General features: G+C 42.2%; 3 protein-coding genes across 4 annotated transcripts; 1 reads left to right on the top strand and 2 right to left on the bottom strand.

The window, feature by feature from the left end:
- Positions 1–15023: 15023 nt before the first annotated feature.
- On the bottom strand, positions 15024–20794 carry si:dkey-85n7.8 (COX8 domain-containing protein). Its single transcript, XM_063001441.1, has 2 exons — positions 20577–20794; positions 15024–15490 (listed from the first exon to the last, which is right to left on the bottom strand). The coding sequence occupies exons 1-2, from the start codon at positions 20697–20699 to the stop codon at positions 15380–15382; spliced, it is 234 nt and encodes a 77-aa protein (XP_062857511.1). The 5' UTR covers positions 20700–20794; the 3' UTR covers positions 15024–15379.
- A 5433-nt stretch (positions 20795–26227) lies between these two features.
- btbd7 (BTB (POZ) domain containing 7) lies at positions 26228–97041 on the top strand. Its single transcript, XM_063002353.1, has 11 exons — positions 26228–26625; positions 67267–67509; positions 71572–72636; positions 85119–85327; positions 86591–86666; positions 87802–87962; positions 88089–88232; positions 89546–89735; positions 91916–92094; positions 93956–94348; positions 95507–97041. The coding sequence occupies exons 2-11, from the start codon at positions 67428–67430 to the stop codon at positions 96002–96004; spliced, it is 2997 nt and encodes a 998-aa protein (XP_062858423.1). The 5' UTR covers positions 26228–26625; positions 67267–67427; the 3' UTR covers positions 96005–97041.
- Positions 97042–106256: 9215 nt separating this feature from the next.
- On the bottom strand, positions 106257–141657 carry ubr7 (ubiquitin protein ligase E3 component n-recognin 7). Of its 2 annotated transcripts, XM_063002352.1 has the most exons (12): positions 141570–141657; positions 141022–141149; positions 137838–137971; positions 136253–136313; positions 135855–135950; positions 135716–135769; positions 135524–135629; positions 134627–134757; positions 131920–132105; positions 111997–112168; positions 110884–110945; positions 106257–108903 (listed from the first exon to the last, which is right to left on the bottom strand). In XM_063002352.1, exons 2-12 carry the CDS (start codon positions 141145–141147, stop codon positions 108811–108813), a joined length of 1221 nt encoding a protein of 406 aa, XP_062858422.1. In that variant the 5' UTR covers positions 141148–141149; positions 141570–141657; the 3' UTR covers positions 106257–108810. The 2 variants fall into 2 exon arrangements, with proteins under 2 accessions (XP_062858422.1, XP_062858421.1); XM_063002351.1 differs by lacking the exon at positions 141570–141657 and having other exon boundaries at positions 141022–141278.
- Positions 141658–144179: the final 2522 nt, after the last annotated feature.

Here is a 144179-nt window from a genome sequence, read left to right as displayed (position 1 = left end):
TCTACTAAATGAATATATATTTATAACACACATTCAAACAGAGGTTGTGTAATTCATCAAGCTGATTCCTTACTATGCTTCTGCTGGATCTGACTACATTTACAAATCCAAAGATGTGATGTAATGTTGGAGATGTAACGTTCCTACACAGTGGAACCGAGCCGTGAATCACTCTAGCTTTTAAGTGTTTATCCAACCTGCCAAGTACATGATGTAAACGACCACCCCAACTGTTTCACTGCGTCGAATCTGCTATCTAAACTCACGCTAATAACCCTCCATCATCCACTCCAGCACACTTCAACACACTCCATGGTAAACATGTATATAATGTACAAATGACTCAGAAACATAGTGCATGGATGTAAATAGCAGTAGCCGCCTTCCTGACCGTATAGTGTACAGAGAAGAGAATATTACGATTAAGGTAAATATACGTTAATGTCATATCAGAACTGATTATGTGTTGTTGTTTGTCTGGAACAAGCCATTAATGTATATTAATATGTTATCAGAGGTCGTTGCACATATGCATTACATACCAAAATGCCAAACATATCTTGTGCATTGATCTAAGTGCAACATGCTGACTTTTTTAGTTTTAAATAAAATCTACTACTGAATCATATTCTGTGTCGTTATTTCTTGAATATTATAGACATACTATAAGATATAATTATTCCTAAGTATTGTGTTTATATATTTCTGCTGAAGAGAGGATTTAAGAATTACATATACAGTGTATCACAAAAGTGAGTACACCCCTCACATTTCTGCAAATATTTCATTATATCTTTTCATGGGACAACACTATAGACATGAAACTTGGATATAACTTAGAGTAGTCAGTGTACAGCTTGTATAGCAGTGTAGATTTACTGTCTTCTGAAAATAACTCAACACACAGCCATTAATGTCTAAATAGCTGGCAACATAAGTGAGTACACCCCACAGTGAACATGTCCAAATTGTGCCCAAATGTGTCGTTGTCCCTCCCTGGTGTCATGTGTCAAGGTCCCAGGTGTAAATGGGGAGCAGGGCTGTTAAATTTGGTGTTTTGGGTACAATTCTCTCATACTGGCCACTGGATATTCAACATGGCACCTCATGGCAAAGAACTCTCTGAGGATGTGAGAAATAGAATTGTTGCTCTCCACAAAGATGGCCTGGGCTATAAGAAGATTGCTAACACCCTGAAACTGAGCTACAGCATGGTGGCCAAGGTCATACAGCGGTTTTCCAGGACAGGTTCCACTCGGAACAGGCTTCGCCAGGGTCGCCCAAAGAAGTTGAGTCCACGTGTTCGGCGTCATATCCAGAGGTTGGCTTTAAAAAATAGACACATGAGTGCTGCCAGCATTGCTGCAGAGGTTGAAGACGTGGGAGGTTAGCCTGTCAGTGCTCAGACCATACGCCGCACACTGCATCAACTCGGTCTGCATGGTCGTCATCCCAGAAGGAAGCTGACGCACAAGAAAGCCCGCAAACAGTTTGCTGAAGACAAGCAGTCCAAGAACATGGATTACTGGAATGCCCTGTGGTCTGACAAGACCAAGATAAACTTGTTTGGCTCAGATGGTGTCCAGCATGTGTGGCGGCGCCCTGGTGAGAAGTACCAAGACAACTGTATCTTGCCTACAGTCAAGCATGGTGGTGGTAGCATCATGGTCTTGGGCTGCATGAGTGTTGCTGGCACTGGGGAACTGCAGTTCATTGAGGGAAACATGAATTCCAACATGTACTGTGACATTCTGAAACAGAGCATGATCCCCTCCCTTCGAAAAAGTTTTCCAACAGGATAACGACCCCAAACACAACCTCCAAGATGACAACTGCCTTGCTGAGGAAGCTGAAGGTAAAGGTGATGGACTAAACCCAATTGAGCACCTGTGGCGCATCCTCAAGTGGAAGGTGGAGGAGTTCAAGGTGTCTAACATCCACCAGCTCCGTGATGTCATCATGGAGGAGTGGAAGAGGATTCCAGTAGCAACCTGTGCAGCTCTGGTGAATTCCATGCCCAGGAGGGTTAAGGCAGTGCTGGATAATAATGGTGGTCACACAAAATATTGACACTTTGGGCACAATTTGGACATGTTCACTGTGGGGTGTACTCACTTATGTTGCCAGCTATTTAGACATTAATGGCTGTGTGTTGAGTTATTTTCAGAAGACAGTAAATCTACACTGCTATACAAGCTGTACACTGACTACTCTAAGTTATATCCAAGTTTCATGTCTATAGTGTTGTCCCATGAAAAGATATAATGAAATATTTGCAGAAATGTGAGGGGTGTACTCACTTTTGTGATACACTGTATTTATTTGTTAAAATTTTAATGTGATGCTGTAGATGTAAAGTCAGAGACGATCGCTCATCTATTGCTGCTGTTTGAGTTGGTCATCTTCTAGACCGACATCAGTGGTCACATGCCGCTGCCCATGGGGTGCTGTCGGCTGGATATTTTTGGTTGGTGGACTATCATCAGTCTAGCAGTGACAGTGAGGTGTTTAAAAACTCCATCAACGCTGCTGTGTCTGATCCACTCATACCAGCACAACACACACTAACACACCGCCACCATGTCAGTGTCACTGCAGTGCTGAGAATGATCCACCACCTAAATAATACCTGCTCTGTGGTGGTCCTGTGGGGGCCCTGACCATTAAAGAACCATGAAAGGAGCGAACAAAGCATGCAGAGAAACAGATGGACTACAGTCAGTAATTGTAGAACTACAACGTGCTTCTATATGGTAAGTGGAGCTGATAAAATGGAGAGTGAGAGTGTATTTTTGATGGCACAGTGTTTGATCTCATTTTTATAGAGGCTTTTACTGGTTATAAAGATGATGAATTACCTGGCAGTGTTCGGCTTGGGTTTGCTGAAGGCCATGATCTTTCATCCAGAAGAAACAAATTACTAGCTGCTTATTTTATGCTGACTGTCAGTTCTGTTGACAACAATGCTGTGTGTCTGTCACATTTGTAGTCAGTGCATTTTATAGTTTTATATGGGACATTAATTACTTACCTGCACAAGATACTTTCACATTCAGAAGTTTTACCTGAGTTATTCTCTGAATGTAGTTGTTAATATACTTTGTCTTTGCAGCTTTGATAAAAGATAATTGGTCAAAAACTTAATCGTACTGCAATTATGTGACTAATGTCATGATTCACACTACATGATTTTTGCCCAGATTTTTGCTCGCCGACTAGTTGGCGCTAGATTTGCCGGCTTGGGAGCAACTCGGCGTTCACTCGGCGATCAAAACTCGGCTCTCAATCGCTATGTGTGAACTGCTCAACAACTCGATCTGACCGGCTCGCCGAAGCGAGATTTCTAGCATGTCAGATATCTGGATCTGAGTTGCCAGACTGGCAATGAGTGCTATGATATGCTACTTGTTGATGTGCATTTTTGGACGTGGTATCATTAAACCTTTTGTCACTTCTCGCATGTGTTTTCGTGACAAAACCTAGTTTGGGAGACCAGAGAAGCAATTCCAGTTGGTGATAGATGGTGTAGTGTGAAACCCCCTATCGCCGATCAGTCGTGTAGTGTGAAATACACACCGACTTGAAAGACTCGATTACAAGAGATCCAGTCGTGTAGTGTGAACTGTACAGCGACCTGACAACTTGTAAAGTCGTGTTGTGTGAACTTGGCATGACTAACAATGCTCCACCTTTCTGCCAAGGTCTCCATCACCTGAATTCTAGGATTCTCTCTACCATCCACAGAAACCAGTAATTAATTAGCCTACCATGTTTAGGGAATATATTTACACCTTAGCCTTATAAAGGCTTATTGTATGGGTGGCTGGGTTGTGTATTCATGGTTGTACATTGAGTCATTTGAGTCTAATACACAATCCAGAGGCAGATGCAAGAGATACATCCACACAATCCAAAAAATACAAGGTCCAAATGATAACAGGGTCTGTTACATGAACAGTAGAGATAAACAAGGACACATATTAGAAGTGAATTGTTTGGGGGATCATACAGTGAGAAGAATGTTGTATGAGATGTGTTTGTCTCTCTAAACTACAAATCATATCATTCCCTGCTCCTCAACAAATGCTACTTGCTACACCTGAGGAGTAATGCTGTACAATGCTTTACAAGCGTACCTATAATTCAGCTCTGTGCCGAGTCCCCTGATTCCATGATACACCCTCGGGCTCTTACGCTAGGTTTTGTGTCCATCACAGGCTTCCTTTATTTTTTTCCGTTTTCCCAAGGACACCATGAGAGCATCTCAAGTTTGTTAGCTGCTAATGGTTCCAGCCAGTGTTTAATTTGTGGCTGGATGGTGGGTTGCACCCTAGTGATGTTTTATTTCTACTCATGTCTGTTCTTATGTCATTGGCACTTCCAATTGATCTCGTTGTCTGAAATTATTGTGGGAATACCCAGGACAGAAAGCCAGACTGTCACAGGGCTAAAACATCTATCCCCCCCTAAAACATAACCACTCATGTCTGTGTAGATGCCTGGGCATTTGATAGCACAGCTTGGATTTAATCCTGGATTTACTATCACTGCCCACTCAACACCTGCTTCATTAAATACTCAGGTTTGTTCAGTTTACACATTATTTTCTGCCTTGGTTAAGTCTGCTGCAATTGGCTTTATTACCTTTAGAATCTCAGGTGTGTACCTGGGCACTGGATGCCTTTTTCATGAAGCACTCACCACCCTGTGACAATTTCTGCTATTGAAGTTAATGGAGAGGATTAAATATACAAAAAGCTATTATTAATATTATTATATTTTGTTGATCTGCACTGTTATAGATTTTAAACTCAAAATACTTTGTTGATTTGTTTGCAATAATCAGAAATTACAGGTGGCGTTACAGAATCTGGAAGGGACTAAGTAAATTATTTTAAACAGATATGGGTGAGGGTGTTTTCATGCTAATCATTTGTTGATTTGTTTGCAAGAAAACCTGTCTAACAAAATGACTGGCCGCAGGAGGTAAATGGCCTTACTGATAATTCTTTACTTTGCTGTTCTCACTCTGGATAGGGATGTTTGCCAAATGTAAATGTACAATGGCTCACACACACATACACACACACACACACACACACACACACATACTGAGACCAGCCAGAGAAACATTATTGAAAAAGAAAAAATTTCATCATATCAAATGCACATGTTTCTAACCACAGCAGCTTTATTCAGGAAATAGCCTGTTAACCTCTTAAGGATAAATGAACTTTAATCCTTATAGACACACTATAATTACAGAGAATCTTTTACAGTAATGGTGTATTATATATAGTGTAGAAAATAATAGTGAATCAGCTACAGGATTTGAATAGAAGAAGCTCTGTGAGCGCTCTCCAACCTCTCCATCAGACATGCCATTTGAAGATAATGCAATTAGACGGCCTGTGCCATTTGGAATGCCGATGCACCGCTACTCGCCCGAGACTCGACTCGACTCAGGAACAAAGCCAAAGTGACAGGCTGAGAATCGCTCTGCTTAGCGAAGACAAGCAGCAACAGAAAGAGAAAGCAGGATTTCCTCTGGGTTCTCGGGAGCCTCGGTTTAAGCAGCTTCAGTTGAACAAACAGGAAAACACTGGAACTTTATTCTTCATTCCGTCGTTTTGTTCACCTGTCTAGACTAAGTGGATCTGGTAATACTCATAGTGCTAGTCTACTGGTGGGAATCACCCACATGCATTCACATACTGTAATTAGGCCATTTTGGAATTTAGAGCAGCCAATCCACTTTCTGCATGGTTTTAGGAAGTGGAAGGAAACCAGAGTAGCTGATGGAATCCTACATGTACTGGATAGAACATGCAAATATTGTCAGAAATACTGAGGCCAGGTCTGCAAAATATTGGTGATGTGCAGCACACTGTGTCATAGTGCTTCCCTTAACCATAGTTCTTCCATATACACAGATCAGCCATAACATTAAAACCACCTCCTTGTTTCTACACTCACTGTCCATTTTATCAGCTCCACTTACCATATAGAAGCACTTTGTAGTTCTACAATTACTGACTGTAGTCCATCTGTTTCTCTGCATGCTTTGTTAGCCCCCTTTCATGCTGTTCTTCAATGGTCAGGACTCTTCCAGGATCCCCACAGAGCAGGTATTATTTAGGTGATGGATCATTCTCAGCACTGCAGTGACACTGACATTGTGGTGGTGTGTTAGTGTGTGTTGTGCTGGTATGAGTGGTCAAACAGCAGCAATAGATGAGCAATTGTCTCTGACTTTACATCTTTAACTTGGACCAACTAGGTAGGAGTGTCTAATAGAGTGGACAGTGAGTGGACACAGTATTTAAAAACTCCAGCAGCGCTGCTGTGTCTGATCCACTCATACCAGCACAACACACACTAACACACCACCACCATGTCATTGTAACTGCAGTGCTGAGAATGATACCCCCCCCCCCCCCCCCCCCTTCACGTACCTCGAACAGACTTTACTCAAGGAACTCAGGGTACTTTACAATCACTGTTTAAATTCATCCCATAAGTGTTCACTGGTCTGAGGTCTCTACAGCAGAATAGTACAGAATAGAAGAAAAATAGACTTTCCCAGCCTTGTGTCACAAACATACATACTAAACACACTGGAGGTGAAGTGACAGCTGGTACAGAAGGAGATCAGCACTGACGTTGAATGATGAGAGTTGACTGGCAGTTGTCATTCCAATTTAAACCTAAAGGTGTTTATAGAGTTTGCATTGTGCATTACTACATTGTCATGCTGAAAAAGGAAAGCACATTATCATAACTGCTGTCACAATACAGTGGGGTCAAAAAGTATTTAGTCAGCCACTGATTGTGCAGGTTCTCCTAGAAAGATGAGAGAGGTCTGTAATTTTCATCATAGGTACACTTCAACTATGAGAGACAAAATGAGAAAAAAAATCCAGGAAATCACATTGTAGGATTTTTAAAGAATTTATTTGTAAATTATGGTGGAAAATAAGTATTTGGTCCACCCACAAACAAGCAAGATTTCTGGCTCTCACAGACCTGTAACTTCTTCTTTAAGAAGCTCTTCTGTCCTCCACTCGTTACCTGTATTAATGGCACCTGTTTGACCTCGTTATCTGTATAAAAGACACCTGTCCACAGCCTCAAACAGTCAGACTCCAAACTCAACCATGGACAAGACTAAAGAGCTGTCGAAGGACACCAGGAAGAAAATTGTAGACCTGTACCAGGCTGGGAAGAGTGAATCTACAATAGGCAAGCATGTTGGTGGGAATAAATGAACTGTGGGAGCAATTGTAAGAAAATGGAAGACATACAAGACCATTGGTAATCTCCCTTGGGGTCAAGATCTCATCCCGTGGGGTCAAAATGATCATGAGAACGGTGAGCAAAAATCCCAGAACTACACAGAGGGACCTGATGAATGACCTGCAGAGAGCTGGGACCAAAGTAACAAAGGCTACCATCAGTATACACACTACTCCGAGAAGGACTCAAATCCTGCAGTGCCAGGCGTGTCCCCCTGCTTAAGCCAGTACATGTCCAGGCCCGTCTGAAGTTTGCCAGAGAGCATATGGATGATCCAGAAGAGGATTGGGAGAATATCATGTGGTCAGATGAAACCAAAATGGAACTTTTTGGTAAAAACTCAACTCGTCGTGTTTGGAGGAAGAAGAATGCTGAGTAAACACCATACCTACTGTGAAGCATGGGGGTGAAAACATCATGCTTTGGGGCTGTTTTTCTGCAAAGGGGACAGGACGACTGATCCGTGTTAAGGGAAGAATGAACGGAGCCATGTATCGTGAGATTTTAAGCCAAAACCTCCTTCCATCAGTGAGAGCATTGAAGATGGAACGTGGCTGGGTCTTCCAGCATGACAATGATCCCAAACACACCGCTCGGACAACGAAGGAGTGGCTCCGTAAAAAGCATTTTAAGGTCCTGGAGTGGCCTAGCCAGTCTCCAGACCTCAACCCCATAGAAAATTTGTGGAGTCCGTGTTGCCCAGCGACAGCCCCAAAACATCACTGCTCTAGAGGAGATCTGCATGGAGGAATGGGCCAAAATAGCAGCTACAGTGTGTGCAAACCTGGTGAAGACTTACAGGAAACGTTTCACCTCGGTCATTGCCAACAAAGGTTATGTTACAAAGTATTGAGTTGAACTTTTGTTATTGACCAAATACTTATTTTCCACCATAATTTACAAATAAATTCTTTAAAAATCCTACAATGAGATTTCCTGGAATTTTTTTTCTCATTTTGTCTCTCATAGTTGAAGTGTAGCTATGATGAAAATTACAGACCTCTCTCATCTTTCTAAGTAGGAGAACCTGCACAATCAGTGGCTGACTAAATACTTTTTGGCCCCACTGTATATACAGTGTTATGTGAAATGTAGCAGAGCCACCGGGCGATTTTCCATACATAAAAAAATACATTTATTTGGCAGCAATGAAACAAAAAGGTACAACGTCTTTGTTAACAATGATTTTGGTTATTTGTTGCTTGAAATGAGATTTTACTTTCTGTTAAGTGTGTGTGTGTGTGTGTGTGTGTGTGTGTGTGTGTGTGTGTGTGTGTGTTTATTCAGTAAAAGGCTCAGCTGTGGTTTCCCATGCTTGAGCAGCAGCACAGCTGAAGCCGAGACCGCATGAGCCATATGGATCCACAGAAACAGACTGAAGAACATAATCTTGCGAGAACAAAACTAATGCAGCACCACTAATATGCTTCTGCACGATTTGCATCTCACTGGGCCGAGGCAGCAGTAAAAAAAAAAAAGACTGCAGAAAGTAGTTACTCAGTGGAAAAACTGTAATTAGTACAATGATATCATAAAGCACAGATGTTTTCTCATTTATAGGTGCATGTGGGTACAAGGAGGAAGACTAGCAGTCTTTTAAAATGTCAAAACCTCCTAGAAAAAGATTAGGACAAAGTGTTCTGAAGTGGCCAGCAATGAGTCCAGATTTATATTGTATAGAACACCTCTGGACAGACAGCACCCTACAAATCTGAGAGACCTGGAGCGGTTGCTAAAAAAAAAAACACATTTATGGTTGATTAATTAAATTAATTAAATTATTGTTTCCAAAAGTGTGCTACAATTGAGAGTGGTCATAATTTTGTCCGGTCCATTTCTGGAGGTCTGTGAGGAGTGATATTAGATTATATACACTGATCAGCCCCCACAGGACCACCACAGAGCAGGTATTATTCAGGTGGTGGATCATTCTCAGCACTGCAGTGACACTGACATGGTGGTGGTGTGTTAGTGTGTGTTGTGCTGGTATGAGTGGATCAGACACAGCAGCGCTGCTGGAGTTTTTAAATACCGTGTCCACTCACTGTCCACTCTATTAGACACTCCTACCTAGTTGGCCCACCTTGTAGATGTAAAGTCAGAGACGATCGTTCATCTATTGCTGCTGTTTGAGTTGATCATCTTCTAGACCTTCATCAGTGGTCACAGGACGCTGCCCACGGGGCGCTGTTGGCTGGAGATTTTTGGTTGGTGGACTATTCTCAGTCCAGCAGTGACAGAGAAGTGTTTAAAAACGCACTAACACACCACCATCATGTCAGTGTCACTGTAGTGCTGAGAATGATCCACCACCTAAATAATACCTGCTCTGTGGTGGTCCTGACCATTGAAGAACAGCATGAAAGGGGGCTAACAAAGCATGCAGAGAAACAGATGGACTACAGTCAGTAATTGTAGAACTACAAAGTGCTTCTATATGGTAAGTGGAGCTGATAAAATGGACAGTGAGTGTAGAAACAAGGAGGTGGTTTTAATGGTATGGCTGATCGGTGTATACTGTATCTACAATGTAGTGATATTAACTGTGTGAACTGACCTTTTGAATTAGCTTTTGTTTATCAGTTCATAGTCATGATCAGTAGCTGATTATCAGTATTGGCTGTAGTAGCCCTGACTCTTCTAGAAAGGCTTTTCAGAAGTTTTTTAACTGTATCTGTAGCATTTTGTGTCCATTTAATCTTTTTGTAAGGTAAGGCATTCTAAGACATTCTAATTCATCCCAGAAGTGTTCAAACAGGGTGGAGGGTTGATCTCAACTTGGTATTTACCTAAATAAACTTAATACTTAGGAAAGATGTTCACATATTTTTGGACATACAGGTAGAGTGGGTGTCAGGGCGGCACGGTGGCTACGTAGGTTGCACTGTCGCCTCACAGCAAGAAGATCCTGGGTTCGATCCCCAGGCGGGGAGGTCCGGGTCCTTTCTGTGCCGAGTTTGCATGTTTTCCCGGTGTCTGCATGGGTTTCCTCCGGGTGCATTGTGCATTGTAGTGCTGGTCCCAAGCCCGGGTAAATAGGGAGGGTCGTGTCATGAAGGGCATCCGGCGTAAAAACTGTGCCAAATCAATAATGTGGATCATGATCCGCCGGCGACCCCTAACGGGAGCAGCCGAGGAAAAAGAGAGGTAGAGTGGGTGTCACACAGCTTCATGATCATGGGTACCTGGTTTTTAACTTTAATTACATTTCTGATTATTGTTTTATTTATGAAATTTGGTATGTTCTTTCTGTGTCAGCACAGGTTTTCTCCATGTACATTTAAAAGGTGGATTGGCTTCACTAAAGTGAGTGACTGAATAAGTAATATTGGCATCCTGTCCATGATGTATTTCCACATGATGTATTTTCTGGTTGGCTTTGGATGCACCATGACACTGATCAGGATATAGCTGCTAATTAAAAAGAAATAAACAGATTTAAATGGTCTTTTGTATGTTCTCCCTGTGATTAAATACCAGCTCTGTCATGCAGCTACCTTGAGCAAGGCCCCGAACCCTCTCATCTCCAGGGGAGCCATACTCTGACCTGAAGAAACGGTACATGACAAATTAAGGCTTTACATCTTCTGTACGTAGATTATTCTTATCCTGCCTACGTTTGTATAAATCTGGAAATTAATTTTCTGTTTGTTTTATTTATTTATATTGTTTATATTGTTTCTAAAATACTAATTTCGATATAACAGAATTTACACAAACGTGCCACCTGTTGGAGATACATAAAATCACACTTTCTATTGTACCAATATAAGAAATTCTTCTGTTCCTTCATCCAGTTGAGGCTTGTAGTGGGTTCAGTGCCACCAGGAAACACTGGATACACACTGGACAACACACTATTTCACTGAAGAGCACTACACACTCACCCATTCACCCACTCTTCCACCCAGGCACAATTTAGAGTAACCAACCACCTTCTACATATTTTAAAAAATGGCAGGAAACCAAAGTACCCAGAGAATCCCATCCCTTCCCCAGACACAGCCGATAGCACTAGTGCGATTTAAATCCTGGCCCAATTTAAGAAAACTAACTTACAGTTCTGGAACTGAAATGTGGAAATAAAGGTCAAGGGTTGTTGCAGAGATAGATTTTTAAAATGCTTCCCTATCCTCTTTGTGCTTTTGATGTTGATGTTGTTTGTTTGTTTCTGACTGTTGGATGCCCCCTAGTGACCACACTGTCCTTTCAGCCACATCACTGCATGGCCTCTAGTTCACCCCAGGCTCCAACTCATGACATTATCAATAAAAAAAAACAGATGGAAGAGAGACAGACTGTGAAAAAATAAACAAGAACTTAAAACACACACACACACACACACACACACACACACAGAGTACACTATTTCTCAAGGATGTGTTGGAGTCTCACAGAGTTTGAAATGTTTACATGTTGAGACTCAGTGGTGGTCACGTAACGTCTTTAATTCTCTTGTCTTGATCCTTGTGAAGTTTTAAGTTTTAGGATTTTCTGACTGGAGTAGAATGTATATCAAAGAAAGACTTTTTTTGCTTTCAAACCTAATCACCACATCTGAGCATGTGTATATTTTCCATAAACTATAACTTTAACATGGGCGGCATGATGGCTCAGTGGGTAGCACTGTCGCCTCACAGCAAGAAGGTCCTGGATTCGATCCCCAGGTGGGGAGGTCCGGGTCCTTTCTGTGCAGAGTTTGCATGTTCTCCCTGTGTCTGTGTGGGTTTCCTCCGGGTGCTCCGGTTTCCTACCACAGTCCAAAAACATGCAGCCAGGCTAACTGGAGACACTGAATTGCCCTATAGCTACCTAGCTGCTAGGATGCATAAACCAGTGCACTGTAGTGCTGGTCCCAAGCCCGGATAAATAGGGAGGGTTGTGTCAGGAAGGGCATCCGGCGTAAAAACTGTGCTGAATCAATAATGCGGATGATGATCCGCCGGCAACCCCTAACGGGAGCAGCCGAGGAGAGAGAGAGATAAGGTAACGTTTTTAAATTCTGTATTTTTTGTATTTCATTTTATCTATATTAATTAAAATGTAAATAGTTTATATAACTGTAAATACTTATTTTAAATACATGGATTTAGTTGCTGCTCGAATCTAATCAGATTTTAGCCTCCAGCATGTATAATTGTGGGACTTTAGATTTAGAAACCCACAACTGCTCCACTGTTTCTTTTATAATCAGGAGCAAAGGAACATTCTGTCCTGGGCCGTGGGAGGATAGGAAATGATGTTTGCACTTGAGACAACATTATGATCACTTGTAATCTGTAAAAATGTAATCTATCTTGTCTAAATGACCAAGGACCAGGCTGAAAATTTCTCTGATAAAAAGATGGTACATTTACATGAGTCTTTTTCAACTTCCTTACAAGCGAATTGTGTTTCATTGGTTGTGCTCGTAATCTTGATATAACATCTGATATACAGAAAGGGACACTTTCATGTAGTAAGTGTGTTATATGAGGTAACAATAATAAATCATTACCCCCCTCCTCTCTTTCTTTAATTCTGAGAGCTTGGAAAAATAAGCAAAGCTCTTCCCAGTACAGACAGCTCCTGTCCGTAAGAGGTCAGCTTGTTCCAGCTGAGGATCACATCACAACCACACTGAGCCACAAAACTGCAGCGTTAATAGACATTCTTTTACAATTCACCTGGTATCCAATAACGTTTCAAAGCTCTGTTATTAGGAAGAATAAAAAAAAAAAGCATGTAAGAAATACAAAAAAACTGGGGTTATATCTTAAATCCTTGTAGATGAGGTTACCACGACCTACAAGATGTTCTGTTTCCCCAATCACTTAAATACAGTGTCTTTAAACAAAAGTAGCCTGATTCAATGTTATATTGTAATCTATGGTCTCATATTGCACATTTAAATGTTTTACGAATGAAAAGCATAATAATGAGATTTAAAACAGTATTGTCATGTATTCCTATCTGTAACTGTGAAACTGTTCACAGAACAAATAAATGGAAGACCACCCAACACAAATATGAGTTTGCATAAGCAGCAGGGACAGACTGACTGTTTAGGACTGATGAGAAAATAATTGGTACACAGTACAGAAAGATCCTAGATACCAAACACTTCTCCTAAGGCTAAAACTGAAAAAGTTTTAAGGCCACTGACACAAAAACACACCACATTGTGGTAATTATGATACATACAATTAAAAATGTATGTATTTGAGTTGCCCGGTCATAATCTGAATGAAACATTGGTGGTGGTGACCACTCACTAACAACCTGGCAAAAGTAATACATCTACACTGCTTTAACAGGCTGGGCAAAATGAATTATACCTTCACCTTAAAGACTACAAGCAGCTGAATTACTACGGCCCAGAGTGCAAAACACACCAGCAAATTTGAAAAAAAAAGATTTAAAAAAAAAAAAAAAAAAAAAAAAAAAAAAACACACCAGTAGAAGCAAAAAAAAAACACCAGTAAAAGCAAAACAACAATGCACCAGCAAAAACAAAAACACAAAAGCAAAAAAAACACACCAGCAAAAGCAAAAAAAAAACAGTAAAAGCAAAAACACACCAGCAAAAGCAAGAAAAACACCAGTAAAAGCAAAAAAAAACACCAGCAGGAAGTAGGTCCTTATTCAGCAAGTGGAAGGTAGAACATAATCTTTTTGTTTTCACTTGTCATACTTATGTTTTTAGATTTGCTGGTGTGTTTTTGTGCTACTGTGTGTATAACCGGGTACTGAACAGTCAGGTTTCAGAGTTCTGAATAGATAAGTTAATAAATCATGTAATAATGAAGCTGGTTAAACTGATCTCTTTAACCTCATGTGGTGTAATAACATTTCATCAGGTCATGAGAGGGTTCTTTTACTCCACTGAGAATTTAAGCACTTAGTCTCCTGCCAGACTGACTGCTGAATGTTAGTGTTACAGCTGTTATCCAGCATTTCATCGTACAGGCTCGTTTTACTCTGCAGCACAGCGGATAAATCACTGCCAAACTGTCGGCTGAATGATGTTTCTACCACTCATTTACATTGTGTCACCTATAAAGAACTAAAGAAGAGAAAGAAGCAAAATCACTGTTACTAAACTACTAGAAATGGTCTAAAACATTCGTTTATCCACATTTTTTTTTTTTTTTTTTTTTTTGCAGAATGATTCACTAAGGATACATTAAAATGTGAATAAGGTTATTATGGACTGGAATATGTTCTCTATCATCACATTCAAGAATTTGTATTAATGTATTCTAATTTTTTATTTTTTATTTTACTATCTCAAATTAGACATTTTAAATATAGTAAAATAAGATTATTTTAGTTGATCTATACACTGTGAGAGTGCATCAGAATTATTTTTATGGCTTTGTACTGACCACTGAAGCTCCTCCACACCAAATCTAGTAAACGGGCATAAAAGTTTTTAAATTAATCATTAGGGATTGAGTCTACATAGTTCGGGCCATATAGTGTATATCAAGTACATTAAAACAGAATATAATAAGCCTTTCATGTATAATTATGCATACCAAAGGCACAAAAGATAAACTCTTGAGATATTTACCTCAGCCACCTGTTTCTGAAAGTGTAAAATAAAGGTAAAATAAAATAGTAAATGTGGGCCTTGTGTTTCATTGGCCAGGATAAAGCAGTTACTAAGCAATAATAATAGTTTCAAAAATATTTTACACAATAAAAATGAAGTCATAAATCCTGCAGTTTGTATGTATCATTGTATATTTATTACAGGAAAACAATGCAAGTGTCATCACAAACATTTCCTGCAATAGTCTTAGGGGCCAGTGTACTAAAGCATTAAACACCATGCAGTCATTGTTCCAATTACAGTCAAATCAAGGGTTTAAGAATCACAATAACTCTCTCTCTCTCTCTCTCTCTCTCTCTCTCTCTCTCTCTCTCTCTCTCTCTCTCTCTCTCTCTCTCACTCGGTGATGCTATATTAAACCATGTAATAAATTGCATTTATTATATATGTAATGATTTGATGTGGTGTCTTAGGCCGGTGGATAATGCTTTAGAGACAGCTGATATTTTCCGGAGGACGTAGCGCCTTAACTGGTTGCTGGTTTCTTTAGGATGGTGGGACTTTGGGTCTCTGCCTGTACTCTGGGATGTGGTGCAGGATCCACCCAGCTGGAAGCAGCAGAGCTACAGCAAACACCGACATGATGAAGAAACTTTGCTGTAGAGAAACAAAGAGGTAGAAAAGTGAGACCGTGAGAGGAGGAACTCAAAGGATAAGATACTAAACTGAGTTCAAATGTTTATGATTAAAGTGTTCACAGGTTGTAGCCACACTGTTCACAAAGACTTAATAAACAGAATTTGTTATTAATAATTCATTTGTGAGCTTGTGTGGCATAATGGTAAGAGCCATGCTACTGGTTAAAACAATGTCTGGGCTGGCCTGACAACTGCAGAAAGTGCATGCTGTTGGGCCCTTAAGCAAGGCCCTTAACCCTCAATTGCTCAGACTGTGTACTGCAACTGTAATGTAAGTCGCTTTGGATAAAAATGCTGAAAATGTAAATGTATTTGGAACACTGATGCATTAAACATAAATATAATAGTTTGTCTTCAACTTGGGCGGCACAGTGGCTCGGTGGGTAGCACTGTCGCCTCACAGCAAGAAGGTCCTTGGTTCGATCCCCAGGTGGGGCGGTCTGGGTCCTTTCTGTGTGGAGTTTGCATGTTCTCCCCGTGTCTGTGTGGGTTTCCTCCCACAGTCCAAAAAACATGCAGTCAAGTTAATTGGAGACACTGAATTGCCCTATAGGTGAATGTGTGTGCGATGGACTGGCACCCCGTCCAGGGTGTTCCTGTGTGCCTTGCGCCCATTGAAAAGCTGGGATAGGCTCCAGCACCCCACGACCCTAACTGGATAAGCGGTTAAGACAGTGAGTGTCTTCAACTTTATTTAACAGAGCATCATTGTGGGGGACATATTTAGGTTTATAATTAGACATAATTAGTTCATCTACACTTTTTGTACTATTTTCTCAGTTATAGATATTACACTGTGTATATATATATATACAGTGTATCACAAAAGTGAGTACACCCCTCACATTTCTGCAAATATTTCATTATATCTTTTCATGGGACAACACTATAGACATGAAACTTGGATATAACTTAGAGTAGTCAGTGTACAGCTTGTATAGCAGTGTAGATTTACTGTCTTCTGAAAATAACTCAACACACAGCCATTAATGTCTAAATAGCTGGTAACATAAGTGAGTACACCCCACAGTGAACATGTCCAAATTGTGCCCAAATGTGTCGTTGTCCCTCCCTGGTGTCATGTGTCAAGGTCCCAGGTGTAAATGGGGAGCAGGGCTGTTAAATTTGGTGTTTTGGGTACAATTCTCTCATACTGGCCACTGGATATTCAACATGGCACCTCATGGCAAAGAACTCTCTGAGGATGTGAGAAATAGAATTGTTGCTCTCCACAAAGATGGCCTGGGCTATAAGAAGATTGCTAACACCCTGAAACTGAGCTACAGCATGGTGGCCAAGGTCATACAGCGGTTTTCCAGGACAGCTTCCACTCGGAACAGGCTTCGCCAGGGTCGCCCAAAGAAGTTGAGTCCACGTGTTCGGCGTCATATCCAGAGGTTGGCTTTAAAAAATAGACACATGAGTGCTGCCAGCATTGCTGCAGAGGTTGAAGACGTGGGAGGTCAGCCTGTCAGTGCTCAGACCATACGCCGCACACTGCATCAACTCGGTCTGCATGGTCGTCATCCCAGAAGGAAGCTGACGCACAAGAAAGCCAGCAAACAGTTTGCTGAAGACAAGCAGTCCAAGAACATGGATTACTGGAATGCCCTGTGGTCTGACGAGACCAAGATAAACTTGTTTGGCTCAGATGGTGTCCAGCATGTGTGGCGGCGCCCTGGTGAGAAGTACCAAGACAACTGTATCTTGCCTACAGTCAAGCATGGTGGTGGTAGCATCATGGTCTTGGGCTGAATGAGTGTTGCTGGCACTGGGGAGCTGCAGTTCATTGAGGGAAACATGAATTCCAACATGTACTGTGACATTCTGAAACAGAGCATGATCCCCTCCCTTCGAAAACTGGGCCTCATGGCAGTTTTCCAACAGGATAACGACCCCAAACACAACCTCCAAGATGACAACTGCCTTGCTGAGGAAGCTGAAGGTAAAGGTGATGGACTAAACCCAATTGAGCACCTGTGGCACATCCTCAAGTGGAAGGTGGAGGAGTTCAAGGTGTCTAACATCCACCAGCTCCGTGATGTCATCATGGAGGAGTGGAAGAGGATTCCAGTAGCAACCTGTGCAGCTCTGGTGAATTCCATGCCCAGGAGGGTTAAGGCAATGCTGGATAATAATGGTGGTCACACAAAATATTGACACTTTAGGCACAATTTGGACATGTTCACTGTGGGGTGTACTCACTTATGTTGCCAGCTATTTAGACATTAATGGCTGTGTGTTGAGTTATTTTCAGAAGACAGTAAATCTACACTGCTATACAAGCTGTACACTGACTACTCTAAGTTATATCCAAGTTTCATGTCTATAGTGTTGTCCCATGAAAAGATATAATGAAATATTTGCAGAAATGTGAGGGGTGTACTCACTTTTGTGATACACTGTATATATATATATATTATTTCTTTATTTGAATTATTTTAATGTTTTTTTAGAATGTCGTGCTTCTGTGTAAGCACTCTGTTGATTGGATTCAAGAGTTTCTTTCTTAAAGTACTTAAAAACTAATGAGATACTACTGCACCCAATCTGCTGGCCCCTAATTACAATTTTTTGTCTCGTGATTGAATCCAAGTGCACTTCAATCAAGTAATCATGAGCTTGGGGATTAGTCTAAGCCTTTTGAGAGCAATCAAGTATATCTGGCATAAAATGAATCAATTATGTACAAGATTAGGTGGGTTAAGAAAAACAAGCTTGCAGCGTGACGCAATAAGCAGCCTAGTTTTGCTTGTCACTTTTGTGGTACTATATTTTTACATATAAATGTGTTGTACCTTATATGAAACTACGATAGCAGCAACAATGATGTACATTTTAGGACCGCCATACCTAAGCGTGTACAATAACTGTGTTTGTAATTAAACGTGTGGTGCACATGTGTGTCTGTAAAATGTAATTTAGCGCAGAATGATTCTCATCCTCTCCCTACTGGATCCATTTAAATTAAATAATTACAGGTTCATGGATTGGTGTGGGTAAGTAGGTACGTTTGATGAACAAATATACACTGATCAGCCTTGTTTCTACACTCACTGTCTATTTTATCAGCTCCACTTACCATATAGAAGCACTTTGTAGTTCTACAATTACTGACTGCAGTCCATCTATTTCTTTACACACTTTTTTAACCTGCTTTCGCTCTGTATTTTAATGGTCAGGACTCTCCCAGGACCACCACAGAGCAGGTATTATTTAGGTGGTGGATCATTCTCAGCACTGCAGTGACACTGACATGGTGGTGGTGTGTTAGTGTGTGTTGTGCTGGTATGAGTGGATCAGACACAGCAGCGCTGCTGGAGTTTTTAAATACCGTGTCCTCTCACTGTCCACTCTATTAGACACTCCTACCTAGTTTGTCCACCTTGTAGATGTAAAGTCAGAGACGATCGCTCATCTGTTGCTGCTGTTTGAGTTCATCTTCTAGACCTTCATCAGTGGTCACAGGACGCTGTCCACGGGAGGCTGTTGGCTGGATATTTGTGGTTGGTGGACTATTCTTAGTCCAGCAGTGACAGTGAGGTGTTCAAAAACTCCAGCAACGCTGCTGTGTCTTATCCACTCATACCAGCACAACACACACTAACACACCACCACCATGTCAGTGTCACTGCAGTGCTGAGAATGATCCACCACCCGAATAATACCTGCTCTGTGGTGGTCCTGTGGGGGTCCTGACCATTGAAGAACAAGGTGAAAGCAGGTTTAAAAAGTATGTAGAGAAACAGATGGACTACAGTCAGTAATTGTAGAACTACAAAGTGCTTCTATTTGGTAAGTGGAGCTGACAAAATGGACAGTGAGTGTAGAAACAAGGAGGTGGTTTTAATGTTATGGCTGATCAGTGTATTATTAATGAATAGCTATAATATAAAACTAAACATATACATTTGAATTATGACATTTTAACTGGAATGCCTTTTAGTGATACACTGATTAAATCACTAAATCTAACTTTACTTTAAAATGTGTTTATCATTATAATAATTTAATAATTGCATTTACATAAAATAAACAAATTATTTGAATGTTTCTCAGGTGATGCAGCAGTAAATAATGCTAACCCACTACCGCTGGGATCTGGAGTTTGAATCCATAGCAGGGCTATTGGTCAGTTGGCCGTCTACAATCATGTACCCAGTGACTCCGGGGAAACCGGACCTACCACGACCCTGACCAGAACAAAGAAGCCACTAGAAAGGATTAAAAATGAATGAATACATGACAAATAATAATATAATCTACTAGTTTGTAAATATGAATCTCAGTTAAAGTTTTATTGATAGTAAAGGTGTGTACTGTGTTGCATTTTGCATTAAAATCTTACTTCACCCTTCAGATTTAGGAGTTGATTCCTATTCCTAATGTAGAGTTTATTACATCTTTAAGTAACAGGGTGACCGAGGCTTCCAAGTTCTAAAGCAATACCTCAGGTCTGTATGTTCTCCATTAACGGGTCCAAGAACGTTTAAAGCAGGGGTGCACAAGACCATTATGGAGCAGCAAAATCCAGCACAGTTGGTTGATTTTCCTGCTCAGACACACCTGATTTACAGTTCTGTTCTTTACCTCAATTAGTTGGCATGACAGAGCAGGGAAATCAAGAAGCTGTGCCACGCTTTGGCCCTAGTTCTTCATACTTGAGCAGAAATATGTACTTTTACCTGAGTATGGAGTTTGGGACTTGACACATGACATATTCATTAGCAATTCATAAGACATGCAGATTCTAAAGCACTGCTAAAAATTTATGATAGCAAACAGTTAAAACTTGACAGAGGGATCAGATGGATTTTGGAAGATTTTGCACAACTTTATATGCATATTTGTAAGAACAGTTCACACTCAATTTAGCCTCATTATTCAGTTAAGCATAATGCTTTTTGTAACACCGTACCTTCAGCCTTCAAAGCTGAGGCATTATGTACATGGATCTCTCCTAAAATCTAAAATGAGCCCCTCATTGGGTTGAAACTATTTAGTCAGATAATTGACTCAATCACTGTTTACACTATTGCACTCACCCCAGGTCCGATCTTGGTCTTGGCTGGCTTGTGGTAAATGCTGGCTCTGCGTTTCTGTAGAACCAGCCTGGTCCAGCTGATGCTGCTGGGCTGCATGGCCTGTCTCAGAGCCACCAGCATCATTAGAGCAGCAAGAGAGAGAGAGAATAAAAGAAAGACAGAGACAGAATGAGAAAGTTAGGGAGAGATAGAGTGAAAGAGTTGCTGTATGCAACTCCTAGAGCTCTCTCCTCCAGTTCTGGAGAATTAACCAGTGCATCCCCTTAAATGGGACCAGGATGTGGACATTATTCCCCAAAACCAGCCCACTCTGAGGGAGGGGTCTGACTGTCCCCACATGAACTTGATGGTTCCCACAAAGGGCTTGATTAAAGTGGTGCTGTATGTGATTAGGTCAGCACCTGTCTTAATGCAGTAATATAATTTAATGAATTTAATGAAAGTCAGAATTTATACAAATATTATTTATTTAAAAATATAGATTTAGTACATGCTCAATTCAACTCACATGGGACAATATACTTCACTGTTTATTTAATAGAAAATCTCTTTTATCTATGATTGTAAGTTTGATTCCATGGAAATTCTGAACAAATATGAATAAATAACATTAAAAAGTTGGTCAAAATTCATTCAGTACATTTGTAAACTGTTGGGTGCTTATGTGGCAAGGTGGTAAAACACCAGCACACCAGTGCTGACACCTCAAACTCGAAAACTCAAATTTAAACTCTGGTGCCTGCACAAAGACGGGGGACAATGGAAGTTGGTGTGTGACTCTCCGTGTGTGACTCTCAGTGTATGATATGGATCTGCACAAGTGTCAGAGGGTCGTGTATTAGTCACGGCCCTCCTTGGTCAGGCATATTATCAAACCAAATGCACTAATGATTGTGTTTGCTATGACTCTCCAACTTTTTCTTTTCAAGTGTTAATTAATTTTGTCTGGCAACCTGTCCAAAGTATTCTTGCCTTTGCCACAACCAATGCTAACAGGTGCAAAAAAATAATTATATATAATTATATATAAATATATAATTAATATATATTATATATATTATAAAATATATAATATATAGATAGATAGTTATAGAAAGATATAGATAGATAGCTAAACCCCAAAACAATGAACACTGGACTTATAATTTACAGCTGCTTTACCTTCTTATAATTGTAAGCTATCCATAGAAGCCAAAGTTTTGCATATGCAGAGCTATTATTAATTCATAGAATCAATTAAATCAATTAAATTAGGCAAATCTAGAATTGCTACAACTAAAATATATTATTATAACTGAACATCTCTGAAACATAACTGAAAAATATATACTTCCACACTAACTAAACTGGGTTAAATAAAATGCAAAAGAATATACTGTAAGTTCTATGTAGAATAGGACATTTTTGGTAGGCACAGCATCTCTGTACGTATCTGTCAGTAACAGAGATGGTTCACTGGTAAAGATTACAGGTTGCTAAATGCTAGTTGACGCTGAACAGAGGAACACCTGCTAGTCTGTATTTTGTATCTTCAATACCATCAAGCGAACAATAGTGTCCAAATTGTGATCTGATTAAGAGATGAGATGAAAGTGATGAATAAATGAAGAAGACAGACAGCTTGTGTTTCTGCTCTCAGCTTCCTGTACCGTTTCAGATTAGTGACGGACAGGAACATCTTTGTTCCTTCTTGCTGGACGACACAATAATCCTTCCCAATAATAATCTTCTAAGAGTGTGTGTACACACAACTTATGTAACTATCACACACCATGTAATAAAAGTTAAAAACATCTGTTCCTTTACTGAATGGTATTTAAAGTAAAAGGTATAATAAACTTGTTGGGTTTTTTTGTCTTAAAGGAATACTGCAGTGATTTTTACACTGTCACACTACAAATGTCACACTTCCTAACAATAAGAAAGTAATGACAGCTTAAGAAATACACATCATTAATCTTTTTAAAATTATGTCCAAGAAAACAAGCAAGAGTAACATGATCATTTGTGTCACTGTGTCTGTCAGACAGGACTCAACACCTAAGAACCAGTGCAGCCTAGTGGTTAAGGTACTGGACTTAATCAAGAGGTTGCCGGTTCAAGACCCACCTCTGCCAGGTTGCAACTGTTGGGCCCTTGAGCAAGGCCCTTAACCCTCAATTGCTTAGACTGTATACTGTCACAGTACTGTAAGTCGCTTTGGATAAAAGTGTCCGCTAAATGCTGTAAATGTATTTATTAGGAGGTGCTGGAGTTTGATTGTTTCTTTTGTTTTATTAGGATTATAACGTCATGTTTTACACTTTGGTTACATTCAGGACAGGAACGGTAGTTACTCATTACACAAGATTCATCAGTTCACAAGGTCATGTCGAACACAGTCATGGACAATTCAGTATCTCCAATTCACCTCACTAGCACGTCTTTGGACTATAGGAGGAAACCGGAGCACCCGGAGGAAAGCCACACGGACACACATGCAAACTCCACACAGAAAGGACCCGGACCGCCCCACCTGGGGATCAAACCCAGGACCTTCTTGTGAATACCAAAGCATTTGCATCTAACATAGATAGTTTAACCGTTTTCTTGGAGAAGTGGTGCATTTTTGGAAAGAAGTGCAGGAGTGCCAATATTTTTGCCATGTCTGTAAATAATTACAGTGGCACCTTGTAACTCAACGTCTTCTAAACTCAAAATCTTTGGAACTCAACGCCCCTCATCGAGAAATTTGTACCCTTAAACTCAACGTTTCCCTTAAACTTAATGTGTTCAGTTTGTTTTTTAAAAATGTATTTATTTAATTTCAAATGAACAAAGAACAGTCTCTTTGCTCAGCGCTCGGCTTGAGCGGTGCAGTAAAACATCATCAAAATGCGAATAATTAACGAATATTAATGAATAACATTTGTGTGGAATAACCGTCAGATTCACTCTGAAGGCTCCACATGTATCTGTGTTTATCTGGATTTTCCTCACTGTTTCACTTTTAAACTTGTGTGACAGCTCGAGCTTCTGAGAAATTGTAAGAATCAGCTGTTTTTTTAGTATCTTTATATTATATTATATTTGTGTTATTTTTAGTGCATAAGTGTCAAAAACAACCCAGTTATTTTACATAAGCCTAAAATATATGCAAGTCCACGGGACCATGGAACGCATTAACAGGTTTCCCAAACATCCATATGGAAAAAAAATACCTTGAAACTCTAAGTCTTTTAAACTCAACGCCACTTCCAGAACCGATTGATGTTGAGTTTCAATAAATAAGTAATTAATTCAAACAGTGCGTTCATTTAATACTAAACACTATCTGAAAATAGACAGAAATTAGTTTTCATTTAAAAGAATTTTACAATACATGAGGGTAAGACACTCTCAAGATTATGGCCCAATTTAATGAACAACAGGGCAGTTGTAGCCTAGCGGTTAAGGTACTGGACTAGTAATCAGAAGGTTTAGGCCCCACCACTGCCAGGTTGCTGCTGTTGGGCCCTTGAGCAAGACCTTAACGCTTAATTGCTTAGATTGTATACTGTCACAACTGTAAGTCTTAAAAACGTCTTCATGTTTATAAGAAATTTACGTTTACACATTTCTGTTTTCTGTTCAGGTTTTAATACAAGTTATCAATTATTGCTGATGGTACTGTACTGTGTATGGGTTAGATGGAGATTAGGCTATAAGGATGCATTACTCTTCATCACCACGTGTAGGAGTCCTCACACCACTAACAACTCGATCTAATCCGACCTAGTTACAGAACATCACCCCTTAATGTGGTACAAATAAACAGTATTTGCCCCTTTTTCTATATTTGCATTTTTGCTAAACATTTTTTAATTGCAAAGGCAGCATAGGTCAACACAAAATACAAAATTATCCAACATCAAGTGTCTGAGTACAGAAAGTAATTACCTACACAGTAAGTGAATTAAAGAATTAAAGAAATGTTGTAGATGATTTGGTTTAATTAGACTAGACACAGCCAGACACAGCAGGCCTCACTTACCTCAGAAAATGTCAGTTTAGGATTTTAATATTAGAAAGAAAGTGAGCAAAAATGAGAATTTAAATCTTAATTAAAGATTAGATTATTTGAACTGAACCACCGCTTTATCCTTTCCCTGGAAACACTGGCCAGGTGTGTGTAGATGCCTGACCGACCAATAGCACTGCTACAGTTTGAACCCCTAGCAGTTGTGGGCTAGCTTAGTTTAATGCTTCACCACCTGAGCTTTAATTTACATTTAAATTCTTCCCATTTAAAATTCATAAATGTGCTGTCAACACTGCCACATGAATATATGGTAACTGCTTGACTTTGATAATAATTAGTCCTGGGCATTTTCACAGGCGTGATTGGCATTGTGGGGTAGGGATGAACGGCCGACGCATTCAGCCTTTCATTGGATTGGCGACCCTGACCAGGATAAAATGAAATAATATGCTGCCCACCAGCAGTACTTTTCAATTATGGAATCAACCCTAAAGGTCAATTCCATATCCCTAAAAACTGAATATTTAACAATCGACACATTAGGGATCAACTTCTATTACTTCTGTATTACTGATGAAAATACATTTATGTTACAATCAAATTCGAGCGGCACGTTTGCTTTGTGGGTAGCACTGTTGCATCACAGCAAGAAGGTCCTGGGTTCGATCTGTGTGGAGTTTGCATGTTCTCCCTGTGTCTGTGTGGGTTTCCTCTGGGAGCTCCAGTTTCCAGTCCAAAAACATGCAAATGAGGTGAATTTAATTAATTTATTTATTTATTAGGATTTTAAGATCATGTTTTACACTGTGGTCACATTCATGACATGAACTGTAGTTACTCATTACACAAGATTCATCAGTTCACAAGGTTATATCGAACACAGTCATGGACAATTCAGTATCTCCAATTCACCTCACTGGCATGTCTTTGGATTGTGGGAGGAAAGCGGAGCACCCGGAGGAAACCCACTCGGACACAGGGAGAACATGCACACAGAAAGGATCGAACCCAGGACCTTCTTGCTGTGAGGCGTCAGTGCTACCCACTTAGCCACCGTGCCGCCCAGGTGAATCGAAGATACTAAATCGTCCATGACTGTGTTTGACATTAAAACTTGTGTACTGATGAATCTTGTGTAACCAGTAGCTACCTGTCCTGCCATGAATGTAACCGAAGTGTGTCGAACATGACGTTAAAGTCCTAATAAATCACATAAAGTGTTTTTTTGACATTCAACAAGAGCATCAATTCGACTTAATATACCATAACATGTTCTTAAAATGACCACATACATGTTTACATTTACAGCAGACGCCTTTATCCAAAGCGACTTACAGTACAGTATACAGTCTGAGCAACTGAGGGTTAAGGGCCTTGCTCAAGGGCCCAACAGAAGCAACCTAGCAGTGGTGGGGCTTGAACCAGCAACCTTCTGATTACGAGTCCTGTGCCTTAACCACTAGGCTACGGCTTGCCAGGTAGCCTACATGTCAGGTAACTAACTGCATCAGATATTAACCGGGTAGATGATGTCAGTATGCTGAACCGTTGAACCGACTCTGAAGGGTCGATTCCTAGTTCTTAGAATCCGGAATAAAAGAATCGACTCGTTGGGGATCGACTCCCCAAAAGACTAGTGCAAGCTGCTAGCAGGAGATGGTCATGTAGCTGAACTGTTAAGTTGCGTTTAATGCCAAGTTTACATTGTAATGGAGGTCCGACGGAAAAGCAGAGAAGTGTCGAAGCTTTATTGTACTTAAACGAACACCGTTATGGATTGAAACCGAGCATTTTGGTTTTAAGTTTTGCTAGTCCGAGTGCAGAACGAATTCGGTTACGACGAACGGACTGTTAGCTAGAGTGCTAGCTAGTGTAAAAGTCGCTAGCTAGCGTTAGCTTCAGCTGGTAACATGAGCAGTGTTTACCAGACAGAACTGGTTATCTATCCCGTCAAGCAAAGTTAATCTAAGTGGGAAAAAAAAAAAAAAGCAGTTACCACCTGGACGGATATTTATCTAAACGGAACCGGGGTATAAACTCGACTCAGAGGTAAGTTGGTTAGAATTTGCATTAACATTTTGCTTAGTTGCTAAACACCAGCTAGCAGTTTGATACACATACAAGCTGGATAGATGTTTGGGTTTGGTGTTGGAAGTCCAGCAACACGCCGAGGCATGAAATTGTTGATCCAGCATAATTTGATAGCTGTGTTAGCTAACCTGCTGCTCTCTTTGGCCATGTAAGAACCACTTGAACCGAGAAAACATTATTTATTCAAGGGCAGCTGGCTTTAGGTTAGCTGTATGGGCTGGTTAGCACCAAAATAATACTGGACCAGCTGATAAACAACAGGGCTAAACCTGCAGTCTATGTATATATGGCTATATTGGCCCAATTCAATGTGCAATACTCATCACTTACCACTTTATATTTAATATTTAATCTATATTTAATCTGGACCATGTACTGTATACTTGGAACTGCACCTTCCTGCACTTTTAATTCCATTCCATTTGTTTATTTTGGTATTTACACTTAATCCATCCACATCATAAATAAATAACTGCTCTGTAGTTATGCAATAAATGTAAAACTCAGGTTACCTTCAATCTGTGGACGTGTTTGTACTTTTTCGAAATTATATTGTTGTATATATTTTTTATAGTGTGTTTAATTTGATCTACAATGCTACTGGGACTCTAATTTCCCTCGGGATCAATAAAGTATCTATCTATCTAATCTATCTATCCTATCTATCTAGTATCGTTCAGTATACGTGCTTTCTGTATGTATGCAGTTATATACTCTGCATATCTATTAGTACAAAAATAAAGGTGTGACGATCCTTTATACCTACCATATATACCTATTGATCTGAACCGATATGCAGTCAACATCACACGTATTTACAGTATATTTATTTATTAGGATTTTAACGTTTTACACACTGGTTACATTCATTGCACAAGATTCGTTCAAGGTTCACAAGTTTAATGTCAAACAGTCGTGGACAATTTTGTATCTCCAATTCACCCCACTTGCACGTCTTTGGACTGTGGAGCTCCAGGAGGAAACCCAAAACAGACACGTGGAGAACATGCAAACTCCAAACAGAAAAGCTGTGTTAGCTAACCTGCTGCTCTCTTTAGCCATGTAAGAACCACTTGAACCGAGAAAACATTATTTATTCAAGAGCAGCTGGCTTTAGGTTAGCTGTATGGGCTGGTTAGCACCAAAATAATACTGGACCAGCTGATAAACAACAAGGTTATTCTTCTAATTAAAAGAAAAACAATAAGTGCCAAACAGCTGAGTAATGTGTGGTGATCTGGATATCTTTTACGAGTAAACACCTGGTAAATGCAGTCTGGTAATCATTCAGTATACGTGCTTTCTGTATGCATTTACATTGACATTTTCGGCATTTAACAGATTTTATCCAAAGTATACAATTCAAGAAATTCAGGGTTATGGGCCTTGCTCAAGGGCCCAACAGTGGCAACCTGGCAGTGGTGGGGTTTGAACAAACAACCTTCTGATTACTGGTCCAGAACCTTAACCACTAGGCAACAACTGCCCTATCTATGCATACAGTATCACAGCAAGAAGGTCCTGGGTTCGATCCCCAGGTAGGACGGTCCGGGTCCTTTCTGTGTGGAGTTTGCATCTTCTCCCCGTGTCCGTGTGGGTTTCCTCCGGGAGCTCCGGTTTCCTCCCACAGTCCAAAGACGTGCAAGTGAGGTGAACTGGAGATACTAAATTGTCCATGACTGTGTTTGACGTTACAACTTGTGAGCTGATGAATCTTGTGTAATGAGTAACTACCGTTCCTGTCATGAATGTAACCAGAGTGTAAAACATGACGTTAAAATCCTAATAAATAAACAAACAAACTATGCATACAGTTATATACTCTGCATATCTATTAGTACAAAAATAAAGATGTGACGATCATTTAAAAATACATTTTACAGCAAATCGGGGTTTTTACCATATAGACAGTCAACATAACTCCACACAGAAAGGACCCAGAGCGCCCACCTGGGGATCGAACCCAGGACCTTCTTGATGTGAGTCTACAGTGTCACCTACTGAGCCACCGTGCCACCCTATTTACAGTATACAGCCTGTCAGTGGATCGTTTACCAAAATATGTCAAACCAGTTTCAATAATGATTCACCGTTTTAGGCGGAAATACTCCTCCGGGTCCGTTCTGTGTGGAGTTTGTATGTTCTCCCCGTGTCTGCGTTGGTTTCCTCCAGGTGCTCCGGTTTCCTCCCACAGTCCAAAAACATGCAAGTGAGGTGAATTTGAGATACTAAATAGTCCATGACCGTGTTTGATGTAACCTTGTGGACTGATGAATCTTGTGTAATGAGTAACTACCGTTCCTGTCATGGATGTAACCAGTAGCAAGTGTGTAAGACATGATGTTAAAACACTTTTATACCTTATAAATATTAATAATAGCTAACCAATGCATGTTTGTGACACACACACACACAAAGGAAACATGCAGCCCAGATGATAGTTAGTTTTCTGCATCCCTTTTTAGACCTAATTCATCAGGCTGAACTAACTTAGCAAGATAAATTATTTTGGATTCTGGCTGCAGCGATTCGGTTACCATTAATATGGGCTTTATTTGTCATGAGACCTGACATTACCAGCAGCCATTCATGGCTGATAGCTGAGAACTGACCAGCATTGCCCTTTAATGGGAAGGGATGGTGTTCCTGACCATTGTGATCTTAGCCAATTGTAATCATCTGTGGGCTCTTTTTGAATGACAGCACCCTCATCTCATTGAGTTTAAAGCTAAGATTCAAAATCTCAGCGCTGTTGGGCTAGCATGTTTTAGTCCTGTGTCACCAGTGAAATTTGTATTAGGAGGTGTGAGGCATGTTTTTAGGCCTGTGTGTAGCTGTTGGTTGAGCGTATTGCTATTTGAATAAGGTATTACTGACACGGTGTGGTTTGGTGGACTCATTTATATTCCAGCCACTCTTACGTGCATTTGGTTATAGTGGGTGGATAACATATTGTACTCACATTTTTAAGTTCAAGTATGAAAGAGGAACAGCTTTAGCTCACAAGATGTCATGGGCGGACTTCCTAAATGCGGTTGATTTATCAAATAGTGTATTATGTCTGTGCATGAATCACTTAGCTATAAACAATAGCTATGATCTGATCTTCCTGACGGCAGCCATTGGTGTTGAGGAGCTACATTCATGTGTCAGCAAAAAGGACAAGTGGTGTGTAGCTTAGTTTTAATGCGCATTGCTTAAAGATCAGCCCACTCCTGATACCTTAGAGGTCAAGCATTCTGGCAAATCTGATTCCTTTTTGTATTTGCTCTTTGATTGTAAAGGAGTTAGATGTTCTATAGAGGTATCGAGCAAACTACAATTCATATCTTAGTACATGCAGTCCATATGAAGGATGTCAGATTTCAAGTTTGCTATGTTTGGCACATTATTTCTGTATCTACAAAGCAACCAAATATTGCCAAGGTGAGAAATTAAAGTGTGCAAACTAGAATTCCCATCAAAATCTGCTTAAATTGACAACGCAAACAAAACAAGGTATTTACAATGCACCCAGTGCTAGAACTAGAAGAAACTACCTTTAACAAGATTTTGGAAACAGCAATAAACATTTTGCAGAATGAACAATGTCATATTCACTATTTGATAGACCCAGCAACTCACTGTATTCTAAACTAATAAAACCTTTGATAAAAAGTTCACACTACACGACTTTCCAAGGGTCGGGTCGCTGTACAGTTCACACTACACGACTGGATCTCTTGTAATCGGGAGTCTTTCAAGTCGGTGCGGCTTTCACACTACACGACTGATCGGCGATAGGGGGTTTCACACTACACCATCTATCACCAACTGGAATCACAGGCGAGCTTCTCTGGTCTCCCAAACTACGTTTTGTCACGGAAACAAACGTGAGAAGTGACGAGGGGTTTAATGATACCACGTCCAAAAATGCACGTCAACAAGTAGCGAGCGATCAAAGTTGGTAATGCGCTGATGTGCAGCGTAAAATCAAGGAGAAAAAATAAATGAATCTGAGTGGATTTGGCTACGTGAACAGCATGGATTGTTCTATAGTGAGTTGAAGGTTAATAAATATTTTTTGCAATGCAGCGTGGGTGTTTTGTAGAGAACGATAAGGTCAGAAATACTGTAAAACGTGTGTGTGCCGATGTATTCTGATATAAACTATATTACCCCCCGTCCCACCTGTTTACACTCCTCTCCTGCGTTTCCCCTCGCACCGTGTCTTGCGTTCTCATTGGCTGTTCGACATAGCACTCGGATCCAGATGTTTGACAAGCTAGATATCTTTCTTCGAGCCGCTCGGATCGAGTTGTTGAGCAGTTCACACATAGCGACTGAGAGCCGAGTTTAGATCGTCGAGCGAACGCCAAATTGCTCCCGAGCCGGCAAATCTAGCGCCGACCGGTCGGAGAGCGAAAATCAGGTCATTAGACGCTCGTAATGTTGGTGGGATCTGTCACAGTTTGTGATTTCCCAGCACGATAGGCATCTGATTCAAGGCAGAGTTACAAAATGGGTTGGATTTGTTTTATTTCACTCATTTGACATTGTCAAATTTGATTCAGTACAATGGGATGCATCATACATTAGAGGTGTCAAGACGTAGACTTATCATCAGTCATCCACCCATACACTTGGGATTACTTGCTGCCAGAGAGTCTGCTCATTTACCGTGATGAATCCTTATTCACAATATTGTAGCATCGCTGTCTTTTGGAAGGACAGTCCTCTCATTAAAACTTTCCAAAAGATTTAAATATCAGTCGAGGGTGAAATATTTTTATTATCCAGGGAATATTATTATTCCAGAAAATGTTAAGGCATAACATAGCAAGTTTCAAAGCCAATAACCTTCTCAATAAGCCAAAATTCTTTGTCATGTCTGTAGATACTAGGGATGTAACGATACACTCTACCCGCGATGTTATTCACGATGATTTTAAACAAAATGAAACAAGACAAATTATGACAGTTTCCTTTTGTTATCTCTCTTAAAAAATAAAATACTGTATTTGTGCTTATCTTTTATTTATCTAAATAATGAATGTGCTTTTATTTCTGAGGTAGGTACAAACTATGCAAAACAATGCTGCACATGTCCCTTTTTATGTAAAAAAAAAAAAAAACCACACTAAATAAATAAATAAATAATACAAATAAAGTATCCTCACATAAATACATTTGGCTGGAAAATTCAGAACCTGGCAACCCTGTAGTGACGTCAACCAGGCGAGGTGAATAGCACCAGCGCCCTCTGCTGTTTAAAGTGAATATCGATTCATCTTTAATGAATAACCGATTTGAACCGTTACACACGTGAATCGATTTTTATCTGTATTGTGGTGCATCGTTACATCCCTAGTAGATACTGTACATACTTATGCTTGGCTGGTCAAATTCTACGTGCTACTTTTATCACAGGGATCAATCTGCACATTTCAGTGCACACTAACTGTTAATTTGCTGAATTAAACATATAACATAAGGTGGGGGGGGGGGGGGGTACTGGCATATTTAGGGTTGTGGTCGCTCATCAGTCAAGATACTGGCCTAACAATCGAAAGGTTTCTGATTCTAGCCCCACCTTTTGCTGGGTTGCCCTCTGTTTGGCCCATGTAAATGTCCTCGACTCTGAGTTGTTTGTATTGTATTTGTTTGCGAATTCTTATTGCCTCAAATCTAAATATAAATGTCATTAAAAAAATTTCATCAGCGTATTAAATTCAGCAAACAAATAGGTACTATTAATTATGTACATTAATTAACAGAGCGGGCGTCATGGTGGCTCAGTGGGTAGCACTGTCACCTCACAGCAAGAAGGTCCTGGTTTGGTTCCCAGATGGAGCGGTCCGGGTTCCTTTCTGTCTGGAGTTTGCATGTTCTCCCCGTGTCTGTGTGGGTTTTCTTCGGGTGCAAATAAGGTGAATTGGGACACAAAATTGTCCATGACTGTTTGACATTGAACTCGAACTGATGAATCTTAATAATAATAATATAATAATAAAATTTTATTTGAAAAAGCACCTTTCATGACACCCAAAGACACTGTACAATAAAAATAAAGAAAATCTAAGCCAAATTATAAATAAAATACACATTTACAAACATGGAAAACACCAAACATGTGGCACAGTTCTGGGTCACCCAAAAGCCAGCTGGAAAAGATGAGTTTTGAGACGGGTTTTGAACACGGCTGCAGATGAGCAGGCACGTAGCTCAAGAGGGAGGATATTCCACAACTTGGGGCTCGCGACACTGAATGCCCCGTCACCAAAAGTACGTAATTTAGAAGGGGGAACTTTTAACAGATGCAAGGTGGAAGAGCGAAGAGACCAAACTGGAGAATATGATGTTATAATAAAATAAGCTAAATAAATATTTGGCAGAGCAATACCATTTAATTCATTCTCTGTAGAGGTTGTTAACATATTGTCACTTGGTATATCAGCAAAACATGGAATCCGACCGGTGTCCAAACTCAAGACGCTCACGAGTCCTGTACTAAAATAGGAATTATTTGCTGCTTGGAAACATGGATATTAGAAATCATTTTAATTTCTCTTTAATGGATTTAGGTTCCTCTGACACTCTCAGAACAAAAATGTATCAGTGAGTTATTGAGACTGTTAATGTTTTTAGGCCTAAAGCACCTGCTCCTACTCATCAGGTGTGATTGACGGCTTGACAAACTAGTTACAAAAATAAAGTGTCGGTCTAAATGTGCCTGACACGGTCATACTGTAATAACTAAAACAAGAGCGATCTGTAGTTCTACTACAGTGTAGGGATGTCCCGATCCGATCTCAAAGCATTTTTAACTGATCGGAAATCGGCTTTACTAATGCCGATCATAACCCGATCTTTTGTTTTACGTCAGCATGTCCGCTGTGTGGAAATACTTTAAATTGGAAAGTGAAACGAGTCCAACAGTGAAGTGTAATGTCTGTAATGTGAGCGTTTCACGAGGCGGTGGGAGCAGAGCTGCGTTCATTACTGTAGAATTTTACTGTTTATATGGTGTGTGAGTCGAGGATCACTCCGGTTTACAAAACAATATCTTTTAATCCGAGTATGAAAACTTCAGGGACCATAACGTACAGCTTTTACGAGTTTACATGTTACAAGACTGAACGACATCTCAGTATCAAGCGCTCTGATTGGCTTAGTTATGTAACCGAGCGTCGTAGTGATGCACTCGCTTAATAAAGAAATAAATACACGCTATATTCACAAATTGTCGGGAGCATTTAACACTTTATTAACTTATTCTGTTCCGAATAGCGGACAGCCAGAGCCGAGCACGTTATCCCATGCACTATGGAAGCCCCAAAGGGTCAAAACACACTCACTCCATCAAACCATTGTCACAATACAAGCACTTTAAGAACTGCCTTTCCTTCATAACAAAAGAGTGACTTTCCATTTTATTTTGGTATTCAGGTTTTACTGTAATGCTGTTAAGTAACTTATTTGTTTTTTTATATTCAGGTTAAGCTGCTACACCACTTGTGAGTGGAGATTTCTGTTCATTTTTAGTGTATCACTGCATTAAACAGAATTATGTTCTTTGAATATAAAGTTCAAAGTGAAACTAATTATCTCACTTCATTTTTACTACAATGCTGCACTAAGTTTGTTCACTTTTATTTTGTAAAAGAACATTAAGCAATAGTTTGGATGCAGGCAATTTTATTCCTACAGCACTGCAGAGCTATTCAGTTGTTAAACATGTACACTGGATTAATCTGAATAACTGTAATGTACTTGAAGTGTGCACTGTGTGAACAATATTATCTAGTTCTTATCTAGACAATATCTGGAAAATACAAGTATCGGTTTGAGAATCGGTATCGGATCGGGATCAAAATTAAAGATCGGGATCGGGAACAAAAAAACGTGATCGGGACATCCCTACTACAGTGTGTAGCAGGGTTCAGAAGGTAAAAGGGATATCATTTATTTACTAGAGTGGATAATCAATAAATGCATAAATATAACAAAAGTAATTGTATAATTCATGCTGTCTCTTAAAAAGGCCAATTGCAATCATTTCAAACAGCTAATGGATTTGATTTGAGAGCAGAGCTGATCTGTAGGTTTTACACAGACAGAAAGATACGAGAGGAAGAAAAAAAACCTCAGTTCATTATTTTTAATGTATTCAAAACACGTTTTGATATGAAACAAATAATTCTTGTGATATTTTAATGGTCATTATAAGCTTTTCGGTAATTGCTTAAATTCCTAGAAGGAATTTGTAAGATTAACTTTTAATTATACTCTTGCATTTGACTTTTGGCCACCCATCATAAGTTGCCTTATCTTAGTCCAGAAAGGAATAATCTTCACTAATAAAAATGGCTTTGTGCTTTATACACTGATCAGCCATAACATTAAAACCACCTCCTTGTTTCTACACTCACTGTCCATTTTATCAGCTCCACTTACCATATAGAAGCACTGCAGTGACACTGACACGGTGGTGGTGTGTTAGTGTGTGTTGTGCTGGTATGAGTGGATCAGACACAGCAGCGCTGCTGGAGTTTTTAAACATCGTGTCCACTCACTGTCCACTGTATTGGTGGACTATTCTCAGTCCAGCAGGGACAGTGAGGTTTTCAAAAACTTATCCACTCATACCAGCACAACACACACTAACACACCACCACCATGTCAGTGTCACTGCAGTGCTGAGAATGATCCACCACCCAAATAATACCTGCTCTGTGGGGGTCCTGACCATTGAAGAACAGGGTGAAAGGGGGTAAAAAAGCATGTAGAGAAACAGATGGACTACAGTCAGTAATTGTAGAACTACAAAGTGCTTCTATATGGTAAGTGGAGCCGATAAAATGGACAGTGAGTGTAGAAACAAGGAGGTTATGGCTGATCAGTGTATACACATTAGGACCATCCCTACAAATGTGCGTGGCAGAGGTTATTTCATACAAATGTTCATGTGATGATCAGGGATGTAGTAAACGTTGGGCTGATGGTAGTTTCTTGTAGTACACGCGTCGAATGCAGCAGATATGTAAAGACCCGCGTGACTCTGATAAGTCGTTAAAATAAAATCATTATGGTCAGACGATTGGGTTGAAGTGTTTCGTAAACAGCAGAGTTCTCACAGGCAATCATTGATCATTTTCTGTGGAGGGACAAGCCACAATGCATTAACAGGTTCTTGGGTGGCCAAGACTCATTAATGGTGGAAAACAACAAGGCTGTGGCATCTGGTATGGATTCTAGAAGCACTGCTGTGGCTCAGATTGAACATAATTTTTATACTCGTGTCGAGGTAAACGTGTCACAACAGATCGTTTATGTAAATAAACCAATAAGTGGCTCAGACATGAGAAAGCTGATTTGGTTAAAGTTTGCAGTTGGGAGCAAATGTGAGATTCAGCCTTTTTCTGTTTTAAACAACTACAGTGGAACCTCGAGTGACCCAACTTACGAATTTTCCGAGATACGAGCTGTCATACGGTCGATTTTTTGCTTTGTGATACGAGCCGAGATCTGAGTTACGAGCCAGCGAGCTTACGCCACCCGCCACTAGGTAGCCCAGCGAGCGTTCAGTTCACCTGGTTATCTTGCCGTACAAGCAAGTGAAAGCGAGGAAAGTGTGGCGAAAAAGCAAAACCAAAAAAAAGCAATTAGCCGCTCAGGTGGCGCAGCGGTAAAAAGACGCGCTGCAAACCAGGGCTGGATTCTGAGTACGTAGTATCGAATCCAGCTCTGCTTCACCGGTTCGAGGCCGAGTGGCTGTATGAGCAACGATTGGCCGGTTGCTCAGTTGGGGGGGGGCGGGACAAAGAACCGGATGTGGGTCTCTCTCTGTCAGAATGCGATTACGACCTCTGCCGGCTGATTAGAGGCGCCTGCACAGAGATGAGGAAGAGTGCCCCCTTAGGGTGTGTCTCTCCGCATGCAACGCTAGGTGGCGCCACACTCGTCAATGTGTGGGTGCCAAAAATGCATCCGGCTGCTGCTCATGTTTCGGAGTGGATATGGGTTAGCTTCGATCTCCTCGGTCAGGGCGGGGTTCGGCATAGATAGAGAGGAAGCACGATGCAAATTGAACAATCGGATGCGCTAAAGGGGGAGAAAAAGGAAAAAAAAAAAAAAAAAAAAAGTAGCAATTAAGTTTAGCGATAAAGTGTAGCAAAGTGTGTACGTTAAATTTAGCAATATATTGTAGCATTAAGTGTGTAGCGAGTAAGTTAAGTGATAGAGCACGAAATGAAACACTCCCCCAACTTCCAACACTGCTGCACCTGATACACTCATACCAGGATAACACTGTCGCCTCACAGCAAAAAGGGTCCTGGGTTCGATCCCCCAGGCGGGGCGGTCCTGGTCCTTTCTGTGTGGAGTTTGCATGTTCTCCCCGTGTCCGTGTGGGTTTCCTCCGGGTGCTCCGGTTTCCTCCCACAGTCCAAAAACATGCAGGTGAGGTGAATTGGAGACGCTGGATTGTCCACGAGTGTGTTCCATATGAACTTGTGAACTGATGAATCTTGTGTGAAGAGATACTGTCATGATTGTAACCAAAAGTGTGGAGCATGACGTTAAAATGCGAATAAACAAACAAACAAACATACCAGAATAATGCCAAGTTGACACTACACGACTTTCCAAGTGGTCGGGTCGCTGTACAGTTCACACTACACGACTGGATCTCTTGTAATCGGGAGTCTTTCAAGTCGGTGCGGCTTTCACACTACACGACTGATCGGTGTATACCAGACCTGGGCATTGTATGGCCCGCGGGCCACATCCGGCCCGCGAGACATCCCCAACCGGCCCTCATGAGGTTCGTGGCAATTAAAAATTAGACGTAAATAAATGTACATCAAACATGCAATATAACAGGATTGATTTTGACGGGAGCGCTGTGTCTTTAAATATCCGTTTCGTTTTACGTGTGTGTGAGTGTATCAGTTCACCGTAATGCGAACACAACTGAGTGTGACTGACGGTGGAGTTTTTAACAAGACGTGAACTTCTGAAGTATTTATTTACTGAAGTCAGGTGTAAAGCTGTTTAACGATCACAATTTAGGGTTTAAATCGCTGTTATGGTACTAAACAGAACATGAACGATGCGGAGCGTCACACCTGAAGCTTTACTAACTAAACTGCAAAAGCAACAAGGACTTTTTATAAAGTTTAACACATCCAGAACTGAAGCAGTCAGGACCAGCTTTGTGATTTTAATAAGAATATCCAACAATAACAAAAGACTGAAAAATAAATGAGGTAATTAGACTCAAAACAAAATAGTGTAAAGTTTAAAAACCTGCACATTTTGTTCACATTTGTTTTTTTTGGTTTTTTTTTTTGCGTTTGTTTAAATAGTAAAATAATGTTGATGTTTTACTCTGCCTACTTCTAATTGTCATCTAAACATTAACAACTTATTAGAACTGCACAATTTACTGCTTTTAATAAATAGTGGGCAGTTGTAGCCTAGTGCTTAAGGTACTGGACTAGTAACCAGAAGGTCTCTGGTTCAAGCCCCACCACCGCCAGGTTGCTGCTGGCCCTTAACCCTCAATTGCTCAGACTGTATACTGTAACTTTATTGTAAGTCACTTTGGATCAAGGCGTCTGCTAAATGCTGAAAATGTAAATAAAGAGATAAAATTAATATTGAGCAGAATTAAGTTCACCTTATTGGTCCGGCCCTCCACAACAGTCCCAGTTGCTTATGTGGCCCCTTCGAAAATTTAATTGCCCACCCCTGGCGTATACGATCTCTGTGTATCACGTACAAGGTGTAAACAACGTCATGAGCTGCAATATGCACCCGGCCTCACACTGAAGGAAGTGCAAAATGCTTATGTGAAAGCAGCCTTAACAGATCAAACCAAAAACAATCTGCTTGTTCACACTAATGACATGCGCTATAATGGGCTGAACCCTGTGAGCTTTATTAGCTCGAGCTGTTAAAATGCTGCGTTCAAGTACAAATAAAATGAGGAGCGTTTTATAATCCGTATTGATTCCAGGTCGCCACGTTTTGACCGACTGGCACGTTCACTGTTTTGGCAAGAAGTGTTTGAGGTTTTTGATATTGCATTAGGAGTTTTTCCCGAGGCTGTAGGGATACTTCACGTCTCAAAGATGTTCACAGACCTCAATCACTGTCAGATTGGTTTAGGTTCAGTGACTGAACTCGCATGCAGTCGGTGGATTTTAAGGGGACAGCGTCAGGGTTCAGCCACCATCTAAAAGATTAAGTGATAATAATAATAATAATACATTTTATTTATATAGCGCTTTTCAAGATACTCAAAGACGCTTTACATAAGACAAATAATCAAAACAAATACGTACATACACCATACAAATCATAGTACAAAATCAAAATAGTACATCAACATCAAGAATAATTAAGATAAAAACAAAGAGAGCAGCATAAGACAGTTCATTAAAAATTAGCTAAATTATGAGAGAGAACAACAAATATAGAACAATTTCTTAAAATTAGACAGAAACAGGACAGATTTACATGCAATCAGGAAACTGAAAACTTTACAAGTTTTAGGATCTAGGACTTCACATTTCTGTCGTGATCTAAGTATAAAAACTATTAAAAAGAATAGCAAAAATAAAAGCATTTATTTCGTGTTGTTACAAGTTAAATGCCATATTGAATAGATGAGTTTTGAGAAGTGACTTGAATTTGGACAGGTCAGGACAATCTCGTAGGTGTTTGGGGAGAGCATTCCATAAAGATGGAGCAGCTATGGAAAAGGCCCTGTCACCCCAGGTCCGGTGCTTGGTCCTAGAGGGTATGGACAGTAGGTTAGCCTCAGAAGAGCGAAGGCTACGGGAGGGAATGTGCTGATGGAGCAGGTCGGTGAGGTAGGATGGGGCCTGATTATGGAGAGCTTTGTGAGTGAATAGAAGAATTTTGAATTGAATGCGTTGAGCAACGGGAAGCCAATGAAGTTTTTGTAGAACAGGTGTAATATGATCACGGGAGCGAGTATGAGTAAGGAGGCGAGCAGCTGAATTCTGGATATACTGAAGTTTAAGATGAATGATTAAGTGATTCATGTCACACACGATATTGTTGTAGAATATGTGAACAATTCAATATTTACACTACTCTACATTCTATTTATGAAGAAGCTCATCTGTTAAAGCTTATCCTTATCGTCTCGGGCGGCACCGTGGTCCTGGGTTCGATCCCCAGGTGGGGCGGTCTGGGTCCTTTCTATGTGGAGTTTGCATGTTCTCCCCGTATCTGCATGGGTTTCCTCTCACAGTCCAAAGACGTGCAAGTGAGGTGAGTTGGAGATACTAAATTGTCCATGACTGCGTTCGATATAAACTTGTGAACTGATGAATCTTGTGTAATGAGTAACTACCGTCCCTGTCATGATCGTAACCAAAGTGTAATAATAAATAAATAAACAAACAAACCTTATTGTTTCGTATAGAAAATTAGTGGCTTCCATATTTATATTATGTTATTTAGCAAATGCGTTTATCTGAAGTGATTTAAGGGTTAAGAGTCTTGCTCAAGGGCTAACTTGGTAATTTGGCAATGCTGGGGCTTGAACCAATGACCTTTTGATCACTAGTGTAGTACCTCAACCACTGAGCTACAACTGCCTTAAACATGCAAATTTTTATTGAGCAGTTGTGTGCGTCATCTCAGGCTCAGGTTTCCCATTGATAGTAATTCAAATGAACCCCACCCCTTTTGTGTGTGTGTGTGTGTGTGTGTGTGTGTGTGTGTGTGTGTGTGTGTGTGTGTGTGTGTGTGTGTGTGTGTGTGGACCCTGAGAGTGATGATGTGTGTATGTTTTTGAAGTTACATTTCAGACTGGAGTGACTGGAGAGTTTACATACTTTTAAAGGGTGCTGCGACAAAAACGTAATATAATAAACATTGATAAAATTTAGGGCTGTCGCGGTGAAAGAATTTCCCCTTGCGGTATTTAGTGTGGCTCAACACCGCGGTATGCGATAATATCGCCATTTTTTTTTGTTTTTGAAAATTACTTAATTTATCTGGATTTTAGAGCTATATAAACAAGCTTTATTGTTAGGCTATGATTCTGTATATTATTGCTTTATAATGATAAAGATGAGCGCTTTAAGACAAATCAAATGCGTGTTTATTGTTAAATACAGGACAGAGCAGGGATGCGCAATAAGAATGCACGGCTTTTCTCTATTAAAAAAGGTTTAAATTAAGCTTCTAGCCTAGGCTAGATATACACTGTGAAACGAAAAAAAAAGCAAACTGTTTAGGCTAAATATTTTAAATGCACATCTGATCTGGTAAAAAATAAATAAAACGAAACCTTTCGTTTAGAATAAAGAATAAAGTCTGTAAGACCTTAAACCTGCGTTATCATGCGCGCTCGAAAAACCAACATGTTCACCTGATGTGGTTTGAGAGAGGATCTGAGTGGGGTAGCGATGTTCCCGGCGGCACTAACAGTCTCTCTGATGGTGCTCGTTACACTAATACACACGTACTGTACCTGCATGCCACTTTAGAGAGGAAATCTAGCCTGGTTGTCGCGCCACTATTAACCATCTATTTAGTAGGTATAATTAACTGTAACACGATTAAAATTTTTAATCGAGATTAATCGACTCCAAAAAAAACTAAGCAAAATTTTAAGTTATGCACATTTTTATTGCAAGAACATGTTTACCAATAAAAAAATCAATAAAATTATGATAATTATTACATCTAAATTATTTTTAGAAAGCCAGATAATGCCTATATAGAGTTGTTAACAGCTACCCATCTTTCAGCCAGTTATTTAAAATGAGTCTGTTCACATTATCTGGTGACAGTGAGGATCTTTTCCTGTTCGTGACCCTGCCTCTGAAAACAGGCGCTCAGGGTACTAACATCAACCATTTCTAGATGCAACACGTTTAACATCATGTCGACCCACATCGTTAACTATGTCTACATGCGATCCATTTAACACCAGTGTTTGTAATGTTTCCACGACGTGTTCAGTCCATGAGCTTATATCTAAATTCATCTGAAATAAAGTTAGACCGAGCTCTAGTCTGAGCTCATTTAGCCTGTAAGGCGTAACCGTGCGAGCAGACGCGTGTTTGACCAAAGATGATATTAAAGCGTCAATTAATAACTGTAATTTTGTCTAGTGATGATTTCTCAGGCTTTTTGAAAACAAATATTATTATTTAAAACACGTTACATTTCACAATATGTAGCAGCAGCAGCGGATCGAGTCAAAAGCAGCGCAAATTACCACAGTGACGCGTGTTTAAAGTGACACAAGCATAGTCCAGTAAAAATCGCTTGATTAAAAACTTTATTCTCAATTAAATTTTAAAATTTTAAAGCGTTAATCGCTAATTAACATGATTTTAGACAGCCCTAATAAAAATGAGCTTTGCTCAGATTTAAATGGCAGGACATTTTCTCTGAAAGAACCCGGCACATGAGCACTGAGGGCGAGTCTCAGCCTGGTAGTCTGAGCTTTCAGGTGTCCACAAACACAAATATAAACAGGAAGTCTGTGTAGTAAGCGTGTGCTATTTCAGTGAAAAGCCTCCGTTTGTTTGGCTTTGTGATTGAATCTCTTTTTTCTTCTAACTGAAGAACAATGTAGCTGTTTTTAGTACTTGTTTACTCTAGCAGTGCTTTGTGTGTTGAGATTAACAGTCATGAGTGGCCGTGTATCTTGTGGAAGTGGGAGTTTTTTTTTTCTCGCTGACACCTTTTTTCCTCTGACCACAACAGTAATGCTGGATTTTTTTCAAGTTATGTTATTCTTTCAGCTGAAGTGGGAAATATATAGTGGTAAAAAAGCCTAAAATCCCCCCAGAAAGGTACACACAATACTTGGTTATAGTTATAGGTTATAGTTAGGGCCCTACTAAATTCACAGGGACATTTCACAGACCTCCTTTTTTAAAAATGAAAGTGCCACAGTTTATGGATGTCATTAAATTTCACTCATAAATTAAATGGTAAAATAAACGCGATCTATGATACACAGTACAGTAGTGCAGGGCGATTTTCACGATTAATTCGGTTAATTCGAATGAACGTTTTCACACGATGTTAGAAATGTGACAATCGCGATTGTACAAGTTGACATTTACCTTATATTTTAATTAAATATAGTCACGAGGCAGAAACTGACCAGATGCTCGTGAAATATATATTTACATTTACATTTAACATTTTCAGCATTTAGGAGACGCCTTTATCCAAAGCCACTTACATTACTGTTACAGTATACAGTCTGAGCAATTGAGGGTTAAGGGCCTTGCTCAAGGGCCCAACAGCAGCAACCTGGCAGTAGTGGGGCTTGAACCAGCGACCTTCTGTTTACTAGTCCAGTACCTTAACCACTAGGCTACTACTTGCCCAAGGAAAGTTTAATATCAAAAGGGCAACATCAGTGTACAAAATCAGAGGATAAACAGACAGGCAGACAAAACCAAATGGCGCAGGCAAGAACAGTAAACGGAAGACAACAATGGTCATACACGGTAACGGCTAGATTCAAAAATAAGGACCGCGAACACAGTCAGCAATACTTCACAACGAGACAGACAAACAGAAGCATTTAAATAAGATTCATGGAATTGAACAAAGCTGAACTGAATCAAAGAGCCGGCGACGGACCGATCCGGATCAGCATTGGCTGACCGGGGACATGTGATAGTCACGTGAGAGTCCGTGGGCGCATGGGAATTGTAGTCCATATTGTTAGAAGCAGAACGTGCCCCCTCCATCCACCCCACAGTCACAGAAGACAAAATCAAAGCTGAGCTGAGTGATTACTTGATGTCCCCCAAGCGTAGATACTGATACAGACTCACTTCAGTGGTGGAAACAGTAAACAGGCTCGAGTTCCTTTCAAGAAACCTGTAAAGAACTTTTCTTAATGTAAGGAGGTTTTGCTGCACATTATTTAAAGTGAGTTGTTTGTGAGCTATTCTTAAAAAGGATATAACTGATTAAGATTTCTATTTTGTTTTAATTATTGTTAATTATTGTTATATCGTTATCGTTATAAAGTTTGAGTCCCTTGAAATGATAATTATAGGTGGTGCTGTTACTATTTTTGCACTTCTACAGTCTTTTAAATTAAAATACAAAAAATACAAAAAAAGAAATTGAGTGTTTTTTCAGTGGCATTATACAAGAACAAAACAAGAATTTTGTCCACAGAATTGGTTGGAAGTTTTTCAAACTCAGTTACCCGAGTCGTGTTTTTAGCTGCTTTACACTTCGTCATCTTGGACATTTTGACTAAACGATTGCTAACTAAATTGCCGTAGGATTGCCAGGACCACCTCATAGTGCAAATCAACCAGTAAACGTGAGACATTTGAACGCTACGTGGAAGAAAAATGTTAAACACAAACCTGAAATATCGAATTTTATAGTAAATTGCATATTGCACTGGAAACGGCTCATTTCAGAATCAGAATCGGCTTTATTCGCCAAGTGTGTTTACACACGCGAGGAATTTGGTTCCGGCTGTTGTTAGCTCTACAATACAGTGTACAAACTAAACTATATGTAGACAATGTACAAATTTACATGCTCAGCAGAATTTGCATATGTACAGAAGATACAAAAATAGGATAAGATAAATGGTAAAGTAAGGTCGTATGCAATGACGGTATTATACAGCATGTTTAAAGTGCAGTGTGGCATGTTTTAGTTATTAATGAGTTTAATGGCTCCGTGATGTGATTTTCATGGCTGAGAATTAGGTAGGGCTTATTTATAGTCAAATTTTGTCTGCATAGCCTATACTGTGCATGTATTTTATTATTTTAAGAGGAATATTGATGCCTTTCTCATGCTTTTCAACCAAACACTAATGGTGTAAAAGACTGATGGGAGTAATGCTGCGTTCCTCTATCATAAAGCTTTATAAGATCCTGAAATTTACCATCAACACTTTGCTTTAAGTACACAAAGTTTCCAGAGAATGTAACGGAGGCCTTGAGGGTTTTGCTTCTTGTTGTGGTTTTGAGCCTCTTAATTTCCCATCATCAGAAGAACAGTTGTTCAGAGTTTCCTGCCCTCGGAGCAGACATGAATGTTTGGTCTGATGAAGACATGTCATATTAATTTTCCTTTCTTTTTTTAGTTCCCTTGTCAAACACGTCCTGTTTTATTTATGAAGTTCTATCTCTTCCTGTGAAGTATTTGGACTCACGTTGCACAGACTAAACTTGGTGCCGTCTGCTATCTGGACTTGTTGTGGTGAAATGATAACTGTAATGATTTCCTCACCACCCAGCTTTTAAAATATAGATTCTAGTTTAAATGCTTTTATTTTCTGTACTTCCCATATCTCAGAAAAACATCAAGTATTTGCTATAGGCTATTGTTAAAATAAACTCCTTTTTTCCCTCAGTTTGGATATATCTATTCCCCCTTATCCTTTTTGGCAACCCCTGCCTCATACACGTTACTTTGCTGGCTGGAGGGGAAAAGATTTTTTCCCATCAGTCACACATGAGAGATCACAGTATTCCTTCTGTATTCTCTAACCGTTTCTGCCCCCTGTGTCAGGCAGGTGACAACACAAAACTACTAATGATGTCTGTAGAGTGCCCGACCAGTCAGGTGGCACCAGTTAAGCTCTTACTCCCAGATTATTGACACTTCGAGTTGCGCAAGGGTGGGCGATTTGATATAAAAATAATATCACAATATTTTGCAACAACAATTTTAACTTAGGGCTGAGCGGTATATCGATATATCCGATATGACTTTTTACACGATGTTGAAAATGGCCATATTCCATATATCGAGTATGTCTAGGATACGCAGGTTACCCTTTGAGAACGTTTAAAACAGAGCACAAGCGCTGCGCATAACGCTTTCTCTAGCGCATGAGCGGGTGGGCGCGTGCACACACACACACACACACATGCAAACTGAATCACTGAGTAAAGAGTCAGAAACGACTCTTTTCAAACGAATTATTCATCAGGGAGCTGTGCTCTTATCTATGGTAAAGAGTCATTCGTTTCATCAGTTCATTTGTGAAAGAGATTCATTCGTGGTTCAAGCCTTGGAAAACAACAGCTGTATAAACCAATCAGAGCTTCCGAATTCAGATTTTGGGCGGAATTTCAATCTCTCTCTTGATTGGTTTCAGCTTTTTGCCTTATAGGAGGATAAACACAGTTGGAAATAGATTTTATGTATTCTGGAAATATTCTGGAAACATACAAGGTGGCCTTCAAGAAGAAAAACAAGGTGATTATATCTCTAATGGAACAACACACGGATATAAATTTGATTCGCATTTTGAGGAAGAGAAGCTCAGGTAAGCAGCGGTTATGATTTTATGCTGCTGTGTGGTTGATCTGGGTCGCGGTTCTGCTGTTTACTGTGCGCTTTTATTTTGCAGTGATAGCAAAGCATTATCAAACATTTAACTTTTTCTGGATTTTTTTATGCTCATTTTTTTGAAGTAAAACGAACAGCAGAAATGTGATTGTGAGATTCTGCTGGTGTGTTTGATTTAAGCAATAGAACACGAGAGGGAGTGTGTTATCACGAATAGGCGAGTGCCGTAGACCATCACAGCCGTGATGTTATTCGTGATAACACACGACCTCAAGTGTTCTATTGCTTTTATACAACAGTTTTCACAAAATAAAGAAAGAAAATAAATCAAAGAAGCCCTAAATTTAATAATAAATATGCTTTAATATTGACAATACCTTCCGCCAAAAAGTAGTTCCACAACCAATATAAAGTTTAACACTACAAAGCAGACATTCCAAGTTGCAAAAACTCATTTCAGGAAGGTAAGAACAACAACAAGAAAAAGGTAACAACCTCCGAAGGGAAAAAAAGAAATAAAAAAACCTCTCGCACACACCAGAAAATATACGGGTGATAACAGAACTCTTAGAAGCTGCTAACTGGGCTATTACGCTAACTGTTCGCGTTACAAACACATTAATGTTCCCTACATAGTGCGCTAGAATGTGTATCAAATCACGGATTTATGTTCGCTACACAGTGCACTAGATAGTGAATTAGACAATTGGTTATGTTCCCTATACAGTGCGATAGATTGTATATCAGATCACGGATTTAAAACGTGATCGGGAGCTGTGTCGCCTGCGTGCACGTTTGTGTGTGAAGTATTATTGGAGAGAAATACAGGAGATAAACTGTTCCGTAGAGCTTTGTTTTATTGCATCCTTAAACTGAACCCACGCATGCGTATACGGCATCGAGCATAACTCCGTATTCTGTGTTAACCCTTTAACGTCTTAAAGGCACATTACAACAGTGTGCATGGAGCTTGTCGTTACTGGCAACGCGTCAGCGGAGTAATACCGTTGTGGTGTGAAAAGCCCGTGCTGTTGTCACGAATATCAGCACGGTTAGAAGGCCTCTCAACCAATCAGATTGTACGGTCGGAACTAACTGTTGTATAAATAAATATTGTCAATATGAATACAAATACAGCCTCATAATAATACACAATATAAACACTGTAATCTGTCAGAATGTATCAACTACAATGTTTTGTGTTTTTAAGATGACTTACAAACAATATAAGGTAAAATACGAGCAGTTGTCTGCTATTGTACTTTAAGTTTACATTATATCATATCGTATCGTATATCGCCACTTCTCAAAAGCATATTGAAGCTTTTTAGTCATATCGCACAGCCCTACTTGAACTCAGGATAAAGTTACTGTTAATCGTGTAGGTTAATTTTAAAACACATTTTAATTATTCATAGTCAATTTAAATGCAAATTTTACTAAAATGTCAGTAATACAACTTACCTTCAGAGTAACTGATTCAGTGATTTACACTGTAAGGGACCTTTGTACTCTTGCCCATAACTAATGTTGATCAAGTTGCATTCAGAATTAAATTAGCAACAAAGTGATTATTTATATTGCCCACCACGTTAAGCGCCTAGCTACAATACCTTACATTTTCACAATGATATTTATATATTAACAATACGTGACAAGTTTTATAAACACCTCACTGTCACTGCTGGACTGAGAATAGTCCATACCAGCACAACACACACTAACACACCACCACCATGTCAGTGTCACTGCAGTGCTGAGAATGATCCACCACCTGAATAATACCTGCTCTGTGTTGAAGAACAGCATGAAAGGGGGCTAACAAAGTATGTAGAGAAACAGATGAACTACAGTCAGTAATTGTAGAACTACAAAGTGCTTCTATATGGTAAGTGGAGCTGATAAAATGGACAGTGAGTGTAGAAACAAGGAGGTGGTTTTAATGTTATGGCTGATCGGTGTATGAACTCGTGCAGGTGAAAAGATGCTGCACACGTGTCGGAGGGGGCGTGTGTCAGTCTTGGTTCTCCTCAACCAGGGTGGAGATCAACATCAGTAGAGAACAATAAAATCTCAATTTATGACCAAATTTTTGTGCAATGAAAAGTTGTGCAAAAAAAATGTTCATAGCGCCCCCTTTCACATGGACGACAGGCACAGAGCCGTGAATGCTTTAACATTTGCAAGAGTTATGAGCAAAAGTTTTGAGGCCCTATTTTTGACTTGCAGTGTAGAACAGTTGTTGGGTGGTTGTAAACAAGGCTGCACCCTTATCACTATCTATGATCTATCAAACATACCACTGAGAGAGAGAGAGAGAGACACAGAGAGAGAGACAGAGAGAGAGAGATTGCAGTTTGTTTTTGTAACAGCACGAGCAGATAAAATGCGCTAACAGGATAAACGGAAGTAACTTTGGTTTAGTTCACTTACTTGCTTGTCCTACACTCTATACTGAGATGCACCAACGGAGGTTATCAGGTGCCCTGAAACATATCTTTTGCAAAACCAATCAAATTAGCACTGTTGGAGAAGTTTAATGCTTTAAAGATAGTCAAGATTAAAATAGTTTGACTGTCTTCTGCCATGATCTAAACACTTTGCTGCACAATACGGCGTGTGCATTGAGTCAAGCTGTTTATCATATGAAGCCAATTGAAAAAGACTCGACGTAGGCCACTCGGGTGGCGCAGCGGTGAAATAAACTAGCACACCAGAGGTGGTATTTCGAATACATCGTATCGAAACTCAGCTCTGCCACCCGGCTGGGCTGGGCGGCTGCATGAACAACGATTGGCTGTTGTCCATAGGGTCAGGGACAAGCCGGATCATGGGTCCTCATAACCGGTGCAGTTACGACCCTTGCTGGCTGATTGATGGCGTCTGCACAGGGCTGAGGAATAATGCTGATCGGGGTGTGGCTCTCCGTGCACAGTTTCTGATCGGTATATACGAACTCGACTCGTGCAGGTGAAAAATGCAGTCTGTACTGAGCACGTGTCGGAGGGGGCGTGTGTCAGCGGAAGCGTCCTCAGTCAGCGGTGGAGGGTTGAATCAGTGGAGTATGCAATCTGGGTAGTTAGACACGACTAAATTGGGGGGGGGGGGAAACTTTTCTGAGTGGAAATCAATAGGAAAATGAAACCATGTCTATTATTAATAATAATAATAATAATAATAATACATTTTATTTATATAGCGCTTTTCAAGATACTCATAGACGCTTTACATAAGACAAATAATCAAAACAAATACGTACATACACCATACAAATCATAGTACAAAATCAAAATAGTACATCAACAATAATTAAGATAAAAACAAAGAGAGCAGCATAAGACAGTTCATTAAAAATTAGCTAAATTATGAGAGAGAACAACAAATATAGAACAATTTCTTAAAATGAGACAGAAACAGGACAGATTCACATGCAATCAGGAAACTGAAAACTTTACAAGTTTTAGGATCTAGGACTTCACATTTCTGTCGTGATCTAAGTATATAAACTATATTATTGGTTTTATGGTTTCTAGTAAAGCAGACATGCTCGGTTTCTGTACCACAATCTGTTAAGCAATCAATGGAAATGTTATATCATTTATAAGAGGAGACAAGATGATTAAATTCATGTTCTGTTTATGCTGCCGCTTTTGTACAATACTGATTATTGTAGGGACTTAAAATGTAATGATAAAAAAGTAATAATTGTACATCTCCACACCACAGTAATGGTTCGCAGGTTCTTTATGATCTGTAGTAAGGGTTAGTTAAGTCAGTCAGGTTAAAGTTAAATCAGGGGCATGTTGACCACACTTGCCTTTCTTTTATATTTATTTCGAATCCTTTTTATGCCTTATGCATTTTCCCTTAATAAAGCATTGACCACACCCTCACCCTCACCCCATACCAACTCATTCTGTACTCTGCACTTTAATGACTTGCATGTGCAATACAGCATCTACACATGCACATACACGATTGTCTTGCACAGCTTGAATCCTTATCTGTATATATGCTGTATGTATAAAACATTGTATTTTTATAGTTTTGTGCGATAGTGTGTGTGTATTTAGTGTATACAGTATCATTTTCTATTTAATGTGTGTTTGCATACTGTAAGGCTGGCTTTTTCAAACCCTGGGGGTCACGAGCCAGAATGCTGGGTCGCAGAGAAGAATAATAATAATTAAATAAATGAATTTTAACAGGCACAGTAACACAAAATGAACTTATACCCAAACACCCCCTTGTGGAGGCTTTACGTTACTTTTTGTAAACCATAGTAGGACCAGATTGCCACCAGTTTTATAATTAAGTATATTCCGTTTTGTGTTTCGTTTTGATGCGTTGTTTGGTGTTGCCTGGGGCTTGGTTAAAATCATGGACAAGGCAAGACGTAGCCTAGTGGTTAAGGTACTGGACTAGTAATCAGAAGGTCGCTGGTTCTGCCAGGTTGCTGCTGTTGGGCACTTGAGCAAGACCCTTAACCCTCAATTGCTCAGACTGTGTACTGTAACTGTAATGTAAGTCGCTTTGGATAAAGGCGTCTGCTAAGTGCCGAAAATGTAAATGGACAAAATGTGGGTTGCTTGAAAAAAAAAGGTCTGAAAAACCCTCCTGTAATGCAGCGCTACCCAGCCTTTTTTGCACTACGGACCGGTTTTCATATAAGATATAATTTCACGGACCGGCGGGGACGGGAGGATTTAAAATAGAATAACTATACTAATCACAAATGAGCTTTTCTTCGCTGCAACGAGACGCTGCTCCCACCTAGTGGCGATTGGAGACAATGGGTGTGTTCGAAAACCTAGTGATCTCTCTACATAGACGCATTTAACGTCATCCTACGCGCGCTCCCGAGAAGGAGGCTGATCGAAATCCTAGATGCCTTAATAAGCTGTCTCCTAAGGCATCTTAAAATTTCAACAGTATTTTGACTCAAGAACGAGTGAGCATCGGAAGCGTCCTCAGTGATCAAGGCAATCCCAGCATTCAATGCAGCACAACTTTTCTCACAGAAAAATAAAAAAATCATGGCGGACGGTGCGGAGAAACGAACGGAGTTATTTTCAAACCTAAATAAATTATTATTTATGTTTAATTTGTATTCATCAGTGAATTTCACCGTTTTCGGTACACGGAGGGAGACGTTAGTTGACATGCTAGCGCGCTGTGCCACCCCATCCCATTGATTTGAATGGCATGATGCTAATTGTGTTAGCTTAGTAAGCGAAACCCGATGGAATCGCTGTCTAAGTAGTGCGTTCGAATAACCTGCCTTATGAGTCGATGACTTATTAGAATCCTCTCTACTGAAGCAGCTGCCTATGTAGACAGTAAGGCAGCAAGGCAGCTCACTAGGTTTTCGAACACACCCAATAACACTTGTAAAACAGCAGTGTTTTTATTGCTGATGTAGCGATAAATGACCCATGGACTGGTACCGGTACTGGTCCGTGGGCCGGTGGTTGGGGACCACTGCTGTAATGGACTCTACATCTAAATATTTTCACTCACTTTTACACTTATGTTAATGTGACGGTGATTTTTAAAATTTTTTTATTTAATGTCCATGTGTAATGAGGTACGTTTCTTTAGTACTTTTAGGACTGTCATGAATCGCCCAGTTTAGAACTGCCCACCATGCTCAGGTGGCACAGCGGCAAAGTACGCTAGCGCACCAGAGTTGGGGTTTCGAATACATCGTATCGAATCTGGGCGGCAGCATGAACAACGATTGGCTGTTGTTCAGGGTTAGAGGGTAAAAAGTCGGATCATAGGTCCTCATAACTGGTGCGACTGCGGCCCCTGCTGGCTGACTGATGGCGCCTGCACAGGGCTGAGGAATAATGCCGATGGGGGTGCGACCCTCCGTACACAGTGCGCGTCGGTGTATGAACTCGACTCGTGCAGGTGAAAAATGCAGTCTGTACTGACTGTACGTGCCGGAGGGGGCGGATGTCAGTTGAGAGGCGTCCTCAGTCAGCAGTGAAGGGTGGAATCAGTATAGAGGACACACTCAGGGGAATTGGACACGACTGGATTAGGGGAGAAAAATTGGGGGAAAAAAAAAAATATATATATATATATATATATATATATAAAAAAAAAAAAAGAACTGCCCAACCAGCAAAGTGCTGAATCTAGACTAACCCTTTCAGTACTAACTTTCTCCATGTTTACTCATCTTGCATCTTGTTTGTGAAACTGCTTTCGTACACTTGAGAGGAACAGCTGCAAACTTTTATTGCTGGACAGGCGAGACCTGTTTAACCCCTTCTGCAATCCTTCATAAAGCTGCAGATATGAATTCTGTAGATTCTCATAACTGTGTGCTTATAGAACTGCTGGCTTTATCTTACATTTAAAGAAATGCAGATTCAAAGTTCAGGAGTAAAAATAGGTCAAGTAAACAAAACAAGCTGCAGATAAAGTGAGTGAGATGAAGAGATTAGAGCTGTTCTTCCTGATCCTGGATAATGGAGACACTGGCAGCTTTGCTGGATCGTGCTGGCCGAGAGGCGTGGGGATCGGATAGCACTCGGGTTTAGCTACATGATTTAAACAAGCCGGTGTGTCTGAGCTCATTTCTTGCAGGTCTGTAAATGTGCTACTGTGGCGTGTAGTGCGGTCATGTTTTTGACAGCGTTTAGATGGGGACTGTCCCGTTCTGAAGGGCTTCATAATCACAGCGGTTTTAAATGTATCACTCAAGTTTTATTTTGCGTTTACATCCAAAGCAACTTACACCACTGTGATAGTATACACCGATCAGCCATAACATTAAAACCACCTCCTTGTTTCTATACTCACTGTCCATTTTATCAGTTCCACTTACCATATAGAAGCACTTTGTAGTTTTACAATTACTGACTGTAGTCCATCTGTTTCTCTACATACTTTTTTAGCCTGCTTTCATGCTGTTCTTCAATGGTCAGGACCACCACAGGACCCCCACAGAGCAGGTACTGTTTGGGTGGTAGATCATTCTCAGCACTGCAGTGACACTGACATAGTGGTGGTGTGTTAGTGTGTGTTGTGCTGGTATGAGTGGAACAGACACAGCAGCGTTGATGGAGTTTTTAAACACCTCACTGTCACTGCTGGACTGAGAGTAGTCCACCAACCAAAAATATCCAGCCAACAGCGCCCCGTGGGCAGCGTCCTGTGACCACTGATGAAGGTCTAGAAGATGACCAACTCAAACAGCAGCGATAGATGAGCGATCGTCTCTGACTTTACATCTACAAGGTGGGTCGACTAGGTAGGAGTGTCAAATAGAGTGGACAGTGAGTGGACACGGTATTTAAAAACTCCAGCAGCGCTGCTGTGTCACACACTAACACACCACCACCATGTCAGTATCACTGCAGTGCTGAGAATGATCCACCACCTAAATAATACCTGCTCTGTGGTGGTCCTGTGGGGGTCCTGACCATTGAAGAACAGGGTGAAAGGAGGCTAACAAAGCATGTAGAGAAACAGATGGACTACAGTCAGTAATTGTAGAACTACAGAGTGCTTCTATATGGTAAGTGGAGCTGATAAAATGGACAGTGAGTGCAGAAACCAAGTTAAGAGCCTTGCTCAAGGGTCCAACAGTGGCAACCTGGCAGTGGTGGAGCTTGAACGAGTAACCTTTGGATTACTAGTCCAGTACCTTGACCACTACAATTCTCTTTCTCCAACTGTCTAATCTCTTGGTTCTGTTTACTAGATGAGGTAACGTTATAGATTTAAATTTAGATTTAAGGAAGTGCACTACACACTACACCCTCCACCCACACACATTTTTAAGGATTTCCTGATTTAAAGTGAAGATTTGGGCTACCAAACCTACAATTACTTCAGCATTTATTATTGTACTTACTGATTAATCTATTGTTTATTGTTCTTTCTCTTAATCTGTTTGTTGGATTAGACGACTGGGTCAGAGCATCTCCAAAACTGCAGCTCTTGTGGCTAGGGATGTCCCGATCACGTTTTTTTGTTCCCGATCCCGATCATTAATTTTGATCCTGATCCGATACCGATTCTCAAACCGATACTTGTATTTTCTAGATATTGTCTAGATAAGAACTAGATAATACTGTTCACACAGTGCACACTTCAACTACATTACAGTTATTCACATTAATCCAGTGTATATGTTTAACAACTGAATAGATCTGCAGTGCTGTAGGAAAAAAATTGCCTGCATCCAACTATTGCTTAATGTTCTTTTATTTTTACAAAATAAAAGTAAACAAACTTAGTGCAGCATTACAGTAGTAAAACTAGAACACTCAAAATGAAGTGAAGGTTCTTTTTGAGGAAAATCAGCGTCTCTGCCGTGTTAGCGGACGGCCGGTTCCTCTTCTCATCATATAATAATAAACTCGCCGTATTCGGCTGAGTGTTTATTTTTGAGGTGCCGTATCAAATTAATAGATCGTTTGGTTAAATGATATCTGGTTTGTTTATGAGTCACCGTACTTGTAGGCGTGTTGTAACTAAGCCAATCAGAGTGCTTGATACCGAGATGTCGTTCAGTCTTGTAACCATATAAATAGTAAAATTCTACAGTAATGAACGCAGCTCTGCTCCCACCGCCTCGTGAAACGCTCGCACTGCAGACGTTACACTTCGCTGTTGGACTCTCCGTTTACGACACCTGCTTGACCGCTGACGTAAAACGAAAAATCGGGCTTAGTAGAGCCGATACCGATCAGTTAAGAAATGCCTTGATCGGCCCAATTCCGATCTTTGAGATCTGATCGGGACATCCCTTCTTGTGGGGGGGTAAACCGGCGACGGGGTCATGGGCGACCAAGGCTCATTGAGGTCCGATCCAACAGACGAGCTCCTGTAGCTGAAATTGCTGAAGAAGTTAATGCTGGTTCTGATAGAAAGGTGTCAGAATACACAGAGCATCACAGTTACAGGGCTGTTTTGGCAGCAAAAGGGAGACCAACACAATATTAGGAAGGTGGTCGTAATGTTATGCCTGATCGGTGTAAAACAATAATATTAAATTATATATAATTCAGTGTTACACTGATATAATGCAGACATCAGGAAATATACAAATACTTTTGTGTGATGGCTGTTTTAGTGCATTTTCCCGGTCAGTACTGTGCTGGTGCAGAGACTCGGCTGCAGTATGAGAATGTAAGCAGGAGACTCGGTCTGTGATGGTTATCAGTCACTCCTATGGGGATGCTACTATTCAGACCCCATCACCTCAGGCATGCTTCCTTATCTCTTATACACAGCTGATGCCATTCGGAAGTTTCTGTCTGGTCTTGTTGGGCGGCATTGGGCACAAGAATTTAAAATAGTGTCTGGCTCATTTCCTATCAACATGTACAAAATATATATTGTGTGTTATTACGGTTTGGGCCTGGAAAACACAATCAACAATCTTATGAACCATATAATCAGTGTAAAGTTTGGGCAGCCCTAAAGTTTGGTTTCATTTTAGGGAGAAACTCGTGTATAATATGAACATTTATCTGCACATTTTACTGCACAGTTTTAACTTATTTGCCTTATTTATCGTGACGCATACAAAGCGAACTTTTGCATGTTGCATTTTATGTTTAATTTTTACCCTTTTATGTTTTACTTGCGGAGTTTGCATGTTCTCCCCGTGTCCGCGTGGGTTTCCTCCGGGTGCTCCTGTTTCCTCCCACAGTCCAAAAACATGCAGCCAGGCTAATTGGAGACGCTGAATTGTCCTATAGATACCTGGTCGCTAGGATGCATAAACCAGTGCACTGTAGTGCCGGTCCCAAGCCCGGATAAATAGGGAGGGTCGTGTCAGGAAGGGCATCCGGCGTAAAAACCGTGACAAATCAGTAATGCGGCTCACGATCCACCGGCGACCCCTAACGGGAGCAGACGAGGAAATAGATAGATGTTATACTTGGTGGGTTGCTCGGTGGGTAGCACTTTCGCCTCACAGCAAGAAGGTCCTGGCTTTGATTCCCAGATGGAACGTTCCGGTTTCTTTCTGTTTGGAGTTTGCGTGTTCTCCCCGTGTCTGTGTGGGTTTCCTCCGGGAGCTCCGGTTTCCTCCCTTCCTTTATGTATTCATATATGCTGAATCTCAGATTTCGAGGGCGGCGTGTAAAGGCCACTGTGGTCTGATATGGCAGCCTGTTTGTGGATGAAATGTCAGACCTCCTCATCCGAAGAAGCAGCAGCAGCCCGGCGCACTAAAACGCTCACAGAACTACCGCTTACTTCTGCCCAGTTCATGTGTCCCACTGTTCTACCTTTTATTTTAGGTTTTTGTAATAGTGATGCACCAGTAGGGGAATTTTAGCCAGTATCTGATCATTCTCATGTACCGTCTGACTTATTAAGTGTAAATATTTGTTTTAATTAATGTTTTGTGATTTTTAAGCTATCGTTTACATTTAGTGGACACTTATATCTAGAGATGTGCCGATCGGGGTTTTTGGCACCGATTCCGATCTGCGATCTCCTTTCAGGGACATCGGCCGATAGCCGATTGCGATCGGGGGGAGGGGGGGTTGGGGGGGTTTAGCAGTAAATAAAATAAATAAACTTAAAAAGAGCCTCACAGTGAAGATAAACCGGAGCAGCGTGTGTGTGTGTGTGTGTGTGTGTGTGTGTGTGTGTGTGTGTGCCCTTAGAAGAGACGCTTTGTTCACAGTATCGCTATAAGTGATTCATTGATTCATGAGTCGATTCATTTTTCGCCAAGCGTAAGTTTCTCTTCTCAGTTATCTCTCCGTGTTTTCTGTTATTAATTAAATGTCGTGGTTTTAAATAAACACCAGCTACTACAGAACATTCTGTGTGACTCTCTTACATTAAAAAGCTTCATTAAACTGCTATTACCACAGATCTGTAACCGAGTCAGACTCGTTCCGTCTAAGGAGCTAAAAGTTCAGCAGATGATCCTGAACTAACGAATTTGCTAATGAATAAACTTTTGCCTCTGATTGGCTCTGTAACATTTTCTGTTCTCATCTACATCACAAGTCAGAACCGCTCACGATTGACCAAAGTGAACCAGGAGTTTATATAACGTGCTGATAGAATCCACTCAGATGTGACCGGGCTGAATTATCTTTTTAAAGTAAATATTACAATCAGCAAAATTACATCGTATGTATGATGCACAACGTTAATGATGTTATTTTAGGTCATGAAGAGCTTTCACTGTGGTTTCTGTACGATGGTTGATGAATGGTGATGTGATGGTTGGCGTCTGGATCAATCCACTGAGCTGTTAAGCTTAACGTGATCTTTTATATATCACACGATCGGATCGGCTACTTTTAGGAGATATCGGCCGATCGCCGATAGCATATTTTGATTAAAAATCGGCCGATACCGATTCATAGCCGATCGATCGTCCCATCTCTTCTTATATCCAAAGCGACTTGAGAGGGCCCTTAAGTGGCAACCTGGCAGTGGTGGGGCTTGACCAGCGACCTTCTGATTACTAGTCCAGTACCTAAACCGCTGGGACACAACTGCCCTGCTTTTAATCAGTGATAAATATGTAATTATATATTTTTTGCTTCCTCTGTATTGTGTCCACCACAGCGGATCCTTCTGGACCGCATACCTGAACTGGCACAGTTTCTAGCTGGATGTCCTTCCTGGTCCAACTCTCCTTATTTCTCCTTATTTCATCCAGGTTTGAGACGAGCATTGAGAGCAGCAGCTGTGATTTGAACCCCTGATCTTATGGTAGTGGGCTACAAGGATTTACCACTGCACCACCTGAGCTCCCTTATATATTCATGCACTGCGCATTGCACTTTGCATACTTCTCAACTGGGCTACTTGTATATGATGTATTCATCCCATTTCCTGACTACTTTGTATATATTTATATTCTATTTCCTAAGTAGAGCACACTGAATCGTATTGTACGTGTACGCTGACAATTACGGTATTCAAATAATATTGTAAAATTATAATAACCACCAAGACCAGTAGGATTCTGCTGTAATAATGCATTGGTAATGCATAGCATAGACGCCATGCAAATCTCTTACCTTATAATACCTAAGGTGTATGAATGGTAAAAGCTACTTTCATACCCCTGAAAGCTTCATGGTTTTGTTTCTATTTCTTCTCCTCTGTTTTGTGCGTAAGGGGTAAATCACGGTCGGCTGGGTTCAGCGGGTCCTGCCGCTGGCTGGATGTGGCTTTGACGCCGTCCACACTCATCAGTCTCACACGTGCATGTTCTTAATTCTCTCCGGTCACTCTGTGCAACCACTTGTGTTCAGTAAACACAGCAGTAAACACGACAGTAAACTTTGTTGCACTTCAATCAGCTTGAGATCGTCACTTTGGGATTAGAGGGTAGAGCACACCAGAATTGTTTACTCATTGCTTGTAACCATGTGCAGGGTGTTTGGCTAATTTAATGATCTATTGGATTTAAAACAGACTCTGGCACTGCACAGTAAATATGAGAGACTTTAGGTCTCGTAAACTGTCAGTGTGAGTGATCGTCATTTTTCTTTTTTCCCCCCATTTGTCGCATTACTTTGACATTTGCATTTAATTTTAAAAAAGTATAATAATCTTCCCATTGGGATTATAAACTGTGAGTGAAATCGACAAAATCTTAGTTTACACATCGCTGTTGATGATAGATCATTAATCACTCAAATAAAAAGGAAGTGGAATTGTTAGTGATCAGTAATCTCTCTAATTTAGTCGTATCCAATTACCCTGTTTGTGTTACGCTTCACCTCCACTGATCCTCCACAATCCTCCACCACTGACTGAGGAGATTCGCAACTGACACACGCCCCCTCCGACACGTGATCAGTACCGACTGCCTCTTTTCATCTGCATGAGGCGAGTTCATAAGCGGATCAGCCTTGTGCACGGAGAGTCACACCCTGATTAGCATTGTCCCCCAATCCTCAGCCAACAGAGGTCATAATTGTACCAGTTATGAGGAGTCCCCGGCTTGTCCCACCCTGTGAACAACAGGCCAATCGTTGTTGGCAGAGCTGAGGTTCGATACGATGTATTCGAGATCCCAGCTCTGGTGTGCTAGCATATTGTACCGCTGTGCCACCTGAGCGACCATATTTATTTCTTTTGATACAAAAGAGTCTGTGGCCCGTGTTTGTATATTTACTTTTTGCTCTATCTGGCCCCCATCAAAAAATCTTTGTACACCCCTGCCTTAAAGCCATCAGTGCTCGTCTGACATTTGCAAGAAGCACTTGGATCATTCTCAGACATGTGGGATCATGTTTCCTAGCCAGACTCATTAAATCAAAACATTTTAAACAGCCTGGGGGGGGGGGGGGGGGGGAGTTGGCATGACATCGTATAACATTATAGCAGCAGTTAAAGTTAGAATGGGTGTTGTGATGGTGGTGTTGCTGTGCTTTTCTGCTTCAGGGTCTGTTCAGTACCTGTACAAATGATTGTTTTAAAAGGAAGGGTGAATTTCCTTTTTCCTTTTTCATATAAAAAGAAGGTTTGTGTTAGGGCTGCCATGATTGGTCGATGCGTCGATGTCAATATTTTAAGTCGATGCATGGTTTTTAAAACTATTTTATAAATGATACTTTTTAATTTCTACAACGTTTCCATTCATATAAGCGTTCGTATGATTCCCTCAGCACTACTTGCTGCGTGCATGACCTAAGTCATATTTCGTCCAGTCACTAGTTGCCAGCATTAAGTCCGTCTGCAGCAGTTAGAGCTTTCAAAGAAAAGCTAAACGTTTTCCCAGACCCAAATCATCAAAAGTTTGGGAATACTTACAACTGGCACAAAACTAAAATGTGGTTTGTACACTGTGTAAAGCTTTGATGGTACCACAGCAGCACCAGCGCCATGTTGCACGTCTATATTGTTTTGTTAAGCTTCTTAATCGCAGAATATTATATTCCTTAGCGAGTTCAGTTAGGACGCATGAGACACGTCAAAACTTTTTTCCCCCAATTTTTCTCCCCTAATCTAGTCGTGTCCAATTACCCCGATTACGTCCTCTATACTGGTTCGACCCTTCACCGCTGACTGAGGACGCCTCTCAACTGACTTGCGCCCCCTCCGGCGCATACAGTCAGTACAGACTGCAGTTTTCACCTGCACGAGTCGAGTTCATACACTAATTCACTCCAAAGCGACTTACAGTACTGTGACAGTAAGCAATTGAGGGTTAAGGGCTTCAGTGGCAACAGTGGCAACCTGGCAGTGGTGGGGCTTGAACCAGCGACCTTTGGATTACTAGTCCAGTAACTTAACCACTAGACTACAACTGCCACTAATGGACGCTGTGTACGGAGGGTCACACCCCCATCAGCATTATTCCTCAGCCCTGTGCAGGCGCCATCAGTCAGCCAGCAGGGGCCGCAGTTGTACCAGTTATGAGGACCTATGATCCGACTTTCTTACCCTCTAACCCTGAACAACAGCCAATCGTTGTTCATGCTGCCGCCCAACCCAGTCGGAAGGGTAGAGTCGAGATTCGATACGATGCGTTCAGAACCTCAACTCTGGTGCACTAGCGTACTTTACCGCTGCGCCACCTGAACGGCCTCTATATTGTTTTATTATTGCTTCTTAATTGTAGAATACCGTATTCCTTAGCGAGTTCAGTTGGGACGCATGAGACACGGCAAAACTTTTACTTCTATATCGTTTATCGCGGAGATCTTGGAATACCGTGTTCCTTAGCGAGTTCAGTTTGCTGCGTTGGGCTTCGCAAAGCACAAAAAGCTTCTCATGTGAAACACTCATCACTTTGTTTATATCGCTTAGAATGTGAAGTAAGTTTTGAGTGAATGTGGAGGTTAGAATCTGGGCTCATTCTGTCGTTACTGTATGTTAGACTTAATGAGGTGTGTTTACCTCTCACAATTTTATTTCTGCTATAAGTTTAAGCACTGTGCTTTGTGTGCGGAACGCCATAAATATGTGCTGCACTGTGTTTAATATGGAGCACTTGAGAATTTGATAACATGGACATAAACCCTGTGTACATTTAGTTTCGTGTTATATTATTATGCCGTACAGTTTGCTGTTAAAATAAAAGAAGCTTAAATGAGATTCGGAATAAAAATTCTTGGAGGAAAATTAATCATTTAGATTAATCGACTAATCGATGAAATAGATTATTATAGATTATTATAGATTAATCGATAGAACAATAGTCGTTAGTGGCAGCCCTAGTTTGTTTGTAAAAAGAGCAACATTTGTTCATTCGTCTGTTGTTGCCTTTTCTGTAACAGGTGGCACCCTAAGGGGCAGCCGTTCTTTTTCTTTTCAGCCAGAGCAGCTGACTCTGACCCCTACAATTACTCAGAATCACTTAGTGTCATTCAGTACTTGAATCACTCACTTCAGGGTCACTCATGAGTTACAGCCTAAACAAAAATAACCAGTGGTCTAGATATGCTTCAGTATGTCACTAAATCCTATTGGGGCGGCACGGTGGCTAAGTGGGTAGCACTGTCGCCTCACAGCAAGAAGGTTCTGGGTTGGATTCCCAGGTGGGGCGGTCCGGGTCCATTGTGTGTGGAGTTTGCATGTTCTCCCCCTGTCTGTGTGGGTTTACTTCGGGTGCTCCGGTTTCCTCCCACAGTCCAAAGACATGCAGGTGAGGTGAACTGGAGATACCAAATTGTTCATGACTGTGTTTGATATTATAAACCTGAACTGATGAATCTTGTGTAATGAGTAACTACTGTTCCTGTCATGAATGTAACCAAAGTGTAAAACATGATGTTAAAAAGTTTCACATTTTATTTAAATGGACAAATATCAGTGTGTTATGCCTCATGCCCCAATATTAAAGATACAACTTTACATTTATCTTATACACTGATCAGCCATAACGTTAAAACCACCTCCTTGTTTCTACACTCAGTGTCCATCTTATCAGCTCCACTTACCATATAGAAGCACTTTGTAGTTCTACAATTACTGACTGTAGGCCATCTGTTTCTCTACATACTTTTTTAGCCTGCTTTCACCCTGTTCTTCAATGGTCAGGACCCCCACAGGACCACCACAGAGCAGGTATTATTTAGGTGGTGGATCATTCTCAGCACTGCAGTGACACTGACATGGTGGTGGTGTGCTAGTGTGTGTTGTGCTGGTATGAGTGGATCAGACACAGCAGCGCTGATGGAGTTTTTAAACACCTCACTGTCACTGCTGGACTGAGAATAGTCCACCAACCTAAAATATATCCAGCCAACAGCGCCCCGTGGGCAGCGTCCTGTGACCACTGATGAAGGTCTAGAAGATGACCGACTCAAACAGCAGCAATAGATGAGCGATCGTCTCTGACTTTACATCTACAAGGTGGACCAACTAGGTAGGAGTGTCAGCAGGGGCCGCAGTAGCACCAGTTATGAGGACCTATGATCCGACTTTCTTACCCCTCTGAACAACAGCCAATCGTTGTTCATGCAGCCGCCCAGCCCAGTCGGAAGGCAGAGCTGGGATTCGATACGATGTATTCGAAACCCCAACTCTGGTGCGCTAGCGTACTTTACCGCTGCGCCACCTGAGCGGCCCTACCTGGACCATTTTTTATAAGCAAAGAACATTACACACACATCTACATGTGCTCACTATGATTAATGTAATGAGTAATTGAGTGAATGTTTATGATTTACACAATAGAAAGAATCATATTAAGCTGCTTCTGTTCTCTGTACAGCTTACACATCTGGAGATCTTTTAGTTTATGCGTTTTCTCCCTTTTAGCGCGTCCAATTGCTCTATTGCGTCATGCTTCCTCTCCACCAGTGCCGATCCCCGCTCTGATTGAGGAGAACGAAGCTAACCCACGCCCCCTCCGACACGTGGGCAGCAGCCGTATGCATCTTGTCACCTACACTTTGACGAGTGCAATGCGAATAAGCACTGTGTACGGAGAGACACACCCTGAGAGCACTCTTTTTTCATCTCTGTGCAGGCGCCATCAATCAGCCAGCAGAGGTCGTAAATGCACCAGTCATGAGAGAGAGAGACCCTATCCCACCCCTGTCTGAACAACAGGCCAGTTGTTGTTGATGTGGCCGCTCAGCCCAGACGACAGGCCGAACTGAGATTCGATACGATGTATTCGAGATCCCAACTCTGGTGTTCAGCGTGTGTTTTACCGCTGCACCACCTGAGCGGCCACATCCGGAGATCTGCTCTCACTTTAAATTAAACGTCAGCTGCTGGAGATTACGTTTTTAGCATTAATTAAATAACAGCACTAATCAAACAGGGACAGATTTGTTGACGTCCATGCTGTTGGGAATAGTACTGAGATAACAGCTTGATGTCTTAGTGCTTGATGAGCTTGAAGTTACTCAATTGGGCGGCACGGTGGCTCAGTGGGTAGCACCCTGTGTCTGCATGGGTTTCCTCCGGGTGCTCTGGTTTCCTCCCACAGTCCAAAGACATGCAAGTGAGGTGAATTAGAGACACTAAATTGTCCAAGACTGTGTTTGATATAAACTTGTGAACTGATGAATCTTGTGTAAGGAGTAACTACCGTTCCTGTCATGAATGTAACCAGAGTGTAAAACATGACGTTATATAAATAAATAAATAAATATTCTTAATTTAATACTGTAATTCCCATATAAATGCCGTATTAATGCCTGTGGTTTTTGGATCTGCATTTCCCTCACTAGCTAACTCAACTAGGTTGACTAGTTTTCCAGTTTAACTAGATCAAAACTGCCCACCATCACACAAGCCCGTGTTAAAAGCTGGACTTTATTCATGTCCATCTTTTTCCATCCGTATTGATACTCGTTTCCTCTCCGCTCTAATATCGCAGCCCCCTGCGGTGCTGGTGTACAACAGTTGTGCTTTCATTTAGCGGTCAGGCTCTCATGCAGCTCCGTTAGAACGGCAGCTTTGATGTCGGTAACATTCCAGACTCGGCATGAAGAGAGAAACGGTCAGAACAGGGAGCTGCTCGTGTGCGAGACCCTTCGCTGTTATGACCCTGAAACTGGAGCTCGCGTGTTTCTGTGCTCTGTGTCTTCAGCATCTACCTTGGCGGGGGGTCTGAGGCAACAAACGAATAGGAGTAACCTGAGATGCCTAGACCTTCTGTGGATTTTGCAAACAATGCAGTTCACTGTTTAGCAAGCGGGGGGAGGGCTTTGCGGCATAGCCAAAACGGCAGCGCGCGCACACACACACACACACACACACCTGAATGTGCAGGAACTGTAAATGTTCCTTGAAGACGTTAGGTTTTTCCTTATGCCAAGTTCACACTACACGACTTTCCAAGTGGTCGGGTCGCTGTACAGTTCTCATTACACGACTGGATCTCTTGTAATCGGGAGTCTTTCAAGTCGGTGCGGCTTTCACACTACACGACTGATCTGTGATAGGGGGTCACACACTACACCATCTATCACCAACTGGAATCACAGGCGAGCTTCTCTGGTCTCCCAAACTAGGTTTTGTCATAAAAACAAACGTGAGAAGTGACGAGGGGTTTAATGATACCACGTCCAAAAATGCACGTCAACAAGTAGCGAGCGATCAAAGTTGTTAATGCGCCGATGTGCAGCGTAATATCAAGGAGAGAAAATAAATGAATCTGAGTGGATTTGGCTACGTGAACAGCATGGATTGTTCTATAGTGAGTTGGAGGTTAATAAATATTTTTTGCAATGCAGCGTGGGTGTTTTGTATAGTAGAGAACGATAAGGTCAGAAATACTGTAAAACGTGTGTGCTGATGTATTCTGATATAAACTATATTACGCCCCTGTCCCACCTTTTCACAACGCCTCCCCTGCGTTTCCCCTCACCCCGTATCTTGCGCTCTCATTGGCTGTTCAACATAGCTCTCACTGCCACTCGGACAACTCAGATCTAGATATGTGACATGCTAGAAATCTCGCTTTGGTCGCCGAACGCTCGCATCGAGTTGTTGGGAGGTTTACACGTAACGATCGAGAGCTGAGTTTCGATCGCCGAGCGAACGCAGAGTTGCTCCCGAGCCGGCAAATCTAGCGCCGACCAGTCGGCGAGCGAAAATCAGGGCAAAGATCGTGTAGTGTGAACTAGGCATTAATGATCTGAAGAAAGCAGGACCGTTATAACCTCCTCATTACTTTTATAAAGTACATGTAGTGAATTAGGAAGTTTTTTCTTCCAATTTAAACCAAAATCACAAGTGAGAAACTACAATTCTAAACTTTTACTCCCTGACTTTTGCTGGACGTCCACAGCGACATTACGAACGCTCTGTCTTTTTATTACTCACATAAAAGGACAGCGTGCCCTTTCTGTCACAAGTCGACTTCAAAGGAAATTTCTGCTATTTCTGGGAAAAGAACAGGACATTATACTGATGAAAATCATGTTCAGGCTGGAACTCTCTGGCCGAGCTGAAGCCCATCGGGGTCGTTTCCTAACAGGAAAAATAAAATAACTAACAGTGAAGTTGGACTTGTTAAGTAAACATGTTATTAGTTCTCAGTATCAGGTACTTTAATACTTTATACTGAAGTAGGAGAGAGCTTGAATGCTTTATATTTTTTTACGTACTTTTACATACATCGATTAGGCATAACATTATGACCACCTTCCTAATATTGTGTTGGTCTGCCCTGTAACTGTGATGCTCTGTGTATTCTGACACCAGCATTAACTTCTTCAGCTATTTGAGCTACAGTAGCTCGTCTGTTGGATCGGACCACACGTGCATCAATGAGCCTTGGCCGCCCATGACCCTGTCGTCGGTTTACCACTGTTCCTTCTTTAGACCATTTTTGATAGATACTGACCACTGCAGACCGGGACACACACCACAAGAGCTGCAGTTTTAAAGATGCTCTGACCCAGTCGTCTAGCCATCACAATTTGGCCCTCGTCAAACTCGCTCATTTTTCCTGCTTCTAACATCAACTCTGAGGATAAAATGTTCACTTGCTGCCTCATATATCGCCCCCACTAACAGGTGCCGTGATGAAGAGATAATCAGTGTTATACACTTCACCTGTCAGTGCTCATAATGTTATGCCTGGTCAGTGTAAATATTAAGATATGTGGAAAAAATCGTACTCAGCCAGCCTTTCTTAATCAGTTTTCATATATGATAAATGGAGCTGATAAAATGGACATTGAGTGTAGAATCAAGGAGGTGGTTTGAATGGTATGGCTGATCAGTGTATCAAGAGCTTAAGAGAGGCTTTATTGTTCTTTCAGCTGTATACAAGCACGTATTGAAACAAAGCGACGTTCCTCCAGGATCAGAGTGCAACACCAGAACACAAGTGCAACAAGTGCAGATAAAAAAAAACAATACAATAAATACAGGAGACATTTCTAATCTAAAGAAAGTGAGGGGGGTGAGACAAGTGAGTGACAAGTGTAGTGTTGGCCAGTACATGGTACTGAGTTAATGATAGGTGATGTAAAAAAACATACTCTGATATACAGTTAGCAGCGTAGGGTTTATAGCAGCAGAGATATAAAAGAATGAGGTGTAAAAATACTGACCTGCATCTTAAAATTGTATACATCTACAAAGCACATTGTCACTTTTTATAATTCATACATAATATAATTCATAATGCTTACACCTTTTATAAGGCATTACGTATTAACAGAAGGACTAAAATGAATGACCATAATTATTTAGATGACAGTTATAAGCTTAGACTTCATAATAAAGATGAGTCTAGCATGTAGGCCTGGAGATTGGATTATTGGAACAATCTAATTTCTTACTAGTAGACTAGGGCTGCCACGATTGGTTGACCTAGTCGATGGCGTTGACGCTAAAAATGCGAATCTGGGCTCATTCTGTCGGTACTGTCGGTCCACCTCCAACTATTTTATTTCTGCTTTAAGTTTAAGCACTTAATATGGAGCACTTGAGAATTTGCTAATATGGACATAAACCCTGTTTACATTTAGTTCTGTGTTATATTATTATGTCGTACAGTTTGTTGTTAAAATAAAAGGAGCTTAAATGAGATTCTGAATTAAATTTTTTGGAGAAAAATGAATCGTTTAGATTAATTGACTAATCAATAAAATAGTCTATAGATTAATTGATAGAAAAGTAGTCGTTAGTGGCAGCCCTATAGTAGACAATAACGTACATGTGTAAACACACTTTTTATATTAATGTGTTTCCAGTATATTAACTACCAGACCTGCCAGCCTGAAACAGAGGAATGAACAACCACGTAAGGGCTTGAAGTGTTTACGCATTTGATAAACTAATGTCCCCTATAACGTAGCCTGTCTCTCTTCCTTCATTTTTCCTCAGAAATGGCGACTGGACGGTCCCGTGTTATCTCGTCTTCGAAAGCCTGAATGAATAAGTGAAGCTGTGAGCTGGTCACTGTCGCCGGAGCAGAATGATTTAGCAGGGTGGCACCAGCATCATACATCAAAAAGAGGAGGAGGAGGAGGAGGAAAGGGAAGAAGATGGGGGTCAATGCCTCCAGCTATCCTAACTCATGTTCCCCTCGATTCGGGGGACATTCACCCACTCAGCAGAGTTATATGGGTAAACCAGATCACAAATACATTTCAGAAATATACAGCGCTAATGATTAAAGTAATATTAATCTTGAAAATTGTAGACATTTCCTCTTTACATTTTTATATCTAACTGATTATTGTCTTTCATACATAACATGCCCAAATCACCTTGGAGCAAAAACAATAAACATATATACGTGTTTACAGAGTAACTCGATTCAGCTGGACACACAGTAACACAGCTTTGTCTGTTTTACACCCGCTAGGCTTAACCGTTAGGCTACAACTGCCCTAGTTGAGCACAAAACTCTGTTCTGCTAAATGCCCGGGGCCAGCATGGTGGTTCGGTGGGTAGCACTGTCGCCTCACAGCACGGAGGTCCTGGGTTTAAGTTCCATCATGTCTAGCTATTTTTTGTGCAGTTTTTCATTTGCGTATGCATAGTGAGAGAGGCACCTTAGTATTAGCTGAATCTGTATATAAAAATAACATGCAAGCATCTTATTACAGCCGCCCAGGTGGCGCAGCGGTAAAAACACACGCTGCAACCGGAGCTGGATCTCGAGTACGTCGTATCGAATCCAGCTCTGCCTCACCGACCGAGGCTGAGCGGCTACATGAACAACGATTGGCCTGTTGTTCAGATGGGCTGGACTAAAGCCGGATATGGGTCTCTCTCTGTCAGAATGGTGCGGTTACGACCTCTGCTGGCTGATTAGAGGTGCTTACACGGAGATGAGGAAGGAGTGCTCTTAGGGTGTGTCTCTCCGTACACAAAGCTAGGTGGCGCAACACTCGTCAATGTGTGGGTGGCAAGATGCATACGGCTTGCTGCTCACGTGTCGGCGGGGATGTGGGTTAGCTTCGATCTCCTCGGTCAGGGCAGGGATCGGCATAGACAGAGAGGATGCGTGATGCAAATTAGGCAATTGGACGCGCTAAAGGGGGAGAAAAAAAGGAGAAAATGCTTAAAAAAAAAAGAAAAAAAAGAAACTTATTACAGGGGTTCTGAATATCGAGCGCTAGGATTCCTGGCAGTCTGTAACATGATTGACCAGAATGAATGTTAAGATATATCATGTTTATACTGGCTTGTCAGTAGGCAGTACACACAGTACGTATTAATGCTGAAGTCATCCGCTCTTTCTAAATGGTCAGAGAAGCAAAAGTAAGAGTGGATTGTCCAAATTCAAATCGTCCACTAAAAGACAGATTCCGTTTCTGTCATTAATCTTGGCCCACTGTGCGAAGATTGTCATTTTTTATCATTCTGTTCCTCGCTGATGCTTTAAATTTATTTAAAATAAACCACTGCTGTTTGATATAGTCAGTTTAATATTATTTATGTTTGATATAAATGTTATATCAACGTTATAAATGAATTACACTGACATTGATGCAGTGTACATTAAATCTATACTTACATCTCACTGCTGTGGAGGAACATTCACCTGCTAAACATGTTAGAAGGTCTTTCGTTTACAACCCCAAATCAGAAAAAGTTGGGACAGTATGGAAAATGCAAATAAAATAAAAACAGAGTTTCTTACATTTACTTTGACTTTTATTTGATGTCAGACAGGATGAACCTGAGATATTTCATGTTTTATCTGCTCAACTTCATTTCATTTATTAATAAACATCCATTCCTGCATTTCAGACCTGCAACACATTCCAAAAAAAGTTGGGACAGTAAAGCATTTACCACTTTGTAATGTTGCCGTACCTTTTCACCACACTGAAAAGGCGTTTTGGTTATATCAGCTATTGTTGAGTGGAGGTTCTTGATGCGGCGCCATCTGAGGGATGGAAGATCACGAGCGTTCAGGTTAAACTTGCCTTTGGCCTTTACGCACTGAAATTCCTCCCGATTCCTTGAATGGTTTAATGATATTCTGCACTGTAGAGGGAGAACATGCAAATCCCTTCCAATCTTTCTTTGAGGTTCATTGTTTTTAAACATTTCATTAATTTTCTCACACATTTGTGGACAAACTGGATCCTCTGATCATCTTTACTCATCAGAGACTCTCAGCCTTTCCTGGATGCTGCTTTTGTACCAAACCATGATCACAATCACCTGTTCACATCACATCATTATTTAGTTTCTTCACCTCATTACTAGCCTTATATTGCCCCCGTCCCAACTTATTTTGGAATGTGTTGCAGGTCTGAAATGCAGGAATGGATATTTATTAATAAATGAAATGAAGTTGAGCAGATAAAACATGAAATATATCAGGTTCAAACTGTCTGCAATCAAATAAAAGTCAAATTAAACATAAGGGACACTTATGTTAAAAAAAAAAATAAAGTTTTAAGTATTAAATAATCTAGCATGTTTGCCTAGTGTTTTTAACGTTGGGTAGTAATAGTTTTTTCTAAATTATCTCAACAGGGTCTGTGATTGTATTACATGTATTTATATGTTTTATTTATTTATTTGTAAGAAAAGTGAACTTTTTAACTTTAGTTTTAAACCACCTGCTTTATTACATCTTGCTCTGAGTGTTTTTGCATGAAGAGCTACTGAATCCACAGCTCCACATCTTGAAAAGCCTGCATGTATGCACATTTTTCTCTACCCATGAGGCTGATTTTACTGTCCTCATGCGCATGCTTTAATATCCTTAAAAGTCAGTAGAGCCATAAAGTCACAGGCCTTTTAAAATAAGCCGTGCATGACCGCTAACCTCGGAGAAGAACTGGAACACTGGGCAAAAGCATTAAATAAAAGTCATTTGGGAGACATTATCAGTTTGTGTGTTGAATGGCCTTGCTTGAAAGGACATTAGATGATCTCATGGTTTTCCTCCTGAAACAGGTGAGCGCTTTGATGCTGAAGCGTTTATATTTTATTGCTGTTTTTCACTTCTCCACATCCCAGGCAGCTTCATGAAAGTCACGCACGCTTGTTATATATTTTAATATCGCTCAGCCCCCGGGCACAGCACACAGCACCAAGGTCCTCTGTCTTGCAGAGTGTTGACTTGACAGACTATTTTAAACTGCTCTCTGAATGGATGAAACTGTACGATGCTCTTTGATGGATTGGTGTCTCGTCCAGTATGTTTTCCCAGCTTTAACCCTTTGTTTTCCTGGTGGTGATAGGTTCATATTTTCACTTGGTCACAATGAAAATTCTTAATAGTCCGCTCTGTGAACTCGCCCAACACTAATTTTAAAATGAGGACAGGTGGCGCAGAGGTAAAAACACACGCTGTTCACCAGAGCTGGGATCTCGAATAAATCGAATCGAAACTCGGCTCTGCCTGCCGGACGAGGCTGAGCGGCCACATGAACAACGATTGGCCAGTATAGTGTACGTGCAAGTGAGGTGAATTTGAGATACAAAATTGTCCATTACATAAACTGATGAATCTTGTGTCGTGAGTAACTACCGTTCCTATCATGAATGTAAGCAAAGTGTAAAACATGACGTTAAAATCCTAATAAATACGTTTACACATTATTTAAAAAGCAGAAATGCTGCAGCACCTAAACCATTAACACCACTACAACATCTATACCATGTATAATGTTGAATGAATGAATTATTTATTTATTTATTCATTTATTTGTTTTTATTTATTATTATTGTTTAATTTATTTTATGTTGTGTTTTATTATGTAGATGAGTGTGTATATTTTGTCATGCAATGTTTTTGTAAAGCACTTTGTGATTCTTATCTGTGAAAAGTGCTATATAAATAAATTTTACTTTTTTTACTTACTTACCAAATTAGTTTCATGGTAGTGCTGTAAATGGTCATTACTGAACCTGCATCTGGTCAGTGTGGGTTCCGAGGGGTGGTTTTGTATTGATTAATACAGTAAAGGGGGTAAAAACTGTGTTTGATAATAAGATTAGCAGAACAGTACTTGTTATCTTTCTGTTGGAAGGTAATTGATAAAATTAGCAATTAATTGTTGGACCTTTAGTCCTTTTCTGAGACAATGCAATAAAATATTAATTTATTTATATAGCTTTATATTAGACAGTCTTTTTATTTTTATGGCATGTCTTCTCATCTGTATCTCTGTGTGTGTGTGTGTGTGTGTGTGTTTGTTTGTGTGGACGACACAGGCCCATCCTATGCATCATATAGTTCTGGTGGCGAGTCCAAGCTCTACAGCCTGGAGCACTGCCCCGAGAAACCTCAGGACAAGAAGAAGAAGGGCTCGAGTCTCGCCACGCTCAAGCGCCGATTCATCAAGCGGCGGAAGGCCAGCCGCTCGGCCGATCACGCTCGCCACATGCGCGATCTGCTCTCAGGCTGTGACGTGCGAGACGTCGCCGCCCTGGTGGAGGAGTACGAGGGCACGGCTGCGCTCAAGGAGCTCAACATGCAGGCGGGCCTGGCCCGTCCTGAGGCGCGCACTCTCTCCCAGGACCTCGCCTCGCTCTACCAGCACAAACACTGCACGGACGTCGAGCTCGTCTTCCAGGACACTCGATTCCCAGCCCACCGGGCCGTCCTGGCCGCGCGCTGCCCCTTCTTTAGGACTATGCTGTCCTCCTCACCGGGTTACAGCGCCCAACTGCTGCTGGACGTTGGCACGGTGGGCATGGATGCTGCGATGTTCTCCGCACTGCTGCGTTACCTTTACACAGGTGAGCTGGGCGCCGAAGACGCCCGTCTGCACAACATGGACGTTCTGATTCGGCTCAGCGAGGAATTCGGCACGCCCAGCTCTCTGGAGACGGACATGCGGGAACTGCGCCAGCGAATGTGCTACTACGACTCCGTGCTTCGCTTCTCCTCGGACTCGGAGATGGACGAGCCGTATGGAGCCGATACGAGCGCCGAGGAGGAGGAGCTGAAGGCCCATAAGGCCGTTCTGGCCGCTCGCTCGCCGTTCTTTCGAAACCTGCTACAGCGCCGCGTGCGCTCAGCCGAAGAGGAGGCCACGCCCGCGCGCATCGTCCTCAACGAGTCGATTATCCCGTGGAAGTACGCCGGCGTGGTCCTGCACTGCATGTACACGGACGGGGTGGATCTCGAGAGGGTGGTGCACTGCAGTCCTTCAGCAGGGAGTCTGGGCGAGGCTCAGGCGCTGGCGGCTGGGAGGGGAATCATGAGCAGGGCGGAGGAGGCCATGGAGCTCTACCACATCGCCCTGTTCCTCGAGTTCAGTATGCTTGCACAAGGTGGGTGTAAACTTCTCAGCTTTTCACATTTCATTTTCTTTTGCTCCCCTGCGCACATGCCTCATGAAATCTGTGATACAAAGAACATGGACGGTTTCAAAATCAATCAATCACTTAAATATACAGAATTTGGGGCACTTGGGTGGCGCATCTGTCTAATGGCTTAGATCTCTGGCTCTCAAGTTCGAATCTTAGCTTTGCTATCTGTCACCCAGGCGCCTTCACGGACATGATTGGCTGTGTCTAAGGGAGGGCGGGATAAAGGGATTCTTTATTTTTGGTTTCTTCCAACCACTACATTATTGCTGGTACCTACACTGATCAGCCATAACATTAAAACCACCTCCTTGTTTCTACACTCACTGTCCATTTTATCAGCTCCACTTACCATATAGAAGCACTTTGTAGTTCTACAATTACTGACTGTAGTCCATCTGTTTCTCTGCATGCTTTGTTGGCCCCCTTTTATGCCGTTCTTCAATGCCCACGGGGCGCTGTTGGCTGGATGTTTCTGGTTGGTGGACTATTCCCAGTCCTGCAGTGACAGTGAGGTGTTTAAAAACTCCAGCAGCGCTGCTGTGTCTGATCCACTCATACCAGCACAACACACACTAACACACCACCACCATGTCAGTGTCACTGCAGTGCTGAGAATGATCCCCCACCTAAACAATACCTGCTCTGTGGTGGTCCTGACCATTGAAGAACAGGGTGATAGCGGGCTAAAAAGTATGCAGAGAAACAGATGGACTACAGTCAGTAATTGTAGAACTACAAAGTGCTTCTATATGGTAAGTGGAGCTGATAAAATGGACAGTGAGTGTAGAAACAAGGAGGTGGTTTTAATGTAATGGCTGATTGGTGTATATTGACTGTCAGATAGCCCCTAGGTTGGTTGTTAATCACCATTGGGAGAATTGTAGTGTATTTCTAAATGTGTGATGCCCTGTAATAGCTGCTCAGTCCGAATGGGGTTTAAATAAGTGTCCAGTGGCCGTTGCAGCAGGAGAGTAAGCGAGACTTGACTGTCCCTAAACATATTCTGATTACACTGTGCACAAGAGCTGCTGTGCTTCCTGCAGGAACATGTTTTTTATATTCTGTCATTCGTGGTCGTATTTTACTGCCTTCATTAAATGTCAAAACATATTAATTAAAGCAAAACCGATAAAAACCAACACGAGACGAGTTCAGAGCTGTTATAGGGTGTGTGATGCTTGTCGTTGTCTTGCTGAAACAAGCATGGTGGCAGCATTATCTCAATCTGAACCTTAGAATTATTGGTAAGTTAGCAATGCCACGGGCACTAACACAACCTGTTAAACTTTGCCTTGCTGATCAGGAGGGTTTTTTTCCTCTTTGCTTGGGAGAACACGATGTACATTATTTCCAACAGTCTGGTAGACTGACCACAGCGCACGTTTCCACATTGCGTCAGTCCATCTTGAGCCCAGAGAAGTAGCTGTAGATACAGATGAGCAGTGTTTACTTGATTGATGGGTTGGCAAGGTTTGCTGTTCAGTGCAGTGCCATCTAAGGGGTCAAAGGTTGCAGGCATTCAATGATTATTTTCACCCATGACCTTACACACAGACATTCCTCTGGCTTCGGTGAATCTTTTTTTTCTATTTTATTTATGCATTTTTGCCCATTTTCTCCTAATTTAGCGTAATCAATTTGTCTTCCGCTGCTGGGGGATCCCTGATTGCAGTCGAGGTGGGTACATCGCTGCTCACGCCTCCTCCGACCCACCCACAGCCCTTAGCGGAACCCTTTTTCACCTATGCATTATGCACAAGCGCCTCTCTATCTGCCAATCAGGGTCCTTACACAGTGTCTGAAGACCCCGCCGTAGCAGAACCGTGTCTGCCAATTATGCCCGCTAGATGGCACCCAGCCGATCGGTGGCAACGCCGTGTTTCCAACCGAGGAGTTCAGGATCTCGGCGCAGGTGTGCTAGCGGAATATCCGGCTTCGCCACCTGGGCGCCTTCTCTGAATCTTTTAATAATGTCAGAGACTGTATAAGGTAAAATCATTACATTTCTAGTAATCGTGCCTGGAGAAAAAGGTTCCTAAATCTTTAAACTAGTGTAGATGTAAGCAAAGTGGTGAACGTTGACCCATCTTTGCTTGTAAACACCTACGTCTTATGATAAAGCTTCTTTATGGCCACTCACGACAGCATTGCATGTTAACTTTTACCTGCGGAACTGTGAAACATTTCAAAATGTGTTTTTGGTCCACAAATGTCCCAGTCTTACCTGCTCCTGTTTTTATAATAATGATCAGTAACAAAGATAGTGTAGAACATTAAATATCTTTGTTGTTTTTACTGTACTGGTACTGGGTAAATCACTGCTTTCTCTGTTTTTAATGTGCAGACAGAAACATAATACCAATAAATTATGTGTAAAAACTGTTTGAAGCAGTAAATCGCAGCAAATTTCTTTTCGACTATGTGAATCAATACACGGTGGCTCAGTGGGTAGCACTGTCGCCTCACAGCAAGAAGGTCCTGGGTTCGATCCCCAGGTGGGGCGGTCCGGGTCCTTTCTGTGTGGAGTTTGCACGTTCTCCCCGTGTCCGCGTGGGTTTCCTCCGGGTGCTCCGGTTTCCTGCCACAGTCCAAAGACATGCAAGCGAGGTGAATTGGAGACACTAAATTGTCCATGACTGTGTTTGATATAACCTCGTGAACTGATGAATCTTGTGTAATGAGTAACTATCGTTCCTGTCATGAATGTAAGCAAAGTGTAAAACATGACGTTAAAATCCTAATAAACAAACAAACATGTGAATCAATAAAAGCAAATAAACCTTTACAGTAGAAACACACTGATTAAAACTTTGACCCTCTCCTCATCTGCCCTCGTCACATGGCTGGTAAACATCAGGTTAATATAGTTACATTTTACTGAGCTTAATTCAGGCTCATACTGCTGCACATCCTGTTTCTGGAAATCGGTTACTGAAAATAACTTTCGGCCACTTTGTCCCAAACGTTGTCGTGTAAACACAGCGTCGTTATTGAATTCCTTTTTCTGTTTGCGTTCTCACTCCCCCGACCCCCCGTTCTGTACTCCGTCTCTTCCACTTTCCGCTTCCTCTTTCTCTCCAGTTTTTTCTTGCTGGACGGAACTTCGCACTGCAGACTTTGTTTCCTGTCTGATTCATTCACAATTTAAATCTAAAAGAAAGGGAAGTTTGAAACGCGGTCGATGTGGGTTTGTCTTATATTGCGATTAATGCATGCGAGATATTCATGTATGCGCTCCTGAACACATTAGCATTTTCTTTTCCTTCTTCATCCACGGCTTAATTAGCATTTGCAATCCTTTTTAGTCTTTCAGTAGATGAAAGTGTTTCAGAGTTTGACAGACGAATTATTATATCGATTAAACTTAATGAGCTGCTTTAGGACTGGCAGCCAAAAAAGTAAGCAGGATTTTTATTCAAGTGCGACTGTTGCCAACAAAGCCACACATCGAAAACACTGAAGTCTCCTCATTGAAATGTCGATGACGTTGTGCAGCTCGGAGCATTGATCAGCCCTCAGCCCACAACCAAATTAGTGTTCGGTCTCCTGCTTTGTTTTTTCCTTCCACTGTTATTGATTGTTCCATGATATAGGAATTGATTCGGTGTTCCAGATCAGAGATTCTACAAAATGGACTATCGACAGAGAAAGATTTTGTTTGCTGGAGCAATTTTAATCATCCATACTTGCTCACAACCATGCGTTATGTTCTTAAACCACAAACCAGCTCCAAATTTAACCAGAAATCTCATTAATACAGTTTAATACAATTAATAACACTTTTGATAATGTGTGTACAATATGCTGTCCTTTACAAAGCTCACATCTGTACTAATGTGACTAAATGTGTAGCACTGTCACCTCACAGCAAGAAGGTCCTGGGTTTGATCCCCAGGTAGGGGTGGACAGAGCTGTTACTTATTCCTGGAGATCAATCTCCATCCCAGGACCTAGTCATCTCTCTTGATGACTCCTAGATCAGACCATCTGATAATGTAAGAAGCCTTGGTGTCATCCTGGATAACCAGCTGACCTTCCCTCCTCATGTAGCCAACATTACAAGATGGTGCCGGTTCCTCCTCTACAACGTCAGGAAGATTCGGCCGTTCCTCTCCATGGAAGCTACTCAGATTCTGGTCCAGTCACTTGTAATCTCTCGGCTGGACTACTGCAACTCCCTCCTGGCAGGTGCTCCTATGTCCACTATTAAACCCTTGCAACTCATTCTAAATGTTGCTGCTCGCCTGGTTTTTAACCAACCTAAACACTGCCACATCACCCCACTGCTGCATTCTCTTCACTGGCTTCCTGTAGCTGCACATATTCAGTTTAAAACACTGATGCTCGCCTACAAAGCCAAAAATGGACCAGCCCCAAACTACCTTCGTAGTCTAATCAAACCCGGCTCTGTATCACGCAACCTCCGAGCCACTAGTCTCGCTCGACTTGATCCTCCACCCAGGACTCGAGGAAGACGATCATCAAGGCTCTTCTCTGTTCTAGCACCCAAGTGGTGAAACGAACTTCCTCTGTCTGTCTGAACATCTGAGTCTCTCGCTTCAAAAGACAATTAAAAACCTTTATCACCTCTTTACTAAGCATTTAAGCTGACTTGTACTTACTTACTTACTTACTAACACTCTTTCATTTCTTTAAATCTGCTAAAACCTGTTTCTAACAGGTTTTAGCAGATTTGTGTTTTTGGACTGTTGTTTACTTAAACTAGAGTAAAGTAATGTTTACTGTGGAAGCTCTTCTGTAAGTTGCTCTGGATAAGAGCCTCTGCTAAATGCCAAAAATGTAAATGTAAATAAATTGTGCATCATTATGCAACTGTTTGTTTGTTAGGTAGAGGGGCGGTACGGTGGGTAGCACTGTCACCTCACAGCAAGAAGGTCCTGGGTCCTTTCTGTGTGGAGTTTGTATGTTCTCCCCGTGTCTGCGTGGGTTTACTCCGGGTGCTCCGGTTTCCTCCCACAGTCCAAAGTCGTGCAAGTGAGGTGAACGGAGATACTAAGTTGTCCATGACTGTGTTTGATATAACCTTGTGAACTGATGAATCTTGTGTAATGAGTAACTATCGTTCCTGTCATGAATGTAACCAAAGTGTAAAACATGACGTTAAAATCCTAATAAACAAACAATTAGGTAGGGCCTTATGTTATAATGTATTCTGTACCACATATTTAATTACTTATCTATTGTGTGTATTCAAATGCAGCACAAGTGCACTTATTTACATTTTTTAAAATAATAAGTTTACAACTGGCTGTTTGAAATTGCTCACCTGTTAACAACTTCACCACACCACCCGTTTGTGAATGAGGTGAAATAAAACTGAGCATGTTAACTGAGCTGCTCCATTAAGTTTTTCTATAATTAGAAAAGTTAAAAAATGAATAGGTTTGCCGGAAGCTATCCCAATTTTTGTCTCACTGTGTCATAAAAAAACAAGTAGGTGGGAAATTTCTGCTCCCAACTCAGCCAGGCGAGCAGGTTATTTTAGCACTTGTGTGTTATTGGCATCCGCTGGGAAATAAACAGTAGTGTCCGACCTCCTATGAAATGGTGCAGCGGTCGCTCTTCGTTTATCACAAAGTCAGCACAAGGTCGTCCAGTGCAGTAAAATGTCTATATGGAGCAAAGACAACCAGTGTCAACACGGCCAATTTCTTAAAATGTCCTCCCCCCACCCAGACACACACACACACACACACACACAGACACACTTCCTCCTCATCTTGGTACTCTGGAGATAAAAAACATATTTATATACACCGATCAGCCATACCATTAAAACCACCTCCTGGTTTCTACACACATTGTCTATTTTATCAGCTCCACTGACCATATAAAAGCACTTTGTAGTTCTACAATTACTGACTGTAGTCCATCTGTTTGTCTGCATGATTTGTTAGCCCCCTTTTTCCCTGTTCTTCAATGGTCAGGACCCCCACAGGACCACTACAGAGCAGGTATTATTTGGGTGGTGGATCATTCTCAGCACTGCAGTGACACTGACATGGATGGTGGTGGTGTGTTAGTGTGTGTTGTGCTGGTATGAGTGGGTCAGTGTCACTGCAGTGCTGAGAATGATCCACCACCTGAATAATACCTGCTCTGTAGTGGTCCTGTTGGAGTCCTGACCATTGAAGAACAGCATGAAAGGGGGCTAAAAAAAAGTATGTAGAGAAACAGATGGACTACAGTCAGTAATTGTAGAACTACAAAGTGCTTCTATATGGTATGTGGAGCTGATAACATGGACAGTGAGTGTAGAAACAAGGAGGTGGTCATAATGTTTTGCCTAATCTGTGTATATATATATTTGTGTCTAGGTTGTTGGTAAAAAAAAAAACTATTTTTGTTTTGTTTAGGATCTTCAGTGACATGTGGGATAAGTTTCAGTTTTAAAAAGCTACTTGCTACTTTGCATATCCCAGCTCTTCGTGGAAGCTGGGGTCAGAGCGCAGGGTCAGCAATTGTACAGCGCCCCTGGAGCAGAGAGGGTTAAGGGCCTTGCTCAAGGGTCCAACAGTTGCTGCATGGCAGAGCTGGGATTTGAACTCTCAACCTTTGGGTTGATAGTACGAAACTCTACCTACTAGGCTACCACTGTCTTGCTGGACAGTCCAGTTATCACTAAAGCTCAATTTCACCACAGAAGGCAGAACGTTCCTCCTCAAAATGTCTTGGTATTTTTGTGAACCCTTGATGCCAATCACACTATCAAGATGACCAGTTCCTGCAGCAGAAAACTTTCCTCAAAGCAGCTAAAACAATAATGCTTGACTGTTGGGAAAATCTTCTACTTGTCATAAGGACTTTGTTTTAAGATTCTGAGCTGTACACGTGCAGTAACTAAATCTGTCACCCTCACCAGCCTCCCAAGTTTTCCAATAATAAATTAACCCAACTGTAAAACAAGCCCAGGGCTTCCGCCTGCATTCCTGTGACCTTCAACAACATGATTCAAAGCTGTTTTGATTTAATCTTGTACATCTGGTAAACTGGTGCTTTTCTCTTTCATTTGTGTTTAGTTTTTTATTTCTGCTTTTAGTTTGTGTCTGAACCTGAAGCAAACTGATATTTCTGAGCCTATCTGGGCCGTGACACACTTACTCCAAACTGAGCCTCATCTGGTGGTCGCTACGGCTCAGTGACAAATCCGGGCATCAGATCAACCCGTTAATGAGAACCGCGTCTCCCGGCCACCGCGTGATACAAGGCTAATAATGAGAGAGACGACATTTTCATGTTGCTGTTTGGAATTTTTTAGCTTTTGTTCTAATTGTTCACCTTGTCTGCACTTCAGCAGGGACATTAACTGACCGGCCATAGCAAAGATGCCCAGGAGGGCAGAGAGAACAGAGAAGGAGATGAGTTTAGGAAGAATTCACTAACCACTGACATGTTGGGTTATTTGTAGTCATTCTACAGATTTTACCCTTAAAATCTGTTGAGCTGTCCAGCCAAATGACCCTGACTTAAATTGTTGACTTCTACCCCACCCATCCTATATTGCAATTTTTTTAAGATTAGGATTTATTAGAATTTATACAACAGTTAGTTCCGACCGTACAATCTGATTGGTTGAGAAGCGTTCTAACCTTTTCACACCACGACTGTATTACTCCGCTGACATGTTGCCAGTAACGACATTGCACATCCTACAGAGCAGCCTTTTTTTTCTAACTGCACAATGAACGGAAGTGTGCAGATGAACATCTACAAATAACGCAATAACTCGAATAAATAACTACATTTTATTTTTTAAATCTTAATAAATTTTATTTTGAGCTTTTTCTCCTTTTCCTTACATCTTCGCTTATTCATATTCACTTATTATTTTTATTCCAAACTATTGTTACTTTGTAGTGTTAAACTGTATGTCTTTTTTAGCCTACTGTGTTAAGGCAGGGTCGGGAATTTTTACTGTTCCATAGCAGCAACTCATTCGTTATGGAACTACTTTTTGGCGGAAGGTATTGTCAATATTAAAGCATATTTAATATGAAATTCAGGGCTTCTTTGATTTATTTTCTTTCTTTATTTTGTAAAAACTGTTGTATAAAAGCAATAGAACACTTAAGGTCGTGTGTTACCGCGAATAACATCGTGGCTGTGATGATCTACGGCACTCGCCTTCGGCTTATTCGCGATAACACACTCCCTCTCGTGTTCTATTGCTTAAGTATGAAACAGAGATAGGGAATCAACACACAGCGACTTCAGACTCGACTCGGACTCGTTTCAAATGACTTGGACTCGTAAACAACACGAGTCGCTAGTTTTTATCAAAGATGAATGAAACGTCGATCCGACATCGTTCTGATTGTGTCATTTTCTGCTCTCTAATAACACTCCGGTCATCTTAACCCTCAACGCACGCAATGAGTTATAGCCAGCTTCTGGCGTAGTGGTCACAGGACGCTGTCCACGGGGCGCTGTTGGCTAGATATTTTTTTGGTTGGTGGACTATTCTCAGTCCAGCAGTGACAGTGAGGTGTTTAAAAACTCCAGCAGCGCTGCTGTGTCTGATCCACTCATACCAGCACAACACACACTAACACACCACCACCATGTCAGTGTCACTCCACCACCTAAATAATACCTGCTCTGTGGTGGTCCTGTGGGGGTCCTGACCATTGAAGAACAGGGTGAAAGCAGGCTAAAAAAGTATGTTGACAAACAGATGGACTACAGTCAGTAATTGTAGAACTACAAAGTGCTTCTATATGGTAAGTGGAGCTGATAAAATGGACAGTGAGTGTAGAAACAAGGAGGTGGTTTTAATGTTATGGCTGATGAGTGTATGTGACTTACATTATACTTTATATAGAGTATAATATACTCACCAAACGCTTCTGTGGCCCCTTGTTGCCACTGAGGCACCGTCATCCTGAAAGAGACCACTGTTTTTCTTTGTTGATTGGTGATTAGTCACAACAGCTGTGATGCATAATTCTGGTGTTGGCTGTGACACTTGGTCTGGTAACAGCTTGCATGTGCGCCGAGGGTGTCGTATTTCTGGCAAGTCAGATTTTAACACAACACCGACTCACTACATGCTGTGTGTGTGTGTGTGTGTGTGTGTGTTTATAAACCATCAGTTCTTTTTTTTTAACTGACCGAATTGATCAGTTGTACAATTATGTCATTATTAGTGACCGGTTAATCATTGTTATTTATAGCAGTGCTTACATAACTTACATTTATCAGACAGTGAACCAAACCATGCAAACAAAATGTCTTTAACAGCATAACAGGGCGGCACGGTGGGTAAGTGGTGCGGTCCAGGTCCTTTCTGTGTGGAGTTTGCATGTTCTCCCCGTGTCTGTGTGGGTTTCCTCCGGGTGCTCCGGGTTTCCTTCCACAGTCCAAAGACGTGCAAGTGAGGTCCAAGACTGTGTTTGATATAACCCTGTGAACTGATGAATCTTGTGTAATGAGTAACTACCGTTCCTGTTATGAATGTAACCAAAGAGTGTTGAACATGACATTAAAATTCTAATAAATAAATAAACAAACTGCATAACAAAGTACTCAGGATCCTTCACTATAGAGGTCAAGCTTTGTATACCTGTACTGTTCTCTTGGTGTAAGCTACGTATGCACTCGCACACTTCTCAGGAATATGAAACTCTCTCTACCCAGTTGCACAATGACTAAAGCTTCTGCCATTCAGTTCCCAATAACTGAACCTTATTTAACGTCAGTATAATCTGTAGAAAGGACGTTGAGGTCAGCAGGACCTGCTCAGCATTTTCTACCCCACACAGAGCCTGGCAGGATGTTAACTTCTTTATTCCATGTTGTGGGTGGCACTGTCACCTCACAGCAAGAAGGTCCTGGGTTTGATCCCCAGGTGGAGCGGTCTGGGTCCTTTCTGTGTGGAGTTTGCATGTTCTCCCCGTGTCTGGCCTGGTTTCCTCTGGGTGTTCCGGTTTTCTCCCACAGTCCAAAGACGTGCAAGTGAGATGAATTGGAGACACTAAATTGTCCATGACTGTGTTTGATATTAAACTTGTGAACTGATGAACCTTGTATAATGAGTAACTACCGTTCCTGTCATGAATGTAACCAAAGTGTAAAACATGACGTTACAATCCTAATAAACAAACAAACGTTCCATGTTGGAATGCCGTCTCTCTCTCTCATGACTGGTGCAATTACGATTGATGGAGCCTGCACAGAGATGAGAAAAGAGTGCTGTCAGGGTGTGTCTCTCCGTACACAACGCTGAGCTGCACTGCACTCGTCAAAGTCTAGGTGATAAGATGCATACGGCATGCTGCCCACATGTCGGAGGGGGCGTGGGTTAGCTTCGTTCTCCTCAATCAGAGCGGGGATCGACATTGGTGGAGAGGAGGCATGACGCAATCGGGCAATTGGACGCACTAAAAAGGGAGAAAATGCATTAATAAAATATATTTAAAAAAAAAAAGAATTAAGGCACCTCAGTAGAAGTGTTTTAAGGCATCTAAGAATTTAGACACGCCCTCTTCTCGGGAGTGTAGAATGACATTAGATGTGTATGTAGAGAGATGACTAGGATTTCACACAGACCCACAGTCTGAGATATGTACACTGGTGGACTGTTTATGCTCCTGCACGTTACAGGCAGCAGCAGTTCGACTCCCTGAAGATGCCCGAGGTGAGAAGTTGTTTTCCGGTGCTCAATCACACCATCACTGAAGTGACGTTTTCATTAGTTTCCTGCTGTCCGCGTTACACCCCAGTTCATAGTTTGTCCTGCTTCTCTGTGAACCCAGGAAAGCTTGAACTGATCTCCTTGTTGTTTCTCCCGCTGTTTTATTTTTGGCTTCTTTCCTGCTTCTAATTATCCTGTGGTTTAAAGTCGCACACTGAGTTTGTGAGAGAGTGAAACAAAGACTTTGATTCCCAGTGATTCTATAAAAAGTTAGAACACGTCACTAGAGGTATTTTTAGGTTCTTTTAAGTCGGGTGTGAGAACTGGCTGGTTTTTTAAAAACAATGAAAAATAGGGGTGTGACGATTCACCACAATACAGTTAAAAATCAATTCAAATCGATTTGACATTTAAAATGAATCGATATTCACTTTAAACAGCAGAGGACACTGGTGCTATACACCTCGCCTGGTTGACGTCACTGGAGCCATAAGCCTGGTTGCCAAATTCGGGGTTTTTCAACCAAATTGGGCTTAATTCAAAATTGTTTTGCATAGTTTGTACCTACCTCAGAAATAAAAGGGCATTCATTATTTAGATAAATAAAAGTGCGTCCAATTGTGTCATGCCTCCTTCTCCACCAATGCCGATCCCCGCTCTGATTGAGGAGAACGAAGCTCACCCACGCCCCCTCCGACACGTGGGCAGCAGCCGTATGCATCTTATCACCTACACTTTGACGAGTGCAGTGCAGCTCAGCGTTGTGTACGGAGACACACACCCTGAGAGCACTATTTTCTCATCTCTGTGCAGGCGCCATCAATCAGCCAGCAGAGATCGTAATTGCACCAGTCATGAGAGAGAGAGACCCCATCCGGCTTAGTCCCGCCCATCTGAACAACAGGTCAATCGTTGTTCATGTGGCCGCTCAGCCTTAGTCGGCAGGCTGAGCTGAGATTCGATACGATGTATTATACGAGATCCCAGCTCTGGTTCCAGCGTGTGTTTTTACCGCTGCGCCACCTGAGCGGCTTATTTTCATTTTTTGAGAGAAATAATAAACGGAAACTTTGTCATAATTTGTGTTCAATTTCAGTTTAAAAAATCGGGAAAAAATCGGGAAAAAATCGTATCGTGCATCGCGTCGTGGGTAGAGTGTATCGTTACATCCCTACTGAAAAATAAGTAAAGTTGCTGATTTGCTTATTACATGTGATGCCAGTTGGATTTCCGACTAGTAACTAAGTTTATTCTTTTCATGTCAGTTAATACAACCAAACTTTAATCTCTTTTTTTGGCATAATTTTATAAAAAGCACCAGTTCATCTCTTTGTTAAACAAAATTATTATTATTATTACTGGGTGACACGGTGGCTTGGTGGATAGCACTGTCACAGCATTGTCGCCTCACAGCAAGAAGGTCCTGGGTTCGATCCCCAGGTGGAGCGGTCCAGGTCCATTCTGTGTGGAGTTTGCATGTTCTCCCCTTGTCTGTGTGGTTTTCCTCCGGGAGCTCCGGTTTCCTTCCACAGTCCGAAGACGAGCAAGTGAGGTGAACTAGAGATACAAAATTGTCCATGACTGTGTTCGATATAAACTTGTGAACTGATGAATCTTGTGTAATGAATAACTACCGTTCCTGTCATGAATGTAACCAAAGTGTAAAACATGACGTTATAATTCTAATAAATAAATGAATAATATTAATATTTGTGGCACGGATAGAGGACAGCATGTCCTGGTGATGAATGAAATGTCCTTTAATAAATTGTATCCTCTGGCCCTGCAGGCTGCGAGGACATCGTGGCGGAGAGCATCTCACTGGACTCAGTGGTGGCCATCCTAAAATGGAGCTCGCAGCCCTACGGCTCCAAGTGGGTGTACCGGCAGGCCATGCATTTCCTGTGTGAGGAGTTCAGCCACGTGATGACATCAGACGTCCTGTACGACCTGGGTAAAGAGTACCTGCTCAGCGCCATGCAGTCCGATTATCTGCAGGTCAGTACGGTACCACTGCCGCCAGATCTGGGATTTATGCTCTGGATTATTACTGCTGACTTTAGTAAGCTTAAATATCATTTCACCCCGGCGTCTTAATAACCTCTCTGCTCCGCTAAAGCTCCCTTATCGATTTTCTCGCCCGCTAAACTGAATTTTTTAATGTACTGACACAATTATGAAAGGTTCTAAGGGCCCTAATTCTTATCCAGCTCTTAATCTGTCATGAGTTTTAAAAATAAGTCCTTTATTCACTGGAAGCGCAGAAGAACGATTCTGCACAGGGGTTTAGATTTTTTTATATTTGCTGCTGTACCCTTGACCTTGTGCAGTTCACAAACGTTGCCAGGTTTCTTTCACTTAGTCTATTCAAGGTAGTGCTGTGTCATTGTCAGGCTTTTTCCTGCCTCTGCTGATGGGTGGAAAATCAAGTGGTGGCAGGTAGGGCTGGGCGGTATATCAAAAATATCGATATATTCAATATTAGGGCCAGTCGTAGCCTAGTGGTTAAGGTACTGGACTAGTAATCAGAAGGTATTTACCCACCTTTACTAAAAAATACAATCATTCTGAAGTAATACAGACAAAAAAATATATCTATAAGCAAAATAACACACATTTAAAACAAGGTGAAATAAACAAAAATCTACCAACATAATGTAACATTTGATAGATGTTTCTATAAACATTAAAAAAATATGAGCATAAATTAAACACAAAGGAAAGAATCAGATTGTGTCACATGGTACTGTGAAGAACATAAGGATCAATCCGTGTTAACAGGAGAACTGATAATACCTGCGCTATTTTTTTTCTCCCCGTGGGCACACAACTCAGAAGGTGGCTTATTTCTTAAACCCTGCTTGAGTTCAGCTGTTTTGCTCTTTTGGCTGGAGAATAACTACAGCAGAGCCCTTAAGTCCGGACTCACTGCTGGATGAACGTGGAAATACGAGTGGACGGTGGTATGGACCTCTAGTTGCCATGGCAGCCAGCACCTAGGTGATTGCGTGCTACAGTTTCGTGATGGTGTGAAGGATCAGTTGATCTGATTCGTTTACCACCTCGAGCTGGATGGAGTAAACAAAGTGCCCGGTTGTGCATTTACGTACCAACGCCGCCATGCGTAATGGCATGCGTCGTGAATACACGTTTTACAACAGCTGACATGAACATTTCTAATACAATACAGTTCTAACAGTCTCTTTTAAACAGGAGTGGGATTGGCAGGCTTACCTAGGTGTGATACTCTGTCTCCCACAGGCCAGTGAACAAGATATTCTCAAATACGTGGTGAAGTGGGGAGAGCACCAGCTCATCAAGAGAATGGCTGATCGAGGTGAGTCTAACAATAGTTCCTGAGGGACTCTCCAGCTGTAGTGATGCTGTTCACATCACAGTGACACGCTGTGCCGGGTCAGGTAAAGCTGGCTAACACAGGTAGCTGAATTATGGTAAATCCAGCATGGCACCAAAACGGTTTCCTAACAGACAGCACAATGTTTTACTGTCATTTTCTTTGTATTGTTTTTCCTAAATCTGTAACTAAGCTTTGCCAATCCGAATGCCCATATTAGTCATGCCAATAAAGCTAAGTTGAGTATTGCGGAGGCATGTGTCAGGCTATTTAAATAATAAGAGGCGAATGCTAACCGCTAACTTCAGGTATTTTAGAACCTCGTGGTTGACATTCTGTAGCTGCAATTTAAAAATAGAAAGAACGAATCCAAAATTCATTTTGTCTCCTATTAAATGCCTCACTGCAGCGGTCCCCAACCTTTTTTGCACCATGGACCAGTTTCCTATAAGATATCATTTCACGGACCGGCGGGGGCGGGAGGATTTAAAATAGAATGACTGTACTGCTCACAAACGAGCTTTTTTCGCTGCAACGAGACGCTGCTTCCACCTGGGGGTGATATGAGACGATAAACATCCATGTGTTGGAAATGAAAGCAGTGTTTTCATCGCTGATGTAGTGATCTCTAATTATTTATTCTTTCTGTGCGGCCCGGTAATAAATGACCTACAGACCGGTACTGGTGGTTGGGGACCACTGCCTTACTGGGTAAACAGTGCTGTGAAAAAGTATTTGCCCCCACAAGATTTCTGATATATTTTTTTCTATTTTATTTATGCATTTTCTCCCTAATTCTTTTTAGCATAGCCAATTAGTCTTCCTCTGTTGGGGATCTCAATTGCCTCTGAGGAGGGTATATTCACCCCACACCCCCTCCAATGTGTGCCCAGTCCTTCGGCCCCTTCTGTATGTGTATGTATGTTTTTTTTTTTTTTTAAATGGAGTCTGCTGCAGGCCAGGGACTTAATACCTGTAAGTGTGTGAAGACCTGAGCTCCTGATTCTCATTCTCCAGACTCCAGATTAGTTTTTATGCTATAGAGCGCTGACGAGATGAATGGTGCCTTCTTGTAGTTTGCTGAACTATTCTTTGTGTGTGTGTGTGTGTGTGTCAGAACCCAACCTGTTGAGTGGCACAGCTCACAGTGTGAATAAGCGTGGAGTGAAGAGGAGGGATCTGGACGTGGAGGAGCTGAAAGAGATTCTGTCCCCTCTGCTGCCGTGTGTGCGCACAGAGCACATTCTGCCCACCAACAGCGAGGTCCTCTCCGACACGGTGAGTGGGCTGGCGTGACTGATCAGGTCTGCTGCACGTGTATCATCGGTCACGAAACACACACGTAAAGCTTCTTTCTTTACTTTTGGTGAAGAGGTAACACTGACTCTCTTTGTCCTGTACCAGCTGAAGCGTGGGCTGATCAGCACGCCGCCCTCAGACATGATCCCCATAGTCGAGGGGGGGAAGGCCAACGCCTGGCTCAGGCAGAAGAGTGCAGGCATCTACGTGCGCCCTCGACTCTTTACTCCCTATGTGGATGAAGCCAAGGTGACCTTATTACTCTATAATTGCTTATAACAACCCTGAAATATACACAGTAACCCTACATATACATTTACACATGTGCATTATTAATACATTCCCCATATAGACCAAGAAATAGTATTAAAATACCTCCTTTGAGAAGGCTTCTCACAAGACTTTGAAGTACGTCTGTGGGAATTTGTGCTCATTCAGTCGAAAGACCATTTGTATGGCTGCGCACTGATGTTGGTCAAGAAAGCCTCACTTGATGTTCCAGTTCATACCAAAGCTGTTCAGTGGTGTGAGGTCAGGTCTCTGTGTGTCTTTATAAAGCTTACTGTGCTCAGGGACAGAAAAGGGCCTTCCCTAAACTGTTAAAAGCATACACTCTCCTCTACATATTTAATTTATTACATCTGGGGCGGCACAGTGGCTAAGTGGGTAGCACTGTCGCCTCACAGCAAGAAGGTCCTGGGTTCGATCCCCAGGTGGGGCGCTTTGGGTCCTTTCTGTGTGGAGTATGCATGCTCTCCCACGTGGGTTTCCTCCGGGTGCTCCGGTTTTCTCCCACAGTCCAAAGACGTGCAAGTGAGGTGAATTGGAGATACTAAATTGTCCAAGACAATTCGATATAACCTTGTGAACTGATGAATCTTGTGTAATGAGTAACTACCGTTCCTGTCATGAATGTAACCAGAGTGTAAAACATGACGTTAAAATCCTAATAAACAAACAAACAATATTATATCTGTTAGCAATTGTTGTGGCTGAAACACATGAATTCAGAATCAAGAAGGCACTAGTTTTGTGTTTAGCTGTGAGGCTAATGTTGCTAGAATATGGTTAGAGGCACAGCAGAAATGTGCTAACATGACCTCATAAACATTTTCTCAGGCTGCATTTGTGAGATCAGTGGCAAAAAAAAACCATCTTGCCTCTGCGTTACCTTAAGAGTCTGCACCGCACAGATTCGCCGCTTTGACACACAGTTTTTACAGCTTACTGCTGTGCTCAAAGTTCAATCTGATAAAATTGCGATCTAGTTTTCCGCTGAACTTTTTAAAGGGCCGTGAATGAGACAGTTTGTTTATTTTGAGTAGACCGGAGCGAAGCACAGACATGACGGGGAGAAACTGATTCTCAAAGGACTCCCACTGTTTAATTCAACTTAAAATTAGAATCATGACACTGTAAAAAATGACAGCATGCAGACTAGTGAGCTGTGAAATAGGGAAACTGGGTGTGTAACTGGGTTACTGAGGTAAATGAAGAACTGTAACTTAAGCTTTTCATATTTACTAATAACCCTGACGTGGAATTTGCTTTGTGTTTGTTAGGCTGTTCTGGATGAGATGATGGTGGAGCAGACAGATCTGGTTAGGCTGAGGATGGTTCGCATGTCCAATGTCCCAGACACGCTCTACATGGTCAATAACGCAGTACCCCAGTGCTGTCACATGATTAACCATCAGCAGATGAGTGGCAGCCAGACAACCCCACCCTCAGTGGTGGCCAATGAGATACCAGGTGGGTAGAGCCGGTGTTTACATTTACAGCATTTAGCAGACGCTTTTATCCAAAGCGACTTACACACAGTGACAGTATATTGTCTAAGCAATTGAGAATTAAGGGCCTTGCCTAAGGGCCCAACAGTGGCAACCTGGCAGTGGTGGGGCTTGAACCAGCAACCTTTGGATTACTAGTCCAGTACCTTAACCGCTAGGCCACAACTGTCCCACTTTCAGATCGCATGTAATTGTTGACGCCCCAAAAAGTAGGCATATTGGAAGTATGGCGTAAGCACTGGCGTAAAAGAAGGGGTCCGCAAGGACTACGCACACGTCGGAGGGGGCGTGAGCAGGCTAATATACCCTCCTCGAATGCACCCCCCAGCAGCGGAAGACAAATTGACTAAAAAAATGAATTAGTTGAGATTCGAACTCAAGAGCTGGAGATTATAGCAGCGGCGGGCTAGCATGTTTTACTGCTGCATCACCTGAGCACCTACCTGTTATGTTTACATTTACATTTTTGGCATTTTGCAGACACTTTATATCCAAAGCGACTTGCATTGAGAATTAAGGGCCTTGCTTAAGGGCCCAACAGTGGCAACCTGGCAGTGGTGGGGCTTAAACCAGCGACCTTTCGATTACTAGACAAACAAAAATGTTTATTATGATTATTGTAGTTGTATATCAATCAGCCATAACATTAAAACCACCTCCATGTTTCTACACTTACTGTCCATTTTATCAGCTCCACTTACCATATAGAAACACTTTGTAGTTCTACAATTACTGACTGTAGTCCATCTGTTTCTCTGCATGCTTTGTTAGCCCCTTTTTATGCTGTTTTTCAATGGTCAGGACCCCCACAGCAGGTATTATTTGCGTGGTGGATCATTCTTAGCACTGCAGTGACACTGACATGGTGGTGGTGTGTTAAACACCTCACTGTCACTGCTGGACTGAGAATAGTCCACCAACCAAAAATATCCAGCCAACAGCGCCCCGTGGGCAGCGTCCTGTGACCACTGATGAAGGTCTAGAAGATGACCGACTCAAACAGCAGCAATAGATGAGCGATCGTCTCTGACTTTACATCTACAAGGTGGATCAACTAGGTAGGAGTGACTAATAGAGTGGACAGTGAGTGGACACGGTATTTAAAAACTCCAGCAGCGCTGCTGTGTCTGATCCACTCATACCAGCACAACACACACTAACACACCACCACCATGTCAGTGTCACTGCAGTGCTGAGAATGATCCACCACCTAAATAATACCTGCTCTGTGGGGGTCCTGTGGGGGTCCTGACCATTGAAGAACAGGGTGAAAGCAGGTTAAAAGGGTATTTAGAGAAACGGACGGATGCTTCTATATGGTAAGTGGAGCTGATAAAATGGACAGCGAGTGTAGAAACAAGGAGGTGGTTTTAATGTTATGACTGATCAGTGTATATGTTAGTGGTATTTATTATTCATATAAAATCTAAACATGCAGATAACTGAGTCCTGTATCATGCGGTTCAGTTATTGCCCTATAAAAGTAAAGGCTAGTGTAAAATGTTTTCTATTTAATACTTAATCACATTTTACTGCTCTTTTGTGGGTTTGGCTTGTGGGTGGAAATCAGAACCTTGGCTGCAGGCAGGATTCTCTGTGATCGTAGGTTGTGGATCTGCAACTCAGCATCACACTACAACAGATTTTAACCCCTTATGTTTGTTTACACTTGACAAATCTTTGACTTACTATCTAGTAATTACAGGGAAATAAATATAACAGCATGAATCTAATATAGCAGAATGTGGTGAGGACTGGAAAGTGTGAAACCCCGGGTGTTTATAAAAAGGTAAAGAGAAGCTGGGAGTCTTAAGAGCATCTTTAAACTTTAAAGCTGAAATTACAGTTGCTTTCTAGAGATTTCTTTGGCATCTCATTAATAGAGACCTTGAAAAGTCCACTCTTCTCCTAAGTGAACCTTTACTTCACCGTCCCACCAAAGTCACATTCTGATACGTTCTGCTCCCATGGGGCGTTTTGTTCCCACACGTCATTATGAAATTCATAATTCTGTCAAACGGACAGATGTGAGATGTGTTATTTCATTTACTTGATGTGTGTGTGTGTGTGTGTGTGTGTGTGTGTGTGTGTGTGTGTGTGTGTGTGTTTTTGTTTGTCTTTCTCACCCTCTCTCTCTCTCAGTGCCCAGGCTGGCAGTGGTTAAAGAGATGATACGCCGGTTGCATGAGTTGCGGCACACAGAACAGGTACAGCGGGCGTATGCGCTGAACTGCGGTGAGGGCGCCACCGTCAGCTACGAGCTGCAGATTCGAGTGCTGAGGGAGTTCGGGCTGCCAGACGGAGCTGCAGAACTGCTTCAAGTACTAAACATTACATCTTCTTACCACAGGAAATAAAGATTGCTAGATTAACCAGATAGTATGTCATTTAGGTGCATGAACCGCCTTACTAATACTCAAGGTACTAATATTTACAATACTGTAATACAGAAAGCTGAAAAGTGTAACCAAAAGTATGTAAACACCCTTTTCAACTAGTGACATCAAACAGCAGTGTCACCTTCATAGACGAGCGTTGACACAGCAAGTTTGATTCATTTTAAAGCGTTTCGTTGTGGATGCATCTAGAAGCAGCACCAACTCACCCATGAAGCAGTAAGGCCATCTAGAGCTGAAGTACAAAACTTTTATTGTAATTACAACCATCACTACATAATTCCAAACTGTTTTTGAGGATTGGGTTTTTAAGATTACACAGCCACACCCATGCATTACCTTGCTAATACTGCATGTGACTCTTCTACTACCGGGATCCTTTTACTACTACCTCATATTTCTTATTTGCAGATTCATACATATTTCATGCCTGTCCATATGTACAATTAAAGCATTGCACCTTGCATACTTTCTCCACTGGACTACTTCCTATACACCGATCACGCATAACATTATGACCATTTTCCTAATATTGTGTTGGTCCCCCTTTTGCAGCCACATACGCAACAAACTGTGATGCTCTGTGTATTCTGACACCTTTCTATCAGAACCAGCATTAAGTTCTTCAGCAATCTGAGCTACAGTAGCTCGTCTGTTGGATCGGACCACACGTGCATCAATGAGCCTTGGCCGCCCATGACCCTGTCGCCGGTTTATCACTGTTCCTTCCTTGGACCACTTTTGATAGATACTGACCACTGCAGACCGGGACACACCCCACAAGAGCTGCAGTTTTGGAGATGCTCTGACCCAGTCCCTCGTCAAACTGGCTCAAGTCCTCACGCTAATGCTGCTTCTAACATCAACTCTGAGGATAAAATGTTCACTTGCTGCCTAATATATCCCCCCCACTAACAGGCTCACTTCACCTGTCAGCGGTCATAATGTTATGCCTAGTCGGTGTACATCTATTCTATTTCCTTAGTAGAGCACACTGAATCTCGCTGTTCTTGCACAATGACAATGAAGGTATTCATATTCGTACTCTGTTAGTTGTAACAGATGAATATTGGGTTTGGTTATCATCAGCTATCAGGATAGCAGAAAGCTATAGTTAGTAAGAAGGTCTGGACTGTTTGCTGATGATTTGTGATACACCCATTAGTAAAGTGTGGGAATGTTTGAATTCTATAATATTATTTTAGCTCATTTGGTTAATACAAGCCCAATTCCCAACATATTGGCACAGTAGGAATGAAAAAAGTGAGAGCACTGTTTTATTCAACCAGTGCAAAATGCAAGGTATGTAATGTTTCAAATAATCAATTTATTATTTGCTGTATTCATACACACACATTATATAATATTTGGTGGCTGCGGCAATGAACTGTGTTTACTGATGCGTTTTCTAAAGTAATTTTATAGTAGTGCTTTAAGAAATAATGATTGTTTTTGTCTTGCCCTTTATGTACAAAGATTTTTTCTGCATTTTCTAACTTTTAAAACTCTTTGCAGTCATGCATTGAGAAACGTTATTCATAATCTGTTGTGCAATCTGTTGCTCACACACGTTTTTGGCAAATAATTGAAACTGAGCTCATCCTTGCTTCTTTTGTCAGTTTTTTAGCAAAAAAAATTTGTAACATTCCTTAATATTCCCATTTAAAAAAAAAAACTTATGAATAAGTGAAGAACTAATAGGGTAAAACATTAAATATATGTTCTTTGTGTATTTCATTATAATACCTGTATTATATAAATAAAAATGTCATTTTCTGTTCATTAGAACCCGCACAAGTTCTTTCCGGACGAGCGCTTCGGAGACGAGAGTCCGGTCCTGGCCCTGCGTCAGTCTGCACGCTCTCGGGTCAACAGCAATCCAGCGGTGGAGAACATGTTCACAGACCTGCAGTCTATGATGGGCCTCCACCCGCCGCTGCCTCCACCGCCTCCGCCGTATCACCCGCCCACAGCACAGCAGATCAGAAGTGGCTGGAGGCCTCGAGTGGGCACCCAGCAAGCCGCACGCTCCTTCTCGTACTCCTGCAATCACTCGCTGCTCCCCACACAGGCCTCCGCTAAAATAGGCAGCCCTATTTACCCCGCCACAGTGTCCAAGGCCGCGCCACCAGACTGTACCAACCCGCAGGGGAGGAGCCTCAACCCAAACAAAAAAGGAGTAAGTAAAGCCGTTGTGAGGTGTGGATCATGTTTTGTGTGTATGTGCTTTAGTTTATAAAGGTAAACAAACTGGCGAGGTTAAATATTTCCTTATTTCCTCTTCTTTATTGATTATATTTAAATAAATAGAAGTAGTGAAAAGTTTTAAAACATTCCACAATAAGCAGGTAAACTGGTAACAGGTGAGAAAATCATGATTGGGTATAAAAGAAGGATCCACTAAAGGCTCAGTTTTTGCAAGCAATGATTAATCATGGCTCACCACTGTGTGTCGAACTTCACGATAGAATTGACAAACAGTTTAAAAAGAGCATTTCTTCAAAAAATGTAATTTAGAATCTCATTTAAGCTTCTTTTATTTTAACAACAAACTGTACGACATAATTCTCAAGTGCTCCATATTAAACAGAGTGCAGCACGTGTTCATGGTGTTCCGTACACAAAGCAAAGTGCTTCAACTTATAGCAGAAATACAATAGTTAGATGTAGCCACGTCTCATTAAGTCTAACATACAGTAAAGACAGATTAAGCCCAGATTCTAACCTACACATTCACTCAAAACATACATAAATTTCTAAGCAATGTAAACACAGTGGTAAGTGTTTCACATGAGAAGCTTTTTGCGCTTTGATCACCGCAGCGACTGCAAAAATCGTGAGCCCAACGCATCAAAGTGTGCAGCGAGTGTGAATGCGCCCTAACTGAACTCGCTAAGTTCGATATTGTAAAAATATTTAGGGAATCTACAGAAATCTCAGTCCATGTTGGGCGGAACGGAAACCACTGAGTACAAGACAACATTGCATAAGAAACTGCCATTCTACTGTGATAAATAAAGCCACATAGGCTATGTACACTTTTATAAAGTCAAAGATATTCTAAAAATCTTTGCAGCAGTAATATAGGAAATTATTTTTAAAACAAAACATGATGATGGATAAAAAAAAATAATGAATCTCGGATGTCATTCGTCTCTCAAGTGATTTAGGATGGACTTGATATACTAATAATGATATACTTCACAAGTTGCACCAGGTTAAATATATTCTAGAAATCTTAGCTATTTTTCTCAAGGTTTCATCTTTGCTGGATGTTCTGTATCCAGATGTTGTCATTTTGTGATAATGATTTTTTTTACTTGTGTCTTTTCACCAGCATATGGAGCCGGTCATCAACGAGTTCATGCCGGATATCGCCATGGGGGTATCAGCCATGAGTCTGAAGGATCGGCGCCTTCCCGAGGTCACCATGGAGGTGGAGGGTCATGACCCGCACTCTCACATCTCCACGGCACCCACCATCTCTCAGTGCTTCTCCAGCCGCCACCCGCACTCCTCCTCCCGCAAGCGGCACGCGGCCGAGCCCAAACCCGAAGGTCCTCAGCACACACACTTTCCCGACCTGTACGAGCTCTACACACACGGCCGGAACGAGGGCACGCACAGACTCCACCCGGCCCTGGGAGCCCAGTCGGGTCAGAGAGTCCAGCCTAAAGCAGAGACAGATCTGACATGTGGCCTTAGCCCCGATTCTGAACCGTATGACGAATGGAACCCGTCTCGAAGGGCTGCTGCTGGGATGGGAGAAGAGGCTGGTAGAGAGCGCAGGTCACCTAACAAACACGAGTACCTGTACAGGAAGTCCGCACTCTGACCTTTAGAGAAAGAATGTTTCGTGCTGCAGGACTGCGCAGGTCCTGCACTGTCCACGCTCACTGGATGAGCCACGCCGGACCTTTTTAACCAAGAACTCGATGCACAATCTGTTAGATTTTGGTTCATGCATGAATTTTAAAGCCTTAAAGGAGTGCTTGGTTATGCTGGGTGCTAAGAGAGCAGAAGATTCTATAGATTCTAGGTTTTCAATGCTGTCAGATCTCGAAGCAGCATTTAGAAAACACAGAATGCATGGATTAGAAGCTTGCAAGACCTGACTTGATCTCTTAAAAAGAATACACATCTGGAGATTATTTGGCCGGATAAATACAGCTGTAAAATCATAAGCTTGTTTATCGGATAACCGTTGACTATGGACGGCTATTTGTTCACGGAAATTGGCAAAATCCCCAGTGCATCCCTAGTGCGAAGGTACCATTAACAAGGTGTATACGTTTGGGTTTTAGAGAGACATGCTGCCATCAAGGTGACGTCTTCTGTCCGTGGTTATTTCAGTCATTTGCATGCACAGAGCCACACCCTGATCTCCTCCACTCCCTGTACAGGCGCCTTAGGCTACTAACCAGGGTACTTGTTGCACAGCGACGAAGACCCGGCCAGTCTTTTCCCACCCAGCAGACTTTTAATGGCCAATTTTGTCTGCTACAGGCACTGCCAATTGTACTCGCTAGGGGGGCGCCCAGTTGACCGGTAGCAGTGCTGAGGTTTGAACTCGGGGAGATTAGAATCCCAGCACTGGTGTGAGCACTGGTGTGCTAGTGAATTATCCCGCTGCACCACCTGGGTGCCTTTCGTGTATTTGACTAAAATTATTCAATTAAAATGTTACCATGGATAGAAGTTAAAACCCAACTACAGTGTAACATAGCTGTCATTATTTACCACGTGTGCAGTATCTACGTTTAGGAAAAGACCAACCCATTGGTGTCACCCATGGGAAAGCATGTGAAAAGGACATCAGACCTCTCCTATATAACTGAATCTAACAGTACAGCTATTTCTAAAACTTCTAGATAAGAGACTCTCTTGCTGTCTAAACTTTTGCTTTTTTGCTTGTTTGTTTGTGGCTTGAATCCCTTTATTGGTTAAACCTAATCCCTTTACTTTAGGGGTTTTAGAAGACATGTGGGCCTTTTATCATCTCTCCAGATGTGTATTCCGGTTAGAAGATCCTGTCCGGTACTGCAGGACTATGAGCGCTGAATCAGCAGTTGACTTGTCTGTTCTGTAACCTGTTTTTTTGGGGTTACTGACAATCAGCATAGAAATGAAAGCTTCAGACTCCCCAGCGACTTAGCAATGCAAAACAGTCACTGTGCATTTCCATGCATTTATTTCTCTGCCTTTGTTCTTTATAGCAGGAGAGAAGAGAGATATACTATATAGATATACTATAGAGGTATACATATTCCTGTACGCAGATGTACGCAGTGATTTTTCCTGAGAGAGAATATTGGAAATGGATCCTGACATCCAAGACACAAAGATTTCTTCTATTTTGAAGGTAGAAAGACGGTAAACACAGTAAATACCTTCTATAATCCCAAGCAGCTGGCTTGCTCATGAGGCTGAATATTTTTGTTTTTCACATTTAACTCTAAAGCAAAGTGCACTTGATGTACTTTGTATTTTTATTCGCTTTGACTTATAATTGACTTATATTGACTATATTTTTGATATTCATGTGAAAAGCAGGTTTGTGCTGCTTTTATCTCACATACAGTAATACTGGCGCGCACGCACACACACACACACACACGGTGGCATTTAATATTGGTATATAAGTCATGAGATCAGGCTTCTCTCTTAGTTCCTCAACATTAAAGATGAAGGTCAGTCATGCAGATGAGAAGATGAGACGAAGGGTAAAGCAGGAAAGACGACGTTAACTGTTTGCTGATTAGCGGGTTATTAGAGAAGACTCGAATATCATCGTGAGTAATATAGAAAATCATTTACTGAAGCAAAACATGAGAGATCAGAAATGATAAATCTCTGACGTAATGAGACAGGAGACCTCGACGGTCGTGAGAGAGACCGAAGAGAGTGGTATAATACACTTCTGTAAATCCCAGTTTATACCAAACATAAATTTCCGCTGCAAAACGGACGTAGCACATTTTCTCTGGCTGGCTAATTATACCAGTAGCGTCCCCTGAAAGTGAATTAACACAAGATTGCCGTTAGTCACCTCAGAAAAGACAAAGGAAGAGATAAAAAAAAAGCAGACTTTTACTGTAGTCTATGAAAAAACAAGAACTAGAACAACTTTGGCCGCCGCTCAGGTGACGCAGCGGTAAAAACACATGCTGGAACCAGAGCTGGAATCTTGAATACATCGTATCGAGTCTCGGCTCTGCCTGCCGGCTGGGCTGAGCAGCCACATGAACAACGATTGGCCAGATGTTCAGATATAGGTGGGATTAAGCCGGATAGGGACTCTCTCATAACTGATGCAATTACGACCTCTGCTGGCTGATTGATGGCGCCTGCACAGAGATGAGAAAAGAGTGCTCTCAGGGTGTGTCTCTCCGTACACAACGCTGAGCTGCACTGCACTCGTCAAAGTGTAGGTGATGAGATGCATACTGCATGCTGCCCACGTGTCGGAGGGGGCGTGGGTTAGCTTCGTTCTCCTCAATCAGAGCGGGGATCGGCATTGGTGGAGAGGAAGCGTGACGCAATCGGGCAATTGGACGTGATAAAGGGAGAAAATGCATAAATAAAATATTTAAAAAAAGAACAACTTAGGCAAAGTAAAACCCTGTGCCTCATAAAACTGCACAATATGCTTAACAGTCTCAGAGCTGTTCAGTCACATGCACAGATCTTAGCGTGTTAATGTAGGTTTGCACTGGTGTGTTCAGTATTGCTGCCTGCTTTTGTGATAATGAACCAATTATTGTTAGCATTATTAGCATGTTGTTCCACGCCTCTTGGGTTTTGTCTTTTTGTTTGGCCAACTCTCCTGTAGTTGTGCTGTCATTCATTTATTTACATGCTGAGGGGAATTGCATTTCAGTCAAAGACTCAAGTAAATGGACAAGGAAGCAAACTCTACACCCCAAATTTATCATGTCTTCTGGAACATTTCAGTAACATGTTCCTTTAAGCATGGTACAATGCTATAAAGATGCTACAATTTGTGTGTATCCCAAAAAGCCAGTCTCCTCGTGGGCTGCATTAAATAACTTTATTAACCATTTACAGGGGTTTAAACACCATCTCAGTTTTCTTTCTTTACTTTCCTTATGGAAAATGAAAGAGAGAATCCAATGCAAGCATTTTAGGGTTAAGGGCCTTGCTCGGGGGCCCACAGTGGCAGTCCATTACCTTACCAACTGAGCTACCGCTGCCCAGATTGTGTGATCCATTATGGATATAAAGCCTTTATTTATCACTTGTACAGTACAGTGAAATTATTTTCCTGCATATCCCAGCTTGTATGCGAGCGCAGGGTCAGTCATTGTGTGCCGCTCCTTGCTCGAGGGCCCAACAGTGACAGCATGGCAGAGCCGTGATTTAAACCCATAAATTAAATAGATAGCCAATGATTGTCCAGTGCTAGATAGTACTGTGATATTCCAGTCACCCATAAACACACATTTGCGATGTTGCTATTAGGGATCTGTAGTTTTTGGCATTTCAGCATTCAGCCAACATAGCTGCACACATTACCTTTTGTTTTTTTGTTGGCTAGGAAGTTAAACCTCACTGGACAGTTTGAATCGAGGCACCTTTTTAGCTTGGGACGTCTCATACGGACAACTGTACGCTCTACCTCTGCTTACTGCTTTTCATTGACCTTATGAACAACTAAAGCCGTTTAAGATTTTCAACCCTTTTGAGCCTTATTTTAATTAGCAGCACAGACCAGCCGCTTCCTCTATATGCATTTAAACTCACTGAGCTCTTTATTAGGTACACCTACCATACAGATGAATTTTGTGGTTTACTGTTTGTCATTTGTTCTTCTGCTTTTTGTCACCCCGTTGTGCCCTGTTTATCAATTTCAAGTGAGCCAGATAATGAGAGGAGAATAGTGCACCAACCAAAGATTTAAAGCCAACAGCATCCTGTGTTCAGAAAGTGTCAGACACTAAAAGATTAGAGGCAGAGTCACACACCCACTGTGCATGAAAAGAAAGCAGCACTCATTGTGGGTGTACAGTCAGAGATTAGAGCTATGATTATAGCTTACAGAGTGTGTTCCTAATAAAGAGGCCTGTAAGATTAGTATTTAAAAAATCCCAACAACACTGCTGCACCTGCTACTTTGATACCAGAACAACTCGGTGCTGAAAATAGCCCACCCAAACATCATCTGAGTGGTAGGTGTCCTATAGGGGCCCCTGCGATTCATAAATGTGCCACAGATGAGCTACATTCAGTAATTGTAGGCCCACAAAGTGCATGTGTATGGTAGGGCCAGTGGACTAGTCATCAGAGGGCTGTCAGTTCTAGCCCCACCGACACCAAGTTGCCACTGTTGCGCCCCTGAGCAAGGCCCTTATCCCTCAATTGTTCAAATTAAGTTCAGTCATAATTGTAAGTCGCTTTGGATAAATATAGGTGTAGCTTATAAAATACCAAATACATGTACATACCAGCTAGGTGTACCTAATAAAGTGCTCAAAGAGTGAATATTTGTGCTGTCTGCTGCACTTTTAGGAAGAATGTGATCTCAGAGAAGAGTCAGCATAATGCAGGAGTGATGCTTGCTCCAAAGAAAGTACTCGATAATGTTTATATACATCATACAAACAAGGCTTTCATTCTTCCTCAGGTTCTGTTTCAGTGCAAAGTTCATGACTTTCATGTTTCTTCTGATGTCCTGATGCTGCGTTCAAACGATAAAACAGATCCAATACTCACATCCAGAGATAGAAATGTGCTCTGATCTGTGCTAGTGTCCTTCATTCTAATGCATGATCAGTGCAATACAGGTTACATCCCACACACACGACGTCTAAATACATCAGTAGATTGAATTATTATTAAATAGGATTTTTTAATCCAGTGTTGTTTCTGTATCAGGCGTTCGGTCTGTGAGCTTGTGTAACACGTCAGCCATGGCTGGGAAATATTTCCGGCTGTCTTGATGAAGGCCTGTTTGCAGTGTGTAAATAACAAGCTGCTATGACCTCTAGTAACCCTGAGACTCTCACAGCATCTGTCCAACTCGATTAGCTGCTAGAAACTCTCAGAATCTGGTCTGAATCTCTCTCTCGTATGTTTTTCGGGACTGCCTTGTGTTACCTCTCGTCCCGTCACCTCTCCCTGCTCTGCATCTGTGTGTTCTGTATGATGTGTTGACTGTAAATATGTTCACTGACCCTTTCGTGTTTGATGTAATGGGATCTCGCATTGACCTTACACAGATTTGAAACTCGCAGAGCCGCTCAGGCCTAAAACAAGCTAAGCTAAGACGAGTCTTTAATGAGTATCTGGGTGCACTGTGACACTGATCAGGATATTGTAGTTACTGAAGGGAAGTGAGTGCATTGTTACCTCTTACATTTACATTTTAGGCATTTGGCAGATGCTTTTATCCAAAGCGACTTACAGTTGTGACAGTATACGATTGAAGCAATTGAGGGTTAAGGGCCTTGCTCAAGGACCCAATGGTGGCAACCTGGCAGTGGTGGGGCTTAATCCAGCAACCTTTTGATTACTAGTCCAGTACCTTAACCACTAGGCTACAGCTGCCCTATTGATCATCTAAACATGTCTCAATTTTATATACGGCTAAACCCAAAAATTAGAAAGGCGTGTCCGCATACTTTTGGTCATAGGGTGAGATTTATTCTAATTGTTATAGGTAATGGAGCCACCTAATCAGACCTGTTAGTATTTGGGACCATAGCAACCCTGCATTAAACCATCTCTACCCAGTTTAAATCAGTAGTAGTAGAGTAATTGGCAACACAAACCAGCTTGTGCCGGTCTGTACTCTTTCTAACTGGGTTAAATATATCGTACATGATGTTCCTCTGTTGGTTTGCTGTATTTATTTACCTCTTGCGATTAGCAACAAGTCTCACAGTTTTGGCTCAGATCTACACTGGCGCCTGTTCATCGTTTATTATTCCTACCAGCTAATGACAAACCAAGATGTGCAACAGCAAAATTGCACTGGCGTCCTTGTCCCTAATAATTAAACATACAAGAAAACTGTGGAAGCTATTTATTTCATAGCCATTCCCTGACTATTGATGGTCAACACACTTGTTTCTCTTTTTTACAGTGTGAGATTAGGCTAATTTTTTGAAAGGTGTATTTCCTTACTTCTCTTTAACAAGGGACTGAGTGGTGGGGACTGAGTGGTGGGGACTGAGTGGTGGGGACTGAGTGGTGGGGACTGTAGTTAATACATTCTTAGTCAGAAGGTCTGGTACCCCAGTCAAATTCCATATTTAGTCGAATATCTAGGTATAGGGCGGCATGGTGACTAAGTGGGTAGCACTGTCGCCTCACAGCAGAAAGGTCCTGGGTTCGATCCCCAGGTGGGGCGGTCCGGGTCCTTTCTGTGTGGAGTTTGCATGTTCTCCCCGTGTCTGCGTGGGTTTCCTCTGGGTGCTCCATCCAAGTGAGGTGAACTGGAGACACTAAATTGTCCAAGACAATACTACCGTTCCGAGTAACTACTGTTCCTGTCATGAATGTAACCAAAGTGTAAAACATGACGTTAAAATCCTAATAAACAAACAAATAAGGTTAAAAAAGATTACCTCCGCGGAATGATGTGACATGTGCAAAACATGACCCAAATTATTTCACCTTGAAGGGCGGCTCGATGGGTAGCGCTGTTGCTTCACAGCAAAAAGGTCCTGGGCTCGATTCTCAAGTAAAGCGGTCCGGGTTCTTTCTGTGTGGAGTTTGCATGTTCTCCCCGTGTCTGCGTCGGTTCCCTTCGGGAGCTCCGGTTTCCTCCCACAGTCCAAAGACGTGCAAGTGAGGTGAATTAGAGATACGAAATTGTCCATGACTGACGTTAAAAACTTGAACTGATGAATCTTGTGTAATGACAGGACATTAAGTGTGTAAAACATGACGTTAAAATCCTAATAAATTAATAAATCACCGGAAATCAAGCTTGGCTGTCCAAACCTTTTGCATAAGACTGGGTTTAATAAGAACATTTACAATAATAAAAGACCCGACACCTTTTTCGTATGATTCTCCACTCGCCACTAATCAGATCTGATCACTAATCAAAAATAGGTAGCTGCTGTGTCCCAATACTAAACTGGAAGTAAAAGTAGCCACCATGAGTAGTGTACTACCCTTATGTAGCCTGTTTATTATCGGAAATCAGCTACTAAAACATCAAGTATTCAATGTACTTCTAGTCTGAGGACGTGATGAGCCCTCTTCTACTTTAAAGACCTGAGTCATCAAACTATAACATCATTTTACTTTTAGAATGAAATCGCAAGGCTTTAATCCTAACAGTCACCTGAAGAATTCAGTAACCAGTCTTTCCTGTTCAGGGTCACAGTGGGTCCTTGGTCTGTCCCATAAATAATAGGTGCAAATATGGAATGCAGCCTGGACGAGGCACCAGTGCAGCTTTATTACATTTCGGGGTCGTGTTGATGGTGTAGTATTTGTTATAGAGTTGATTATGAAGTGGAAAGTCAGACTTGATGACCATATTAATTCTGCATATGATTTTGATAGATCATCAGAATAATTTCTGGTGTGTGTTGTGATTGCCGTGTGTGTGTGTGTACTGTGTGTGTGTACTGTGTGTGTGTACTGTGTTTGTGTACTGTGTTTGTCCTCTTGTCCCTGTCTCTTCTCGGTCTTTGCACATAGATGGTCTTTACGGAGACACCACACCGATTCTTAACCCTTGAAGTGTTATTTTTGCATGGCTTCAGGTTCGACAGCTGCATGACTGAGTTCAGTAAAGGTTTGTGTAAGGATGTGAGGGTGATAATGAAGTATTTGCAGACGGTTGAATTAATCGCGATCTCCAGATTCCTGCTTTTGCTTTCTCTCTCTCTCTGATGGAAAGTGCCTTTAGTGCCCGAGACTGGGCTTCCTCCTCACCCCTGTCTTATGCAAGCTATTTTTACAAGCCTATAGTCAACCAGTCTTTCTGATACTGTAGCCAATGCTCACTGTACATAGTTCTCCTGCTTTTGTTTATTCAAAGAATATTTTTCAAGATATCTTTTGGTACCTTTGAACAGAAGCCTTGGAAATGTTCTGATGTGTGTAAAGTGTAAAGATTTCTATATAAATATCTATATAACACATAAGTAATGGGCTGTATATACCAGGATCAAAGCTTTCTTTTAGATTCTTGTATGGACTTGTGAGAAGTGTTTATTTTTCTACTCTTCTCTGTGTGTGTGTGTGTGTGAGGGGGGGGAGGGGGGGGGGGGTATTGATCTTATATCTGCAATTAGATCTCTAACATCTTGAAAATAAACTGCTTTGACAGAAACCAGTTTTGTCTCCTTTCCTCACTTGTAACAACAGTATATTCCAGTTAAAGTAGCCCTAATCAGCTACAACATTAAAACCACCTCCTTGTTTCTACACTCATTGGGTGTGTTCGAAAAGCTAGCTCTCTCTCTACATAGACGCATTTTACGTCATCCTGTGCGCACTCCCGAGAAGGAGGCTGTTTGAAATATGAAGATACCTCAGAAGTGAGGATTTTAAGGCATCTAGGATTTCGATGTTATTTTGGCTCAAGAACGAGTCGCATCCGACGCTGCCTTAGTGATCGAGGCAATCCCAGAATTCATTGCGGGTCGGGCGCTCTTCTCTCACAGAAAAATAAACATGGCTGACGGGGCGGAGAAACGAATGGAGTTCTTTTCAAACGTAAATAAAATATTACTGATTTTTAACTTGTATAAACTTGTACCGAGTGTTTTTATTTGCAAGTTCGGGCTTGTCAGGAAATTTAACCGTTATCGGTACATGAAGGAAGATGTTATATTGACGTTAGCGTGCTGTGCTACCTCATCCATTGGTTTTTAATGGCAAGATGCTAAACCCGATGGAATCGCTGTCTAAGTAGTGTGTTCGAAAACCTAGTGAGCTGCCTTAGTAGAGAGGATTCTAATAAGTCAATGACTTATAAGGCAGGTTATTCGAACGCAGCAAGACAGCAAGGCAGCTCCCTAGGTTTTCGAACACACCCACTGTCTATTTTATCAGCTCCACTTACCATATAGAAGCACTTTGTAGTTCTACAATTACTGACTGTAGTCCGTCTGTTTCTCTGCATGCTTTGTTAGCCTCCTTTCACCCTGTTCTTCAATGGTCAGGACCCCCACAGAGCAGGTATTATTTAGGTGGTGGATCATTCTCAGCACTGCAGTGACACTGACATGGTGGTGGTGTGTTAGTGTGTGTTGTGCTGGTGTGAGTGGATCAGACACAGCAGCGCTGATGGAGTTTTTAAATACCGTGTCCACTCACTGTCCACTCTATTAGACACTCCTACCTAGTCGGTCCACCTTGTAGATGTAAAGTCAGAGACGATCGCTCATCTATTGCTGCTGTTTGAGTCGGTCATCTTCTAGACCTTCATCAGTGGTCACAGGACGCTGCCCACGGGGCCGCTGTTGGCTGGATATTTTTGGTTGGTGGACTATTCTCAGTCCAGCAGGGACAGTGAGGTGTTTAAAATTCCACTCATACCAGCAAAACACACACTAACACGCCACCACCATGTCAGTGTCACTGCAGTGCTGACTGCAGTACTGTCTTCAATTTCGGTTTTAAAAAAATCGTATCGTAAACCCAGTATCGTGAATCACATCGTGGGTAGAGTGTATTAATACATCCCTAGTAACTAGTTATTATATCTAAAAAAAGAATCATCATATAAACTATTATCAACATAAACAATTTAAACAGATGAATAAAAATCAGGCTGTGTTTTTCAGTTACCCTCTCCTACCAGAAATAACTTTTTTTTTGACATTTACTAAGATTGTTCTGGATGTGCGTTTACGAGAAGCTTCCACCCGCACTGATCTGTGTGATCTGTGCAGAGTTTACTGTGCTGTGTGTTTCAGATTCACTCTCATCCCACCGGCGGTTTTACTAAAGCCGCTGCCTCGAGCCCCGAGTGATGCTGACAGCTCTGCTCACTCGGTCCTTCAGCTTCATTCCAACCTCTCAGCTCACAGAAGCACCAACTTCTAACAAACATCACACATCCAAAACTCTGTCTACAGCAGAACGATGAAGCCCAGTTTGAAAGTATTTCTGTTTATTTCTTAAAGATACATTTACAAAGTAACACAGGAAAAAAAACTACAAAGTAAACAGATAAAAGGATAAAATCATGTCTTAGTCAAAACCTTCGGTACATGGTCGGCATGTAACGTGATCGTTAACATGGAACGAATGCAGGCGGCAAAACCAGCTTAATAAAAGTGTGTACCTTTATAAGTGAGCATAAACGTGTTTCTAATCCATCGATAAGCTGTTGTTTGGTTGGGGTTTCTAAACGTGCTAATGTGCAAACTGCATCAATCAACCTTCAAGAATCAAGACGAGCGCTCGAAGCTCCTACAAGACAAAACCTCTGAGAAAGGTCACTGGTGCTCAGAACCGCTGTGGTACTTCAGTATGTTCTATTATTCTATAGAAATGAGGAAGGATCAGGTCCAGGTTCACAAGGACATTTTATGAGTCAAATTCTTACTGTTTTTTTTCCCATCCTAATCTCCAGTCTTTCTGGATTTTCTCCACTTTATCTCCCAATCTAGTCATTTCCAATTCCTAACTGTGAATCCGCTGCCATTTGCACAACCCCTAGTCGAGGAGAGCCGGATCTGCACAAGCCCGCTCCGACACGTGTCCAATCTGCAGCCGCTTCTGATCACCTGCCAGTTCTTCAGCGTATCGAGATCGCGTATCACAGAGGCAGTGGGAAGAGACCCAGTCCGACCTTCCCTCACTCAAATACAAACCGTTGCGTCGAATACGACCGTGTTTACGTAGATGCCAGGCCAGGTAGGCAACTCTGCTGTGATGCCAACTCGCGAGTTTGAATGTGCACCACCCCAGTTTAGTACTTCTGAATGCTTTTATTGTCATCGTCATTATCGGAGATTACTGAGAAGACTTTAATACTTGGTGAAAACGATGTGAAGAATTATGTGGTGTTATTATTCTAAACTCGCTGCAGTACATTCTAGTGCTAAAGGGAAGAGAGAAGCTGGCCGCGAGCTGAAGGGCCGAGTCTCAAAGGTCGTACTACTCAAAAAGTTTCCTGGTCAGTGTTGGGTTTTTGACCACATATCTGATGCACTTCAGTTCAATTGCGAGTTCAGCTTGGACAAAAACCTCCCTCTCACATGCCATGTTTTAAAAGGTTTAAGATCATCAACACTGTTTTGCTGTGCCGATGCGTCCATCTCTATGAGTGAACACTTTTCTATCATCAGACAGTAGGGATGTAACGATTCACCGCAAGACAGTTAATAACCGATTAAAAAATTCCACGATTCAAATTGATTTCACATGTATAAGAAAATCGATATTCACTTCAAACAGCAGAGGGCGCTGGCGCTATACGCCTCGCCTTGATGACGTCGCTGGCGCTATACGCCTGGTTGCCAAATTCGGGGTTTTTCAGCCAAGTTGGGCTTAATTCAAAATTGTTTTGCATAGTTTGTACCTACCTCAGAAATAAAAGGGCATTCATTATTTAGATAAATAAAAGATAAGTACAAATACGGTATTTTATTTTATTTTATTTAACAGAAATAATAAAAGGAATTTTTTAAAAAAATCAGGAAAGAATCGTATCGTGAATCGCATCGCATCATGGGTAGAGTGTATCGTTACATCCCTATCAGACAGTCTATGTTATCATATCGTCCAGTTCTAGGGAAGAAATGTCAGAATTTAGCCAGAGTGCAGGCATTGATTCGTGAAGGCATGTCCAAAACCAGCACCAAGGAATACAAACACACAGTGGTCTTCCAACGTACGAAACTAAACGATACCTGTGGGCTAAATCTGTTGTAAATTGTGTAAGCACGGTTTATTAAATACACATTGAATCTATCCCCCTCGGCTGCTCCCGTTAGGGGTCGTCAGCGTTATTCATTTGGCCCTTCCAGACACGACCCTCCCTATTTATCCGGGCTTGGGACCGACACTGCTAGCGGCCAGGTACCTATAGGACAATTCAGTGTCTCCAGTTAGCCTGGCTGCATGTTTTTGGACTGTGGGAGGAAACCCACGTGGACACGGGGAGAACATGCAAACTCCACACAGAAAGGACCCATTGAATACATTGAATATTTTTATATAATTGCCGCCCTGTGGCCCTGAAATACTGACACGATTTTGAGCACCAGTGATTCTAACTGGCCTGCTGCAGGCTTTTGTGGGCAGAGGTCATTTTTCCTGATGTGACCAGATGTTTTAAAACATGGTCACACTGACCTAGAAAATCCCCGACTGCCAGACACATGGTTTAACTACAGATTTCACCAAAGAGTTGTTTTCTCATTGACGGATACAAAAACGTCCCGGGAAATGCTCATCCACTAAAACGTCTCTGATCTTTAATCTGCTGAAATTATAATACAAAAAGTAATAAAATAACATGTTAAAAGACTTTGGGAACAGCGAACTAATGAGGCGTATGGATTCAGTTAATCAGCCGGCCGTCGTGGCTTCGTAACGCACGGCTGCGTGTTTATTGAAAGCGAGCACAGTGGGGAGATGCAGGAGATGTCAGACTAAACGTAGCTGACAGGCTTTAGTGCAGGGTGGATTAAAGAGAGCTCAGCTGCAGTAGTACTGACCGGCGTCGGCTCGTCGTCTCTTTCGAGTCTGCTGCTGTTCGAAGAAGTTGCGGATGTCTTCTGGGGTCACGACCTGAAAAAGTCGGGGGGAAAGAAAGAAGTGATGATGTATCCCCACAAAAAGAGTAGCACTGACTTTTCAGACAGCAATCTAATGTAGCGTTGCTATCATTATCGAATTACAGCGTTGTGTCTGCACAGACTATAATATAATAGCATCTAAATAAATACTCAGTTATTCCTAATAAAGCCAAGTGACTACTGGAATTCCTAGGCATTGCAGTGGCTTTAAAGACAACAACTTATTTTTAAATAAGGCAGTGGTAGCCTAGTGGTTAAGGTACTGGACTAGCAATTTGAAGGTTGTTGGTTTAAGTCCAACATTTGCCAAGTTGCCACTGTTGGGTCTTAGAGCAAGGCCCTTAACTCTCAATTAAAATTGTAGATCGCTTTGGATAAAAGCGTCTGCTAAATGCTGCAGATGTAAAAGGTTAAATCTATTTAAAATACGCACGCAAGGATAAATAAATAATAATTTAGACAATACAACCACAAAGTTGAGCATCTATGAGCTACTGCCAAGTCTTAGGTCAGGGGTTAATCTGGCTCAGAAGTTTTGTGATAAACTCTGCCAAAAGAATTCTTGTGAATGAAGAAGGAAGCCTCAAAGATATTTACACCAGCAGCAAACAAAGCCACCCATCACAGAGCTGAGAACCGCTGGCTTAACCCTCCTGTTATGTTTACGGGTCAAACTGACCCGTCTTAATGTTTCAAAATCTAAAAAGATTTTTTTTTGGTATGAAACTTTATTGATTTCACTTATTAAGCCAAGCAGAAGGAGTTAATAATGAGATATAAACAATGATTATTGGGATTTTTTGGATAATTAAACATGCCCTGGGTCAAACTGATGAGAAACAAACATAACAGGAGGGTTAAGATGACATGTTAGCTGATAGTTGATAGCATACCACACAGGCAGACATGACTTTCTGCAGTATGAGCAGTATGAGGGTTTGTGAGTAGTTGTGGTGCAGCGTCCAAGCTTAAAATGAGCGAGTGTATCAGTGTCATTAAACTGTAAATAAAGTTTGTGATTTCTGTATGAATTCACTTGTAGTGTCTAATTTTAGGGATGAAAAGGAAGGGTGGGGGGGGGGGGGGGTGTTCTGTCTTCATTGTTAAAATAACATGTTTCAACGCCGCTTGATCTTTGTCAGGGTCGCAGTGTGTCCGCATCAACACAGACTGGACAGGACATTAATCCGTATCACCCCAGCCCCCTAACCAGACAAAGCCAATCACGTCTGTATGTAGACTCCTGTTTAAAACCCTGGACCCCAGCGGTAGTAGGCAGGTGTCATTTTCCACTTCGCCACCTGAGCACGGATACAGCGATTACCGAGGATTTATAAATAAACTAATCTTAAGTCAATGCATCTAAACTGAAATGATTTTTCCAAATCACACGGCTCCTGTATCGTGGTGTTATATGATATTTTATTCGGTTTCTATTCTACCAAAGTGTAAATTGGAAATAGTTTTGCGTAGGGACGTAACAATGCGCCACAAGACAGTTAAAAATCTGTGCACATGTGCAGCGATTCAAATCGATATTCACTTTGAACAGCAGAGGGCGCTGGCGCTGTTCACCTCGCCTGGTTGACGGCACTTCAGTTGCCAGGTAGGGGATTTTCCAGCCAAATTTATTTATGTAAGGATACTTTCTTTATTTGTATTATTCATTTATTTATTTAATGTGGGATTTGTTTTAAGATTTCACACAATAAGCATAATATGGCATAGCTTGTACCTACCTCAAAAATAAAAGGACATTCATTATTTAGATAAATAAAAGATAAGATTTTTTTTAAAGAGAAATAATAAAAGGAAACTTATTCATAATTTGTCTTCAATTTAATTTGGTTTAAATGAATTACTGGAAAAAATCGTATCGTGAACCCAGTATCGTGAATCATATCGCATTGTGGGTAGAGTGTATCGTTACATCCCTAGTTTTGCGCAATAGTACTTAGGAAAATAAGCTCACCTTCCCCTCTGCTGCAAACCTCTGTAAGTAATCCTTCAACTCTGTCTTCATGTCGTTATACTCTAGAAACAATAAAGAACAGATCTGACCTCAAACACGGCATCAGCACGATCCCACAATTACAGCTGAAAACAAGGAGTGGACCCACTGATCTCTCTTTAATATTGATATATCGTAGCTTATTTATTTATTAGGATTTTAACGTCATGTTTTACACTTTGGTTACATTCATGACAGGAACGGTAGCTACTGGTTACACAAGATTCATCAGTTCAAACAGTCATGGATAATTTTGTATCTCCAATTCACCTCACTTGCACGTCTTGGTACTGTGGGAGGAAACCGGAGCGCCCGCAGGAAACCCACGCAGACACGGGGAGAACATGCAGACTCCACACAGAAAGGACCCGGACCTCCTGACCTGGGGATCGAACCCAGGACCTTCTTGCTACCCACCAAGCCACCCTTAATATGAATATGTGGTAGCTAAGTAGTTAAGATATTGGACTGGGAGTACAGGACTGGTGATCAGCAGGTTGCTGGTTCAAGCCTCATCACCGCCAAGTTGTTACTGTGGAGGCCCTGAGCAACGCTATTAACCCTCGATTCAGTTACATTTGGATTAAAGCCTCCACTAAATGCCCTAAATGTAAATGTAACATACTGTAATGTGCTTTAAGGGTCTTTTGTTGTTCTTAACCCTTTAATGGTCTCACCAGGAAAACAATGGTTAAAAATTTATTTATTTGCATTTATTAGTTTCTTGGGTCTATACCAACAACAAACAATTCATATTTTTACTAGTGCACACAGTATTTATCACATTTAACACATAAGATCACAGGAATGATTCAGCTTTCATGGATGATTGACATAAAGGTAAGAATGGCTGTTTTTTTTTTTAAACCAGTGTCATCTACCAATATTTGAGTTTAAAACACGTCAAGCACGCAGTAGATGCGGCACAAACAAGATAATTTATTTATTACCCAAGTATTTAGACTCAAAGTAACCTCAACCAAATGGTTACGCAGACCAATAAAGGGTTCAGGGCCATGTATGACATTAAGTATCCTAGTAGCTTTATGAAGAGCTAGAGACACCATCTTATACCATGAATGATCTCCAGCTGCTGAACTCGATTCAGGTTGTCCAGAGCCGACATCAACGGGTCGCGACCCTCGGCGCCGTTCGACTGCTCCGAGGTTTTGCCCTTGTTCTCGTAGGCGAGGACAGTGTCGGTCTCATCCAGAAGAAATGACACCCCAGAGTCAGCAAACAGAGTCTGCAAACACAATGTGGATCATGCCTGAGCTTAGAGGCAAAACAAGTATAATACACACGAATTCTCTTGCTTAGATTTAAAAGTTTAAAAGAATTAAAAATAACATGCAGATCACTCTTGCATACTAAACAGTACATGAGTGTAAATTCAGGTGCTTTAAATAACATTAATAAGTGTTTTAAAAAGGTGTAAATAACTACACACTGTGTGCAGTTTTGTCTGGCAGCTCTGAAGTCTTTCCTTTCTGTTCTTTACCACCGTGTGATGAGTTAATTTCCCTAAGGGGATCAATAAAGTCTTTTCTTATCTCTAACAAAGCCGAGTGTTAGATACGGTAATTAATTCCAATACAGCGGCATTTCATTTTCATCAACCGCTTCATTCTGGTCAGGGTTGTGGTGAGTCCTTCACTGGGAAAACACTGGGCACAAGGCAAGAACAGCCTGGACAGAACGGCAACCAATCAGAAGGGCTTCAGCCAACCGCTGAGATTCGAACCAAGATGACCAGACCCTCAGTGGTGAGTTGAGAGAAAAACAGGGGTCACAACCATTGGGTGGGTTACGAGCCAAAAAATGGGTCACAAAGAAACAATAATAACTAGAGATGTGCATTTCCGGAGAAAATGCGAGTGTGATTGCCGTGTGCCGGTCGGGCGGGCGCGTATCCTAATGCTTTATCCAACTCGGGGTGTCATCAGTGGGCTTTACGATTTAGAATTGGAACGGCGTTGATATCTCAAACTTTCAAAAAATGAATGGAAGTGAATGGGACCAAAAACCGGGCGTGGCAGGTGGGTGTGGGTTCGAATCCCCAGGCTGTACCCAAGTCGGGGTTACATCAGTGGGCTTTACGATTTAGAGTTGGAACGGCGTTGATATCTCGAACTTTCAAAAAATGAATGGAAGTGAATGGGACCAAAAACCGGGCGTGGCATGTGGGCGTGGTTTCGAATCCCCATGCTGTACCTGAGTCGGGGTTACATCAGTGGGCTTTACGATTTAGAGTTGGAACGGCGTCGATATCTCAAACTTTCAAAAAATGAATGGAAGTGAATGGGACCAAAAACCGGGCGTGGCAGGTGGGTGTGGGTTCGAATCCCCATGCTGTACCTGAGTCGGGGTTACATCAGGGGGCTTTACAATTTAGAGTTGGAACGGCGTTGATATCTCGAACTTTCAAAAAATGAATGGAAGTGAATGGGACCAAAAACCGGGCGTGGCAGGTGGGTGTGGGTTCGAATCCCCAGGCTGTACCCAAGTCGGGGTTACATCAGTGGGCTTTACGATTTAGAGTTGGAACGGCGTTGATATCTCGAACTTTCAAAAAATGAATGGAAGTGAATGAGACCAAAAACCGGGCGTGGCAGGTGGGCGTGGGTTCGAATCCCCATGCTGTACCCAAGTCGGAGTTACATCAGTGGGCTTTACGATTTAGAGTTGGAACGGCGTTGATATCTCGAACTTTCAAAAAATGAATGGAAGTGAATGGGGACAAAAACCGGGCGTGGCAGGTGGGCGTGGGTTCGAATCCCCATGCTGTACCTGAGTCGGGGTTACATCAGGGGGCTTTACGATATAGAGTTGGAACGGCGTTGATATCTCGAACTTTAAAAAAATGAATGGAAGTGAATGGGAACAAAAACCGGGCGTGGCAGGTGGGCGTGGGTTCGAATCCCCATGCTGTACCTAAGTCGGGGTTACATCAGGGGGCTTTACGATATAGAGTTGGAACGGCGTTGATATCTCGAACTTAAAAAAAATGAATGGAAGTGAATGGGACCAAAAACCGGGCGTGGCAGGTGGGTGTGGGTTCGAATCCCCATGCTGTATCTGAGTCGGGGTTACATCAGGGGGCTTTACAATTTAGAGTTGGAACGGCGTTGATATCTCGAACTTTCAAAAAATGAATGGAAGTGAATGGGAACAAAAACCGGGCGTGGCAGGTGGGCGTGGGTTCGAATCCCCATGCTGTACCTAAGTCGGGGTTACATCAGGGGGCTTTACGATATAGAGTTGGAACGGCGTTGATATCTCGAACTTAAAAAAAATGAATGGAAGTGAATGGGACCAAAAACCGGGCGTGGCAGGTGGGTGTGGGTTCGAATCCCCATGCTGTATCTGAGTCGGGGTTACATCAGGGGGCTTTACAATTTAGAGTTGGAACGGCGTTGATATCTCGAACTTTCAAAAAATGAATGGAAGTGAATGGAGCCGAAAACCGGGCGTGGCAGGTGGGCATGGGTTCGAATCCCCATGCTGTACCTGAGTCGGGGTTACATCAGGGGGCTTTACAATATAGAGTTGGAACGGCGTTAATATCTCAAAATTTTCAAAAAATTAATGGAAGTGAATGAGACCAAAAACCGGGCGTGGCAGGTGGGCATGGGTTCGAATCCCCATGCTGTATCTGAGTCGGGGTTACATCAGTGAGCTTTACGATTTAGAGTTGGAACGGCGTCGATATCTCAAATTTTCAAAAAATGAATGGAAGTGAATGGGGACAAAAACCGGGCGTGGCAGGTGGGTGTGGGTTCGAATCCCCATGCTGTATCTGAGTCGGGGTTACATCAGTGAGCTTTACGATATAGAGTTGGAACGGCGTCGATATCTCGAACTTTCAAAAAATTAATGGAAGTGAATGGGGACAAAAACCGGGCGTGGCGGGTGGGCGTGGGTTCGAATCCCCATGCTGTATCTGAGTCGGGGTTACATCAGTGAGCTTTATGATATAGAGTTGGAACGGCGTCGATATCTCGAACTTTCAAAAAATGAATGGAAGTGAATGGGGACAAAAAACGGGCGTGGCAGGTGGGCGTGGGTTCGAATCCCCATGCTGTATGTTAGTGGGGTTACATCAGTGAGCTTTACGATATAGAGTTGGAACGGCGTCGATATCTCGAACTTTCAAAAAATGAATGGAAGTGAATGGGGACAAAAACCGGGCGTGGCAGGTGGGCGTGGGTTCGAATCCCCAAGCTGTATGTTAGTGGGGTTACATCAGTGAGCTTTACGATATAGAGTTGGAACGGCGTCGATATCTCGAACTTTCAAAAAATGAATGGAAGTGAATGGGGACAAAAAACGGGCGTGGCAGGTGGGCGTGGGTTCGAATCCCCATGCTGTACCTGAGTCGGGGTTACATCAGGGGGCTTTACGATATAGAGTTGGAACGGCGTTGATATCTCGAACTTTAAAAAAATGAATGGAAGTGAATGGGACCAAAAACCGGGCGTGGCAGGTGGGTGTGGGTTCGAATCCCCATGCTGTATCTGAGTCGGGGTTACATCAGGGGGCTTTACAATTTAGAGTTGGAACGGCGTTGATATCTCAAACTTTCAAAAAATGAATGGAAGTGAATGGGACCAAAAACCGGGCGTGGCAGGTGGGTGTGGGTTCGAATCCCCATGCTCAGTGGGAAGTGAGCGTATCTAAATGCTGTATGTGAGTGGGGTTACATCAGTGGGAAGTGAGCATATCTAAATGCTGTATAGAAGAGGTACAGTGTGTGTTTGGGGGATGGGGGGTAAATACTTTATCTTTAAATCCTAGCTCTCGATTTGAGTCGAGGGCGGGTATAGGAAAATCCCATTCTAAAAAATGAATGGAAGTCAATGGGACCAAAAAACGCTACAAAAGCGGGCGTGGCTGGCGAACGGGCGGGCGGATCGAAAACCTGTATACAAGCAGTTGATTCCCGTATGGGCCGGACGATTTGGCGCTGGAACGGGGTCGATATCTCGAAAACTGCGGACGAAGATAGGGAGACAAAAAACGGGTGGAATAATAATAATAACTAGAGAGTGCATTTCCGGAGAAAATGCGAGTGTGATTGCCGTGTGCCGGTCGGGTGGGAGTGGGTATCCCAATGCTTTATCCAACTCGGGGTGTCATCAGTGGGCTTTACGATTTAAAGTTGGAACGGCGTTGATATCTCAAACTTTCAAAAAATGAATGGAAGTAAATTAGGACAAAAACCGGGCGTGGCAGGTGGGTGTGGGTTCGAATCCCCATGCTGTACCCAAGTCGGGGTTACATCAGTGGGCTTTACGATTAAGAGTTGGAACGGCGTTGATATCTCGAACTTTCAAAAAATGAATGGAAGTGAATGGAACAGAAAAACCGGGCGTGGCAGGTGGGCGTGGGTTCGAATCCCCATGCTGTATCTTAGTCGGGGTTACATCAGGGGGCTTTACGATTTAGAGTTGGAAAGGTGTCGATATCTCAAACTTTAAAAAAATGAATGGAAGTGAATATGGATAAAAAACGGGCGTGGCAGGTGGGTGTGGGTTCGAATCCCCATGCTGTACCCAAGTCGGGGTTACATCAGTGGGCTTTACGGTTTAGAGTTGGAACGGCGTTGATATCTCGAACTTTAGAAAAATGAATGGAAGTGAATGGGGACAAAAACCGGGCGTGGCAGTTGGGCGTGGGTTCAAATCCCCATGCTGTACCCAAGTAGGGGTTACATCAGTGGGCTTTACGATTTAGAGTTGGAACAGCGTTGATATCTCAAACTTTCAAAAATTGAATGGAAGTGAATGGGGCCGAAAACCGGGCGTGGCAGGTGGGTGTGGGTTCGAATCCCCATGCTGTACCCAAGTCGGGGTTACATCAGTGGGCTTTACGATTAAGAGTTGGAACGGCGTTGATATCTCGAACTTTCAAAAAATGAATGGAAGTGAATGGAACAGAAAAACCGGGCGTGGCAGGTGGGCGTGGGTTCGAATCCCCATGCTGTATCTTAGTCGGGGTTACATCAGGGGGCTTTACGATTTAGAGTTGGAACGGTGTCGATATCTCGAACTTTCAAAAAATGAATGGAAGTGAATAGGGACAAAAACCGGGCGTGGCAGGTGGGCGCGGGTTCGAATCCCCGGGTTGTATCTGAGTCGGGGTTACATCAGTGAGCTTTATGATATAGAGTTGGAACGGCGTTGATATCTCGAACTTTCAAAAAATGAATGGAAGTGAATAGGGCCGAAAACCGGGCGTGGCAGGTGGGTGTGGTTTCGAATCCCCATGCTGTACCCAAGTAGGGGTTACATCAGTGGGCTTTACGATTTAGAGTTGGAACGGCGTTGATATCTCAAACTTTCAAAAATTGAATGGAAGTGAATGGGGCTGAAAACCGGGCGTGGCAGGTGGGTGTGGGTTCGAATCCCCATGCTGTACCCAAGTCGGGGTTACATCAGTGGGCTTTACGATTAAGAGTTGGAACGGCGTTGATATCTCGAACTTTCAAAAAATGAATGGAAGTGAATGGAACAGAAAAACAGGGCGTGGCAGGTGGGCGTGGGTTCGAATCCCCATGCTGTATCTGAGTCGGGGTTACATCAGTGAGCTTTACGATATAGAGTTGGAACGGTGTCGATATCTCGAACTTTCAAAAAATGAATGGAAGTGAATTGGGACAAAAACCGGGCGTGGCAGGTGGGCGTGGGTTCGAATCCCCATGCTGTATCTGAGTCTGGGTTACATCAGTGAGCTTTACGATATAGAGTTGGAACGGCGTTGATATCTCGAACTTTCAAAAAATGAATGGAAGTGAATGGGGCCGAAAACCGGGCGTGGCAGGTGGGCGTGGGTTCGAATCCCCATGCTGTACCCAAGTCGGGGTTACATCAGTGAGCTTCACGATATAGAGTTGGAACGGCGTTGATATCTCGAACTTTCAAAAAATGAATGGAAGTGAATGGGGCCGAAAACCGGGCGTGGCAGGTGGGCGTGGGTTCGAATCCCCATGCTGTACCCATGTCGGGGTTACATCAGTGAGCTTTACGATTTAGAGTTGGAACGGCGTCGATATCTCGAACTTTCAAAAAATGAATGGAAGTGAATGGGGCCGAAAACCGGGCGTGGCAGGTGGGCGTGGGTTCGAATCCCCATGCTGTACCCAAGTCGGGGTTACATCAGTGAGCTTTATGATTTAGAGTTGGAACGGCGTCGATATCTCGAACTTTCAAAAAATGAATGGAAGTGAATGGAGCAGAAAAACCGGGCGTGGCAGGTGGGCGTGGGTTCGAATCCCCATGCTGTATCTTAGTCGGGGTTACATCAGTGAGCTTTACGATATAGAGTTGGAACAGCGTTGATATCTCGAACTTTCAAAAAATGAATGGAAGTGAATGGGGCTGAAAACCGGGCGTGGCAGGTGGGCGTGGGTTCGAATCCCCATGCTGTACCCAAGTCGGGATTACATCAGTGGGCTTTACGATTTAGAGTTGGAACGGCGTCGATATCTCGAACTTTCAAAAAATGAATGGAAGTGAATGGGGCTGAAAACTGGGCGTGGCAGGTGGGTGTGGGTTCGAATCCCCAAGCTGTATCTGAGTCGGGGTTACATCAGTGAGCTTTACGATTTAGAGTTGGAACGGCGTTGATATCTCAAACTTTCAAAAATTGAATGGAAGTGAATGGGGACAAAAACCGGGCGTGGCAGGTGGGTGTGGGTTCGAATCCCCATGCTGTATCTGAGTCGGGGTTACATCAGTGAGCTTTACGATATAGAGTTGGAACGGCGTTGATATCTCGAACTTTCAAAAAATGAATGGAAGTGAATGGGGCCGAAAACCGGGCGTGGCAGGTGGGCGTGGGTTCGAATCCCCATGCTGTACCCAAGTCGGGGTTACATCAGTGAGCTTCACGATATAGAGTTGGAACGGCGTTGATATCTCGAACTTTCAAAAAATGAATGGAAGTGAATGGGGCCGAAAACCGGGCGTGGCAGGTGGGCGTGGGTTCGAATCCCCATGCTGTACCCATGTCGGGGTTACATCAGTGAGCTTTACGATTTAGAGTTGGAACGGCGTCGATATCTCGAACTTTCAAAAAATGAATGGAAGTGAATGGGGCCGAAAACCGGGCGTGGCAGGTGGGCGTGGGTTCGAATCCCCATGCTGTACCCAAGTCGGGGTTACATCAGTGAGCTTTATGATTTAGAGTTGGAACGGCGTCGATATCTCGAACTTTCAAAAAATGAATGGAAGTGAATGGAGCAGAAAAACCGGGCGTGGCAGGTGGGCGTGGGTTCGAATCCCCATGCTGTATCTTAGTCGGGGTTACATCAGTGAGCTTTACGATATAGAGTTGGAACAGCGTTGATATCTCGAACTTTCAAAAAATGAATGGAAGTGAATGGGGCTGAAAACCGGGCGTGGCAGGTGGGCGTGGGTTCGAATCCCCATGCTGTACCCAAGTCGGGATTACATCAGTGGGCTTTACGATTTAGAGTTGGAACGGCGTCGATATCTCGAACTTTCAAAAAATGAATGGAAGTGAATGGGGCTGAAAACTGGGCGTGGCAGGTGGGTGTGGGTTCGAATCCCCAAGCTGTATCTGAGTCGGGGTTACATCAGTGAGCTTTACGATTTAGAGTTGGAACGGCGTTGATATCTCAAACTTTCAAAAATTGAATGGAAGTGAATGGGGACAAAAACCGGGCGTGGCAGGTGGGTGTGGGTTCGAATCCCCATGCTGTATCTGAGTCGGGGTTACATCAGGGGGCTTTACGATTTAGAGTTGGAACGGCGTCGATATCTCGAACTTTAGAAAAATGAATAGAAGTGAATGGGGACAAAAACCGGGCGTGGCAGGTGGGTGTGGGTTCAAATCCCCATGCTGTATCTGAGTCGGGGTTACATCAGTGGGCTTTACGATTTAGAGTTGGAACGGCGTCGATATCTCGAACTTTAGAAAAATGAATAGAAGTGAATGGGGACAAAAACCGGGCGTGGCAGGTGGGCGTGGGTTCAAATCCCCATGCTGTATCTGAGTCGGGGTTACATCAGTGGGCTTTACGATTTAGAGTTGGAACGGCGTCGATATCTCGAACTTTAGAAAAATGAATGGAAGTGAATGGGGCTGAAAACCGGGCGTGGCAGGTGGGTGTGGGTTCGAATCCCCATGCTGTATCTGAGTCGGGGTTACATCAGGGGGCTTTACGATTTAGAGTTGGAACGGCGTCGATATCTCAAACTTTCAAAAAATGAATGGAAGTGAATGGAGCTGAAAAACCGGGCGTGGCAGGTGGGTGTGGGTTCGAATCCCCATGCTGTATCTGAGTCGGGGTTACATCAGTGAGCTTTACGATTTAGAGTTGGAACGGCGTCGATATCTCGAACTTTAGAAAAATGAATAGAAGTGAATGGGGACAAAAACCGGGCGTGGCAGGTGGGTGTGGGTTCGAATCCCCATGCTGTATCTGAGTCGGGGTTACATCAGTGGGCTTTACGATTTAGAGTTGGAACGGCGTCGATATCTCGAACTTTAGAAAAATGAATGGAAGTGAATGGGGCTGAAAACCGGGCGTGGCAGGTGGGTGTGGGTTCGAATCCCCATGCTGTATCTGAGTCGGGGTTACATCAGTGGGCTTTATGATTTAGAGTTGGAACGGCGTCGATATCTCAAACTTTCAAAAAATGAATGGAAGTGAATGGAGCTGAAAAACCGGGCGTGGCAGGTGGGTGTGGTTTCGAATCCCTATGCTCAGTGGGAAGTGAATGTATCTAAATGCTGTATGTGAGTGGGGTTACATCAGTGGGAAGTGAGCGTATCTAAATGCTGTATGTGAGTGGGGTTACATCAGTGGGAAGTGAGCGTATCTAAATGCTGTATAGAAGAGGTACAGTGTGTGTTTGGTGGATGGGGGGGTAAATACTTTATCTTTAAATCCTAGCTCTCGATTTGAGTCGAGGGCGGGTATAGGAAAATCCCATTCTAAAAAAATGAATGGAAGTCAATGGGACCAAAAAACGCTACAAAAGCGGGCGTGGCCGGCGAACGGGCGGGCGGATCGAAAACGTGTATACAAGCGCTCGATTCCCGTATGGGCCGGACGATTTGGCGCTGGAACGGGGTCGATATCTCGAAAACTGCGGACGAAGAAACGCGGACAAAAAACGGGTGGAATAATAATAATAACTAGAGATGTGCATTTCCGGAGAAAATGCGAGTGTGATTGCCGTGTGCCGGTCGGGCGGGCGTGCGTATCCCAATACTTTATCCAACTCGGGGAGTCATCAGTGGGCTTTACGATTTAGAGTTGGAACGGTGTCGATATCTCGAAATATCAAAAAATTAATGGAAGTGAATGGAGACAAAAACCGGGCGTGGCAGGTGGGCGTGGGTTCGAATCCCCATGCTGTATCTGAGTCGGGGTTACATCAGTGAGCTTTACGATATAGAGTCGGAACGGCGTCGATATCTCGAACTTTCAAAAATTGAATGGAAGTGAATGGAGACAAAAACCGGGCGTGGCAGGTGGGCGTGGGTTCGAATCCCCATGCTGTATCTGAGTCGGGGTTACATCAGTGAGCTTTACGATATAGAGTTGGAACGGCGTTGATATCTCGAACTTTCAAAAAATGAATGGAAGTGAATGGGGCTGAAAAACGGGCGTGGCAGGTGGGCGTGGGTTCGAATCCCCATGCTGTATCTGAGTCGGGGTTACATCAGTGAGCTTTACGATATAGAGTTGGAACGGCGTTGATATCTCGAACTTTCAAAAAATGAATGGAAGTGAATGGGGACAAAAAACGGGCGTGGCAGGTGGGTGTGGGTTCGAATCCCCATGCTGTATCTGAGTCGGGTTTTACATCAGTGAGCTTTACGATATTTAGTTGGAACGGCGTCGATATCTTGAACTTTCAAAAAATGAATGGAAGTGAATGGGGACAAAATCCGGGCGTGGCAGGTGGGCGTGGGTTCGAATCCCCATGCTGTATCTGAGTCGGGGTTACATCAGTGAGCTTTACGATATAGAGTTGGAACGGCGTCGATATCTTGAACTTTCAAAAAATGAATGGAAGTGAATGGGGACAAAAACCAGGCGTGGCAGGTGGGCGTGGGTTCGAATCCTCATGCTGTACCTGAGTCGGGGTAACGTCAGTGAGCTTTACGATATAGAGTTGGAACGGCGTTGATATCTCGAACTTTCAAAAAATGAATGGATGTGAATGGGGATAAAAACCGGGCGTGGCAGGTGGGCGTGGGTTCGAATCCCCATGCTGTATCTGAGTCGGGGTTACATCAGTGAGCTTTACGATATAGAGTTGGAACGGCGTTGATATCTCGAACTTTCAAAAAATGAATGGAAGTGAATGGAGCAGAAAAAACGGGCGTGGCAGGTGGGCATGGGTTCGAATCCCCATGCTGTATCTTAGTCGGGGTTACATCAGTGGGCTTTACGATATAGAGTTGGAACGGCGTTGATATCTCGAACTTTCAAAAAATGAATAGAAGTGAATGGGGCTGAAAACCGGGCGTGGCAGTTGGGCGTGGGTTCGAATCCCCATGCTGTACCCAAGTAGGGGTTACATCAGTAAGCTTTACGATATAGAGTTGGAACGGCGTTGATATCTCAAACTTTCAAAAAATGAATGGAAGTGAATGGGGCTGAAAACCGGGCGTGGCAGGTGGGTGTGGGTTCGAATCCCCATGCTGTATCTGAGTCGGGGTTACATCAGTGAGCTTTACGATATAGAGTTGGAACGGCGTTGATATCTCGAACTTTCAAAAAATGAATGGAAGTGAATGGGGACAAAAACCGGGCGTGGCAGGTGGGCGTGGGTTCGAATCCCCATGCTCAGTGGGAAGTAAGCGTATCTAAATGCTGTATGTGAGTGGGGTTACATCAGTGGGAAGTGAGCGTATCTAAATGCTGTATAGAAGAGCTACAGTGTGTGTTTGGGGGACGGGGGGGGTAAATACTTTATCTTTAAATCCTAGCTCTCGATTTGAGTATAGGAAAATCCCATTCTAAAAAATGAATGGAAGTCAATGGGACCAAAAAACGCTACAAAAGCGGGCGTGGCGGGCGAACGCGCGGGCGTATCAAAAAGTTGTATACAAGCGCTCCATTCCCGTATGGGCCGGACGATTTGGCGCTGGAACGGGGTCGATATCTCGAAAACTGCGGGAGGAGAAGCACGGACAAAAAACCGGCAGAATAATAATAATAACTAGAGAGTGCATTTCCGGAGAAAATGCGAGTGTGATTGCCGTGTGCCGGTCGGCGGGCGTGCGCAGGTCGGGGGCGCGCATGTGTTTAGAAGTGGTGCGGTGCGTGGGGTGTGAATACTTTCTCCCAGACAGGCCACTGTATCTGTGCACAAGCTGTGGTGTGAGCACAAGTTCACTCTGGGTGTGTTTGAAAAGCCAAACCTGTAAAAAAATGCATTTCTGCACGTTTGTACTGCTTACAAATCAGTACTCATTCATTTACATGTGATTATCACTGCAGGGGCCATGGTATTGCGCAATCTATGATCGGCTGTGTCTCATTTACAGCTTTCAGGCATAGTGCACTCAGACTTCGGTCCCTCTTTTAGCATTTAGCAATTCCCATTGATTTCAATGCATCCGTTAGCCTTGAAGCTAACGGATATAAATATCTTTGTTTCTGTTGCAGCGCGAACGATATGACGCTCCCTGCTAAGTGTAACTGCACTATAATTTCATTCTGTGCAGCGTTTTCATCTTAAGAATCACTAATACTTTAGTTACAGACCAAAATAAGTCAGATTTTTTGGCGGCCGCCATTTTCTATTCTCAGAACGGCCTGAAGATGCCGTCTACGTCATCACGTTGACGTTCTGTGGAAAGCCAAAGGTGTCAAGATTTTTGTCCAAAAATTCGGGCAAAAACGGGCATAAATGCCACACGGATGGGCGTATCCGGATGATTTTTTGGATTTGGGCGCTAATTAATGACCCGGTCGATCAAGGGTTGGAACGGCGTTGATAGCTCGAAATTCATTTCAAAATGAATGGGAGTCAATGGGGAAAAACGGGCACCTTAAAACGGGCACTGTGCCCACAGTGTTGGTTCGATCAAAAAGTTGTATACAAGCGCTCTATTCCCGTATGGGCCGGACGATTTGGCGCTGGAACGGGGTCGATATCTCGAAAACTGCGGGAGAAGAAGCACGGACAAAAAACGGGCAGAATAATAATAATATATTGAAAACGAAAATAACAATAACAATAGTGTGCTTGCATTCTGCAATCACACTAACTAGAGAGTGCATTTCCGGAGAAAATGCGAGTGTGATTGCCGTGTGCCGGTCGGCGGGCGTGCGCAGGTTGGGGGCGCGCATGCGTTTAGAAGTGGTGCGGTGCGTGGGGTGTGAATACTTTCTCCCAGACAGGCCACTGTATCTGTGCACAAGCTGTGGTGTGAGCACAAGTTCACTCTGGGTGTGTTTGAAAAGCCAAACCTGTAAAAAAATGCATTTCTGCACGTTTGTACTGCTTACAAATCAGTACTCATTCATTTACATGTGATTATCACTGCAGGGGCCATGGTATTGCGCAATCTATGATCGGCTGTGTCTCATTTACAGCTTTCAGGCATAGTGCACTCAGACTTCGGTCCCTCTTTTAGCATTTAGCAATTCCCATTGATTTCAATGCATCCGTTAGCCTTGAAGCTAACGGATATAAATATCTTTGTTTCTGTTGCAGCGCGAACGATATGACGCTCACTGCAAAGTCTAACTGCACTATAATTTCATTCTGTGCAGCGTTTTCATCTTAAGAATCACTAATACTTTAGTTACAGACCAAAATAAGTCAGATTTTTTGGCGGCCGCCATTTTCTATTCTCAGAACGGCCTGAAGATGCCGTCTACGTCATCACGTTGACGTTCTGTGGAAAGCCAAAGGTGTCAAGATTTTTGTCCAAAAATTCGGGCAAAAACGGGCATAAATGCCACACGGATGGGCGTATCCGGATGATTTTTTGGATTTGGGCGCTAATTAATGACCCGGTCGATCAAGGGTTGGAACGGCGTTGATAGCTCGAAATTCATTTCAAAATGAATGGGAGTCAATGGGGAAAAACGGGCACCTTAAAACGGGCACTGTGCCCACAGTGTTGGTTCGATCCAAAAGTTGTATACAAGCGCTCTATTCCCGTATGGGCCGGACGATTTGGCGCTGGAACGGGGTCGATATCTCGAAAACTGCGGGAGAAGAAGCACGGACAAAAAACGGGCAGAATAATAATAATATATTGAAAACGAAAATAACAATAACAATAGTGTGCTTGCATTCTGCAATCACACTAATATGACTAACGGATAACAATAGTATGATTGCCTTTAGGCAATCACACTAACTAGAGATGTGCATTTCCGGAGAAAATGCGAGTGTGATTGCCGTGTGCCGGTCGGGCGGGCGCGTATCCTAATGCTTTATCCAACTCGGGGTGTCATCAGTGGGCTTTACGATTTAGAATTGGAACGGCGTCGATATCTCGAACTTTCAAAAATTGAATGGAAGTGAATGGGGACAAAAACCGGGCGTGGCAGTTGGGCGTGGGTTCGAATTCCCATGCTGAATCTGAGTCGGGGTTACATCAGTGAGCTTTACGATATAGAGTCGGAACGGCGTCGATATCTTGAACTTTCAAAAAATGAATGGAAGTGAATGGGGACAAAAACCGGGCGTGGCAGGTGGGTGTGGGTTCGAATCCCCATGCTGTATCTAAGTCGGGGTTACATCAGTGAGCTTTACGATATAGAGTTGGAACGGCGTCGATATCTCGAACTTTCAAAAAATGAATGGAAGTGAATGGGGACAAAAACCGGGCGTGGCAGGTGGGCGTGGGGTCGAATCCCCATGCTGTATCTGAGTCCGGGTTACATCAGTGAGCTTTACGATATAGAGTTGGAACGGCGTCGATATCTCAAACTTTCAAAAAATGAATGGAAGTGAATGGGGCCGAAAACCGGGCGTGGCAGGTGGGTGTGGGTTCAAATCCCCATGCTGTATCTGAGTCGGGGTTACATCAGTGAGCTTTACGATATAGAGTTGGAACGGCGTTGATATCTCGAACTTTCAAAAAATGAATGGAAGTGAATGGGGCCGAAAACCGGGCGTGGCAGGTGGGCGTGGGTTCGAATCCCCATGCTGTACCCCAGTCGGGGTTACATCAGTGGGCTTTACGATTAAGAGTTGGAACGGCGTTGATATCTCGAACTTTCAAAAAATGAATGGAAGTGAATGGAACAGAAAAACCGGGCGTGGCAGGTGGGCGTGGGTTCGAATCCCCATGCTGTATCTGAGTCGGGGTTACATCAGGGGGCTTTACGATTTAGAGTTGGAACGGTGTCGATATCTCGAACTTTCAAAAAATGAATGGAAGTGAATGGGGACAAAAACCGGGCGTGGCAGGTGGGCGCGGGTTCGAATCCCCGGGCTGTATCTGAGTCGGGGTAACATCAGTGAGCTTTACGATATAGAGTTGGAACGGCGTTGATATCTCGAACTTTCAAAAAATGAATGGAAGTGAATGGGGCCGAAAACCGGGCGTGGCAGGTGGGCGTGGGTTCGAATCCCCATGTTGTATCTGAGTCGGGGTTACATCAGTGGGCTTTATGATTTAGAGTTGGAACGGCGTCGATATCTCGAACTTTCAAAAAATGAATGGAAGTGAATGGAGCAGAAAAAACGGGCGTGGCAGGTGGGCATGGGTTCGAATCCCCATGCTGTACCTGAGTCGGGGTTACATCAGTGGGCTTTACGATATAGAGTTGGAACGGCGTTGATATCTCAAACTTTCAAAAAATGAATGGAAGTGAATGGGGCTGAAAACCGGGCGTGGCAGGTGGGCGTGGGTTCGAATCCCCATGCTGTATGTTAGTGGGGTTACATCAGTGAGCTTTACGATATAGAGTTGGAACGGCGTTGATATCTCGAACTTTCAAAAAATGAATGGAAGTGAATGGGGACAAAAACCGGGCGTGGCAGGTGGGCGTGGGTTCGAATCCCCATGCTCAGTGGGAAGTAAGCGTATCTAAATGCTGTATGTGAGTGGGGTTACATCAGTGGGAAGTGAGCGTATCTAAATGCTGTATAGAAGAGCTACAGTGTGTGTTTGGGGGACGGGGGGGGTAAATACTTTATCTTTAAATCCTAGCTCTCGATTTGAGTATAGGAAAATCCCATTCTAAAAAATGAATGGAAGTCAATGGGACCAAAAAACGCTACAAAAGCGGGCGTGGCGGGCGAACGCGCGGGCGTATCAAAAAGTTGTATACAAGCGCTCCATTCCCGTATGGGCCGGACGATTTGGCGCTGGAACGGGGTCGATATCTCGAAAACTGCGGGAGGAGAAGCACGGACAAAAAACCGGCAGAATAATAATAATAACTAGAGAGTGCATTTCCGGAGAAAATGCGAGTGTGATTGCCGTGTGCCGGTCGGCGGGCGTGCGCAGGTCGGGGGCGCGCATGCGTTTAGAAGTGGTGCGGTGCGTGGGGTGTGAATACTTTCTCCCAGACAGGCCACTGTATCTGTGCACAAGCTGTGGTGTGAGCACAAGTTCACTCTGGGTGTGTTTGAAAAGCCAAACCTGTAAAAAAATGCATTTCTGCACGTTTGTACTGCTTACAAATCAGTACTCATTCATTTATATGTGATTATCAACTGCAGTCTATAGGGATGATATTAAAATAACCACTTTGTCTTTTCCTGCTGCTCTTTCTTTTGAACACCTGGCTTTCAAGTTGTCAGGGCCTACTCCTCTGGTCACTGCTGTAGTTTATCGTCCGCCAAAGCCAAACGCTTCCTTTCTCTCTGATTTTTCAGATTTTTTAACCCAGCTTAGTGCCCTCTCATCCTCTGTACTGCTTATGGGTGATTTTAACATCCATATTGATGACAACAACTGTAAATTTGCCAGGGAATTTTTGGAATTGTTACAGTGTTTTAATTTCACACAACATATACATTTTCCAACTCATAAAAAAGGTCATACTCTTGACCTTGTCTGCTCTACTGGTGTCCTAGTTCATCAGCCGTCCAGCCATGACCTTACTGTCTCTGATCATTTGACAATCATCATGGACATTGAGGTCACTAGGCCCATCACTAGAGCTAAACGTAAAATATCCTTCAGGAATCTTCAATATATCTCTCCCTCTGCTTTCTCAGATTCTCTTGTTAAAAAGATGTCTGTCTGTCCTGTACTGTCTAGTAATTCATCTGACCTTGTCGATTACTATAATGACATACTCGCCTCATGTCTTGATGAGCTGGCTCCTTTGAGAACCAAATTTGTTTCATTTAGTCATTCCGCACCATGGTACACAATTGAGCTTCACCAAATGAAATCCCGTAAACGCCAGCTTGAAAGACTTTATAAGAAAACCGGTCTAACAGTACATTATCAGATTTATTCTGATTATCTTCAACATTACAAAGACGCTCTTACGGCAGCCCGATCCACTTACTATTCCGAACTCATACATGCTGGATCAACAAATCCTAAGACTCTCTTTTCCACAATAAATAAACTTCTCAAACCAGTTGACAATACTACCAATTCCTTTACAGTTGACAAGTGTAACTCTTACCTCTCATTTTTTCAAACAAAAGTTGAGAATATCCACAATTTTCTGACAGTTTCCCCTGTCATCTCTGTTTCTCCGCCTATCTCATCTCAATTTATTACCCAGCCTCTGTCTCAGTTCTCACCTGTGTCTCTTTTGGACCTATCTGAGATCTTAACAGGGATGCGAAGCTCCACTTGTGTTTTGGATCCTGCTCCATCAAAACTTGTTAAGGGTTGTTTTCCAGTTATCTCATCACTTATCACAGAGATAATCAATTCCTCTCTTAGTTCTGGCTCAGTCCCTCAATCACTCAAATTGGCTGCTGTTACTCCCATACTTAAAAAACCTGGACTTGACTCTAACATTATGAGTAACTTTCGGCCCATTTCCAATCTTCCATTTCTGTCGAAAATACTGGAACGTGTTGTTGCCTCACAGCTCAAAGATCACCTAAATTCCAATAATCTATTTGAATCATTTCAGTCTGGTTTCCGCCCCCAGCACAGCACTGAGTCAGCCCTCCTCAAAGTCACAAATGACCTTCTTCTTTCCTCAGACTCTGGACAAATTAATATTCTCGTCCTCCTTGATCTTACTGCAGCTTTTGACACCATTAATCACTCCATTCTTCTGTCCCGCCTTGAATCCTCTGTCAACATCACTGGTACTGCCCTTTTGTGGTTAAGGTCATATCTCGTAAACAGACAACAGTTTGTTAATATCAACAATTGTAGTTCTGCCATTGCTCCACTGTCCCAAGGCGTTCCCCAAGGCTCAGTGTTAGGTCCCCTTTTGTTTATTCTTTATATGCTCCCCCTTGGTGACATCATACGTCGGCATGGTTTACATTTCCACTGCTATGCTGATGATATTCAGCTTTACATCTCCTCCAAATCCATTAATACTGAACTTCACTCCACTCTGACAAATTGCATCACTGAAATTAAATTGTGGATGAAAGCTAATTTCCTCAAATTAAACTGTGAAAAATCAGATATGATCATCGTAGGTCCTACAACCCTGGCAAAAACCACAAAAAATTTTCAAATTACCATTGATAATGACACTTTGTCTCCGTCTTCTAACATCCGAAATCTTGGTGTAATTTTTGATAGCAACCTCTCTTTTGACCGCCATGTAAATCACATCACCAAAACTGCTTTCTTTCATCTAAAAAACATAGCACGTCTACGTCCATCACTCTCCTTTTCTGCTGCCGAAACCTTGATTCATGCTTTTATTACATCCAGAATTGATTATTGCAATAGCATCCTTTATGGTACATCTAACAAAATCCTAAAAAAACTTCAGTATATCCAGAATTCAGCTGCTCGCCTCCTTACTCATACTCGCTCCCGTGATCATATTACACCTGTTCTACAAAAACTTCATTGGCTTCCCGTTGCTCAACGCATTCAATTCAAAATTCTTCTATTCACTCACAAAGCTCTCCATAATCAGGCCCCATCCTACCTCACCGACCTGCTCCATCAGCACATTCCCTCCCGTAGCCTTCGCTCTTCTGAGGCTAACCTACTGTCCATACCCTCTAGGACCAAGCACCGGACCTGGGGTGACAGGGCCTTTTCCATAGCTGCTCCATCTTTATGGAATGCTCTCCCCAAACACCTACGAGATTGTCCTGACCTGTCCAAATTCAAGTCACTTCTCAAAACTCATCTATTCAGAGTGGCATTTAACTTGTAACAACACAAAATAAATGCTTTTATTTTTGCTATTCTTTTTAATAGTTTTTATACTTAGATCACGACAGAAATGTGAAGTCCTAGATCCTAAAACTTGTAAAGTTTTCAGTTTCCTGATTGCATGTAAATCTGTCCTGTTTCTGTCTAATTTTAAGAAATTGTTCTATATTTGTTGTTCTCTCTCATAATTTAGCTAATTTTTAATGAACTGTCTTATGCTGCTCTCTTTGTTTTTATCTTAATTATTCTTGATGTTGATGTACTATTTTGATTTTGTACTATGATTTGTATGGTGTATGTACGTATTTGTTTTGATTATTTGTCTTATGTAAAGCGTCTTTGAGTATCTTGAAAAGCGCTATATAAATAAAATGTATTATTATTATTATCACTGCAGGGTCCATGGTATTGCGCAATCTATGATCGGCTGTGTCTCATTTACAGCTTTCAAGCATAGTGCACTCAGACTTCGGTCCCTCTTTTAGCATTTAGCAATTCCCATTGATTTTAATGCATCCGTTAGCCTTGAAGCTAACGGATATAAATATCTTTTTTTCTGTTGCAACGCGAACGATATGACGCTCCCTGCTAAGTGTAACTGCAGTATAATTTCATTCTGTGCAGCGTTTTCATCTTAAAAATCACTAATACTTTAGTTACAGACCAAAATAAGTCAGATTTTTTGGCGGCCGCCATTTTCTATTCTCAGAACGGCCTGAAGATGTCGCCTACGTCATCACGTTGACGTTCTATGGAAAGCCAAAGGTGTCAACATTTTTGTCCAAAAATTCGGGCAAAAACGGGCATAAATGCCACACGGATGGGCGTATCCGGATGATTTTTTGGATTTGGGCGCTAATTAATGACCCGGTCGATCAAGGGTTGGAACGGCGTTGATAGCTCGAAATTTTTTTCAAAATGAATGGGAGTCAATGGGGCAAAACGGGCACCTTAAAACGGGCACTGTGCCCACAGTGTTGGTTCGATCCAAAAGCTGTATACAAGCAGTCCATTCCCGTATGGGCCGGACGATTTGGCACTGGAACGGGGTCGATATCTCGAAAATTGCGGACGAAGAAAGGGAGACAAAAAACGGGCGGAATGGTAATAATATATTGAAAACGAAAATAACAATAACAATAGTGTGCTTGCATTCTGCAATCACACTAATTAAATACATTCATTACAACAGGCACAAAAAAAAAAAAGAAATGAGCTTGTACAAAAATGTCCCCTTGTGGAGGCTTTACATTACACCTTGTATACCACAGTGGGACCAGATTGCCAGAATTTTTTTTAAGTATTTTTCGTTTTGGGTTTTGTTTTAATGACTTTAATGTGTTTTGATGTGTTACCAGTTTTTTCCTGAATTGAACACTTTAAATAAAGTTTATTTGGTGGATATTTTTTTTCCCCCCAACCTTATAAATTTAGCAAATAAAAAAATGCAGACTTCTGGTACTGTGTACAATGTAATTTACACTCATGGTGGCTGCCACTCAAGGACAGTTGTAGCCTAGTGGTTAAGGTACTGGACTAGTAATCGAAAGGTCATTGTTTCAAGCCCCACCACTACTGCCAGGTTGCCACTGTTGGGCCCTTGAGCAGGGTCCTTAACATCCAATTGCTTAGACAATATAGTCTCATAGTACTGGAAGTCGCTTTGAATAAAAGTGTCTGCTAAACGCAACTAATTGTTCGTTGTACCTTACAGTCGGGGCAGGAACAAAGTTTGCTGCGCCACGCGGGAGGCCAGAACACGGCACCCTGCTGGACTCGCCTCTGCTCTGAGGATTTAATCTTCTCGAACCTGCAGTGTGAGCTCTCGGCCGCAGACACGTCCAGGTCCTGCTGCTTTCTCTTACACCCTGCTGTTCCATTCACCTCCACCTGCTGAACAGAAAGTGGCTGTGTTCAAATAAACGCCCAGTAGGAACGGATCAAAGTCTGTTTATACTGCGTTCATGTCATCTTCCATTAGCACTTCTTCTTGATTAGGGTCACTGTGGGTCCAGAGCCAATCTGGTAACACTGGGTGCAGTGTTTAGTTTTAACCCCATGTCCGCCCTTGGGCCATGTTAATGCTAGGAAGGGTTACACATGGTATTACGGCGTATCACACACTACGTATGGCAGCTAATTTGCCTACAGACATACTTGAAGATCGGAGAAAACCAACAGTGATGCAGCTCATTAGTGACAGTAACCAGAGGAGTGGTTCAAACCAAGCTGTCTAGTCTGTACACTACCTACCGTTCACCTTGCTTTCACACTGCATAACAACTTGACAGATAACAAATCCAACACACACTGGGTTTAATGTTATTTGTATATTAGACACACGTTTGTGGACACAAAAGCATGAACTTAATGGACATCCCATTCCAAAACCATATATATACATTTATTTTTGGAATTATCCCTTCAAATTCTCAATTAAATTGTAATTTAGAGCTTTAGGGATTTACAGAGACTGACAACTAGGGTAAATAAAAGATTCAGACCTTGATTAAGAAAAAGAAAATAAGTTAATGTTACTTTTATAAATAATTAATAACCCTATTTTTTAAACATGCTCTATACCAGTCTTTCACATGTTGGGTAACTTTATGCCACTCCTTGCACAACGATTCAAGTGGCTCTGTATTGTTTGATGGCTTGAGATCATCCACCTTCCTCTTAATCACATTACAGAGGTTCTCAAGGGGGTTAAGTCTGGTGCTTGGGCTGGCTATGACTGGTGGTCCTCCATTTGCACCTTGATTGACCTGGCTATGCAGCACTGAGCACGGTCTGCTCTAAACTGGACTGAACTGTCCTCAAAGTTGGGGAAGATTGTCAGAGCAGAAGAAGCGAAAGAAAAGTCCTTCACGAAGACAAATCTACCCGATACCAATCTTGCTGAAGCACCCCTAGATCATCACCATTCCTCAACCAAATTTTAGTGTGGATGCAAGACACTGTAGGCCTCTTTAGGTCTCAATCTAGCCGTTAGACAATCAGGTGTTGGGTCAAGCAAATATGACCCAACTTAAGTCATATGTGGCCCAATGTGGGCAGTTGTAGCCTAGTGGTTAAGATACTGGACTAGTAATCAAAGGGTCGCTGGTTTAAGCCCCACCACTGCCAGGTTGTCACTGTTGGGCCCTTGAGAAAGACCCTTAACCCTCAATTGCTTAGACAATATTCTGTCACAATAGTGTAAATCGCTTTGAATAAAAGCGTCTGCTAAATGCCGAAAATGTAAATGTAAATATTTGGTCTTTTGCAGACCCAGGCCTGGTTCTTTGCTTTTTTTTATTAATAAAGAGTCTCATTTCCTAGCTTTCTAACAATTTTAACCCTGCACCCAGGAGCCCGTCTAGAATCGCCCCCCTGTATGCACTTTACCCCAGCTGCCCTTTTCAATTCCTTTTGTGAGTCACTTTGTCATCTTACTGTTGTTGAATGACATTTGAAGAAGCTGATGGTCATCAGTGAGGAGACATTTACGCCCTCTGCTGTTAGGTAGCTGTATTGTCCCCAATGTCTGATGATTCATCTATTTTATATACAGCTGTCTTTAAAATATTAAGAATTTAACCCTAATTTCCCTCTCAAATCTTTTCCATTCTTTTAGCAAGCTACCTTTTTACCACTGTCCTTTTTATCAGCTCCACTTACCATATAGAAGCACTTTGTAGTTCTACAATTACTGACTGTAGTCCATCTGTTTCTCTGCATGCTTTGTTAGCCCCCTTTCATGCTGTTCTTCAATGGTCAGGACCCCCACAGGACCACCACAGAGCAGGTATTATTTAGGTGGTGGATCATTCTCAGCACTGCAGTGACACTGACATGGTGGTGGTGTGTTAGTGTGTGTTGTGCTGGTATGAGTGGATCAGACACAGCAGCGCTGCTGGAGTTTTTAAACACCTCACTGTCACTGCTGGGCTGAGAATAGTCCACCAACCAAAAACATCCAGCCAACAGCGTCCCGTGGGCAGCGTCCTGTGACCACCGATGAAGGTCTAGAAGATGACCGACTCAAACAGCAGCAATAGATGAGCGATCGTCTCTGACTTTACATCTACAAGGTGGACCGACTAGGTAGGAGTGTCTAATAGAGTGGACAGTGAGTGGACACGGTATTTAAAAACTCCACGTCAGTGTCACTGCAGTGCTGAGAATAATCCACCACCTAAATAATACCTGCTCTGTGGGGGTCCTGACCATTGAAGAACAGGGTGAAAGGAGGCTAACGGAGCATGCAGAGACACAGATGGAGTACAGTCAGTAATTGTAGAACTACAATGTGCTTCTATATGGTAAGTGGAGCTGATAAATGGACAGTGAGTGTAGAAACAAGGAGGTGGTTTTAATGTTAAGGCTGATCAGTGTATATACGGCACTTTAACTCTCGCTGACGTGATACCTTTTCATGCACTGGGCTCTTGGGAGGTTTTGAATCAGACTGTTTCTCATCATCATCATCATCATCATGCTCCACTTCTACTTTCGCCTCTCTGTCATCCTCTTCTTTACACACTTTTATTGTGGGAGGCACTAATTAAAAAACAAAAACAAAAACATACACAGTTGTCACAACACTGTCAGTTTTTACACAAAAGGCTCGTCACTACACGACCAATATAACTAAATTCAACTGGCTCTAGAGGTTAGAGTCTCAGCAGTGAAACCAGTCAGGTCTGGCGCCCTACGGACACACTTGGCCGTATCTGAGGAAGCGATAGCCACATAGAATACGACTCCTACTGTCTCATCATAGACCTGCACAAGCGGTGTAGAAATACCTCGAGTAGACCTCGAGTACAGTGTGTATCTTAACCCAAGTTCTATAATAATGCATTTAAATACCCTTGACAAGGTGTCAATTCATTGGAGGGCATCGGCTATACCCACAACACCCCCTCAGACCTGGTCAGTCATGCTAATAGCCAGTGAGCTGGCATGATATATCGATGTGCCACCCTAACATGTTTAAAGATGTTTTTCTTACCGAAAATACTTGGTTACTTGTCTTAAAGTAACACATTTTAAGTAGACTATGAGCAGTCATAGCATAGTGATCAGAAGGCTGTTGGTTCAAACCCCCAGGCACCTAAGCAAGGCCCTTAGCGCTCAACTGCTCGCATTGTATTTGCATTGAATAAAAACATCTGCTAAATGCCATGAACATAAATTTCAACTTCAAATCAGGACTGTATTGTATAAATACATAAAAATGCCACACAGTTCACAATCGAATTTATATTGTACACTATGTTTCTAGTACAGAATACACATGTGCTCTACTAAAGGAAATTATTACCAGCGAGGTGGGCAGCATAGGTCCAGAGGAAAGGTGATTTATTCACACAAGACTCGCAAATCATCTCCTGAAGCTCCACGCACTCAGGCACCACACATCCCAAGTGCTGTTTTAGACAGAGAGACAAAATATGAGTCAGAATATATAAGCAATAATAACCATGGATTAACACCAGGAGCGATCCTCTCTCACCCGGCCGTGGAACCAGTCCTCACAGACGACGCACTGGATCATTTCATCTGGAACCTAGGAACAGCAGGACGAAGTGTTTACTTAAATAATAAAGTAAATAAAAAGTAGCAGGAAACACCTTTGCTGTGCCTGTGTTTACCTTATCCTCTGGGTCTGGATACGGTCTCTCACAGGTGCAATACAGGCCGAAGAAATTGTGACTGTATTTGTTTTCTGAATTGACCTTCTCTTTCTCCTGGAATTGAAATATAATATAATGTATTATAATATTATTATTATTATATAATATAATTGTCACTTTACTCAAAAATCTTGTCGCTACATGACCAATATAATTTAATAAGAAGTGGCTCTAGACCTAAACGCATTTTGTACGACACAATTGTACGACATCGTGAGCTTGACTAATAATGTTTAAAAGCCACTGAATTGGTTGGTGCGGCAATTTATTATGCTATTATGAATATAATAATAAAATAGAATTACTATAGTACAAATATGAGATGTTAAACGGCGGGAAGGTGGGGTTGCACTTACTGAGAATAACTTGCATTCCATCTCTCCAAACCTGTCATTTCCACAATCGCACCGGAAATTCCTGCAAAGCATAAAAACTGTGTGAACTCACACGGTCGGGGAACAGAACTCATAAGCAATTATTAAAAAACAAGCAAAAACAGCTGAACTGGCCGCTCGGGTGGCGCAGCGGTGAAATACGCTAGCGCACCAGAGCTGGGATTTCGAACACATGGTATCGAATCTCAGCTCTGCCATCCGACCGAGTTGTGCGGCTACATGGAAAACGATTGGCTGTTGTTCAGGGTTTGATGATTTGGACCAGGGTTCCTCATAACTGGTGCGATCACGACCTCTGCTGGCTGATTGATGGCGTCTGTGCAGGGTTGGGGAATAATGCTGATCAGGGTGTGGCTCTCCGTGCACAAGGCTGACCTGCATATGACCTGCAATTGCGAAGCTCCTCAGTCAGCAGTGGAGGGTTGTATCGGTAGAGGTGAAGCGTAATGCAACCAGGGTCATTAGATATGACCAGATTAGGGAGAAAATTGGGGGGGGGGAAAAGCAGCCAAATTTATTTATTTATTTGAATTTTAATCTGATGTTTAACACGTACGTGTCATTTTTTTGGCAAGATAGGTATTATATTTCTGTCTGCTTATTTTATCTTGTCTTTAGGTTAAAAACAGCAAAACAATCACCAATGTTGGCAATGATTTATGTTTAAACGCACTATTATTAAGTGAAAACGTCTGGACTACGAGTTAAGTCAAGTTTTACAGATACATTAAGCATGCACCTTTACACATGATATTTACAGCTTTTTGGGCAGCACTTTTCCAACAGAGCAACGATACACCTTGGACTGGGTGCCAATCAATCGCAGGACATCAACTTCCGGTTAAGAGTTACGCCGTGTGCGATGTCTGCTTCTCCGCTTCTCGCTGGATTTTCTTTTTTCTGGATTCTTTTATCATGCCGGTGTCTGGGATCTGCCCGTTTTTGCGGACCGCTGCTGCCGTTTGCTTTGCGTTATCCTTTACGAGTGCAATCTCATGCTACCAACATTTCCCTTAGTGCCGGCCGCTGCTGCTTGGCTGCGAGCCTGCTTACATGAACGGCCCATCAGCTTCGACAAGGTGAGCGAAAATCTTTTCATTTATTTTTGCTGTTGCCGATTGACTGTCTGGTCGGTGTTCGGCTCCTCCTTCCTCTCTACGTTCCACTTCTTCTCTTTCTGAATTTAAAGCTACTCTAAAGACTCACCTTTTTTCTCAGCACTTTCTCACTTCATCTTCTGCTTTTTCTGTGTGATTGTTACTTTTGTACGCGAAGTGACCTTGGGTTTTGTGAAAGGCGCTATATAAGCGTAACTTATTATTATCACTCACTCACTCACTCACTCACTCACTCACTCACTCACTCACTCACTCACTCACTCACTCACTCACTCACTCACTCACTCACTCACTCACTCACTCACTCACTCACATCTAGTGCCAATTAAAAATAGCCAGTCCACCTTCTTTCTACATGTTTTCAAAAGTTGGCAAGAGGGCGCAGTAATTAGAGGAAGCCCACATAGATAAAAAACAAAGGGTCTTACCGTTTGGTATAGAGCTCAAATAATTCATGACCTTCATGGCACTTGTATGAACAGGCCAGGCAGATTCCTGCAGGTTCTCCTCCCTTCGGTGTACATGTGTTGCATGCATACAGAGCCTGTCGCTTCACGTATCCCTAAAGAAATAAGATCACCTGCATTAATACTTCATTCAGGTTGTCACCAATCTTGGCATGGCCTGGCACCAATCTTCAATTTTAAGACATACATTTCCTTTTTTTATTTCATACAGTTCACATTACGTTGAGTTTGTACAATTTGTATAATTTCATAGTGAAACAGATTTAATTACATTAGGATTCGTGACCTCTTCTTTGTGTATTAGGATTTTAACGTCACGTTTTACACTCTGGTTACATTCACGACAGGAACGGTAGTTACTCATTACACAAGATTCATCAGTTCACAAATTTATATCTTCAATTCATCTAACTGTGGACTGTGGGAGGAAACCGGAGCTCCCGGAGGAAACCCACGCAGACACGGGGAGAACATGCAAACTCCACACAGAAAGGAACTGGACCGCTCCACATGGGAATCAAACCCAGGACCTTTTTGCTGCGAGGCGACAGTGATAGCCATTTAGCCACCCCCCTCTTACAACTTAACTTTTATAAAACCTTTTCCAGATGTGTCATTAGAATTTATCTATTTATTTTATTAGAATTTTAATGTCATGTTTTACACTTTGGTTACATTCATGACAGGAACGGTAGTTACTCATTACACAAGATTCATCAGTTCACAAGGTTATATCAAACACAGTCTTGGACAATTTAGTGTCTCCAGTTCTCCTTACTTGCAGGTTTTTGGACTGTGGGAGGAAACCGGAGCACCCGGAGGAAACCCACGCAGACACGGGGAGAACATGCAAACTCCACACAGAAAGGAACTGGACCGCTCCACATGGGAATCAAACCCAGGACCTTTTTGCCGCGAGGCGACAGTGCTACCCACTGAGTCACCGTGCCGCTCCGCCCTAGATTATCATTACAAAAAAATAGTTCATTACAAAAAGTAGTTCAAACTAATGTTTACATGTCTATAGATATTCCTGTAATTTCTTTTAGCTTGTTTTTTGTACTGTGTCACTGGATGCTGTATGTATGTTGTTTGTCTTGATGTGAGCTGCTGTAACAAAGAAATTTCCTGCAAAGTATCGATCTATTCTAAATGATCCTGGCCAGGGTCCTGGTGGGTGCAGGCTACCCAGGAACAAGACCGACCGACCGACCGACCGACCATCCATCCATCCATCCATCCATCCATCTCTCTCTCCATCCATCCATCTATCCATTTATCCATCTCTCTCTCTATCCATCCATCTATCCATTTATCCATCTCTCTCTCCATCCATCCATCCATCCATTTATCCATCTATCCATTCATCCATCCATCTATCCATTTATCTATCTATCTCTCTATCCATCCATCTATCCATTTATCCATCTATCTCTCTCTCCATCCATCAATCCATCCATCCATCTCTCTCTCCATCCATCAATCCATCCATCTATCCATTTATCCATCTCTCTCTCCATCCATCAATCCATCCATCTATCCATTTATCCATCTCTCTCTCCATCCATCAATCCATCTCGCTATCCATTTATCCATCTCTCTCTCTATCCATCCATCCATCCATTTATCCATCCATCCATTTATCTATCTATCTATCTCTCTATCCATCCATTTATCCATCTATCCATTTATCCATCTATCCATTCATCCATCCATCTCTCTCCATCCATCCATCCATCCATCCATCTATCTCTCTATCCATCCATCCATCCATCCATTTATCCATCTATCCATTCATCCATCCATCTATCTCTCTCCATCCATCCATCCATCCATCCATCTCTCTCTCCATCCATCCATCTATCCATTTATCCATCTCTCTCTCCATCCATCAATCCATCCATCTATCCATTTATCCATCTCTCTCTCCATCCATCAATCCATCTCGCTATCCATTTATCCATCTCTCTCTCTATCCATCCATCCATCCATTTATCTATCTATCTATCTCTCTATCCATCCATTTATCCATCTATCCATTCATCCATCCATCTATCTCTCTCCATCCATCCATCCATCCATCCATCTATCTCTCTATCCATCCATCCATCCATCCATTTATCCATCTATCCATTCATCCATCCATCTATCTCTCTCCATCCATCCATCCATCCATCCATCCATCCATCTCTCTCTCCATCCATCCATCTATCCATTTATCCATCTCTCTCTCCATCCATCAATCCATCCATCTATCCATTTATCCATCTCTCTCTCCATCCATCAATCCATCTCTCTATCCATTTATCCATCTCTCTCTCTATCCATCCATCCATCCATTTATCTATCTATCTATCTCTCTATCCATCCATCCATCCATTTATCCATCTATCTCTCTATCCATCCATCCATCCATCCATTTATCCATCTACCCATTCATCCATCCATCCATCTATCTCTCTCCATCCATCCATCCATCCATCTATCCATTTATCCATCTATCCATTCATCCATCTATCTCTCTCTCCATCCATCCATCCATCCATCCATCCATCCACCTACCCTACCCTATCTACCCTACCCTATCTATCCATCTATCTCTTTACCTACCCTATCTATCTTACCCTATCTATTCTACCATCCTACCATCCATCCATCCACCTACCTACCTACCTGTCTGCTCGCTCTATCTATCTATCTATCTATCTATCTATCTATCTATCTAACCTACTCTATCTATACTACCTACCTAGATTATCATTACAAATAATTAATACAGTGGTAGCCTAGTGGGTAGAGTTTTGGGGTAGACTTTCAATCAGAAGCTTGTGGGTTCAAATCCCAGCTCTGCCTGGCAGCCTCTGTACTGTAAACACTAATTTCCTGCAAAGTATCTATCTATTCAACATTCCCCTGGCCAGGGTCCTGGTGGGTGCAGGCTACCCAGGAACAAGACATCGCACTCACCACAGACTTACTCATTCACACCTAGGGCCAATCTAGAGTAACCAGTTCACCTTATTCGTGTTTTGGAAGGTTAAAGGAAAGCAAAACACACTAAAAAAAAACCACACAGACACTGGAAGAACATGCAAAACTCCCCACAATAAACTGTGTGTGTGTGTGATCAGTGTGTGATGTTTACCTCCGGGTAGGAACATTTCTCTGAATCACTGGCACCGAGCACCGCTGATGCTTCCTGCTCCAGCTCCTCATCTTCCTCCAGAACATCCACCAGAGACACGGTGCCTTCTTCTGCCTGCTCCGCCATGCCTGTGTACACACACACACACACACACACACACACACACACACACACACACACACACACACACACACACACACACACACACACACACACTTCACTTCCTGTTCCTCTACCTACAACACTCACATCACAAACTACACACATACATAATAATAAAAAACACCAGACTTACATTATACTACTTATACTGAGTTAAATTGAGAAGAAAAACCGGGTTAATACTTTTAACTGATCATTTCAGTAAACAACAACAACTCCGCCATATCCGCTTTATGCTAATCGCTAACAGTTTGGCGGGAAAACTGTGAGCCGTTAAATAAATGTAATATTTTATATTTCACACGTTTTATTCGTATATTTACAGTTACATATCACACACATACACACTATGCAAGCTCACACACACGAATAGTTCCTGATTTTACCTTTTAACGTGCTAAAATAAAACAATCTCGCTGTAAACACTAAAATCCGCACGACGAATTCAAACGGTCACAGTCAGGGTTGCCAGATCTGCATACAAAACGCTGTTGATGAATCGGTTCTTTTGATCGACTCTTGTGAACATTCGGCTCACGTTAATGCCTTGTGTTTTTGTTGTTGTTTTTTAAGACACGTTTATGAAAGAAGCGCATTCGTATGGAAGTACATTACCACCATCCGAAATATTAAAATATTTTTACATACTATCTCATTATTTTGAGATATTAAGTTATTATTTTGATATACGATCGCGTTATCTATTATCTACAAATAATGACATAGCAATTCACTTAATAATAAAACATTAATAATAAGGTGCCGGAGTTTTACTGTTTACATAATAAAAAAACAACCTCAAATCCGGCGAGCAAAATAAAACGCGTATCTAAAAGTAATGCTAAAAACGAGGACATGGCAACCCTGCTGCAGCTCACAATCAACAAACATGGCAGCGCCCGTGTTGAAAGCAGAGCTGAAACATAAAGATGGAAAAACTACCACTTTCACTGTGGCTGCGGAGAACAACCTAAAATCTCTCATCACAGGGGTTAAGCAATTAAATTCTGATATTTCGGTGGTGTTAACCAGCCTGGTTGAAGAGGAGAAGCGATTAAAGGGTGATAAAGGAGATTCTCATGTGGACGGTAATGCCAAACCAGGACTTGTGTTTCATATCACATGTTACCATACTGATAGGGTGCCCAAATAGTAACCATACAGGTGGTTATTGACTAATTTTGCATAGTCTTGAGTACGGCAGTGAGTGGTTTGGGACGCAGCCGACCTGTAAATTCTGTCTGTCTGTCTGTCTGTCTACAGTGGGGTCAAAAAGTATTTAGTCAGCCACTGATTGTGCAGGTTCTCCTACTTAGAAAGATGAGAGAGGTCTGTAATTTTCATCATAGCTACACTTCAACTATGAGAGACAAAATGAGAAAAAAAAATCCAGGAAATCACATTGTAGGATTTTTAAAGAATTTATTTGTAAATTATGGTGGAAAATAAGTATTTGTTCAATAACAAACAAGCAAGATTTCTGGCTCTCACAGACCTGTAACTTCTTCTTTAAAAAGCTCTTCTGTCCTCCACTCGTTACCTGTATTAATGGCACCTGTTTGACCTCGTTATCTGTATAAAAGACACCTGTCCACAGCCTCAAACAGTCAGACTCCAAACTCAACCATGGCCAAGACCAAAGAGCTGTCGAAGGACACCAGGAAGAAAATTGTAGACCTGCACCAGGCTGGGAAGAGTGAATCTACAATAGGCAAGCAGGTTGGTGTGAATAAATCAACTGTGGGAGCAATTGTAAGAAAATGGAAGACATACAAGACCATTGATAATCTCCCTCGATCTGGGGCCTCACGCAAGATCTCATCCCGTGGGGTCAAAATGATCATGAGAACGGTGAGCAAAAATCCCAGAACTACACGGAGGGACCTGATGAATGACCTGCAGAGAGCTGGGACCAAAGTAACAAAGGCTACCATCAGTATACACACTACTCCGAGAAGGACTCAAATCCTGCAGTGCCAGGCGTGTCCACCTGCTTAAGCCAGTACATGTCCAGGCCCGTCTGAAGTTTGCCAGAGAACTTATGGATGATCCAGAAGAGGATTGGGAGAATATCATGTGGTCAGATGAAACCAAAATGGAACTTTTTGGTAAAAACTCAACATACCTACACCATACCTACTGTGAAGCATGGGGGTGGAAACATCATGCTTTGGGGCTGTTTTTCTGCAAAGGGGACAGGACGACTGATCCGTGTTAAGGGAAGAATGAACAGGGCCGTGTATCGTGAGATTTTAAGCCAAAACCTCCTTCCATCAGTGAGAGCATTGAAGATGGAACGTGGCTGGGTCTTCCAGCATGACAATGATCCCAAACACACCGCTCGGGCAACGAAGGAGTGGCTCCGTAAAAAGCATTTCAAGGTCCTGGAGTGGCCTAGCCAGTCTCCAGACCTCAACCCCATAGAAAATTTGTGGAGTCCGTGTTGCCCAGCGACAGCCCCAAAACATCACTGCTCTAGAGGAGATCTGCATGGAGGAATGGGCCAAAATACCAGCTACAGTGTGTGCAAACCTGGTGAAGACTTACAGGAAACGTTTGACCTCTGTCATTGCCAACAAAGGTTATGTTACAAAGTATTGAGCTGAACTTTTGTTATTGACCAAATACTTATTTTCCACCATAATTTACAAATAAATTCTTTAAAAATCCTACAATGTGATTTCCTGGAATTTTTTTTTTCATTTTGTCTTTCATAGTTGAAGTGTACCTATGATGAAAATTACAGACCTCTCTCATCTTTCTAAGTAGGAGAACCTGCACAATCAGTGGCTGACTAAATACTTTTTGGCCCCACTGTATCTATCTATCTATCTATCTATCTATCTATCTATCTATCTATCTATCTATCTATCTATCTAATCCTATTTAAATAGTTTATTAGATGATGTAAACTGTGATGCAATGTAGGCTTGGAAGTCACACTTTAAAAATAACAAAGTCAGATTATTTTTACAGCATCTGCCTTTCATACAGTA

This window comes from Trichomycterus rosablanca, chromosome 9 (genome assembly GCF_030014385.1).
Source record: "Trichomycterus rosablanca isolate fTriRos1 chromosome 9, fTriRos1.hap1, whole genome shotgun sequence".
NCBI lineage: Eukaryota > Metazoa > Chordata > Actinopteri > Siluriformes > Trichomycteridae > Trichomycterus > Trichomycterus rosablanca.
The sequence above is the reverse complement of the archived record's forward strand: the minus strand, read 5'-3'. Positions and strand labels throughout refer to the sequence as shown.

Coding starts and splice junctions, on each gene's coding strand:
- si:dkey-85n7.8 (XM_063001441.1), bottom strand. CDS start 20,699: ATGATGCTGGTGGCTCTGAGACAGGCCATGCAGCCCAGCAGCATCAGC. Junction 15,491..20,576: donor AGACCAAGATCGGACCTGGG/GTGAGTGCAATA, acceptor GTTTCTCTACAG/CAAAGTTTCTTCATCATGTC.
- btbd7 (XM_063002353.1), top strand. CDS start 67,428: ATGGGGGTCAATGCCTCCAGCTATCCTAACTCATGTTCCCCTCGATTC. Junction 67,510..71,571: donor CACTCAGCAGAGTTATATGG/GTAAACCAGATC, acceptor TGGACGACACAG/GCCCATCCTATGCATCATAT. Junction 89,736..91,915: donor GGTGGCCAATGAGATACCAG/GTGGGTAGAGCC, acceptor TCTCTCTCTCAG/TGCCCAGGCTGGCAGTGGTT.
- ubr7 (XM_063002352.1), bottom strand. CDS start 141,147: ATGGCGGAGCAGGCAGAAGAAGGCACCGTGTCTCTGGTGGATGTTCTG. Junction 136,314..137,837: donor TTTGAGCTCTATACCAAACG/GTAAGACCCTTT, acceptor TATGCTTTGCAG/GAATTTCCGGTGCGATTGTG. Junction 135,951..136,252: donor TGGAATGCAAGTTATTCTCA/GTAAGTGCAACC, acceptor TTTCAATTCCAG/GAGAAAGAGAAGGTCAATTC.